The 110,766-nt window shown below is 29.6% G+C and overlaps 1 protein-coding gene across 2 annotated transcripts; it reads left to right on the top strand.

Annotated features, from left to right (window-relative positions):
* Positions 1-20,874: 20,874 nt before the first annotated feature.
* On the top strand, positions 20,875-80,882 carry LOC132732411 (muscarinic acetylcholine receptor M1-like). Of its 2 annotated transcripts, none has more exons than XM_060718828.1 (4): positions 20,875-21,049; positions 74,942-74,993; positions 77,208-79,201; positions 80,437-80,882. In XM_060718828.1, the coding sequence occupies exons 3-4, from the start codon at positions 77,449-77,451 to the stop codon at positions 80,583-80,585; spliced, it is 1,902 nt and encodes a 633-aa protein (XP_060574811.1). In that variant the 5' UTR covers positions 20,875-21,049; positions 74,942-74,993; positions 77,208-77,448; the 3' UTR covers positions 80,586-80,882. The 2 variants fall into 2 exon arrangements, with proteins under 2 accessions (XP_060574811.1, XP_060574810.1); XM_060718827.1 differs by lacking the exon at positions 20,875-21,049 and adding an exon at positions 52,665-52,889.
* Positions 80,883-110,766: the final 29,884 nt, after the last annotated feature.

Here is a 110,766-nt window from a genome sequence, read left to right as displayed (position 1 = left end):
TAGTTTAATATTATCTACAATCTATGTTTTCTTTACTGAGGATAATATTTTAGACAATCTACGTTATCAATATGAACCCTTTCTAAACGACACGATGGGTTCTTTTCCATTAGTTGCCCTTTTGGGTGGATATTAAATGGGTTGAGGGGCTTCTGTGTCCCGTGACTGTCACCCTCTAATGTATTTCTTTAATATTTTATATCAACATAAAGTGCTTTGCAAAATATAGCAAGGCATTTATAACCATGGTAACACAGAATTTATCTTTTTGCTTATATCTTAGCAAGATATTTTTATATCGCAGTGGTTAATGTTTGTAATTTTAATTGTATTCATTGGACTACGCAGAGATGTATTGAGAAGAATGGATTGAAAATTTGTTTTTCGATAATTATAAAGAATAAACGTAGATTTCAAACTTTTTAGAATGATGATTTATAGTGCAAAAAGGCCAGAAGAATTGAAAATGAAAACTCTGAACAATTGGGCTAAGAATTGCACGAAAATCGATTTTGATCTAACTAAGGGTATTTTTCTTTTACATATTTTGCAATTATTCCAGTTTTTCCCCCAGTTGATTTATATAACAATTTCAAATATTTATTTTTCTTTAGGTTTTTAAACCCCAGGGGAGCTCCTTTTAGACATGTTCTCTATTGGTTTCAAGAGATCCATAGACGCGAACATAGTTCATGATATTTCCAGTAAGATATATTTAACTATTTTCTATAGATGAAGACTTATACTCATCTATATTTCCTCCCAAAATGACAACAGAATAATATTTGTCTTTGAACAATATTTAGCGACTCAGTGGCATAGAGAAATTGAGAGTATTTTACCAACTTACATAACTCTGGGAGCAGACTTAGAAACATGCCAATTATTTATTTTTTCGTTATTTCTTTCACGGGGAGGAATCACGCCGTTCGTTACCCAAACAAACAAGATGGCGGATGCAGCCAAAAAGTAGGTTTTTCCCTTTTTTCTCTGAAATTCATGATGTTCTTGTGTAAAGGTACATATAACAACCTTCTACACAATTTTCCTGGCACACAGAAATTTATTTCATGGTGTTTCGTCCCGTACTTCTTCTGAAATGCGCGTCACCAGATTCGAAGCGAGAGAATTTTCCACCGGTTTGATCGTGGTAACGTACGGCTTCTTCACTCAAATTCGCTGTTTCTTTACATATATGTATATTAACTGAAACCACTGACTTTAAAATTTGTAATATGTTGTCAAGTAATCATTCATGCCCATTTGGCTAGATTTACTGGTGTAAATATTAATATCGGGGCATTTTCCGGAAATGATAACGTATGGCGTATAAAATATCAATGATAACTTACGGGCGCATTTTTCTACTTGGTGGATTTTTATTTGTCCAGTCAGCTGATAATAAATTATTTGTGTGTAGGAAATGATAGATATTTGAAACAAAAAGTTTGTCATTTCAGAAATAAATTTATTGAACAATGCTGCACCATCGGTATCAATATCTTTCTAGCTGGTGGGATAATAGATATTCGTTGTAAATATACCAAGTAAAACACACATTTATAGTTTGAGAATATTTTTGTATAAAATGCAAAATGGAAAGAAAAGCCTCCACTTTTAGGAAACATTTGTGTATTGTTGTCTTCACATTAAATTTCGCCAGTGTTGTGCGATAATTATGGTCTTATCCCTTATCAGAAAGAAGAAATGCATTCACCAGAGCAAAAGTGATTAAATGGTACGGAAGACTTGATATATTTTCTTTCCCAAAATTACTTTAACAAATTACTGATAAGAAAATCTTAATATTTGAACCACGTCAAACATAAACAAAACGAAAAGTGATTTCGACTAGCTTACACCCAGAGGAGATGAGCCTGTGTTTATACAATCTGGTCGCTCATTAAAAGAAAATTCATAAAAGAGAATAATAAATGAGTATAGGTTCTATATTGAATTTATTGAAATAGTTAGAAAAATAATGTTTTGCGAAAAAGTTCAAATTTAAATAAGAAATTTCCAGTTTATTTGACGAAACGTTTTCTATTTAGTGTGACGTTGTGCCACTATGACGTCAGATATATTTGCACGACATATCCGTACAGTTTTTTATTATAAATGATTTGATCAAAACAATTTCATCCAATTCATAAATTTGCCTATCATATTTTGGCTTTTTTTCTCGCAAACGCCCAACAAAAACAATCAATCTCTTACAAAATAGTATTGCAGGTATCAGCAATAAAAGAGTGTCAATGAAACATTTTACCGACCATGATAAAGTTTCAAATCGTATTTGGATTTCGATGTTTTATCCATGTCCGAGAACCCGTCTGAAATCATTAAAGCTAGACCGCTCATGAATGCGCTCAGATGACGTCATTATCTTTATGAAAGAACAGCTGTAAAAATTACTACGCTACATTACTACGCTACTATGATAATAGTGTTTACGAAGTATATGTTAGTAACATATACTTCGTAAACAATATCATCACAGTAGCGTAGTAATCAGTTAGTGTTCATCTGTGTTGTTCTACAGAATTTATTTGGCTTCATTAATATTTACTTTCTTTTGTCACTATACTTGTCTATTTTACGAACACATTTCTATGAAGCACTATAAAAAATAGAAGTTTATGTAGTGTCCAAATTTATTTCTCACTCAATGAAAGCGCTGTATTTCTAAAAGAAAATCTGTGCATTAATTTTCATTGAAGAAGAAAAGACGATACTTTATCGAATTCCGTTCATAGTCGATTTCTCATTTTCATAATAATTCATAGAACAGCATAGTGACGTAATAAAGTGCCAAAAAAGCTTGACGCTTAGTATGTTAGTATTCATCCGTAGCTGTTCTACAGAAATTAAAACATCCTTTTGTCGCTATCGCTCCCGTCAAAATCTATAATTTCTATAGAACAGTACGGATGAGCACTAACATATACATAGATATTTGAAATTTGGGATCAAGTTTCACTTTTGACGAAACTTTAAGATCACCAAAGGTGGAAAAGTTGCTCTATATTCGAGTATGATATGCAAGAAAACATATCACTCGTGATTACCTATCGGAATTTAATATCCATCCCACTGGCACCTGCACAAGGGCTTAACTTAGCAAGACTCGTTACAGCCCAATGCAAAAGAGCCCTTGGATCGGATATTTCTATCCGATACAAAAACACATGACAGTTATTATGCAAACACTAAATAATATTCAGTTTCTTTATTTGGTTCTACACATCCTCTTATGTCTGGTAACTGGTAACATAACTTTTCTCTTATATAGAAAATCAATTAAGCAGACAAAAATTCGCCGTACGTTATCATTGATATTTTGTGCGCCATACGTTATCATTTCCGGAAAATGCCCCGATTTTAATAATTTCAGCGGTTATTCTAGCCAGAATGGGCATGAATACTTAGATGCCGGCATATTACAACTTTTTAATGTCAGTGATTTCAGTTAATATACATATATGTAAACAAAACAGTGAATTTTAGAGAAGAAGCCGTACGTTACCAAGATCAAACCGGTGGAAAATTCTCTCGCTTCGAATCTAGTGACGCGCATTTCAGAAGAAGTACGGGACGAAACTTCATGAAATGAATTTCTGTGTGCCAGGAAAATTGTGGAGAAGGTTGTTATATGTACCTTTACAAAAGAACATCACGAATTTCAGAGAAAAAATTGAAAAACCTACTTTTTGGCTGCATCCGCCATCTTGTTTGTTTGGGTAACGAACGGCGTGATTCCTCCCCTTGTCTTTAGTACTGCTAATGAGTAAGATCATTACTTTTAATTATATTACAGGATCCACATTTTCACTGTTAACAGTAAAACAATACTTTTTATAACTAATTTGCTAACTTATGTTTGTAACATTTATTGAAACTACATTGATAACTTAAAAAAATCACAATCAGAGAAATTGACTTGAGGAGAGTTCATTTGTTCTGACCATAGAATGCTTCTCTAATTAAAACCGTTTATTGTCATTTTATTTGTTGATATTGTCAGATATATGGGACTGTGAAATCACAATTAAATCAGTTTATTTACAGAATATCTTTGAATTAGATATCCATAAAAACATAAATCGCAATGGCTAAAATCTAAACTTTTCATACCACGCTCAAATGCGTCGTCTATTTTAAAAGTAATTTATTTCAAAGAACACCCGCTTTTGCAGTACGGAATTATTGTGATAACTTGAAACTATAGTCAGTTTTGCTAGCAACAGTACATTAGCAATGTCTTTATTCAATTAATGTAAAATAACTTGATCTGACGAATATACATATATACGTATATATTATTCAAATCAAAACAAGATTAAAATACTTACACAATTCATTCACAAATACGCTCAGAATACAATGTAATTATCTATACATATTAAGCCGCCGGTTAGTTCTGGACATGGCAATATCTAAAAAAGAGAAAAAAATAATAGAATTCCACCTACATGTCTAAAACATTAAATGCAGATGATATTGAGGTGTGCGATACTCATAATAATGCATCAATGTCTCACTTTAATATGCCATTCTTCAGGAAATTCTTCATTGACCTGGAACTTGATCATTGTAATATTTTTCTTGAAAATCAAGTATTATTTTTTTAGATTACTTTTGTAAAACCTTATTTGAATCAGTTAATACTTAACGCAAAATTTCATAAACGTACTCTTTTTAAACTCATAAATGTGTTATGTACTTATTATCGTGGGGACAAATCATACATTTGGACTTATAAGAATTTATTCATTCGACCCTGTCGTTCTTGCTGTTAGATTGTTGATAATGCATCAAAGTAAGTTTTGTTGATATGAAAAATGTCATGTAAACAGGTTTTGCTAAATACGTTATATCTATTGTGAAACGGTTTTTACGATCTCAAGTACTCTTAAAATTTTGTCTACATGTTACAGAATTATATTTAATGCAATTAATGAGTACCAGTACTGTCTCACAAACAGATTTTCTTACATTATAAAATGTGATTTTTCCGGTGTCTGATACAAATACGTAATTGAAATAAAAATAATTCATAGCATGATTTTTAGTTTTCTTTATTTGCAGCAGACGACACCAAACAAATATATATTACCTTTATTTTCAAATGAGATGATTGTACTAAATAGAAATTGAGTTTACTTGTAAGAAACATTCATTACCTTACTAAAAGACTTAACTCAAGTCTCATAGGAAGTTAAAAGGATATTCTACTGGTTCTGGTAGGTTATTGTAGGGGTTCAAGTTATAAGCGACGAATCTATGGTAGAATTAAAGATAGTCAGAAATATGTTCAAGTACAGATTTTTAATACAATCATGGATGATATTAATCAAGTGTTTCGAAACCTTAAAGTTTCTATGATAAGGTATTGCAGTTTACTTGAATCGGTGTTGAACCGGCACGGTAGGTTTAAATAAATCACTGAGGGTCTCATGGTAATGGTGTATTCATGTATTCGAGGGAAATTTTCAAACTTTGATGGCAACAAAAAATGTTTTTTTCAGTGACTGTATACAATTGATTTATCCCGCATATAACTGAGAGCTGTGCTTCCGTATTCTTGAATTTAAATTTCTGCTTCATGTTTACAAAACTAAATGTACCACGAAACAAGAAATACACTATGCTTCCAATATAACTAGATAAATTGAAAATATCTTGCTAAGAGAATTATTTGAGCGGTACTTGCGTTTGTTGTTATCACATTCCCTATCACAATATTGGTACTTGTTATAAAATAGTTCCTTTTTGATGTTTCAATTAGAGACATAGATCTACATCTCTGTTTCAATACAATGTGGTCCTTAGGTATCATATCATTAAAAATACATTCTTGTACAAATGAGCTAGTAATCAACTTTAACACCGCTACTTTAACTGCAAATTGAATACAATTCAAGTAAATTTCTTTTTAATTACAGCTTCTTTTTAATGCATATTCTTTGTATATTATGTGCATTTTATACGTGTAAAAAGACACTTGTTACATATGGTTGATTGATTTTTTACATTTTACTGATGCTTGATAAAATCTTATTTAAATTTACAATATTTGACCTTTTGCACTTCAATCAAACTTGATAACTGTTTTGCTACTTGGCACTAAAGATCTTACTTCTTTCTCATGAGTGTTCGCATTGCTTATCCCTTTAATGATCACTCTTTGAGTAAATATAGATGTTCTAACTTTGGGTTTTCGCGAATTTTTTTAATTATATATCGAGACATCCTTCCGACCTACTTCTAAGCGGTTTAGTTTAGAGAGAGTGCTTTTATTCAATTAGTTATAAGAAAAATGACAATTTTACATAAATTATTTGCTCGTTTCCAATGAGTAACAATAAGACATATATGCGTAGGTAGAAAAAGTTTTCCATTTGCATGTAGAAATACATGAATTGTTTAATTCGTTAAAGTTTATTTTTTGTTGTTCTTTTCGCTGTTCTATTAAAACGAAACAATAGTATTTACATATCTTTCGAACATTTTCATTGACCATTAACCTATATTTTGTACATTAACGCACCGCACATATCAGTTCTAGACACATTTGCGTGAATTTCTTGAACAAAAACAGTTTTAAATATTTTATTACTAGTGAAACCTTGCCACGTAGGTGTGCTGTGAGTCATTATAATTAACACTAAAAGAAGACGTTTTCTACAAAGGAAGGGCTAACCCATCAATAATACAAAAGAATGCGTTTTACTTTGTGTAGAGAGTAACAAAATGCTTCATTTAAAAGATAATTGAACCAGAAATATACAACAAACAGTTCTTTTGCAATACATTAGAACCTAATATTCTATGATAGATAAAACTGCCTTCTAAAAGTGCTTGACTTGTTCTCTTAATAGAATTTAATTATTTGAAGACGGTCTATGTAAATGAATTGATATTAAAGTGGCTCAAGGTAAAAGAAAACGGCAACAAGTTTACGGCAGAAAAACCCATTGTATAAAACGGATTTGTACTGTAATATGAACAAAGTATAGTATATATGCAAAACCAAACAAAATAGTATTGTTACTGTCATAATGTTAACATACCAGATATGTTTTATTTCATTTTATATTAGAATACTATATGTCCATGTCCAGGAATATGACGAAAGGATATTCTATGTCATATGTAAATGGAAATAGTGTATTCTGTCAATATTTAAGTTGTTTCTCGCTTTTCTTATACCTATACTTAAAAACAATACGAACTGCCTTGTTCAGTCATAAAGATTTTCTAAATTGTATTTATATAGCAATATTTTTGAATGGCTATTATTGACATGAATAGTATGTTTCGTGATATAAGTAATATACTATAATACCTAAATTGAAGGAGAACAGTAACTTTTATAAATTTTGGCGAAAGCAAATTGGTGAATTTCTGAAAATAGCTGGTGAATATGTATTTTCAGATAGTAAATACTACTGGTCGGGGACCATCAACCGGACACTTTTTGAACTTTTGTCCTTAATGTTTTCATAATTTTATATCTAGAGATCTGAAAATTTGACACAGTACAACTTGGTTCTTCTCCTAACTAGCGAACTATTTGTATTATTTCTGATTATGTTGACACTTACATCTGAGGCCAGGAATGTAGGTATGAAAATTGTCCACACTGCAGTACCATGTGTCCGGACAGATATATACATGAAGTTGATATAATCCAGATAAAAGCTTGGGTGTATTATTTTATTATTTTATTTAAAATTATATACAATTTTTCGATAGCAAATGCTGAAGTTTTGGATTGTCAATTTAAATGTCTCCAAATGATCATAGCTAGTATAGAGGTCAGGTAATGTACTCTTGACGTCTAAATATTTGATTAATTATTTGACTTTATTATAGAAGAATATGCAAAAATGCCACTGATAGATTGACAACCATTGAAAAAAGAAAAAAAAACTGAATCAAACATTTTTGAAGCCGTCCGAGTTTGGTGTTTGTTCGGTTTTGGTCGTCTCCAACCAGATATAATAATAAACGACGATACTGTAATAAAAACAATGAATGCGATTCTGCAGTTCTTGATATTGATATAACATCATTCGCCAGACTTTGTATAATATCCACTCTTAAAAATATTCATGCTAAGTATAAACCAAAAAAATAAATTATTCTTATTGAATATTACAATTCATTTTTTATTTATCACTGTAATGTTGTCATTTCCAACTGGATTCGTATTTCTCTGATGCATTTATTGACTTTTCGTCAAAGAATTCATTGAAAAGTAAAGTATATCATTGTATGCGCCTAGTCAAAACAATGTTTATACTACTGTTTAGCCAAAGCTTGTATGAGCCTTTTTTATTTATAAAATCTTACATTATAACCTTATAGGCACTTTGCTCAGACACATTTTTAAACTTTGACTAGACAAGTCTTTTGAAAAACTTAAGTCTGTTCAATGACTAAATCGTATTTATATCCTATTATGATATCTATATCAACTTTTGTCATGTAATTAACTCTATTTAGTCATGACTTTTCGGGAAAATATGATTTGCTTACATCTTCGTGTCTTTTTCTGTGGCTTTGAAATTTGCAACATTAGCGGGGAAAAAATCCAGATTCATGACTGTCTGCAATAGGTGTAATCAATCTTTTATTTGATGCATTAGGAACGTATAGAAGATTGATTGCTTTCGCAAAGAAAAAGCTTACTCTTGATCTGCAAGAGCCAAACGTGATTAGCCTTTGTCACCAGTATAAAGCCAAATGAGTGTGTACATCCGTGCAGACCTCCCAGCATTCATGAGACTTATTTACCTCAAATTTTCATCATGTAAATTGATAATGAATCGTACACAACTCTAGGCTGGACGAGTCCATTTTAAGAAGTTCAGAATATTGAGATTCTAAGCAATCCATGGAATTATTATACTTTACGCTTTCTTGGCGGGTGGTCTGTTTGGAAAAAGTATATACCGAAATTTTTAACCAAAATGAAATTAAAGCTATTATTTTCTACTGATGGCGCAGTAAATACGTCTTTATGTTATCCTTAACTTTGATTTATATATAGTACCGTAACTCAACTTAGTGTTTGAATTTACATTTTTATCAAACGAAATCGCAACAAGAATTAATATTTTGTCAAAATTGCACAATACTTAGTCAAATACAAAAACAAATCTACATTAACCGTTAGAATATCAGAATTTATGCTCACTAACTGGAGATAATCTTAGTTCAGGGGTTCTCTATAGCACATGCATGGCTGTTAAATCATTACATTTTATAGTTGTAATTTTTAATAAAGAGCGTAAATGCACGTGGCTTACTTGCAATATCTTCTCATTTTGTGTAAATCAATATCCGTTTGTGTATTATAATCAAACTGCTATAAGTAAAATGCTCTTTCATTTTGTAAATATCCGGCATTAATTTTGTGATTTTGTGCATGTTATCTAATGCCATATTAAGATGTTTTGTCTCGATTTTGATCGAATCAATAAAACCACTTGTCACTTTATTAAAGTAGTAAACCCTGTCTTGATAAGGAAAAAATTATATAGGAGTTTAAGAAATGGTTTATATATTCACAATACATGAGAATATTTTAACGCTTTATGCAAGTTTGTGTGTTACCTTATTTACAAGTCTAGCTGTTACTAATGGAGTGTTTCACGTTCATTTTAAGTAAGGTATTACATGTAAGAAGCCCGTCAGAAGTCACTTTTTATGATATTAAAAGACGTTTTAGTATTTAAACAAGTTTTAAATATTCATAAAAACGACTACAATCTTTTCTCTCATTTGATGACAAGCTACAATGGCTAATATGTTGTGCAAACTTTCGAGAGGATCACTTTTGATGTAAATCTACAAAGGTTAAAATAGACTAAAACTATAAACTATAACGTATAGAAATAATTTTTTTTCGAGAGAATCACTGTTGTGTAGACTGCACAACGATTTGGTAATGGTTAGGTAATGTCAAATTAATCATGACAACTATTAGTATCCATTTGCTTCCTTTTTCAATGTCATGACCTTTATGGCGTCAAATGGTTCTCCACACACACTTATATACTTAAAAGTCTCAGATGTTTAATCAGGAAGGTATTATCATATAAAATCTTATTTTTACAAATGTGGGCAGCTAGTTAATTGCTTTCCATTAGCGGATTCTAAATGCCATCAGTTAGTTGCTTCATATCTTTAAATTGAATCAGGTTTTTTGTTATGTTTAAAATGTTACAACCAGCTTAATTTGTAACTGAACTATACTTCATTACTAAGAGGTTTATAAATAAGTATAATATGTCTTTCCTATGGTAGTTTTGATTTTTGGAATTAATTATCACTTAAGTCGCACAAAATAAAACATTTACGGCAGAAAAAAACATTGTATAAAACGGTTTTGTACTGTTCTATGTACAAAGTACTAGTATTCCACATATGCAAAACCAAACAAAATAGTATTGTTACTATCATCAATCTAAACATTCAAAATATGTTTTTTTACACTAGAAAACTATATAGCCAAGAATATGACGGAACGATTTTCTATAGCATATTTAAATGAAGATAGTGCAATCTGTAAATATTTAAGTGGTTTTTTGATTGCTTGTACCTATACTTGACATGTATGATCATAAAAAAATTTTGAAGTGTATATACATGTAGCTTTATGCACATGTCTATTATTAACATGAATAATGTGTTCCATTATGTAAGTATTATACTATAATAAAGAAGGGGAAATAAATAATAAATAGATAATAATAATAAATGCAGGGGAAAAGTAACATTTGCAAATTTAGTGAGAGCTTTTATCTTAATTTCTGAAAGTAGTATTGAAAGTACTACACGCTCTGGGATACAACCTTACAAATCTTTTAATAAACGACGATAATATTATGTAAACAATGCGATAGTTAATTATTTGATATGCATAATGCATCATTCGCCAGTTATACCTTTATACTCTTCAATTAAAAATAATCATGCCAAGTTTAAACAAACAAAAATGAAATAAGATAAAATAAAAAAAAATGCATATGATAATCAACAAATAGACATAAATAGACATTGTAATGTTGACATTTAAAACTGCATTCATATTTCTATGTTACAGTAAGTGAGGATTCGTCGATGAATCGCTTTTTACACGACTAGTCAAAACAAATAATGTTGATACTGCTGTTAAGCCAAAGATTCTATGAGCCTTTTCTCTCTTTATACGTATAGACAAACCATTTGAAATAAGGAGTGTCTGTACAATAACTAAATTGTATAAAGACCATATTATGATGTATATATCAAGTTCTGTCATGAAATTAACTCTATAAAGTCATTACTTCTCGGTAAAATAAAAGTTGCTGAAAATATCTTAACATCTCCGTGTCTATTTCTGTGCCTTCAAATTAGAGGAAAAAATCCAGATTCACGTCTGCAATAAGTGTCATCAATCTTTTAGTTGATGCATTAGGAACGTATGAAACAGTGAATGCTTCATTTAAAAGTGTTTACTAAAATGAGTATTGCGTTTCCTTTTCTAAAGGAACGGCTAACCCTTAATCTGGTAGAGCTTTAAGTATAGTAAAGCCAAGTTAGTGTTATAGCGTTGACTTATTTACCTCCAATTTCCTTCTTTACGTCATGTAAATTGATCAATGATCGAACACAACTGTAGGCTGGACGAGTCAATTTAAGAAGTTCAGAATAATAAGTGTCAAAGCAGTCCACAACGATTAGTCTTTCTAAGAGGGTGGAATTTTGGAAAAAGTATATACTGAAATTGACCAAAATGAAACTAAAACTACAAGACTTTATTGTACGCAAAATAACGTAGATCCATTGTGTAATCCTAAACGTTGATTTATATAGACAGTACAGTAACACGACTAAGTGTTTGAATTACTGTCTTGTTATTAAATGCGCAACAAGAAGTAATTCATCAAAAGTGTACAATTTTAAACATAATACAAAAACAAATCTTCAGTAGCCATGCGGATGTGTATCAATATTTATGCTCACCATCCGTTGTAAATATTAATTCATTGTTTGTCAATAGTACAAGTTTGACAGTAAAAACATATTATTCAATATCTCATTGAAAGAGCGTAAATACAAGTCGTTTACTTGCAATATCTTAATATTTTTGCGAATCAATAACTTTGTATGTATCATAATCAAACTGCTATAAGTAAAACGCTCTTTCATTATGTTAATATCCGGCATTTTTTTGTACATGTTATCTGATGCCATATTTAAATGTTTTGTCTCAATTTGATTGAATCAATAAAACCACTTGTCAGTATTTTATAGAGCTACTCGTATGTTGTATAAACCTATCATGAAAATTCAGTCTTAATAAGAATTAAATTATATAATAGTTTAAGAAATGGTTGATATATTCACAAAACAAGATAACAAGTTTAAATGCTTTATGCAAATTTGTGAGTTTATTTACAATATATGCTGTTACTAATAGGGTAAGGGCTTCATATGAACATTTTGATTCATCTTAAGATATAACATGCAGTAAGTTCGTCAGAAGTCACTTTTTATGATATTAAAAGACGTTTCCTATATTTAAACAAGTTTTAGATATTCATAAAAACGACTACAATCTTTTCTATCATTTGATGACAAGCTACAATGCTAAATATGTTGTACGTACTTTCGAGAGGATCGCTATTGATGTAAATCTACAAAGGTAAAAATAGGTAAACATAAACTATAACGAAATGGTATAGAAACTTCTTCTTTCCGGGAGAATTACTATTGTGTAGACTGTACAACGACTCGGTTAGGATATGTCAAAATTAATCATGACAACTATTAGTAACCATTTGCTTCTTATTTGCAATGTCATGACCATTTTGTCGTCAAATGGTTCGCCACACATACTTATATACTTAAAAGTATCTGATGTTTAATCAGGAAGGTATTATCATATAAAATCTTATTTTTACAAATGCGGGCAGCTAGTTAATTGCTTTCCATTGGTGGGTTCTAAATGCCACCAGTTAGTTGCTTCATGATTTATCATTGTATCTTTAAGTTGAGCCAGCTTTTTTGTTATGTTTAAAGTGTTACAAACAACTTAATTTGTAGCACAACTATGCAAACATATACTTCCATGCAAGGAGTTTAACATATGTGTTTACTATGTCTTTGAAAAAGGTGTTTCGAGTGTTTAAGGAGTAATTATTGAATAGCTGCTCTCCAACCTTGAGATTTTACAAGCTTGTTATTCATAAAGCAAATTTTGGAAGATTTCGACGATAATTAAACTCATATAATAAAATATAATCATAAAACTTATTTTTAATTAATCCTTGCATGTTTTTAACGAACAATGGCTTTAAGTACAGAAGAAAGGTACTTATATCTGCATACTAGTAATACAATATTTTTATGGATTGTCATGTAGTTTAGTATTTAACATTAGCATTCCTACCATATTATGACTGTATTTGCTTATGCTTACCTTACTGGTTATTTAGTTCAATCAGAATGAAAAACTTTTCACTCAGTCAGTTGAAATAATACATTTTACTTTTGTTTTAGATTTAGATTTAATATTTACACATACTATTTGTAATGAGTGTTTATTTATGTATATTTATTTTCTTTCAGTTATATGGTTATTTTCTTACAAAAGTACTTCAGTGCCTTGCATAAATAGAGAAATAGAAATAAGATTTCGCCTTTTGTCAGTAAAACAATACAAAACAGCCAGCAAGAAAGCAAAGGAGTTTTTTTGTCTTCACTTCGTACACTGCTAATGAATTTCGTCATTATCTCTTTAATTATATTACTGGATTTCATTAGTTCTATGAAGCTGTGTGGGTTAACAATGTTTACAATAATTAGTTACATAAAGTATGAAAGCACATTGTAATCTCCTTTCGGTGCAAAATATTCAAAATGTGATACTTTATAGTGGTCATATTCGTCAGTTTTTTCTGTAATGACTGTAAAGCACATTATGTGAACATCAATAAGATATTTCATCCTAACCCGATTGTGAAATTGTATAAATATTGCATAAAATACAAATATGAAGCAAAATGAATGAAAACGCTTAGATTTAGATACTGGATTTCAAAAGATTATGTGAATGTTGACCTTTTAGTGAGTGTTTGTTTTCTTGCCAAATATGAACAGTTACCGAATGACCATTGAATGAATTGAATGTACATGTATATACGCACTTGATATAGAAGGAGAACATTTTTCATTTTGATTTAGAAATTATTCAATAATCTAAATATGGTTTGTACAATCTATTGACAAACTACTATTAATACTAAATTCATTAGGGGAATAGGGGAATACTATGGTTCCTGATTTGTCTCATGTCGTATTTTCTCCCTACAGGATGCCAGATGAAAACAACGAAAATACCACAGAGTAACCACAGAGCGCGAGCTTTTTTGTGTTAACGTCTGGCGCCCCACGAAACGCAAGACGAAAACATAAAAATACGACAAAATGATTACTTTGTTGTATTTTTTTCTGCCGCCCCGCGCAGCGTAAGACGAAAGCACGAAATTACGACAAAGTGATCACTTTGTCGGATTTCGTGTTTTTCTCCCGCGCCCTGCGGAGCGAAAATACGACATGACACAAATCAGTCATCATAGTATGCTAAGACTTAGCAGGTAGTTATCAGAAGGCTTTATGCATTATGGCAAAAAAGAACTAACACATGAGAACGGTCCTTTGTGAATAATCGCAAGGTGCAGGATTAAACAATGAAGAGCTACAAAATCACAAAGCACCGACTATACCCTCTTCTTTGTGGATAATAATAAGCTTCATTAAATTTTGCTCTACTTTGTTCCAACAAACAATTCGATGAAATGCGGTTGGCCAAGTTTACAATATACAATTTCATGCGTTTATTGTTGTTTTGTTTTGCTTTTTAAATCAGCGTTTGTTGTTATCACATTCCTTATCACAATATTGGTACTTGTTATAAAATAGTTCCTTTTTGATGTTTCAATCAAAAACATAGATCTTCATCTTTGTTTCAATACAATTTGGTCCTTAGGTATTAAAACATTAAAAAAATACATTCTTGTACAAATGAGCTAGTAATCGACTTCAACGCCGCTGCTTTAACAGCACAATTGAATATACACCAAATTAATTTCTAAACGTATATTTATTCTTTGTTTATTTGTGCATTTCATACATGTAAAAAGACTTCTGTTACATATTGTTGATCCATTATTTACATTTTACTGATACTTGATAAAATCGTATTTAAATTCAGAATATATGAACTTTTGCACTTCAGTCGAACTTGGTAACTGTTTCTTGGCATTAAAGATGTATTTTTCTCACTAGTGTTCGCCTTGCTTATCCCTTTAATGATCACTCTCTGAGTAGGTATATACTTTCGGACTTTGAGTGCTACGGAATGATATTTTATAATTATATATCGAGATGTCCTTCCGACCTACTTCTAAGCGGTAACATAAATTATTTGCTCGTTTCCAATGATTAACAAAAAGAAATATATGCGTAGATAGAAAAATGTTTTCCATTTGTAAGTAGTAATACAAGAATTGTTAAATTCGTAACAGTTTAATTTTTGTTGTTCTTTTCGCTGTTCTCTTTAAACGAAATAATATTCTTTACATATCTTCAAAACACACCTTTCGAACATTTTCGTTGATCATTAACCTATATTTTATACATTAGTGTACCGCATTCATCAATTCTAGATGCATTTGCAAGCGTGAATATCTTGAACAAAAACAGTTAAAAAATTTGATTTCTAGTGAAGCAGTGCCACGTAGGTGTGCTGTGAGTCATTAAAATAACAGTAAAAGAAGACGTTTTCTACAAAGGAAGGGCTAACATATCAATAATACAAAAGAATGCGTTTTACTTTGTGTATAGAGAAACAAAATGCTTCATTAAATAAAGAATTAATCCAGAAATATATAACAAACAGTTCTTTTGCAATACATGAGAATTTTAGTTCCTATGATAAATAAAGACATTGGCTTATTTACCTCCAATTTTCATCTTTGCAGCATGTAAATTGATAATGAATCTTACACAACTTGAGGCTGGACGACTCCATTTAAGAAGTTCAGAATAATAAGGGTCAAGTATATGGAATTATTAAACTTAATTCTTTCTTGGCGGGTGGTATGTTTGAAAAAAGTATATACCGAAATTTTTTATCTAAATGAAATTAAAGCTACTATTTTCTATTGATGGCGAAGTAAATACGTCTTTATGTTATCCTTAACTTTGATTTATATACAGTACCGTAACTCAACTTAGTGTTTGAATTTATTTTTTTATCAAATGAAATCGAAACAAGAATTAAATACCTCGTCAAAAGTTTACAATTAATTATACTTAGTCAAATACAAAAAGAAATCTACAGTAACCGTTAGAATATCAGAAATTGTGCTCACTATCTGGATATAATCTTAGTTCAGGGGTTATCTATAGCACATGCATGACTGTTAAATCATTACATTTTATAGTTGTAATATTTAATAAAGAGCGTAAATGCTCGTGCAATATCTTATCATTTTGTGTGAAGCAATATTCTTTTTTTGTATTCTAATAAAACTGCTATAAGTAAAACGCTCTTACATTATGTTTATATCCGGCATTTATTTTGTGATTGTGTGCATGCTATCTAATGCCATAATAAGATGTTTTGTTTCGATTTTGATCGAATCAATAAAACCACTTGTCATTATTTTATAGCAGTAAACCCTGTCATGAAAATTCATTCTTTATAAGGATAAAATTATATAGGAGTTTAAGAAATGGTTAATATATTCACAATACATGAGAACATTTTAATGCTTTATGCAAGTAAGTGTGTGACCTTATTTACAAGTCTAGCTGTTACTAATGGAGTAAGTGTTTCACATTTATCGTAAGAAGTCCGTCAGAAGTCACTTTTTATGATATTAAAAGACGTTTCCTATATTTAAACAAGTTTTAGATATTCATAAAAACGACTACAATCTTTTCTCTCATTTGATGACAAGCTACAATGCTAAATATGTTGTATATACTTTCGAGAGGATCACTATTGATGTAAATCTACAGCGGTAAAAATAGGTAAACAAAGGTATAGAAACATTTTTATGAGTGAATCACTATTATGTAGACTGTACAACGAATTGGTAATAGTTAGGGTATGTCAAAATTAATCATGACAACTATTTGTAACCATTTGCTTCTTTTTTCAATGTCATGCCTTTTGTCGTCAAATGGTTCTCCACACACACACACACTTATATACTTAAAAGTCTCTGATGTTTAATCAGGAAGGTATTATCATATACAATATTATTTTTACAAATGTGGGCAGCTAGTTAATTGGTTTCCATTAGCGGGTTTTAAATGCCATCAGTTAGTTGCTTCATGATTAATCATTGTATCTTTAAGTTGAGCCAGCATTTTTGTTTTGTTTAAAGTTTTATAAACAGCTTAATTTGTAGCTCAACTATGTAAACATGTACTTCCTTACTAAGAGTTTAACATATGTGTTTACTATGTCTTTTAAAAAGATGTTTCGTTTTTTATAGAAAAAGGTTTTTGATTAGCTGCTCATCAACCTTTGGATTTTACAAGTTTTGCACACAGATTTCGACAATAGTTAAACTCATGAAAATGATTAAATAAAGTCTTCAAATTTATTTTCAATTAATTCTTGTATTTTTTAACTTTGAGTACAGAAGAACGGTACTTTTATCTGCATTGTATCATAGTTTGGGGACATTTCTGTTGAAAATGTGTCAGAGTTATATCGTATACATATACAACTGGAGTGCATGTATTAGTTAACCGCACTCCAGAGCATGCCCATTGATTGGCTCATTTTTGCTGGGGTTTACTTATTGTGACGGCAGAGAAAGGTAAAGCGACAAAAATATCATATTCCGATGCTCTTTCATTGGTTCCTTTTTATCCGCGGTTTCATATTGTGACAACAGGGAACGTGTTTTTATGTTTACGATGCTCTTTCTATTACTTATACAATATTTCTAGAGATTATCATGTTGCGGTGACTGGTGACTGCATTTGCTCTAGCTTGTACTACTGGTTATGTAGTTCAATCAGAATACATAGTTCTTCACTGATGAAACAAGTTTTACTTTTTTCAAACATAACCGGATCAAAAACAAACAATACAGAATACGAGTATATTAGGTTTAATATTAACACATAATATTTGAATGTATATTAACGAATTATTTAACACAAAGACATGATCAAATCAATTCTCTTTCCGTTCTATGGCTTTTGTCTTACAAAATTCATCAGCCTCTGGTATAAATAGATAAATAGAAATAAGATTTCGCTTTTTTTCTCAGTAATACAATACAAAACAAAAAAGCCAGCGGTTTGTTTTCTCTTCACTTCGTACACTGCCAATGCATTTCGTCATTTTCTCCTTAAATATTTTATACGATTTCATTCTTTCTATGAAGTTGTGTGGGTTAACGATGTTAACAATAATTAGTTAGATAATTTTAAAAGCAGTTATTAATCATCACCTGCTAATAACACAAAACATAAACGATATAAGCACATTGTCATCTCTTTTTAGTGCAAACTATTCAATATGTAATACTTTATCATGGTCATATTCGCCAGCTTTTTCTATAAAGACGGCATAATCTCCCCACTATGTGATTATAGTTTTATAAACATCAATAAGTAAATTGTAAAACTGTATAAATATTGCAATAAATACAAATGTGAGGCAAATGTGAGGCAAAATGAATGAAAACACTTGGATTTAGATACTGTATTTTTTTTAATTTCCTATGAATGTTGACCTTTTAATGAGTGTTTGTTTCCTTGCCAAATGTGAACCATTTACTGAATAACCATTGAATGAATATATATGTACATGTTTAAACGAACTCAAGATAGATGCAGAACATTTTTCATTCTGATTTAGAAATATATCAATAATCTAAAGATGGGGGTGTGTACATTTGTCATTCTGATTTAGAAATTTATCAATAATCTAAAGATGTGGGTATGTACAATTGAGCTTGACAAACTATTATTTATACTACCAGTTATTCTTTAGTAATAGGGGGGCATTCTATGGTTCCTGATTTGTCTCATGTCGTTTTTTCTCCCTGCAAGGCACCAGACAAAAATAGACAATCGGACATAGTAACCACAGAACGAATGTTTATGTTTATGTTTATGTCTGACGCCCCGTGGAGAAAAAGGCAAAAACACGAAAATACAACAAAATGATTACTTTTTTGAATTTTCGCGTTTTTCTCCGGCGCCCTGCGACATGACTTAAATCAGTCACCATAATAATTAAACTCAGATTAAACAGGTAGATATCAGAAGGCTTTATCACCATGGCAAAAAAAATCTTTTTTGTGAATAATCGCAAAACAATTCTTAAAATTTTATCGGTGCCTGGTTAAACAATGAAAAAACTACAAAGACAAAAAGATCGACTATATTCTCTTCTTTGCGGATAACAATACGCTTAATTTAATTTTCTTTTACTTTGTTCCAACAAAAAATTCAATGAAATGCGGTTGGCCAAGTTTACAAAACATGATTTCATAAGTTTTTTTTTTCTTTTTAAATCTGGCACTTTTCGAAAAGTCCATTTTAACATACAGTATAGCTTTTGAATCTGTGTCATTATAGGTCTCAAGAGAGCTCTGATTGATTGGTTGATTGATTTATTCATTGATTAATTAATCATATAATATATCAGATATGTAAAAAATCTTCAATACAATGAAACTTTTAACAGTCCAATTATTTAAAATTGGAATAAAACCTTACAATACTGAATAAATGAAATTTATGAGAATTGGTATGCAGACAGATTTTTATTGCATTATGTCGTCTGCTGTAAATTTCAACGACATTTATATGATGTCTGATTCACAAATAAAATTAAAAAAATTTATCCAAAAAAATTCAAGTCTATACCATGATGTTTACGTATTTTCTTTGCAGACGACAAAAAACAAAATGTCAAATCGTAGTCATTTACTTCCTGGTAGGAATTTGTTCAACACTACCTACTTTTTATAACATATTAAAGGGACATCACTGTGATATTTGACGTAAAGGGACTGGAAATTTCTTTTCGAGATAAAAGTTCCATTTGATGTACGTAAAGGCTAATAATTTGTGTGCAAAATTACAGATCATCCTCTAATTCCGTTTTTCCAAAATAATTATTATAATTGTGAAAAATGTCCTTAAATCTATTAACTAAAATCGGGTCAAGAATAACACAAAAATACAATTTACAACTTATTTCTGAGTAAATTTTTAAATATCTTGTACATATATCTCTTTATATATTCTATATGGTCTTTGTAAGACATTCAAATATTATGGTTTAAGACTGTCGGACCTCAGTGGAGTTCCTTTAAGACATTGACAGAATATTATGATAAGTATATTTTCTAAGCCGCCTTATCAAGATGACACTTATTTTATTAGAATAGTCGCAATGTTATTTTAATCGTTGGTTTTGTCCAGGGATTATTTTGAATTTCGTTGTGCAAACTTGATGCTACTACGTACACGTACACCTTGTTTTTAATTCAATTACAACTCGTGCTGTATTCTATGTAGTTCAATAACAATTGCACTCCAGACATCGTTCGCTTTTTTCAAAGTCAATCGAGCCACTGACAGGTTTTTTTTTATCAAATTACGGTATCCGATAAAGTGTTTATTCAATTTGCTTGAAAGTCTGCGATATAAGTTAATTACAACTCCAGACTTGTTTCAAAACGCGGAAAAAGTAAGGATCAATTTTTTGTTTCTTTCATAATAATACAAATGCGTATCCTGCTTGATACTATTTTTTTATTTTCCAGGATGGTGTAGGCTGATTTTATTAAGCCGGTAATTACGGTTGTCATGAAACACTGATTTAGTTCAAGAACTTTTGAAATTCTGTCTTATCGACTATCAATATAACGTTGAATAAGTCTCGTGGCAATGGAAGATATTACGTCAAGATATTTCTTCAAGATAATTAAAGTATAAACAAGAAGTAAGTGTATAAGTTTAACTTTCTTTGCGTGAAAACGTCATATTAAACTCATCTTGAATAAACAATATTATTTTTTGCATATGTAATATTGTAAGAATGTTTGAAATTACACATTCATCAATTAGATACCGTGATTATTATTCCTCTAAATACAGCAATAACCCTTGTGCATGTATTGAAACGAGCAATGACCTTTGTATCCATGTATTCATCAAATTTAGGAACGTTTGCATTACTTTCGATTGTATACAGAACATTTCAAGATTTTTTTCTATTGTAACGATCCTACGAAGCATTTCTCAAATCTAGACAATAACACGAATAAAACAATATTGTATGAATGTTTGGGAATACTCATCGATTATAAAACATTTTACTTTTAACAAACTACAAAACATAAACCTTAACTTGTAAAAGATGGAAGTTCACCCGGCAGTAATAATACAAGATTCTTGTTACTTGCAAAAAGTTTGAATTATATTGTGTCTATATATGGATGTAATTAAACTTACGCCCTACGATAAGAAACATGTGTTTTTCACAGTTCCTAACTGTTTAACCTTGAGGAATTCATCATTTCTAAGATTTCACAAAAGAATAGACTGGTTTAGATAATACAGCTGAGACTGATACTGCTACAAATAAGTACCGAGTTTTCATCACACTCGAGCTAAAATGTTAAAATAAATATTGTTAAAACTTACTCAAATAAGACTTAAAAGTTAATGTTAGTTTAGATAGTTTTGTGAAGAGCATTACTGTGTCTTATCTATATGCAATATCCTTTGTAGATGTTTATCACATTTGTGTAAATCGATATCTTTTTATAAAAGGTAATTTAAAATACAATGAAAGGAGTTGTATTTTTTAATACATTATCTTTCTTCTACAGGTATCTATACACTGAATGTTATCTTGCGCCTTTAACGAGTAAATAGGTTTTGGGTAATCTTTTGACATGTGCACCTTACATCAGAATAAAGATGAGTAAAATATGTTATGCTTATATGTTTTGTAGGAATAGTAAAGTAAATTCAATATTACCAAAGGACTGTATTTATTTAATAGGAGGAAAGATGTATCTTAGTTTGTAGTGATAATGCGTTTATTTGGTTATCGTGTCTACTTCTCACAAGAGATCAGGACCATTTTTACTCAAATGACACAAGTACTGATTCGTTCCTGGAAACAGACTCCAGAATTGTTCCAATAAACATTAAGCTCTCATCTTAATCAAACATAAACAGGTTTATTAAAACTGAACCATACTGTATCTTCATTAATATATACTTATATCTGGAATACTTAAACATTAAAGAACCTGATCATAAGGTAAGACATATATTTATATCAACATTCGCGCTTTTGTTGAACCTCTTTGAACCTTGGAAAATTTAGCAAAAATTAATTTAATGAAGTCAAATGAGATCACTGTCTAAGCGACTTGATTACACACGGGAATTAAAATGAAATTACTGCCAAGTCAAAAAAAGAAGAACTTAATCAGTGAATAGCTTTAACGAAAGTCGTTACGTTAAATCATGAACAGCTAAATTGAGATACTATTGTTTTAAAGGTACTAAGTTACAGTCTTATTTGAAATCTATAATTTACAAAAGTAAGCAATCGGGTAATTGGTTTTGAAAGAAAAAAAGTTTATATCAGAATGGTAAATCATAAGAAAATTGAAACATACAAGTCTATCCTGTTGATGCAGAGAAAATATTAATCGAATATCTGTCAAATGTGATAACAAATCGAATGCATATAGATCACTTAATACTGATTATTCAAATAGAACTTTTATTAATTTACCAAAGACCTTTATAACTATATTATTCACACAATAAGTGTCATAAAAGAAATAAAAATTTGAAAAAGAAATTGTTTGAAATGTCAGTAAGTAATCACTTACTCTGCATTCAGAGCGAATGGAAAACAACTTTATATCGTTTAACGCTACATGCCTACTTGAAAGTAGATTGAATCGCCTGTCCAAGCGATGTCAATAATTGCCTCCAATGAGCAAACCTTTTCAAACAACATTTGTGTTCATATACGCATTATGAGACAATTGCTATAATTTTTTTATAGGACGCAACAGAGTGGTCAATGAATTACAAATGTGTTGCCAAACTGCACGAACATTGCACGTTAATAGCTAAGAAGAAATTTAGTTTTTTAATAGTTTATTGCATATATAGATATACATCAATTTATTAACATCAACAAAATAACACAATATACAAAAGGATTAGACCAAAAGTGGTTACAACATTATCGTGGGTCCTAAGAAGAAATATGGATTATCACTTATATGAGGCTTACTTAATATACTCTTTAAAGTTCGTCACACGTTATAATATCAAAGACTGAAGAAGGATGATCCCTTTGGAGCATATTGACTTTCATTTAAAAAATCGGGTTGTTCTTCAATAATCTAATTTATCTTTGAAACAATACAAATCTTTTCTTATTACATGTATTATTACATGTATTTGTTTGATCCCTAAAAAATTCACAGGTTTATTTGGCTGGAAAAGAAACTTTAAATATACGACGAATGTTAAAAATATTACTAAAATCTGGAAGAAGGATGATCCCTTGGTACCACATTAACTGTCATTTAAAGGAACAGGTTGTTCTTTAATAATCTAATATTTGAAAGTTTTTCTTATTATTTGTTTGATCCCAGAGAAATTATGCAGCTTTTGTTGGCTGGGAAAGAAACTTTTTTAGTATACAACGGATGTTAAAAATATTAGTTTAATATAAACACATGTTATGCTAAATAATGTTTCAAAATTTTATACAATAAGAAAATGATGATGTAACCGACAGCAATTTGAAATTTTCATTAAATCAAAAAATCACAGACGGGCTAATAAATAATTCAAAGACTGGAAAATTACAGATATGCAATGAAATAAAGCAGTGGGTCTTATTGATTGACAATTAAAGACTGATTTAATACATTTATTATGCACAGACAATTAGGTTAAGGTTTAGCGATCACATGGGTAAAAATCATATAAGATTTTCTTTCATCTTTCATTTTGCTTTTAAAAGATACTTTCCATCATTTTCAGGGTGTCTCATGAATCTTAAGTTAACCACAAATAAATGTGATTATGATATATAATGATTCAGTTCAATTTTCAGTATTTTTTTAGAAAATCGAATTTAAATTTGATTTAATTTAGACACACTGTATGAAAATCCGTAAAAATGTTCATTGCATTGTTTTTAAACAATCAATTGAGACTTGTTAAAAAAACAATATAGATTCTGAAAACTTAAAAAGTTTTACAAGTCAGTGATACGTTTATTGATTTCATTAAAAAAACAAAAGAAAATCCACCTCTTAATATTTCTAAAATGTATGTATAATATAAACCTATTGATAAAATCAATGACATACTTGTTCCAATAAATTCTAAATTCATTTGCATAAGCTCTTTGATCAGAAACATTTTAATCTTTTTTAATATTGAGCCAATATCTTTAAGTGTTCAAAAATGAAAGAAAAGTATACTCATAGGAAGGGGAAATTTATCAATTATATAAAAGTTATGTCTTTTTTTGTTTAACGAGTCAAAACATGCGCTCATTTAGAACAAAGGCGAATCACTTGGATAAAAAATCACAAGATCACAAGAAACCATTAAAATAGCTTGACAGTTTCCCATTGACATCTTCTGTATAAAGTCTTGTGCGATTAATGTTTCTAGAATTAATACCGTATGTAACCAGGTTCAGTCATATACTGACCCTAAAGGAATTTGAACTTTTGCAATGCCGGACAATAAACGCTATGTTAAAGACCTTTTGTATGTCATTAGTTTTGGTACACATTTATATTTGTTGTGCATATATACTTTTATTTACATTAAATTCAAGGTTTAGTTTATACATTAATTATTGCCAATTTTCCCTGACTTATTCCTGATGATTGTGACCACAGTATAGCGTTAATGCACATCTAAAGTTGATTCTGAAACTACACCAATAAAAGAATTGTGGTTAGCAGAGGCAATATATATGATTAATGAAGTGAAATAAGATAACATTGATGAAATATTCGTGTTTGTAGATCTATAGATTTTTATGTTGATATTTAGCTATTAGGATTTCTATACCCGCTTATGTAATGATGAACATTTCCAGTTAAGATCCTCCAGTCAAAAAGGGAAGGGAAACTGTGTATGAGACTGACATCCGTCGAACGCATGTTATTTTATTTTTTATTTACTTTTGTGTTTTCATATTTTGAAATCTAAACATGGACAAACCGTTTTCAACAAAATGTTGTTGATTCACCGTTTTACATGAAACATGCACATGACATCAGAATGGGGACATTTTCCATATATTGTAACAGAACCAAAATTATTTTGGCTCGACAATTATTTTTGGCCAATACGTACATTCGTCGTTACAAAACCCAGACTCTTTGCAATGATAATATCTCTGGAAGAAAACGTTTAGTCAAATTGTGTGTGTATATTATTACATTTGAATGAAAGTTTGAAATGTTTAGAAAGAAAAACGGTGTTAAAATGTCTGTTAAAGACATACTTTTATAGTTTTTATAAATTTTTATTTTTTATTTTTATCATTCTTTCTTGAATGTCTGACTTTATCGATATTAACAATGCTTTAGTTACAATTAATCGCACTTAAACCGGGGAGCTATACATGTATGTAAGAAGTTTTCCCGTATCAAGTTTTCCCGTATCAAATTTTGTTCAATAATGTTATGTTTTACATACGTTAAACTCCAACGAAAGGTATGATTTAAATATTATATCTCTGTCATAACAGACTGCTGATGGTAAATAATTATGTGGTTTTCTCTTAAACTGTCGAGTCGATAATAAAGTATTATCGCAAGATGTAAAATATAAGTGATATCAAATCATTTACAATTGCACTATAAGACCCTGTAATTTCTATGTTCTCAAAGACATGAAATCGTTTATGTGCTGGAAATAGATCATTGTTACAGCTATGAGGAATAGGGTAATGGAATGCCATCTATGTCTCCCTCAAAGATATCAATTTGTTGGAGAACTAACGCTTAGTATTTTTACATTTGTATCAACAAGATCCTTGATTTTGATTTTTAAAGGCTAATTGAAAGAATGAAAAGAAAAATTTTACATTTGTTAATCTTTGATTACAAATTTTGCTTCGAATATGATTAATATATTTATCTTGCTAGGTGTTATCATTGGTGTTACATATGCACTAGCTTTATACATATGATATGCGTTTCATGACAAGTCCTCAGTGTATCCAAAGTCCTAAGACTTATGACCAACTATAGGACTAACTTAAGACCGTTTTGATAAATATTTTTATCTTAAGTCAAAGACTTATACTTTGTTAACAATCATTCTCCCGAGAAAAGTTAAAAAAAACTACAAAGTCATATGCTTTAATCAGTAATGTGTTAATGTTCACCTGCATTGCTTTCCAGAAATTAAAGAAGTCTTAACATAGGAATTGTAAGTTTCAACGTTTTCTTGTCTCAATTTTGATCTTCATACTGATTTTAAGCCAAAAGAATTTCTATGATACGAAATCATGGTATCAATTTTTTTCAACGGTTTTGTCGTACATAAATGTCCGTATCTGATAGTTCAGTTATATATTGTATACGTCAAATTTGTCCTTATATTGTATAACGTTTTAACATTCATATTTTATGACTGGATTGTTTAAATTATTTCTAACCACATTAGTTAATAATTTGCAAAATTGTATCACTTCTCTTTAAACAGTCTCTGTTCAACATTTGGTCATAAATAGACCTCAAAATACTCTACCTTATTAAATACTAAATACTTATATTACTAGATATTTGTGCTAAGATGTTTCAGATAAGTGTAATTGGAAGCCACGAAATGTTTGACGACATAATTAAAATGTGCGTTAAATATCCAGACTATTGAATACAGAAACAGAAGATATAGAAATTATCAAAAATACATCTGAATATATTATTGATTATTCTATGCACGTACACGGAGTCATACCATATTATCATTGAAACATGCTTAAACTTGATTACAGGAAAACCTACAATCAAATGTGAGATATTTACTGCTCTATAGTATTATAAATCTAGATTCTTTAGAAAAATTATGATCATGTGCCTTACCTTAGGGAAATCAAAGCTTTGATAACGAACAAAAATGAACAATATCAACAGAATAAAATTAAAATAATATTTAATTATGATCTAAAAATTCACGCTCTAGAATTTGTTAAACAGATCGACAACAGAGTTCTAAATACGTTATCAACAGAAAATATTGTGAGATTGGAATAAAAAAAGAAATTCCTGTTAAAAATTTTGAACAAAATTTAAACTTACGGGGGTTTATTAAGGGAAAAATTTCCCAAAACAAATTCAATTTAATTTGGTTATCAAAAAAAAAGAATTATCTTTTCAACCTAAATTTTTTTCCCTGGGAAAATAATTTTTCCCAATACTTTTAAAAAATCCTTAAAAGCCCTGTTTATGTTACCATTTTTGCCCTCTTAAAAGGGGCGGTAGCGAATGTTTTTCCTTCCAACAACGTATGATTTTGCCCAAAAAAGAATAAGACAAAGGTTCTTAAAAATTTTTTCCTTTCCCCCTTAAACCCAAATTTTGTTTAAAAAATTTTAAACTTTCCCTTTGTTCTTGTTTTCCCTTAAAACCATTTTTATCCCTTTTAAATTTTAATAAAACAAAATTTTAATTTTTTTGTGCAAAATCTTTTTTTAAAAAACTTTTCTACCCAAGAAACCCTTAAAAACAAAAAATCCCAAAAAAATAAAAAATTTACGTTTTTTTAATTAAAATTTCCCTTGGGAATTTTTAATTTTTTAAAAAAAATTTAAAAAATTTTTAAATTTAGGGAAAAAAAACCTTTTTAAACTAAATATTTTTTGCCGGGGGGGTTCACATAAAAAAAAATTTGGTATTAACCATTGGGAAAAATAATGTTTTGTCTTTTGAAATTTAAATTTTTTTCTTCTTTTTTTCAAAAACCTTAACGTTTTTCCAATTAAAAATTAATATTTAAACATAAAAAAAAGGGTTTTTAAAAAAAAGGGGAAAACATTTTCAAAAAATTATTTTTAAACAATTGAAAAAATAAAAAAAAGTGAAACCAGAAGAAATAAAAAACAAAAAAAAACCCAAAAAAAAATATAAAAACCCCTTTTTTTAAAATTTTATTTGGGGGGTTTTTGGTAAAAAAACCCAATTTTGCTTTTTGTCTTTGGAAATTTAATTTTTAATCCTTTTTTGGAAATTTAAATTTTTTCAAAGGGGTAAAATTTTAAAATTTTGGGTGGAAATTAAATTTAATTTTATATTAAAAATTGCCCAAAAAAACCGCAATTTTGTTTTAAAATTATTTTGTTGCTTTTGTTTTTGGGAAGGCCCCCCCCTTGTTTAAAGGCAAAAAAAAGTTTTTTAAAGGCCAAAAGAAATTTTAGGTTAGGGGTAAGTTTTAAAAAATTGATTTTAAGGGAAAATTTGAATAAAGGGTTTAAATTGCCCCTTTGAATTATCATATTTTGGATAAATAAAAAGGTAAAAAAAAAAAATTTAATAAATTTCCTTTGGGGGACCCCTAGGAACTTTTTAAAAATAACTTTTTTAAAAAATTAATTGTTTTTTAAAAATTTAAAAAAATTTCCCCTTTCAAGTTAAAAAATGGAACATGTTTTTTTTTTAAAAAAAATTTTTAAAACTTTGCCAATTGCAAAAAAACAAAACTAAGAAAATAATTAAGGGGGAAATTTGGTTTTAAATTTGGGGAATTCCTTCAAGATTTTTCAAACGAATTTTTTAAAAGAATTTAAAAATTTGGGGTGGGTTTACAAAATTAAAGTGGCAAAAAATGGGTTTTTTTTGTTAAAAAAAAACTTTTTTTATGATTTAAGTTGGTTTTTTTTGGGTTTAAAAATTTTTTGGGTTTTTGTTTTTTTTTTTAAATTTGTTTATTTTAAGGAAAAGGGAAAACCTTAAAAAAACTATTTTTTGGCCCAATAATATTCCCGTACCGAATATTAAATTTTTTTGTTCCCCAAATTTTAAAATGGAAAAAACCTGAAAGGAAAGCGGCCATTTTAAAAAGGGTTTTTAAAAGGCTGTCGGGTTGCTTTTCCCAAACCCTTTGTTGGTTTTGTCTGAAAGGTAAAAAAAAAATCATTAAACTGTTTAGTGATTTAAAAAAACAATTTTGTTTTTTGGCCCAAAAATTTTTGTTTTTGAACTGTTTTAAAAAAATAATTTTAAAAATTTTAAAGTTTTTTAAATTTACAAAAAAATTTAAAAAATAGCCCAAGTAAATTCTTTAACCCAAACCCCCAATAAAAGCTTTTCAAATAATTTTTTCCCGAAAATTTTAAAATTAGGGACAATATCAAAAAATTTTTTAAAAACTAATCTTTTTTCAGGGGGAACCTTTGTTTGTTTTGGAAGTTTTTAAACTATGAAATATGTTTTTTTTCAAATGAAAATCTTAAAACGGATATTTAAAATTTTATCCCATTAAAAGAGTTTTAATTATAAAATTGGGCAAAAGGGGCCTCAAAATAAATTTTTTAAAAATTTTGGGGTAAAAAAGGAAAATTTAACCAAATTTTTTAAAAATTGAAATTTTTAAAAGGGGGTTTTTTCCCTTTTTTTCGGGTCAAACCCTTTTATTTTGGTTTTTCTGAACGGGTCTAAAATTTTTAAACCCTGAATTTTAAAATAGGTGGCGTAGAATTTTTAATAAACAATTTCCTGTTTTGGTTTTCTCTTTTGTTTTCGTCTGAAGCTTTTAGAAACGTATATTTTTTTTACCTTTTTTATAATAACAAAAAATCCAAAAATTTAATTTTCTTGTTTACTATGCCAAAAGGAAATGATTTGTCGTTTTTTGCCGGCCCCTTTTGGGGGTCGCCTTTGGTGTGCCCGAAAATTTTTGCTTTTTCCCCCCAAAAATAATTTTAAATTTGGAAGCTTTTTCCCCTTTTTAAAAATTTTCAAAAATTTTTTTCCCAGAGAACTTTTTTTGGGGCCCAAAGAAAATTAAAATTTTCAAAACATATAAGACGGGTTTTAGTTTCTAAAACACCTAAATTCTAAATTTTTAAATTTCCCGGGGGAAAAATTTAAAGGGGTATTTTTCCCCTTTCCAATTTTAAAAAACAAAAAATTTTTTTAAAAAGAATTTGAACAAAATTTTGGAAATCCAAATTTTATTGAAATTTTTTTTAAAAAAGGGGGAAAATTGGCCCCCCCCGGGGCCGGTTTTCCCAATAAAGGAAAATAAAAATTTTTTTAAAGAAAAAGGTTTTTAAATATTTTAAAAAGAAGGGTTTTTTTGTAGCAAAAAAAAGTTTTTCCTGTCCCCCCCAAACATTTTTGTATATTTTGAAAAAAAAATTTTTTTCCCCAAAAAAATTTTAACAAAGGTTTTTTTTTTAAAAAACAAAATCAAAGGTTCAAAATTTTTTCAAAAAAAGGGGGGGGGGAAAGGTCCGGGGGGAAATTTTTTACCAATTTTTGAAAAAATTAAAAATTTTTTTAAAAAAGGGGGCTGTCACTTGGTGGTAGCCCCCAAAACGTTATATTTGGGTTTTTATTCAATCTTCTTTTTATGAATGAACTTTAAAAAATAACAAAATGGGGTTATTAATGGGGCTCCCCCTCTTTTTAAATAATTATAAATTTAATTAGTTTTATTGAAGCCGCAAACAGTTTAATGACATTATAATGTGGCCATAAAATAGCAGGACAAATTGAACATAAAACGAGGCAGATATAGAATCATTAATAATAATTATCGTTCATACACAATATATTTTATTCTTTCTTCCCTAGGCACGTACAACACTTGGTTATAATACTGCTACCCGACACGTTTTACATTCCCTATTTCTCCAATTAGGTTTCAAGTACTGACCAAAAATTAACAGATTACTAGTTAATGTTTTAGCGCATTTGGGGTTAAAGGTGGCTGACAAATTTCCAGTGCACATGTAAGGGCTAATATTCAATTTTTCTGTTTTTTTTTGTTAATTTTTGAATTTTATTAAATATATGTTATTCTTTTTTTTAAAGATGAAATTTAATTGGGAATCGTTTTGTTTTGATAAAATTGTACCATAAGTTATGTATATATATTAAAACTGAACGCTATTGAAATGTTAACAAAAATTAGGTCCGACAATATCCAAAGATATAAAGAGTTATAAAAAGTGTCGGGTAAGCAAGTGAATTTATAACCATATTCACATTGTCTTTTAAATAGGGAAACAATTTACCTTGTCTTTATTAATGGGTAACATATTTATATTGTCTTTATAAAATGGGTAACCCTTATTTACATTATCTGTATAAATGGGGAAACATATTTACATTATCTGTATAAATGGGTAAATCTTTAACATTATTATTTTAAATGGGTAACATAATTAAGACATTATCTGTATAAATGGGTAACAATTTACTTTATCTGTATATATTTGGTAACATATTTACATTGTCTTTATAAATGGGTAAATATTAACGATTTATCGATAAATGAATTTGAACATATTTACATACCTGTATAAATGGGGTAACCCACATTTACATTATCTGTATAAAATGGGAACATATTTACATTGGGTCGTTATGAATCCGTTCATATTCACATTAAATTTTAAAATGGGTAACAATTTACATTATCTGTAAATGGGTGTAACATATTTTACGTTATCTGATAAATGGGTAACATATTTTACAATTTGCCTTTAAATAAATTTCGGGGTCACACATTATTTCATTGTTTTTTTAAAAATTGGATAACACTTAATTTTGAAAAAACCAAAATATTTTAAAACTACTTTTATTACGATGATATCATGTTCATTTACCATTCTGAAATCAAAGTGCTTTGAAAATAAAACAAGGCCCTGATACTACCATTAAAAATTGAAATCAAAAACCATTTATATTATGACCCAAAAACGTAGCTAAAAGCAATTCCCCATAAAAATGTTAAATCTGCAAACGTTTTCCAGAAGAAAATTTTGTTATAGGGTAAGGAAAATAAGAGTTATAAATTTATTTATTTGGCCATTTTTAACGAATTTTCAGGAATAATTATACAATTTTTTTGGCAAAAAGCAAAAATGTACGAAATATTATAAAGATCAGAATTTAAGAATTTCATAAAATGTGGGAAAAAGGAATAAAAAAGATCCTTGAACAAAAGGTTTTAATTTTTTTAAAAAAAACAGCTTCACACATTATTAGTATTATAAACATGCTAAAACATATATAAATTTGAAATAAAAAGTATAAAATAAAAATATGGCAAGAAGATTCGTCCGGTACAAATTTCAACCTAACGGATTTTAAGCAGCCGATTTTATATGTAATATCAATATTTGAAGTCAACTTGAGAAGTGATAATGCCATTTAAAGTATTTAAAACCGTAAATCTAATAATTGGTACTAAAAAAAGTACCAGGAAAGATACCCAATTACGACCCGCAAGAAAAGAAATAGAATTGACTTGAACTTTTTGAACCCTTCATTGATTCATTTGAAAATACTTTTTTGTAACAAAGACGTCTGTTATTGTAAAAAGTCCAATTCAATACCAGTCTTGCAATTAATACGCGTCTCAAAGTCCATTGAAAATTGACCTTCGTCTTTTTCTTTTTGCATTATCATTTACAAAGTAAAATGTAAGCTGTTATTGTCTCTTATTGGCGTTTACATTATATGAATATGAGTTAAGTTTCCAAAATGTTATTGGAAATTAAACTTCTTTTTTTCCACCATAAGATTTTACATCTGAGAAAATGATTAATTTTAAAAAAGATAAACCATCCAAAAGTAATTTTCAATTTAATAATTAAAAGACCACCCATTTGTGATTTTCGACAAATTTTTAAAACACTTGTCATAAAAGAATTGTGTAGATTTTCTTTTAAACTTCACCCAGTTTTTTTTTTGGGGGGGGGTTTTTTTTTTTCCCCCTAAAAAAATTTTTTTTTTTAAACATAGGAAAATATATGTTTAGGCAAAAGGCCAAAATCTGAGTTTCTGTTCCGCATAATTAAACTCAAAAAAAAATAAGTAAGATTTACAACATTTCAACATATTAATTAAAACGGAATAAATACGAAATTATGCTAAACGTTTAAAAAAAGACACAAAGAAAACAACAACTTAACATGTGAAATATGACATGTATAGTATAATAAACCAACATATAAAAATAAATGATGTGACCGTGAATATTGCAAACCCTGTTTTATACCCATCAAGGTTTAACTAGTAAAATTTCATTTGATACAAATCATTTGCTGGTGGGGTTAACATTTTAATCCTGTTCTATGTCGCTGGAATCTTATCCTTTAAAAAAAAAACCATGCTGTAAATTATTTTTATGGATAGATCTTTATTTATATAACTTTAAGAATGCTTGCGTAGTTAAGGCGTTACTTAGATTGGGTGAAAAAAAGGTAAAAATGTAAATTTATCAAACACATTTTTTTTCACACATAGAATGTCAGTAATGATTTTACAAAGTATGGCCTTAGGCTTAGTCATGAGGGACCCAGGATATTACCTAAACTCTAGGCATTTGTACAATGTAAATATATCTTGGAAACATCACATTCTTTCATTTTATCGACAGGGCTTTATATATATTACTTCACAGCATGTTTGCATGTCAGTTTTCTCTCTCATTTATCTTTCATCTACATTTTGTGTTATTTATGAGTATAGCATATAACAATGCATAAGGATTTACATGACGAAAGGTAATTTAAACCTATAATTTTCTTGGGCTTATCTTTTGTGTACGATATTATCTAGAACTAAGTAGCAAATGATTACTATTTACCCTCACTTTTTGTAATGTTAATTTCCCCATCGGCCAAATGGGAAATATACTCTATGTTGATGAAAATATACGAAGTAAAATCCTCACCGCTGTGGGTTTTCGAATCCCGACAGGGACTTTGGATTCTTTCATGTGAGGAAAGCTATACAGCTAGCTTACGAAACGTCGGTGGTTCTACTCAGGTGCCAGTTCGTGCTGAAATAACTGCACGAAAGGGCACCTGAGGTCTTCCTGCACCAGTAAAGCTGGAACGTCGCGATATGAAACCTATTACTGGGTGGTCGATGTGACGTAAAACCCAAAACAAACAAACGAAGTAAAAATACCAAGTTACTAAAAAATTCTGTACTGATGCAAAGATAACAATAATATGTAGCAGTAAAATTCTGGTCACATGGTCTATTTTCTGAAAGAAACAATGGCCGTCATTTTTTTTTAAATCATCCTCTATTTTTTTTCGGGGTCCACTACAAACCGTTATGACCAGAGTGACTATGAAATCCAAAGAATTCAATTCTTTGTAACCATGTAACCAATAGTGCTTTTTTCGCGTCTTATATAACTTTTGGTTGAAACATCCGTTTTCATCGGAAGTTATTGCATGTGAATATATGTCAAAATTAAGCGAGAAGACGATTTGATGCAACAAAGTATTATTTAATGAATTTTAACAGTAAAAAACATGAAACTTGTGGTTGACAGATCTTTAGCAATAGAATGCTGTAGGATATTGTAATTCCACATTGTCAAAAATCATTTTTCCGGTGATGGATAGAATATAAAAAAGATGGTGAAGACTTTTCTGGATAGAATAAGATTTTGCAGATCATAACAGAAAAGATAGGTTTCTGTTTTGATTTCTAAATGAAACACAGCTTATTCTATGTTTTTCATGACTGGTAGATATCATCATTATTTTTCTAAAAGAATAAATAATATATAATTATACGTATCTTCTACGAAAAAGTCTTTATGAGGGATATTATTTACTGTTACTCACAAAACCTATGTGTTATATATTTTATTATCCCGAATATATACTGCGATGATCTGAAAATTTCAACTCAATCTAATTGTAACAAAATTGAACTAACAATCATAACAACAACCCAACTTTCCTTACTTTGCACGTTGTAAGTGTACTTAAGAAGTTAGTTTCCCTTTTATTTTTAAGCAAATGGTGAAATATACCAGTCATAAAATACAATAAGCTGTGTTACATTTAGAAAAAAACACAAACCCATTTATATACGGTTTTTGATATGTGAAATATGATTGTAACTGTATCCAGAATATTCTTCACATTTTCACGTTGTTTTTTTTTACTGTACATTTACATCTGTCCACCAAACCTATCGTGTTTTACTGATTAAATTCTTTGTTGCATGCTTTAAATCGTCTGTTTGTTCCATTTTAACACATAATTAATCCCATGCAAATAAATTCAAATAACTTCCGAAGAAAAAACGGATGTTTACTTTTTTACTATTCAACCAAAAGATAAGACGTGAAAAGCACTCTAGTTGGCAAAGAACTAAGTTTTTCGGGTTTTCATAGTCACTCTGGTGATTTCCTCTTTGTAGTAAACATTGGAAAATGAGAGGCAGAATTGAGCAAAAAAAATGGAGGCTATTTCATTCCTTTTTTTATAAAATAAACCTCGTGATCAGATTTTATGCTGTTCAAAAATTATTGTTACCCTATGTTATAGTACAAATTCCTTAGTCACGAAATATGCCTAATTTTTCACAAATGTTTAAGTAAAAATGTAATTCAAAGAATTTTTTTTTCAAAATTTTAGGTTTTTTAAAATTTTTCCCGGGTTTTTTAAACATTTTTGAAATTCCCCAAGGAAAATTTTGGAAAAAAACCAATTGTTAAAAAAAATTGAAAATTTTATTTAAAAAAAAATTCTTTTTTGGGTTATTTTTTGGTATCCTCCAAAAATTTCTTTAAAAACCAAAAAAAAAAAAAACAAACCAATTTACTAATTAAAATTTTTTTAAATTTTTATGGGTGTTTAATGTTTTTTCTTTTAGGGATTTCCTTTTTTTATTCCCCAAATTTTTCATTTTTAGTTTCCCTATAAAATTTTATGTTTATAAAAATCCAAATAAAAATTTTTTTTTAAATTTCCCCCCTTAAATTTAAAAAGGCAAAATTTTTTTTAAAAGTGTCTTCTTTGTTTTTTTATTCTTTTTTGGGTAAAAGTTTTTGCTGGTTTTTAATTAATTTTAAAAACCTTTAAAAGGGGGTTTTAAATTAAAAACCCTTTGGGAAAAAATTTTGGGTTTTTTTTGTTATTTTCCTGAAAAAAAAAGGGGTTTTTTTGAAATTTAAAAATTTTAAAAAAAACAAACCTTCAATGAAAAACTAGAAATAAAACTAAAAACTTGTTTTTTGGGGTTGGGAAAGAAGGGGGAAAGGTGAAAATTTTTCTTTTAATGCCGTTTTTACATTTTTTTTTCCTCACTCATTTTGTTTAAATTATTGAAAAAAGCTTTTTTGTAAAAATTGAAAGACCTTGAAAAAGCCAAAAAAATTTATCCCCAAATTTTTTATTTTAAGGACAGAAAAGGGTTTTTAAATAATTTAAAAAAAGCCTGCAAAAAAATAATAAAAACGTTTTCCCCCAAAATTTCCCCATTTAATTTAAACATTTTTTAAAAAACCAAAAAATTTTTTAAGTGTTAAAAAATTTTTAATTTTCAAAATTCTTTTTCTTTTTTTTCAAAGTTTTTGGGCCGTTTTTTAAAGGCCCGGAAGAAAAATTTAAAAACCAATTAAAAGGCGGGAAAAAAATTTAAAAAAACGGGCCAATTTTTAAAAATTTACCTTTTTCGGTTTATGGAAAAAGAATTAAACTTTGCCAATTTTAAAAAGCAAAAATTTTTTTAAAAGCTTGAAAATTTAACAAAGATTTGTAAATTAAAAACCAAAAGGGTTTTTTCAAAATGCCAAATAGAAATAAAAAATAAAACCATCAGTAAAACCAATCAAAAAAAACAGAAATAAGAAATTTTAAATAATATACTTTTCCTGTTTCCTTTGAAGCTTTTTTAGAACCTAGATCTTTAACATTAAAAAACTGGGAAATTTTATTTAAGGAAATTTAAAATTTAAATTTTTAAAAGCAATTTCCCCCTTTGGGGTTTTTCCCTCAAAAAGAATTTTTTAAAACAATTAAGCAATCGTCTAATCTTTCGCTCATTTTGTTTCCTAGGGGGAAATATCGCAGCTTTGATTATCAACAATTTAAAAAATGAAGCGTTGTTTCTATTTTTAACCAATAACATTGGCGATGTAACCAACAGCAATGTTATGTTAGTTTGCAAATTAAAGATTCACTAATAAAACATTTGACAATTTGTCTAATTGATTGGAAATGAACACATTTGTTATGCAAAAACGATAATATTTATGTTGAATGATCACAAAATCTAGAATTAAATTTAAACAATTGTTTTGCCCTTTCCCGAAAGTATGGGGTTCCCCCTTTTAGATTGTATAAAAAGTAAAAAAGTTCTGTAATATTTACACTAGTGAAAATGCATGGAATTAATGTTTTTCTTTTGGGAAATGTTTCTAAAGGGGAGGGCAAAAATGCCATTAATACGTGCGAGCTTTGGTTTCTTAAAATTATTAATAATGTAATGGTATATTGAGTTTAAGTTGTGTTATAATATTAAAAATCAATAAAAAAACTTATTGTTTCGATTTTACATATATTTTCCTTTGTTTGAGAAGAAAATCGAAATTGGTAAGCATTCCTCCCTATATCATGCACTCTGCAAACTTATATATAATTACATACGTCTTAAAATTCGCGACATAGTATACATATTTTTTGCAGTTCTACCAAAACATTTACGCTGAAATTTGAACTCCTTTTAATATTGTGAATAAAAAGATGATGTGTTCAGATCTATAACAATTACAAACAACAAAAAAAATAGCCAACGGAAAAGAAAAAATCAGCAATATTTCTTTTTGAAAAAGTTTCATATAGTAATAAATTACTTAAATTAATGTTTACTAATTAAATTACTGAAATTAATGTTTACTTAATATATACGATTGTAGATAGTTTAACCAAACTTCAAGGGCTGGGCAATTTCGAGTTTTTTTTAATTTACTTGGCAAGAAAGTGGTAATCATATTGTAACAAAACAAACAAATCAACTTAAAATAACTCTAGTTCGTGCACGGGTAAAATGAATGATAAATTTTGTCTCATTGTACCCATAAATTCTTGATTCATTTGCATGTCTTCTCTTTACGGGGAAATTTTTTTCAAAACGTTTTCTATTCCCAAAGAAAAGTATTAAAATGTTCCACACTAAAGGAAAGCGTGTTTGAAAAAAAAGGGGAAAAAAATTTTCCCCTTTTTGCAAAAATTAAAAGTCTTCTTTCCTTATTTAACAAGTTGCAACTAGCTTCATTTAAAACAGTAGCGAACCAGAAAGAAAACAAAAATAAAAAACATACAAGAAAAGGTTTAAAATATATATCCTTGGAAAGCAAATTTTACCAAGTTCATCCGTTTAATTCGTATCTTGGAAATTACCGTAATAACTTTACCTGATGTATGACATTGAACTTGAATATTTCTTAATTATGATGGTCAATTTTTAAACATCTGAAACGACAATGTCCGAGGTTCCAACATCATCATTGGACAGGTCGGTAAACTGTATAAAATATATTATAAAATATACATAAATCGGCTACAATCATTACCAGCAAACGACGTTTTTAATAGCTATGCATTAAATAGTTAACCTCTGCCTGCTTTCCTAAATTTTCTGGTATTTGGGTTCGTCCATTGTTTAAGGCAACAGTTTTTCATAAAATGGTTCCAAATTGACATTGTCTTGGTATGTGGTAATGACCTTGTGAATTGAGACTCTGACAGGACAATCGCCATCTGTAACAAGGTTATTATCAAACTGACCCTGTTGCATTTTCATTCTTGTATGAGATCATTAAGTCAAGAAAGTAAAGTAAATTAAACAAAAACAAAAAACAAACTATACGACTGATAGTGATTAAGTGCAAGTTGTTGTGTGAGTCTAAAAATGGACTGACTATTTTAAACAGTAACCGTTTTCATGTAAGCTGTATGTATTTTCATCAAAGTACGGAAAATAGTCCAAATAATCGTAACAGATGTACTCGGCAGGACAATAGTTATTTTGATTCCAAAACTAACTTTAAACTAATAGTATGAGGAAAATACATAATTTGTATCAAAACTTAAGTACATGCAATGAAAACAGCTCAGTCGTTCGAACTGTGTGAACGTTTTAGTGTACATATGATATAAGATTTAAATTGGAAGTTAAATCTGTAAAAGATATAATTCATTAAATACGTGAAAGAAATCAATACACATATTGGCAAAGATGAAGCTCTAAAAAATTTATATTTTGTCTATTTCATGATTTTTATAGTTTGTGTCTACCTTTTTTGAAGTCAATAAAATTTACTCTAAATATTGGTTATATGCACCGATTTAATAAATATTGTTGTAAATGTTTCTTTATTTAGAGTATATTGATATTAAGGATACTTAGAATCATTAAGGTAGTGGATGGCTAGATTTTAGGATTAACACTTTCCTGTTTATCCGTTTCAAATTTTGTTTACGTCTGTAGCTATCTACGTGAACAGTAGTATTCTGTTACAATGTTTTATATTACAAATTAAACTCTAACTTTGATATTCGTTAATTTAGTTTAGCCAAGGCATTAAGTCGTTAATGCCCAGGAAATCCTATTGATACAGCAGTGGTGTCTCGAATAAATGCTTTTCCCGAGGATATCAATTAGTTATTTTAAAAGCATGAGTGTTATTTTTAAAGCATGAGTGTAAGTGTACTTAAGTGACATATATGGCATCTAATAGCTATGGCTGTTTTAAATGAATTTATCTTTCAATAACAGGAAGTTAGAATGTAGAATTAACACAAATTTGTCCTCAAATCATTATTTCAAATGTTTTTAAATGTATGACATGGCCGGATACAATAAAAGAAACTATGAAACTATTTAATGTAAATGTTTTTTACAATATTTGAAAGAGAGTTTCTTTGTACAATATGATGCTTTTCTGTCAGCTTTGATATACTTGAAATAATTACCTATTATGTACAAGGTTCATGCAATTAAGGTTCAAACAATCATAATAATATGTAGGTCGTAGCAATATTTATACACGAATTCTGTTAAAATTAAGCATTTTCTTTAGTTTTCGTCTGTCACTGTGGTATCAACGTATAATTTTTTTATTCCTTCTTTTTATGAATGGACTTTCAAAATACACAAAATGCCTCTGTTTTTATGTTATAAATAATTAGTTTTATTGGAAGCCACAAAAAGTTTAATGACATATAATGTGCTATAAAATAGCAGGACAATTGAACATAAACAGTATGGAAGATATAGAATCATTAATACATCATTATCATTCATACATGTTGAATACATCTGAATGTTTTTTATTCTTTCTTCTACGCACGTATACACTTGGTTCTACTGCTAGACCGACACGTTTTACATTCATATTTCTCAACTATGGTTCAATGCAATGACTCAAAATAACAGATAACTAGTATAATGTTTAGCCATTTGTTCAAGGATGACACATTGTACAGATGGAAGGCCAATCATTTTCTGTTTACTTCGCCGAACACTTAGTTAAGTTAATTTTAATACATATATTATATCTTATATATCTATTACTCTTGTTTTAAATATTAAATTGAATTGAATCGTTCTGTTGACAAAATTGTGAATAAGTTATGATTCGCTATGCAAGTGCCAACAAAAAATATCTCAGAAATGTCGAAAATAAGTGTCTGGTAAGCAGTGGAAACATATAAATAGAACCATATTTACATTTCCTTTATAAAAATGTAATATATTTATATTGGTTTTATAAAGAGGTAACATATTTACATTGTCTTTATAAATGGGTAACAAATTTACATTTTCATTATAAATGTGTCCGAATCTATATTGTTTTTATAAATGGATAACATTTCATTTAGAGAAAACCAAGACATTGTAAATTACTTTATTGGGATTATATTAAATTCTATATGTCATTTAAAATTCTCTTATGATAGACAATACTATTTGTTAATCAAAGTGTCTTTTTTTTCAATAAACAAAGCTGAACTAAATTAAAACGTTATTTTATTATGACGCAAACACATCCGCTATAGCAATTCCATAAAAAACTATTAAATATATCAAGTGTTTTTCAGACGTCATTAGAAAATGTTATAGGACAGGGGTAATAACAGTTATAAAATATTTATTTTAGCATAGTAATGAATTATTCAATGATAAGTATACACAATAAGTGATACAGCATAAAATGTACGAATGTTGTGAATAAGAATTAAAATATGTCATAAGACATGAAAAAGAAATGAAAAGAAAGATCTGTTGGTCTCAATTAAATAAAACATTAAAAAACAAAGACTCCGAACAATTACCAGTATTACAAAAATGCTAAACATATATAATCAAAAATTCTTATATAGAAATATGTCAGGAATGTTTAAAAAATGTAGAAATTTTATGAATAAAAATTAAGATATTTTAGAAATGTAAAAGAAAAGGAAAAGAAAGAGCAATTAACCTCAGTTAAAACAAACCCCGCTCCATTACTAAAATGCTTAACATACGAGATATTAATTGAAACTTTAAATATAGACATATTACAAGAATGTTTCTGTCCGATACAAATGTCACTAACGGTTTTATTTGTGACATACCCTATTTGAAGTCACATTTGTAGCAGAGATAATGCCATTCAAGCTTTTATCCGAAATTCAATATAATTGGTATCTAAATGTACCAGAATTACCGACCGCAAAGTATCCTTTTAGAGAGAAATAGAATTGACTTGAACTTTCGAACTCAGTGATTCATTTGAAATTACTTTTTTGTAACAAAGACGTCTGTTATTGTAAAAGTTAATTCATATCAATATCTGTCTAATACGTCTCAAAGTCCATTGAAATTGACATTCGTCTTTTTCGTTTTTGTAAGTATCATTTACAAAGTATGATGTTATTGTCTCTTATCGGCGTTTACATTATTTGAATGAGTAAGTTCTCAAATCGTCATTGTTTTGTGTTACTTGTAACCTAAACCTTTCCTTTTTCCACTATAGATTTAACATTGAGAAATTATGATTGTTTTAAAATAAACCATCGAGAAGTCATTTTCAATACAACCAATTTGTGATTTTGACAATTGTAATATTTGACATACATGTGCATTAAAGAATTAATTAATATGTAGATGGTTGTTTTTATAAATTCACCAGTATCTATAAAATTAAACATAGAAAATACATGTTTAGCATTAAGCCATTGATGAGTTTAAATGATAGTTTCCCGTATTATTAAACTGTTACTTTAATGTAGAAATAAATAAGTGAGATTTACAACATATCAACATAAATTAAAACGGAATAAATACGAAATTATGCGATGCATTTTCAAAAGAATAACAACTTTATATGTGAAATATGTCATGTATAGTATAAAAAACATAAATATAAAGATAAAATGATGTGACCGTGAATATTGCCTTTGTTTTATACCCATCTAAGTTGCTAGTATTTCATTTGCTGATGTTTATATTTAACTTGTTCAATGTCGTCTTGAATCTTATTAAATTTAAGATATGTTTTTATAAATAGATCTTATTTATATAACTTGTTATATAATAGCTCTTCAGTGCTTAACGTGTAACTTAGAATTGGGTAGAAAAGTAAAATGTTAATTTATCAAAAATCTAATATTTATCAAAGAATGTCAATATATTTGTTTTACAAAGTATAACCTTTGGCTTAATTACGAGGAAGTAAGGATATTACTTAAACTCAGGCATGTGTACAATGTAAAAAATATCTTGGGAACATTACATTGTTTCATTTTATCGACAGGTCTGTATATACTCCACAGTGTAATTGCATATCAGTTTCCCCTCATCCTTAGTGTATCATTTATGTTTCATCTTTGTGTTATCTATAAGTATAGCATATAATAATGCCTAAGGATTTACATGACGAAGGTTATTTAAACCTATAATTTTCTGGGCTTATCTTTTGTTTACGATGTGTACCCTCACTTTTTGAAATGTTAATTTCCCATAGGCCGATGGGAAATATTCTTACCAAGTGACTAAAAAATGAAAAAAGAAATATCGAATCTTCCTCTTTTTTGCGATGTCCGCTACAAACAGTAAATGGCCAGATACATCCAGATAATTCAGTTATTGCATGTGAATATGTGTCAAAATTGATCAAGAAGACGATCTAACAAATAATTATTTAATGAATTTTAACAGTAAAACATGAAACTTGTGGTTGACAGATCTTTAGCAATAGAATGCTGTAGGATATTGTAATGGATAGTATAAAAGGTGATGAAGTATATTCAAGATAGAATCAGATTTCACATATCATAAACGTATAATATGTTTATGTTTTGATTTCTAAATAAAAAAATAACTAATTATATTTTTATGACTGGTAGATACATCATTGTTTTGCTAAAAGAATAAATAATATATAACCATATCTTATATGAAAATGTCTTAATGAGGGATGATATTTACTGTTACCAACGAACCAAGTTATATATTATATTACCCCGAATATATACTGCGATGACCCGAAAATTTCAACTTAATCTAACTGTAACTGAATTGAACTAACAATAATAATAAACCAACTGTCCTTACTTTGCAAGTTGTAAGCGTACTTGAGAAGTTATTTTCCCTTTATTTTTAAGCAAATGGTGAAATATACCAGTCATAAACATACAATAAGCTGTGTTTCATTTAGAAATCAAAACACGAACCCATTTATATATGGTTTGATCTGTGAAATATGATTCTCTGTACCTAGAATATTCTTCACATTTTCTTGTTTTTGACTGTGCATTTACGATGATATCCTACATCTGTCTACCAAACCTATCATGTTTCACTGATTAAATTCTTTGTTGCATGCTTTAATCGTCTGCTTGTTTCATTTTAACACTTTATTAATCCCATGCAATACCTTCAAATAACTTCCGAAGAACACGGATGTTAACTTTTTTACTATTCAACCAAAAGATATTTAAGACGCGAAAAGCACTTTAGGTGCAAAGAATTTTCAGAGTCACTCTGGTGATGTCCCTGCGTGGTACACATTGACAAATAATTTATTATAATATCATTTTTTTTAGAAAATAAACCTGGTGATCAGATGTAAAACTGTTCCACCTATGTTACAATACAAATTTCTTAGTCACGAAATATGACTAATTTTCACAACTATTTACGTAAAAATGCAATACAGTAGAAATATTTAAGTGTTAGGTCGCAGTATTTACCCGGACTAGAACAGGAAGAAATAACATAGAAAAAAATATCAAAAGTGAATGCATTGATTTAATCAAATCAATTACGTTTTTCCTACGTACTCCTCAATATTTCTGTTGATAACGTATGTAGAACAGGTTCGATTTATCTAATTATTTTCAAATTGATGTATTGAAGCCTTCGCCTTGAGATCATAATTAAATAACATTTTAATTTAAAATCTTTTATATGGTTTACCTATGTTACTTATAAAATCGATAAAACACAAAATAAGGCTTTTTTAAAAAGATATTTATAATCTTTTACACAGATATACATACATTTATTAATCTCCATGTCTATTACAAAACAAAGTAGTTTATCTCTTATACCTGATATAGTTTTATGGAGAATGTACTTTGGGTAAAAGCCTAGCAGAAAGCATTGTTCTGATATATCACTATTAAAAAGAGGTAAATGAATGAAAGTAATAATTAGAAATAAACTTGTAAAATGATCACATTCTGAAAAATACACGATCATATTTGTTACAGGAAATACATCATGTAATGATGTTATTCTAAAAAACTTTATTAGTATTTTATGTATTTAAAATTTAGTTCCATATAAAATGTTTACTGTAAATGATCTACTATATTTTGATTTTAAATCAAAATGATTTTCAGGCAGGTATTTTTCTAAATGTATGTCATGTCTCTCGTGAATATTTTTATTCAATTTGATAATGTTGTCTGGATGTTCATCTAAAAACACCTAAGATACATTTTTTTTTCAAAAACATTGAAAAATTACTTTTGATTATCCATGATAAAACACACTTTTCTTTATAGAAAGAACAAACAAACAATTTACTTGTTAGCTGGCTGTAAAGCTAAAAGTGTGCTTTATGTGTAAATTTGAATTGTGAAAGATGAAAAGTTATTCTTTTTATGCAGTTACAAATATTTTTACTCACTCAATATCCTTATATTGACACAATATGTTGTCTGATGACCATTGATAAATCACAAATTAGACCGTTAGATATCAAAGGACTAAAATAACCTGTTAAAATAGGTTATAGAAACAGCCGTATACACCCCTTCACCCGACTGAGTTGTTACTTATTTAACAACATGTTTACAATATTGCCCAGTTTGTAGAGGATTTTTCAGCATATATAGACTATGGAATTATAAAGTGATACCGGTAATTGCAAATGCGAGCATTAGCTTACAACAAACCGCAAAAGTAACCCTACCCTTTTGGAAACATCTGTTTTTCAAAAAGTAGTATAAACTATTCCTTTTAATAACTTTATGTCATTTTATTGATTCCTGGTCTACATTATGTGCAAATTCGATTAAGATATATCAACGAATTATCAAGATTTTGTTATTTCAAAGTTCAATACACACAAGTTCTGTCTTTACACATTTTGAAGATTTTATGTACTCATCGATTTATAATCAATGAACATGTTTAACTGCCATCTTTGAAAAAGCTAGATTTCTATGAACTCTTTCCCATTATAATGCTTTCATTGCACTTGTTATCTTAAAACCAACGATGCACGTTTTCTTGTTATCTCTTCAATTTAAACAAGCACATTTACTTCAATGATAAATCACGACATGATGAAATGGTATTTACACAAAATTAGTATGAATATATTTACATTCATCTTCATTCATTTCTATTTTAGATATAAAGAATTGTTTTAAATATAGTTTTGTAATGAAAAACAAAGCACTGCACATGTCTAAACAAAGTCAAGCATTACTGTAGTGAACGTTGAGCTGTCAACATATAAGTAATGTGCGTTGTTTGCACCAGTATATTTGACTATCATACATACATACGTTTCGGTTTATTTTGCATAAAAAATCGTGCATGTATAGTGTGAATATATTTATTAAACGTTTGTAACTGAAATTGTATAAAATTGTTTTCAAAAATAATTTATATCCACAAATAAGTTATATCCATATTGATGAAATTAACATTTTAGTTTCTATTTAAAGAGACAATTTTGCATGGGAATACAAATCTTGAAAGTTCAGTTATATTAGTAAGTCATTGGCTTACAATGTGACCATTACAATACAGTTCACTATAATTAAACTAGTGATGAGCTTGCCATAATAATTTAATGCTTAAGGAATATATGTCAGAATCATTTAAGCCCATTTTGTATTTTGTTACATGTCGCAAAATTATGCCCTTAAATGTGTTGTTTCAATGTTTTTCTTGTTCAGTTTCTCTATAACATAAATGACCCCCTTAAGTTTGTCGTGTTAATCTTTCAAAATAGAATAGAATAAAATAGAATAAAATAAAATGAAATAGAAAAGAATTGAATAAAATAGAAAAGAACAGAATAGAATATAATAGAAGTACAATAGAATAGAATAGAATACAGAATACAATACAATAGAGTAGAATACAATAAAATAAAATAAAGTTTATATACAAATAATGGGTCATGTCACATGACATAGAATATAAAAACAAACCAAGGACAATTCTTAACATGTCAATAATTACGTATTTCATAGACGTTATAATGATTAGGCCGATTATGTCACTAATCGATATCGATTTTGCTGACTTTGATTAAGGAAAAGTTTTCCTACATAGTACTTTCCTGTTGGTATTTATCTTATTGAGTTTTGCTTTATGAACAGATGTCATTGACCTTATGTCATTAAACATTATCGAGCTGGAGTGAACATGAGTTTATGAAATTGTTAGATTGTCTCATTTAGCTCATAAACTCAATTCTTTATTAACAACTGCATTAAAAGGGCAGCTGATGACTGAAGAGAATATGTTTATAAAATAACTCATGTCTATGAAATACTTATAAAACTTGGTTCATATATTTGATGAAATGTAATGATTAATATGCAATTGTTCAATTAATTAAAAAGTAGCGCACATTTTATTGATCAAAGAAATATACCCATTTATTGCTTTCAAAGCATTATAGCTTATGAATGAACATATGTGAAGTTTCAGATATCATGATAAAAAATTTATGATGAAATATATGTTTATTTCTGGATCCCTTTATTTAAACAAAACTTGTTTGAAGGCCCTTTAAGTATCCTCTCCAGAAAAGCTTAAGTTTTCATTTTATAATTTCTGAATAAAACCTCATTGGCTATATAGCTTTCTATCGTTAGCTTCATTTTGCTTTTTTATTGTAATAAGTCAGTTATAGTGATTTCGTATTTTGCATGAAGTCAAATTTACCATTTTGTTTATGTTTTGCTACATTAACGACACATAATTTCCCATTAAGCAATTTTTACCACCAATTATCGATAAGCTTATATATTTAAATCCATTTTTAAATAGCATTTAATACAATCATGATTGGCCCTTCTAAAGAAATAAAAGTATTCTTTTCTAAGACATGATGCGTCTTTAAAACAGTTACATATTGATAACATATATGGTCAATTCTTTTTCTTTTAAATATGTTTGTGGTATTCTTGTTGATGAATGTGATATACATTATTCAATTTGTAAGCCTAATTAATTGTCAAGTCAAATATTTACGATAGATAATGTACATTTATGTACGTAAATTAAACAATTATCATAACATTAAAAGTATTATTTTCGACATTTTTGCTGTATCTTCTGCAAGCATCAAGCGCAAGAAAGACGATCCGTATTACATATGATTCAAGATTCAAGATTTTATTAAGGCACAAACATAATGTCTATTGCCATAAACAATAATGGCGTGTATACATACATATAAACATATTAACATATTAACAAATGCATAAAAGATCTAAATACGAGAAAAGTAATATTACATATATAATATCACAGTCATGAAATAAATATTAAGACTATTATAATTAATGTTTGAAATTAGTTGGAATTAGCTACCAGTTGTTTCTCTAGCTAAAGTTGCATAGTAAATAAATTGAGATAATTTCTTTATAACATTCTGTTGTGAGTTATTCATTAACATTTTAAATTTGTGTACATTTGACCAAGAGCAGTAGTATTTAGGTAAATATTCTCTTCGTAGATCAATGTAATACGGACAAGCAAGTAAAAAGAGTGTATTACTCTGTGGCTTTGATGACGTCATGTCGTGTAATGCCGCATAGTAAAATCAACTCAGAAACAAGATTCAGAACATCTAATTAATAGCGTTATAATACAGTTGAATTAATATAAATCTTTTGTAGGAAATACATTTTTGTTTCATCAAAATATGAATGTGAAAGACGAATTTGTTTAAACGAGGGGATATATAGATACTAATCAACAATTTAGCACGGAATACTTTCGTTCCAAGATATCAAGCCATCAATTTATAGAAAAAATCGTATTTGTATCATAGTTTGGAGACCTTTCTGTTGAAAATGTGTCAGGGTTAAATCGTATACATATACATGCACAGTGCGTTAACTGGAGTGCGGGTATTAGTTACCCGCACTCCAGAGTATGCCCATTGATTGGCTCATTTTTGCTGGGGTTTACATATTGTGACGGCAGAGAAAGAGAAAGCGACAGAAATGTCATATTCAGATGTTCGTTCATTGGTTCATTTTTGCCGGGGTTTCATATTGTGACAACAGGGAACGTGCTTTTATGTTTGACTATGATACAAAAGAGAAAGAACACCAAAACACTCGGCAATCTGATTAATACTCGGGGGCTACGCCCCCTCGTACAAATCAGATAGCCTCGTGTTTCGGTGCTCTTTCTATTACTTATACAACAGCGAATAGTACGTTAATTGATTTCCTTCAGTGCGTCCCTTGAGGATATCAATTAGTCGGTTCCCTATCTTGCATTATTTCTTTTCGTTAAATCAGAGACATTTCGAATGATATTTATAGGAATTTCCGTGGGTCACGCGGGGTTATTGATTACTTTTGTATTGTAACATAAAAAATTATAAACAAGAATGGCAAAATGTAAAAATATTTTGACTATTACCATTACCCTCACCGTTTGCACTTGGATTGACATGATGTCACTTTAAGACATATATGTTTAACTAAACTGGTCATCCATGACATATCTAGTATATGTTTTATTTAATTTTATGTATTTTCAATTATTTTATATTTCTACAATATAAAGCAGAGAAAAACGATAAAACCCAACATACCTATATGTCAAAATATATCATATAATTTTATATATACACATTCACTGGGAATGAATGTGAATATACATTATTCAATTTGAACGCCAGTGTATTGTTCACATTGTAAATTTTAGTTGGCAATTATAATATATAGCAACTGTTTTAAAACTTTCTCCATGCATTTTTAATGTTTTGTCTTATTATTATTTTACACTTTTCTTCATTATTTTTACTTATTTATATCATTTTTTTCATAAAATATTTCATTATTGTATGCAAATTGTTTATTCTTGTACTTTTTGCTGTTTTTATTACCTCCCTTTATTTTTGAAAAAATAATTTTCCCCCTTCTATTTTATGATTTTATTTTACAAATTAGTTTTACAAATTCACTTATTCATTTATTCTTTTTATTTATTATTATTATTATTATTATTATTATTATTGGTGTTGTTGTTATTATTATTATTATTTGTGTTGGTGGTAATGATGATGATTATATGTAATGGATAATGTTGTTGTTATTATTATATTATTATTATTATCTTTTTTTATTATTCTAGATAACTTGCTGGCTAATTAAAGTAATGCTTTCTCGCTAATTCCCAGTGAATGTATATATAAAATTATATGATATATTTTGACATATAGGTATGTTGGGTTTTATCGTTTTTCTCTGCTTTATATTGTAGAAATATAGTTCTATTATTAATACCCGCTGTATCTTTTTGATCCATATCTATTTGTTTATAACTTTACATTCACGTTTTTTGTGCAAATTTGTCACGTTTACGTTGGCGTCCTAACGGACGTGACGTCAAATACTTTGTACGTTATTCTGATGAAGACAACAGTCGAAACTAGTAGAGATTTTTAAAAAAAAGGAAGACAACAGTCGAAACTAGTAAAGATTTTAAAAAAAAAAAAAAAAAAAAAATGTGTTGTTTTGGTGTTTTTTAACCAATTATTTCATAGAAATTTGTGAATGAAATACCATATATCATGTTTAACTGTAAAGAGCCAAGTAAATATTACCGCCAAAATCGTGCTTTTTATATGCCAATTCGTTCATAAATTCTCCAGCTCGCAGCATTAATTTGAATTATATTTTTACTGAACAAATTTATTTGATTTTTCATATGATCAAGTGCTGAAGTCATTAAGTCGAAATAGGTAATCAATGTAACCTTACATCTTTCCTTAAATCAATAAACATGGAATTAATAGACAAATATATATATATAATTTCTTCAACTAGAAATTTAGTGTAACGAACTAATTCATGAAACTTATTAGAGACCGTTATAAAAAAAAAACAATTAGTTAGTTAAAAGGACAAATTTGCAGAATTATCATCACAAAAAAAATCTCATATGAGTTCATTTATTATGTTTTATTTAGTACCGGTTTATACAAAATACAGGCAAGGTTTATTCCATATTTTGTTAAATTTGTAAATTACATTGTCATTGTGGCTTCCATACCTCTGTTGTAGCGGTTTTACAATTAGTTTAACAGGGAGTCACATGACATTCAAGGCTCAAAGGTAGGTAGGACAGCAAGAGTATCATACATAAACAACAATAGAAAGTATCTACTACATTCATTTTAATTTTTAAGTAACTTTTGCTATTTCAGGCACTTCACTTTCCGCCTTTCCCAGAACCATACAAAATGTATTTATTACTTGATTAAACTTCATTTCAATTAAAGAACATAAATGCGAATTCCCACATCGTAGTATTACGCCAACATACTGTTCCAAAAATGAAGTTTTTCCCCTTAATCAACTGCTTGACTGTAGGGAAATTTATCAGCATTGTTAATTAGTAAAGTGTTGAATCGTTATCAAACAAATTTTAATGAAAATATAATTTAATTATGAACAAATGACGCACGTTTGATCGATTAGATTCAAAATTAGATATATAAATCAACAGTGTTTCTGCAAATTGTATCAGAAATGCTGAATAGTCAGCAAGAATGGATATATATACTTCATAGATTGATGAATAAAAGTGTGATTAAATGCATGAAATATGCATTTGTAATTTAATGAGATCAACCCAATAGATACCGCACCTCTGTATTAATTTGGAAATTGATTTACCTCGGTCAATGGTGCAACAAAAAATGAACACTGCACGGTAAGTATTTTCTCTGACGTCAATGTCTTTAAAAATTAAACCCTCTTATAAATCATTATAGAACACATTTTTTGAAGCAATTGTTCCATCGAAATGTTGTAAAATGCAGTCAATCATTGCATATTTTTACATGTATTCAAAAAAGAAATATTTCAATGATGAAAATGTGACGCAAATACATTTGCATAAAATAAAATAGAATCATTATTGTTTAAAGGCTAATTATGTCCCACATATGCCTTTATTTTTATTTCTCAAAAGCTTGCTTTTATTTGGTAATATGATATAGTTTTCAAAAAGTAAACCACTACCAAATTACCTGAACCATTTTTTGCTTCTCTTGTTTTCTGACAATTAGTTTAATTACATAAATTTAGCATTTCGTATGGAAGGCAAAATACTACATTGTTTAAATTTTGCAATTTCTATGACAAAAATGTCACATTAAGTGTTACTTTCTTCAGGTAGTAAACACCTTACATGCTCTAAAACCCTTATTTAAACGTTATAAAACTCATGATATCCAGTCTAAAGAAGAAAAAGGAAGAAAAAAAGTTTTTCTGAGATATAATGTGCGTTTATATAATAACCATCGTACAAGTATCATTAATGATTGCATTACATTTACAGTATGGTCGTAATTTATTCGAACTTCCAAACTTTGATATCTTTTATTATTTTTCCTTTTATCATTTTTATATGTTTCACAAAATCCAATATTTTATACATGGTATCAGTCCATGACTACAGTTGAAAAAACTGCATTGCCACCTTTTGTCAATATTTTATATCGTAACCATGCATCTATCAGGTATATAGCTTTTTCACTTTTTTAATAATCGAAATGAAATAAAATGCTACCCGGTTTTTGGTTTCTTCTAAAATGATAAAATCCTATAAATGTTTTTCATGTGGCGTTTACTTTTATTTGATTTTCTCAGTTTAACGAACATTATGGTATCGGAATTGTTTTGTGTAGACTTTACATAACTTACATATTGATACATGCTATCGTTTGATGAAAGTAGCTCGTACAGTAACAAGTATTGGCTGCCTCGTAGATATAACTGCTTACGGCATTCTCGTAGTTTCTACTGATTGGACAATAAGTGCTGGACACTGATTGATATGCTCTCTGGAATGACATGGTTGAACGTTACAATCATGACTAGCTAGAGTAGGGCCAAATTTAATTGAGTATTCGCAAGAGTGATAGATAATTTGATGGGAGAGAATTACTTTACGGATTAACGTTTTTCTTTCTGTTACAAGTGGGAATATTAATTAAAGGTAGGGATGTTCCGGTGTTTATTTTATGAAACGAAGCAAATCATTTTATTTCTGAAACGATTTGATCTTATTTTAGAGATAAATTTATTGAACAGAATATGAAAGATGATAATCGTATGAATTAAATGGAAGCAATAAGCGGTATTTTACCCTATTTTTCTTCAGAATTATGAATTTGGTATAAGTTAAGACAACCAGTGGCTGTTTATTATTTTTCTTGTGCATTAAGCAGAAACAGGGAAAAATAAACCAGAGAGAAAATCAACTAATTTTTGTGTAATTTACGAACAATAGATGGAAAAGATAATTTACGTAATCATAACTATTTCTAACCATTAGCTAACAATACAGGTATATATCATTTCCATATCAATATAGTTGGACCATTGTTTTAGGTTAAACAGAATAAGATTCTTATGTTTATATAAAATCTTAATTAAACAATGGGAAAACATGCTGTCAATTAGTTTAAACATATCTATATTAACTGTTGCGTAACTGGTCTGCCTAGTTGATTTGTTTTTGTAAGTACTAAGAGTTAAGAACAAGGTCTACCTTCTAAAGTCAAATAAATAATCATATTAAAAAGATACTGCAAAAAAAATAATAAAAAATGGCAATGTTTGAATTATTTGCACTTTTTCCTAAGCCAATGATGACGAAAAACATATTTATCTTGGTTTTTTGTAATTTTACTAAACTCGTATGTTCGACTTTTTCAAACTTCGATTTAATAGCTAATTTAAAGGAAACATTAGTTTAAAATAATCATAAATGAGAAATATTATTAGAAGAATTTGGGACACTTACTATCTTAATATTTCATTGCGTCACTTTTCAAAGTTATACATTTCGGAAATATTATAATTCTCTAATTTCATTATCAAACATTTTTGAAACTCATCTGACAACTTTTTTTAAATCTGGTAAATTATTAAGATTGATTTTATTTGTTTATTCTTTTCCTAGAGACTTATAATAACGAAACAACCCAAAGAAATAGCATCTATAAAACCAGAACGGCACGCAATCGTTTAAATGATTAAATTTAGTACAATATGTAATGAACACCTTGGAATTAACTATGAAATGAACAACTTCTAGAAATATTTTTTGCCGAAGTTTAGTCAGTTATAGCACGAAACGATTATTATTTTTTTAGTTTTTTTTACGCAAAAAGGTTATTTATATTAGTTATTTAAGATTTACAAAAAGATAGATACAATTTAATATACTATTTCACGATCCTTCACATATAAACTATACTGTCATTCTCTCTGGCAAATTTGATTGATTTCTCAATGATCACAGTAAACAGCCGTCAACAAACTCAACAACATTTGATTAATAATATTCAAATGTCAATTACAAATGACAAGTCTGACTGTTTGAGCAAGACAACTAAATATTTATCTCAGTTATAGCAGTTCTAGTGTAAAATGACTACCAACTATAGGATAATGCAAGAAGGCTTCCGTTGCATGCTTTGCCTTGACATGCCCTCATCATATCGTAACTAACAAATTAAAACGCGAACTGTTTTAACTCCCTATCGTAACAAAGTACATTTTGTATTTTATTGAAATCGAGACGTTTTTATATTCTGTCATACAAGAACAAATATCGTTTGATCATATTTCCTATTGATCATAAAAAAAGAATAATTGCACATAAAGCGTTCTCTACTTCTGTATAAAATTTATAGATCATTTGCCTTACTTTTAGAAAGCAGAGGCATGGAATAAAACATTTTTTAATCATTTCCCTCTTGATTTGAATATCAGAATAAACAAATTAACTTGATAAATGACGTATTGTTATTGATTCTTGAATAGATGCTTCATATTGTCGGATCTGCAATCACTCTTGCTAGAAGTATGCATTCATCTCTTTTCAACTCGAATTTTGTGTCTACAAAAGCGTGACTTTAATCGAAGAATGTGTTTGAAAAGTTATTATATAAAGATGATATTTTTTACAAAGATGTAAAATTATTCAATGATTTGTAGATTTTGTATGATATTTTACAGCTTGGTAATGTTAAATCGATTCTTAATATTTAACTTTCGTCATTATAATTACTTTTATAATTGGCATGGTTCTGTTCTGGACATCCCATTTTTTCCTATCATTTAATTATTCTAGAATCGAGCAAACACTTCGAGCAAATTAATACAAACGTAGTTAAACTGAGTTAGCTTATGAAAAGTTTTGCTTATAAATTTTTTTAAGGTTTCCTTCTCTTTTTCTTTTTGTTCCCACTCTTATTGTGATTTACAAGTTGTTTTTAAATAGTGATAATATTTCTATTTTGTGGATTTTCGTCAATTTTCACACACATTTATTGTATATCCTTAGTAAAAACAATTTTTAACTCAGAACTTATTATTAAGTATGCAATATACACATACAATTACTTATTCACTTTATTTAACAATTAAAACTTATTGATACAAGAATTGTTTGATGAGATACATGTATGAAAGTCTCGTTTTACAACAAGTAAATATACTTTAATCTTAAAAATGAAAATGTCTTGCAATATATTTCTTGCACTTTACGCGCATGTTTTTTTTTATGTTTGTAGCCGGCTTTATCAATTTTTCGTTATGATTAAATATCGACTTTTCTACGAGTCAGATTCTTGTGATTTTGTAAATCAGTAACTTTGTTTCATTCAAAGAATCAGCACTCAATAGACATGACTTATCTATTGATAGAATGTCTTATTCATTGATAGAATGTCTTATTCATGTCACATTACATCAATCGGGAGATGGGTTTCAGACGTAGATTCATTTGAAAGGTCACTACGAGGAAACATGCTTAACATATAAATAATAAATATTATTTCGTAGCGAGACCATCAAAATTATAAAGTCATCTAAAAATAAAATGAGCTTCGTTTCCTCTCGCAAAATATTCAAGTGGCATTGTACGTATTTTTTCATTGTTACGTACTGCTGAATTGACCCATTTTTCAAAAGATTGACTGTTAAAATTGTGATTGATAGAACATTTATTTTGGAAAATGTTAAGGATAAAAAAATGAATATGTCTAAAATATAAAAAAGACAACCCCACACTTTTTTTTAATTCAACGTTACTGCTAAATTCCGATGGATACATACAGAAATTTCCTACATTTGGCCACGTGAGTATTAATCATTTATGCGAAGTATATTATATAATTGATAGAATGTTGTCAAATCCTTTTTAACTTTCACCTATTTACTCACTATAAAACCTTGGATGGGCATAATGTCACTTTTATCCATACTTTCTTTATTAACATATTGCATCTTCCCTAAAATAAACAATGCGTTTATGATGAACTTTTCTATCAAAAGGAATAAACTGAACTAATGAGAAATTATAGAAGCAAACATGGAATAAGATTCTGACCTGGCTTTTATGAATGGGCAGAATATGGGAAGAAAATACTTGACATACGTTCATCATTTCTTAACTGTTTGAAGTTATTGACTGAAAAGAATATGCATATTGACTTGGAAGAGAATAATACATTCTGATTCACATAAGATATTAATTGATTATGCACAATATACAGATATGATTCATCTATGAATGACAAGAAACACATACCTTCATTCATAAGATTTCAGATCAACATGGTTGTTTTATCAATTAACAACACAAGTCATTAAGAAAACTTTTGTTTATGTAGTCATTTTATCTATCATTGCTAATTATAACTCTTGCTATATGTTATAAGCGCACTTATCTTCATCTATGATCAAGATAAAATAACTATTATTGTTAATTAGTACGTACAAATGTCCTGATAGCGATCTGCCTCTGACCAATCAAGGCTCGTCTGATATAATTCCTTCAATATTGTAGAGTTTCTTTATGAATTAATCAGTTTTGATAGCATTCAAAACATAAAATGTTAACGAAAGTTTGTTTCATTTGTATATTTATTATATTTATTCATTCATTCACTAATTCCTTCAATATTGTAGAGTTTCTTCATTAATTAATCAGTTTTGATAGCATTCAAAACATAAAATGTTAACGAAAGTTTGTTTCATTTGTATATTTATTATATTTATTCATTCATTCACTAATTCCTTCAATATTGTAGAGTTTCTTCATTAATTAATCAGTTTTGATAGCATTCAAAACATAAAATGTTAACGAAAGTTTGTTTCATTTGTATATTTATTATATTTATTCATTCATTCACTAATTCCTTCAATATTGTAGATTTCTTCATTAATTAATCAGTTTTGATAGCATTCAAAACATAAAATGTTAACGAAAGTTTGTTTCATTTGTATATTTATTATATTTATTCATTCATTCACTAATTCCTTCAATATTGTAGAGTTTCTTCATTAATTAATCAGTTTTGATAGCATTCAAAACATAAAATGTTAACGAAAGTTTGTTTCATTTGTATATTTATTATATTTATTCATTCATTCACTAATTCCTTCAATATTGTAGAGTTTCTTCATTAATTAATCAGTTTTGATAGCATTCAAAACATAAAATGTTAACGAAAGTTTGTTTCATTTGTATATTTATTATATTTATTCATTCATTCCCTCATTATTTATTCATTATTATTATTATATTCATTTATTATATACCTCATATGACTTTGCCAGTGTAAAATGCACCATTCTTCAATCTATAACATTTCCACCTGAGAATGAATGCCTTTCATACTAGCATAAATAGAGAATACATGGTTGATGTCGGGATGGAGATGGTTTATCCGGTGAGCTAGAAATTGTATCTTGGCGAGCTTTATCCTGCTTTTAATCATGTTTTTAAAATCATTAAATGGTTTCATTCTTCTTTTTCCGCAATAAAAAACATCTATATGCAGTTTTGTTTTGCTGCTAAACTTGTGACGTCATCATGTGACGTAATGACTGGAGATAGATAAGTTTATCCGGCGAGGCTTTATCCAGCTGATGATATAGACAGTAGCAGGGTAAATATCGTTAATCTAGAAATAAACGGGGTTTTATTAATACTATATTTATTGAAATAAAATTAAATACAATAATTATCAACTCTACGAACAGTACTTAACGTCTTCCTACGCGTCGATGTAATGTACATTATTTGGGTGAATATTATGGTCTACCTCCCTCAGAGGGATATGATATTTCTAAATTGTTATTGAACTCTTCATTTGATTGTTTGCAGACAATAAAAGTATAAATGTCGTACTGTCAGCGAAATCAGTTAAATAGTAACTATACGAAACAGATATTTAATGTGTTACTACTGTAAATTAAAGGTTTTATATTTGACTTTAAATGTTATATATTAATCATGTTTTATTAGAAAAATCTCTTTCTTAATTGTGTTTTTGGTGTGCCTCAGTAATGTGTAGTTGTATATTTGATAGAAATATTTAATTTAATTTAGAAAAATTCTGTTAGTAATACATGTACTCAAAATCTTTAAAGAGCACCACTGAAAGCCTGAAAGCACAAAACTTGAAACCCTTACATAGACCAACTTAAATACACTTAGTGGAGTCCCTTTACTTGAGAATTATATCCCTGGATATATGTATAGAATATATATAGCACCTGATATGAATATATATAAATAGGGAATATTTTTTATCTTCGAAATCTATTAAGGCCAATTATCAAATTTAGTTAGATGTCTGTCGAAAAAAACAAACAATATATATGGGTTGTTAACTTTAAACCATTCCATGCCCCTCCTATATTTTCCAAAATGATAAAACATTCTCCTAATACATTAAGTAACATAAAAATGAGCACATCCATTTTCCTAGAAAATACCAACTCTCGTGGCATACGTTTGCCGCCAATTAAGATGTTTCCAAAATATGCCTTCCCGCTTGTTTTTGTTAACATACGCCAAAACTAATGTATCATGATGGTCATGTCTCCAGTTGAGCTCTTGACTGAACCATTAATTATCCTATTTGAACTAATTACAAACTACCAAAGTACTTACTATCATCAGAAATCAGCCTTGATGTGCTCTTTATCTATCCAGGTCAATAATGTAGGTCTTCATCGATTCATCGATTTATGTGATTACGCTCACCGGCAATAAACATTAATGTTTTATGTATATCAAGTATTTCTTGCTAGGCCAGTCAGTAGTGAAAGAAGTAAAGCACACAACTGACATGTTTATTTCTTATATTGCCTTCCTTTTAAAAAGTAAGGTAGTTTCTAGATATTAAAGTTAATGGTTTCAGTAGATAACACATTGCATATAATTATTTAACCTTTTTTTTACCAAGTTTCTAACAATTTCAGGATGTTATTTATTAATGTGATTTCTTGCATGCAATGTCATATATAATATTTAATACGAATAAATTAAGGTTGTCTTTCCATATATATAAACAATATATTAAATGAAAGTCTTTGCAGGTTCGGAAAATGTGTTAAATTACAAGTTAAGATATAATGATTTACTTATCATGTATATCAACAAAACGTTCTTTTCAAAATCATTACGTATTAACTCATAAAGCCGAGTTCGATACAAAGATTTTCTGTTCTGAAAAACACAAATTGTATTTACTATAGTGTGTAAACATACTTTTATTCAAATATCGGTATATGTTAATAATATGACACACTTTTTGTATGAAACACCATTTGTTTGAAAATAGTTTGAAAAAGTTTGTTAATATTAATAACATTAGCTGATTGTTTTTTTGTTTTTTTTGTTTTTTTGTTTTGTTTTTTTTTAATCTAAGAGCGGGATACAAAAATGTAAAATGTACTCTTCAGCATAGAATGAAGTAGAGTACGTTAAACTTGGTTCAATTAGGTTTATTTATGTTAGACAATGAATTATATAACACCTCTCAATGAAAGAGCAGTTTTTTAACAGAACTATTAATATTTGAACAAACTAAAAACCATTCAATATTTTATTGAAGTCGCTATCATCGTTTTATGTAAATGAACTCTGAAATATAAATATTCATCAAATTTACTGTTATACTGATATATTAATCATTTAAATATTTGGAAATTATTCAGAATACTTTGATCAATGCTTATAACGATTGTAATATTTCAGCAGAATTAAAAATCAACAAATTTCTGAAAATGATGAATCAACAAGTGCATAGCACCAATTTAAAACCTGAAATATGACCCAACAATGCAAATAAAAAAAAAATAAAAAAAAGAACAATACTGCGAATCGCTCTCTCGCTTTTTTGTTATAAGAGGAAAGCTGTCGGTGATTCCGTAATTATTACCATTCCCTGGGTGAAAAACAAACCCCATCATTTTCATTCTCAAAATCATTTTCACTTAATTTCATAACATTTAATTTACAAGAATAACGTTTTATCGGTGAGAAACATAATGCTACCTCTACAAAAGTCGCATTCGTCAAACATTGAAAACAAAAAATGGTGCCACTCAAAAAAGGAAAGCAATGTGCAAAAATTCTATTATAAAACTTCCTACAGGTGTCAGCAAAGATAACACGTATCAGGTTTCTGGCAGGAGATGATACATTCTGTCTGGAATACTTTCTAAAAACAATTGACAAGTCTTTTAGAGTGTCCAGCATTTTGATAGAATACAGAATGACTTATTCGAAATGTTGTTTGTATTATTATACAACAGAGGATAACGACTTTGTTTGTTACATAAAAATTTGATCTTTTTATATACGTAAAGAGGTGTGAGCATATCATTTTATGTCATTTTTTTGTACGAAGGCTTAATACTGAAAATCTGGAAAAAAAAACTGTTCCCTCGCAAGCAATAAAAACTACAAAGTAACATGTAAAATTGGAGACTCGGTTTGATTGAGTCTGTACATGAGGGATAATGAACATGTAGAATATCCACCACGCACCTTAGCACCGGATTGAGCGTAATTTTCAAAACTTATTGATCCCGAAAGACCAGACAAATATAACAACACTGAAGAAAGGTACGGGGCAACTTTTTATAGCTGACAGCATGGCACTTAACACCTGTGAAGTATAAAAATCTTTGTGTATAAATTTAGATTGAATATGTGCTCCTTTACTAACAATTAATGACGTCATATGACGAAAACGTATGTGTTGAGTTGTCATACCTACGATATCTGCATTCATTAAAAACTTGCCCCTTCTTTAAGTCAATGTTCAAAATAAAATATTTTTTTAGTATCTATTTAATAAACTCCATATTCGGTGATGTTATTGTGTTCTTTTTAATTAGTTCAGAATAAATTTTTATTGTTTCAGCCACCATAAAGTAGCCACAATTCAGTGTTACTTTAATTGAAATGGCCGTAATCGAAGCTAATAATAACCGACTATCAAAGTTCATCTGTTCGATACAAAAGTAATTTCGATTACAAGAATACAAGAATTTGTCAAAATATTATCTTAGCGGCCTTAACTACAAAAAGATTTCATGACATAATGATTCCTAAACTGTCTCATAACGTCATGCAGAACACAAAACCATGCCGAATATATCTTTGCAACAATTCAGGTCTGTGATAAAAGCAATTAAATAGCAATGTACTTACAAATCATGGTGAAAACACCTTCTAAAATAGTATCAACTTGTTTACGTAAAAGATAATATAAATGTTCTTCCTTGATAAAGTAAAGTATTATACAAAACCAATAGGTTTGAACTGGTAAGATGTAGACACTGCAGGTAAAATATTAACCTTAAATGCCTGAGATTGTCAGTTTTGTTATTTGTAACTATTGGCGACCACCTAGTAGCCAAAACATAACCTTTTGGTAACGGCGTTAGAAAATTGAAATAAAAACATGAATGTTGCAATGAGTAATCAGCAAGTTTTTTACGGTAGTCAATTCAAAATGATTCAGTTTTAGTTTGATTGTTTTTTTGTTGTTGTTGTTTTTTTTTGGTTTTTTTGTTGTTGTTTTTTTGTTGTTGTTTTTTTTTTTTTTTTTTTTGGGGGGGGGGGTGACGAGAATCAAATGGGGAGTTTCGTGTATAATCATCACACTGAGGTTTGACATAACACAACCGGAAATATTTTTTGAGATTTTATCATTTTAAGTGCTTTACTAAATCTATTTAAGAATTCAATTGTAATGGTTTTAGGCTTTTTGACCTCAGTGAAGGTCCTTTTAGATAAAAATTGTTTCTTAAGAATTTAGGTAACAATAATTTATTTTGGAATATATCTAACTATGGAATCACAACTGAACAAAGAAATAAATGTTTTACTAATTTTCTCCATATATCCGGGTAGAGCATTTAAATTTGATAAGATATATATGTAATAATAGACAGACATTTTCATCCATTCACACAATGTGAACTTTCATTGTTGCTGTTAACAGTCACTTTAACCTTTAATTGCTTTATAAAGTAATTAAAAGTATGATTGATCACATTATAAGCGTCGTTTTTAACTGTGTAATTATAAAAAAAAACACGACACCTATTACCTAGATATAAAACAAGAAGTGTCTTTTAAAATACACTTGGACGAGGTTAAACTACATAAACTTGCACGATGTCTTTCGGTATGCACATGCTTTTCCGGGATCGTTGACATTATTGGTCGTCTCGTCATTTTAAAATGTTGTGTTGAATAAGATCTTCGCTAGAGAATAAATGAAACATTTCAGAAAGATCCTTTAGATTATCATACTAAATTTAGAATGGCCAATGAAATTTCCGGATTTCAGTTTTATAATGACCCATGAAAATCCTTCTAAAATTCAGTTCTTCCCTGTAAATTTTACAGGAAGTCTAATCGATCTCAAAACGATTTCGTCTGAAAAAGAAAAACTTATAAAATTCCTAACATGAATATAGTTTTTTTCATGAAACGTCGTTTCAAATAATTGTGGCTACTTCCTATTTGTGAAATTGTTAACATCGCCTCTTAGTTCATTCTATGGAGACAAATTGGTTCTCAAGACATTAATATAACTCCGTATCCTCTTGATTTCCGACTTATTGCATCTGCTTATTGTAATCATCAAGTGATACTCGCTATAATAAACATTTAACTGATCAGTTTTTGTTGGTGCCTAACACTTGATATTTGATTATTTACAAAAATATTGCTGCAGAATGATTTGAATTCTTTAATAATATCTGTTAAGAAGTATTCAGTCAGTCTTTGGTTTTAATGCTAGAAACACTTCATTTATAATTAGAGCATATGTCATGCCATACAGTCTTGTAACTTTTGTTCTTAATAACACATACGGATTTCATAAGGGAGTATTTAACATGCTTTTATTAAATATCAAATTGGTGTACTTTTAAGTTTTATGGCTTTTTACATCATCTTTCATGAACAGATTCAGTCACACCAAGTGCATTTTTTATGAACTTTTGTTGTTTACAAGATTTTATATGCATAACCTATCAATTTCTACCATTAAATCATAATAATCCGTTTAAATTAATATTTTATTGCTATAATTTTCGCCAAGATTATTTATTATATGCATATTAGTTACTGCATCATGACAATGATAGCAAGATGTTTTAAGCATGTTAGATTTATTTACTTCATCATTCGGACATAACAGACAATTCCAAAAGGGACTGAAGGTTTTGCTCTACAATTAATGCCATATATGTCCTAAAATCAAGCAAACAAAAACAAAAAATTCGAAAGATAAATAACCAACGTTATAAGGTTTCCAAAAACAAGTACCTTTATATTAAGAGCGTAAAGATTATCATATTGTTATCAGTAAAATGTGAACGTTTTTGATCAGTATGTGTAAAATGGATCGACGAGATGTCATTGAATTGCTATTTACAAGCAAGTTATCTGATATTCATTTTGCAATATATTCCATGTTGTTCTCTTTAATCATCACTTTAATTTGTTTACGTGTATGCATAATGGACAGAAAGAGAACAACATTTATAAAGGATAACTGTTCTGAAAGACCCCGGAAAAACGATTATCAGATAGTGAAACTAGATCAGTGGAGGACGTCCAATATAAAAACAAATAAAAACTACAGGTTCAATTTGTTTTGTTTTCATTGGGTAATGGCCGGTAGTGTAACAATGCATTCTTTGGTCTAAACATGCAGATTCCAATTTAAGCAGAATCCAGAATTTGAATATAGTTAAACCAGTATAATGCAATGCAACGTAATTTGATAAACGTGGTGAAACAAAAATATATACAATAAATTGTGTTTTTATACCTATGTGTATGGTATATAAAGTTTTGCAGGTGTTGTAAGTAGGAGAAAATAAACAGATCAATATAATACCATCACATGTCCTTTATTTGCTTATTGTTTTTTATATTGTTCTCGTTTTTATATGTTTTTCCCGAAAGTTTCACATTAAAAAAACTTTCTAGCCGGCTCTTAATATCAAGAATGAAGGCATTATTCATACGCAGACAACTTGTCTATAAATGTCGATGCAAGTATGAAGTGCTCAATAAACACGCACATCAAATATTCGTTTAACTATTATTGCCGTTTGAGTGGTAAAAATGGTGAGGAAACACAGCGGAGAGAGTAAAAGTCGGATTTGATGAGAAGATGTAAACAAATACTAGAAAAAATAGAATAAGATAAAACTTGGTCCTTCCATGGAAGAAATACGGAATTAATTTCTTGCATATCAGACTGGCGTTTCCGTGAGTTTTACCCATGCCGGATGAGTCGCGTGCTGCACGCTCAGAATGGCGTCATTTTACCGTTATGAATAAAGTTGTAATTCATACGCTGTTGTAAGAAAGTAGTTACAGTTGTAATTATATAAATTTCCATTGAAATTAAAGATAAAGAATTGAAAATATAATGGAATATGGTAGAATATACAAGAAAAAATATCTGACATATGTTTGCGGTTCGGAATTCGGCAAGCCTCGTTACCGCCCAATGGGCGGGTCACCTCGGGACGGATATTCCGATCCGAACCGCAAAATATGACAGATATTATTAGTATCATATGTGTCAAATATGTAAAAAATTATTACAACAAAAACAAAGTTTATATCATCATTTCCGAATTGCAATTCTGTTAGCTCATAAATATTTGAACATTTGAGCCGTGCCATGACAATACCAACATAATGGGTTTGCGACCAGCATGGATCCAGACCAGCCTGCGCATCCGTGCAGACTGATCAGGATCCATGCTGTTCGCTATCAGTTTCTCTACTTGTTATGAACAGCGTGGATCCAGATCAGACTGCACGGATGCGCAGGCTGGTCTGGATCCATGCTGGTCGCAAACCCATTATGTTAGTTTTGTCATGACGTGGCTCATTTATTATCTGTAACAAGAATGTTCTGAACTGAAATGTCAATAAATAAAAGAACATATACAAATTCAACAAAATATTAAATTTGGCGAAATACAAATTGTGTTGTATTATATGTCACAAAAAGAAGCATTAAAAAAAGCTTGTCAAATAAAGTCAATAAGAACACAAGAATATGTTTCTCAAAACACGACTTTTTATATTTAGAATTTGTGTTTTAAGCAGGCATTAGAACGAAATAATAAGAATGTTATTTCTTTATTTTCCCATCGATCGATTATTATTGCTATACATTTGAGGATGTATGGCTCAAAGCACCATGAACTTTACTACAAGCACTTATTACCCCTTCAATCTTAAGCCGACCCTGAAACATGATACATAGTGTTTGGTTGTCTTACCATATTTGTAGATTAGCTTTTGTAAGGAATAATCCTACCAGAATGCTAAGATAATTATAAGATAAATATTCCTCAGGTGTTTCCTTTCCTAAAATTCAATTATTTAAAATTTATGTGAATGTCTTTGAAGGCTTTGTTTAATTTCATCTCCAGAAAATTAAGTTTGAAGCTACTGCAAGATTTATGTAGGATGCAAAAATATGCGTTCGCATGCAAAATATGAGTTCGCATGTACATATATTCATGTACATTTATCAATGCAAATTTTCAAAAGTACTTTGTACATATAGAAAATTGTAATTGATTTATTTCAATGACTTCACATATGAAACACATATGTACTTTAAAACAAAGTCTCTTTTATAAAGATTAAATCTTTTTATTTCAGAAATATAAATCATGCAATTTGATAATGTGTGAACTGCTTTAGGACGTTTCTCTTAACGGCAGAATAATATGGTGCTCGTACTTCTAAATGTTAAGAAATATGTGAATATATATCAATATATGTGAATTGGTTATAAAATCTTTTTTTATCATTGAAACATTATCAAAACAATGCAGACTTGTTTAATAAAAATACTAGAAAATTCATGTAAATACAAGAAATATTTTCGTAAGTATATAACTAAGTATACGATATGTTGTTGATAAACTATTTTCTATTAATGACGGAGGCATGATGCTTGTTTCTTCATAATTGATCGGTAAGAAAGTATATTCATATGTGGCTGATTTCTTTTTCCGATTGTATTAATTATAAACACAGAGTCTTACCAACTTTATCTACCATTGGTACACGTATTTTTTATTCTGATTTTAGCGGAGCAATCGAAAGTAGCTTAAATTGTATGTAAACTTTTTATTTCTACAGTCTTTTTCCATTAATTTCTTGAGCATTAAAGACAGGTCAATACCTAAATTTGGAAATTATATCCTTTTTGCTTTAAATTTGCATGTAAATGCGAAATTCCTTCGTTCACTTGTTCTGTTAAATTTGTTAAAGTTGGTATTGGCAAGGTTGAACAAAGTGTGGAATATTATCATGTATTCATCTACATCCCCTCATTATGATTTCAATCAAGATACGCTATATGACCCTGTCTGTCGCCGATCCAAAGTAGCAGAAAACATTTGTTTATTCCTGAGTCTCTTTTGTTTGTTGTGTGTGGTTTGTTTTTTAATTCTTAATAGTTATTTGATTCTCTCTCAAAATAATGTATCACTATAATTGTACTTTCGTTTTATTCGGTTTTCATCTGTATAAAGTGTCATAAAATGGTATTGGTCAATGTTTTGTCAACCTAACCAAGTGACTATGACCTGAGCATATTCACTACTTGGTCAGACGTTATTATCAAGATGTTATCATTTTTATAGTTCATGACGAGTATTTATGAATGTGTAGAAACTTTTATTCTTTTATACACATTTTATATACATTTATTTGATTCAAAATATTTCGCAGTGTGTTAATTCGTCTAGTGACAGATACCATGCATATTCTGAAAAGGGTAATTCCTGCAAAGGCGACCAAAATGAAGAAATATAAATAATTCATGCTTAAGATTTTGTTTGATACTCAGTCCATACTCGAATATTACTTGTTCATATATCCATTAATAAAGGAATAATGTGTTTTAGATGCATTTGATTTTGCTCATGGGGGTTTTAAAATTTTGGATTAAAACTTAAACTTTAGACACTAATTGGTTGAATTCTTATCTACATCTGATAATGCATCAGCTGAAACTTTAAAATTAAAGGGAAACAAATGTTTCTTCCAGTACAGCATTAAGAGACATACTCGATTTAAACATTCCACGATTTTATCTTAACCCTTTGGTAAAATTTTGACATGTGTACGCGATGAATAATTTATTGTTTTCAACAATAAACAAATCCTGTATCAGATAAAATTCATTTGAAACATCAAACGCAGTATAAAATAATACTTTGGGAATTTACCGTAGACATATTTTGTTAGATATTTATTTGACAATAATAAATTTACAACCGGTGGTCTCAATCCAGTTTACGATTAAGAGATTAACTAGCTTTTTCGTCACCGTACATTAATTTAATTCAATTGTAGATTATAATGAACTATTTCGCTTGAAAACAATAGATGTAAAAGTTTGGTAGTTTTCAAAATGTCGCCTTGTTCTTCTACGACATGAGCAGGGTCCTTGTACAATACATAGTATATTTCATCTGTTTCGGCTTTGCAAAGGTACTCTAAAAGCAATTACTTTCCATTTTATAGTTCTTAGTATATACTTGATATTTTCCTTTTATTTGAAAGTAGAAAAATAACCAAACCATGCCTGATTTATGACAGTTTCATAGGATTATGATACGTTCATGTGAATGTTATGCAGTTAATATAAGGTTTTTTTTAGATATAAGTGATTCCATGACGCTTATCAGCTCTGCATGTCATATAAATGAATACAAAATACTGACAGAATTTGCATTTGAAATGTCTGTCATTGAGAAAGCATTTAATAGTAAAGACATTGAATGAAATATGTTAGCAAAATTTAACTGTTTATAAAGAGGGTAAAAACAACAACACTTTTACAAGAATAACGGGTTTTGCAATATAGGAAGTGCAAAATATTTTCTTCACTGATGTAAAATGGATATTTTGGGAAGAAGAATACGCGATGCCTGTATTAAATGTTTTTTTATAATAGTCAGGATTTGATTATCATTTGAGCATCATTACAAAGTCTACAATAAAAAGGGATATTTCTGTTTTTGATTTGTTTGCACACCAACACAATTTAGGTAATACGCCTCCGAAACAGGAAAAATGATTTTGGCTAACCTCGGGTATTACAAACTTAATGAAATACATTCTGGAATGCACCTTAATATCAGTCATGATATATCAGTCATGATGAATAATTGCTCTTTTATTACGTATAATTTTGAATAAGGAAGGAAGCTTTTTCAAAGAATATTGGTAGCTTTCTTGCAATGAGTCAATTTGAAATACCCACCGTAATAATTTTCTGTATGCTGGTCCGCACACCGTTAATATATCGTTGTGATTCAAAATCGTTCTCAGAATTATTTTCCAACAGGGAAATGTTCATGCAATTGCACAAAAAAACCTGAACCACTCGTGTCGTGATAACAAGAGTCTTCACTCTTATCGACATAGCGACGTCAGCCATGCTCATGTCACTGCAAATAAAAACGGAATGACAGGTCATCACTTCACACAGTTGATATCGAAAATAAAGCCACAAAAATAAAACAATCGTGATAAATAAATGCCAAAGCAAGAATGGAGTGCTCGGTAAACACGAGATATCTGACATTGTTTGATCATTGTCCGGAATGTGATGCAGTAAGATTAAAGACAAGAAAATGGCGACGAAAATGAAATGAAATCAATCAGTTTGAAAACGACACAGTCTTACATTACCAGATGCCATTACTGATCAGTATTTTATATCTTCGTAATAAAACTGAATTTGAATAAATAAAAAATTAAAAAAGTTTTATTATTTGGACTATATGTTAGTTTCTATTATTATATAACTATGATTTAATGGAAATATTGAAATTATTATTGAATCAAACAAATTTCATTCAAAGTTATCTATTAAACTCTTACTGTTTCATAATGAAAACAAAAACAGACTGTTTCAAAGCTTCTAGCAAAGAAAATTAATTAAAAAATACACGCAAAAATGTAGCAGGTACTTTAAGCACCACGGCTGACAATAATGTTTTAATGTTGTGTGACGTTGATGGATTTGCATAGTATTGTACAAACATTAGACGATTGTAGCAGTAACGTATAAAGCTTATCATTTCAAAATATCTTAGGGCAACAAATTGTTGATATTTACAACTAATTACGGGAGCTTTAAACTTAAATATATATTTTGAGATAAAGAGCTTATTGGTTAGTCAGTTTAGTGTTATGCGTTTTAAACAATAGTTTAAATCGGTCAGCTTTCAATTAGAAATACACTGTGAACGTTATACTTTGTCACTCTTGCAGTATAATGGGTTATTTTCAGTGCAAAACCTTCGTATTTTATATATTTACATGTATTAATAAACAAGTACAGGTTACCATCGCCATGGTATGTTAGAAGTTTTAAATTGTAAAGACTACCTCTATAAAATGCATTGTTACAATAATGTACTGCAAAATGTGATTTCAAGTGGTTTTTAGATATGTTTAAACACAGGCGAGATATGAATAATTCATTTCGAACTATGGTATGATTTATTTATCAATGAAGAAAACAAAATGTCGTATGATTTTCAGTCAATTTGTGTGCTTATTGATTGAACCTCAATAATAGCTTTTGCAACTGCACTTTTTAGAAATAAATGTATTTATCTTTATTCAATCATATATGTTCATCTTTGGATAAATCATCTCAATAATTTGGATGTTTGTGAGAACTGATTTCAGAAAATGAGTGATCACTTGCAATGAGGTTTGTGCGTAATTCCATCTCTCGTTCGCCTTGAATGGCTTCAACAGCACTAATTATCTATAGCAACAAACGTTGAAGTAGGTGACCCCCTGGAGGCTCGGAATACGTCTGAACATTTGCTTCTGGATTTACAAAAATATAATAAGAAATTGCACACGTTGCAAAATAGCAATGCATTAACTTTCAGAAAGTTTCATTTTCATCATACTTCATTTTACAACATCATATCATCTTATTTTTCTTCCTTTTCCCCCCGCAACAATCTATTATTATACGATACAAAAAATATACTGATAACTTTTTATTCATTTTATTGCTCAAATTAATTTTCATTTAAATGTTACACATAAGTATATAGACAGTTCCTTCATATATGTATTTTTGAGGATTCACCAAAGAGTTATCAGATAATTTTTTTAAACACTTTCTTTATCAATATATTACGCTAAAAAATCAATTCCCATGTTCCTTTGATCGCCAGTAACGAGAAAATTATTTTAAAAAATACTGTTTATACAAAGTGAGTGCAAAAAATCAATATTTTACTTGGTTTCTTCTTCATGCTTACTACTAGGGGAGCATAAGATGTCTACCAAAAATAGTAAAAAAGAATAAAGGATCGGCTCTATACGGTTCTTTATGTATGAACCGCATTTAGGCAATAAAGTTCTACCAACCCCATCAGCCTAATGAGAAGAACATATTTTAAAATTGTTGAAATAAAATAAACAGATTAGGCTAATCTGCATAAGGAGCGTTAAAAGCGAAACATTTCCATATATGCCGTGGTTTAATTAATGTTCCCAATTTTAAATATCTGATAAAAAGACTATTGAGATATCTCCTGTATTTTTCTTTTAAAATGTTGTTGATATATATTACGTTTTCAGATTTTTCTGTTTCTTTATGATATTTTCTTATCCCTGATATAAAAAAAACTCTTAAAATGAATGGACAGTTGCTGTCGTTTTTCTTGCAAAATTTTAATGTATCGAACAATATATAGGCAACATTTTGAGAAGTACGAAACTTTCTATCTTGCAAACATCATCTCTGTCAAACAAAATGACATTAGTTGATGACAAAATGCTCTTATTATTATATCAAACGATAAAAGTTCCTCTCACATTCTAGCAAATCATCTGCCACATTACCGTCAGATAAAACACCTATTTTGATGTTAAATTATGGTATCAGATTATTTACAAGACTTGTAAAGGTTATATGAACGCGATAATGCCTTTTTTACACGTAACATCATATGCGCTTACATTTCTTGGTGAATTTATTTAAAAGTAATAATAATATTTTGGAACATTTGCGTCATATACAAACAGCTCACTCTTGTTACATTCACCAAGATCATGACAAATCTTAAATTCTTGTGATAACAATCAATCTTTCTATATAATATGCTTAATAGAAAAAGGTAAGAATATTTTACAATTATTGACATTAAATATGATGTGATATTCATCGGCAGATGACATAGTTACCGAGGCGATAAATATGAATAGGCTAAGATTCAAAAAAATCACAAGAAGTACAGCCTTCTGTTTCAATGAAACGCGGAAAAAAGACGCACTTACAAGATAACGGCAGGCGGTCAACGACTGCGCGGACTCTGCGAAAACAAAAGTAATTGAAATTAATACTTACCATAGCGATGTAACTTTTAACTATTATAGTAAAGTGCTAACATTTTAATCGAGAAATATGCCATAAAAACAAAATGCAACAATCACTTCTTTTTATGCGCACAATCTACGATGTATGATCATTAAATGAGTATCAGTCTATATTTAGATTGGGAAAATCTAATTCAGCCAGGAATATGATATTACACCCAGTGATTATGATTTTATAAATTATTTAATTGACTTCTTTTTGACCAATGAGATTGCAGCTATATAAAGTTCATATAATAAAGCATTTAATTAAATAAGTTTCAGCACAGAAAGCAATAACTTTTTGTCATGATAGAAATGTTATTTCCAAATAAAATGAAAATATATTACAAACTTAAGATTAACATCATAATGTTCTAACAAGCGAATGTCTAATTTCATGAATATTTTTTTCATGAAAGCGAACTGTTCTCTTGAACTATATTTATAAAGAAATTAATATCGAATCGTAAAGGAATATATTTGGACACATGATTGCTTCAATATTTTTTTTATATCAGTTTTATCTTAACATAAAATTGGAAGCCTCACATGTAATATCATATTACAGCTATTTTTCTAAGAAATTTCATTTGATTTCATTTGATGTCGTTATGTTATCCATAATGATGTTACAATTTCTTTGATCTACATGTAAATATGTTTTTGTACGTTCCATGTATTTAATTTTGTTCTTTAATGCATATCATTCTATATTGTATCCATATAATTATGGCATTTGTAAATAGTTAATCAATTTATCGATTTATTAATGGATGATTTCTAATCTAGAGTTGTATTTCCTGTCAAACTAATGTCCTCAAGCTTGGGTGTCAAAAATAGTGCAGCTTCAATGATTGGGCTATTTACACTCAAGAACACCCAAACCTACAAAGTATTCAAGTGCGTAGTTATACAACATGTATATGTACAGGGCAACATACTTCTTTCATAATTATTACAAATGCCATTTTATATAGATTCCAGACTGAAAGTATGTCTAATCATGCCTTTGATATAGGAACAGATTTAAGTAAAACATATCTGGAAAGGGGAATGATCTCAAGCTAGAAGAACCTTTATGATTGATAATATATAAACATTGCAAAACTGACATGCTTCGTTTTTTATTGGGAGCTCTGCCCCTTTTACTAAATAAAAATATGGAGAAAAGTGCCACTGGCTTAAATTGGATTCCAAAAATTCCCCTTTAAGGGGCAACGGTACATGCCAAGAAATTATTGAAAGCGAAAGAAACTGGGGAAACTAGTAACCAACACTGAAACATTACTCAATCGAGGCAACATTTTAAACACTGCGACATAACGTCCGTTGCGTAAAGCTATAGGTTCATGTGTACAGGCTGGCCACATTCATAAAGCAATAGTTTAAGATCTTTTTTTGAATTTAATAAATAGCTACTCAGGTGGTTGGCATTCGAAGACAGAAATTCACTGCTATTTTAACATGCACACAGGGCTCAACACTAATTCAATTAAGAGATATTCTGAATAATATTTACACGTAGTTATAACCTATTTATATAGATATACATGAAGTTATATTATTTTTCAACATAAAGCATATGAAATCACTGCCGTAAAAAACTAAGAATCTATTTACGTCAGACCAAATATCAATTCTTGGAAAGTACTAATGAATCAACTTTATTTTCCTATTTTTGACTTTTGTGTTGGGCATTCTAATTTTGAAAATGTTTTGAAATGCATATTTGGCTTAGCGCTGCTTTTTTATACATTTGTATATTGATAATTGTATGTTATGAACTGCATCAATGAAGTTTTTTCTTTTTAGGTTCCATTAAAGTCTCTATAATTGTTTTATACTGAATCTGTTTATAAACATGTTTTGGACCAGTTTTGTAAAATCGGACACTGTTGAAACAGTTACAAGTATTATATATCTATATTTTAGTTTGAAAAACAAAATCGATTGTAGTAATGGAAATGTAGCACAATTTCTGCCATGCAACGTTCTTCATTTGATAGTTGTATCAATAATAAATAACTCACCGCTGTAATGTTATAAAATGATGCTTTTGACAAAACGACATCTGAGAAATAACGTAACGGATTTTAGTAGTTTGTAGTATCGGCTTACTTGAAAATCACAGATATCATCATATGCAATTCATATAATAATTGTAAAATTTATAAGATTTTATTTTAGAATCATATTTCAATAGAAAATCTATTATATCTCATCATGAGTACGAACATTTGAAGTATATGATATCCATTGTAATGTAATAGGTAATGTTTCCCCTCTGAGACTAAGGGGTTGCCTTAAAGGGTTGAGGTGTCAGAATTGCAGCCACTGTTTATCCCTGCGTAATCGTAAGAGGCGAATGAAGGGGTTCGAATAACTGGAGTCTAGCAGGTGAGGTAGTTTTGACACCTGGTGTTGCTTGAAGTTTGTTACACACAAGGTTAGTCAAAGTCATCTTTCCTGTATCGGCGCCATTTGACCTAAATTGTGTTGGTGCGCCGTAAACAAAACAAAAAACACCAAACAAACAAAACAAAGAAAATGCATTGCTCTTAACGCCATATTGCGTTTAAACGAAGTCTGTTTGAAATAAGATCGAATTTTTAGACAATGTAATTAATTATTTCAGCAATGACAAACAATAGGAACATATAGGTTTTCACTACGCGGGGTTTCATCTGTTGTAATTGAGTCAAACATATCGATGGTTTATAAGCGTCTTAAGTCATTCAGTTATTAGATTCAGGTCATACTCGGTCACAATCTGTCCAATATCTAGACAGGAACCAATCTGATAAATGTGAAGATTCGGCTTACGATAAGGGCTTTATAAACATATTTTATCTTATTGAGACGTCAATTTGTATTGATTCTTCATTCTGTTTTACCATGATCTGTTATACTAATTAAAGGTCTAAATTTATGATTTTAACAATATGTTGAAGAATAGTTTTTATAACGCTTTTCTTGTATGTATTTTCCTGTATGTATGTAATGGATTTACTGCCTTGAATTCCGTGCAGTTCATGAGAAATTTTAGACTTTGATATCAAAATTAAAAAACGGTAAAGAGGCTGGGAAGAATGCACCATCGACAAAAGTAGATACCATGATTTTGCTATGAAAAGCACTTTACAGATTACAATTGAATAAATGTCGAAATAAAAGCTTGCACAAACAAGTAACTCCTTAACAATATTTTGCATACAAACTTCTTTTGTTTTAATTAAATTTTGTTATTGCTATATTTTCAGACTAAAGATGATACAAAGTTTCAAAAACATTCCATCAAGATTAAAACTACACGTAAGTCAAAATTTCATACTTTTAAGCCACATTAAATGTGGATTTAAAGTTAAATTGTTGACATTCTTTGTGCATCCAACGGCTTTCCCCGTTTCTGGTCAGTGCTTTACTATGCACTTTCCCGATTGTCAATGTTCAATGTTTTTCGGCTGCGCTTTGTTGACGTTTTGGACAACGGCAGCAAAACGCTTGGTGTTTGAATTGCGCCAGTGAAATACAGCTTGTTTACAGATTTCAGAAACAAGGTTATAGCTCTTTCTTAAAATTGCAAGAAAATAAATGTTAGTCTTTCTGCCAACGAAATTCAATTTCAAAGTCGTCATTCATCTATGCGACTCGTTACCTTAACAAAATGACATTTAATCATTTATATATTTAAAACACATTGCGTTTTAAATTTGATAATGAACATACATAGTTTTTACTATTGTCTGAATGGTTTTATATTTTTACATGTTGGAATAATTACTGCTAAGATTAATCTTCAACATGCTTAATACAAATGTACTTGTTTGCTTTTAGTTTGAAAATTTCTATTATTAATTTACGGGATAATAATATTAACAAGGTCTTTTTTAACTAAACAGCTACCAAATTCAATTAGCTTGAAACTTGTTAAAATTGATCTTATTTGCGAGCAAAGGACTAAAATTCACTTTCTTCATATTTGTAACGTATTTTCTTTACTGTTCTAATTTAATGGAGTAATCCGTTATAAACAAAAATCGAATATATCAATTATAGCAAATCGGGCGAAAGAGGATAGAAATTGATATCATTGTAACCTTAATGGAAGTTTTTCTTGATACATTACATATTTTTTTAGTTAATGGAACATAATCGATGCCACAGCAGGAATTTAATCAACGTCAAAGCTTATTGCCACTTAATAGTTTAAAAGAGAGTTGAACTTTTCGAAAGTTCATGCATGATTAACTTAAAATCTGAGTCTTCTTTGTTGTGGTCATCTGTTTTATCATTTTAATTTATATCTTTGTGGAAGCTGTAATAATGCTCATTTCAGTATTGTTATTTTTCCGAATCAATCTTCTGATTCTTCTTGATCATTGGTATTCCAATACGGAAAGTATTGAACCATCAATACTAACCTTACCACTTTCATTACATTTCATAAACAGATCCAAACCAAGTTTGCGATTTCCACTGATTCAATTTTGGTTTTTATTGATTTTATTGGTCTCCACGGACTAATTTCTTATGTTGTATCATACGCCTAAAATCAGAAAGAAATTAATTTTTATACTTTCGATGAGCAGACGATCATTCTGATTAAATATCTATAACAGTTACGTCCCAAAGAGCAAGGCTATACGATATCACTATTATATTGAAGATCAAAAATGATGAAAGAAACTATTACAATGCTGTTGATTAGTCTATTATGACCAAATATTTACACAATGAATAAAAATAAATGATTCCGCAACATCTGTATAAACATGAAACGGATATCGAATCAATTCAAATCATACAGCTAGTAAAATAGCAAAAACGTTGAAATAAACATCATAAAGAACATGAATAGATACGATACGAATATAATAAAGCTTTTATAAACTAATAATCAGTTTAACGTAAAGCAATTTGTACAGGTACATCAAAACAATTGGAATATGGCTTTGTTTTATGGTACAGCAGTTTCAGTTTTTTCAAAAACTTTTCTAGGGGTTGATTTTTTCTTGACAAAAATAACCATTGCCGTCGTCTGAAAATATGTTGGCTTTAAATTACTAAGTCGCAAAAGCTTAAAAGGGAATATTTCATTATTTATTTACTTAAAAGTTCTAATTTAGAAAGTACATAGTCTGCAAACTTTGAAAATCAATATTCAAGGTGTCAAACTGTCTTATCTTATTTGAACTGTACTGTATTTTATGTGGTAGGCTGATTTTCAGGTGTAGGGCACATCTTGTTTTGGTACAAATAATGTGTCTTAAGAAATCGAGTTGTTTAAATGTTAACACAAAATGTTCTATTTTTGTCCTGACTTTGCAGATCACACTCGAAAAATTTACTAATATTTCTTTATAGATAAAAGAACTTGGGCTTAAAGCACCAAAAACATTTTTACGAAACATTCGTGTACATATCTTAAGAAAAAAAGATATATGATTTTCAATATTTTACTTCCATAGCATTAACATCTTTGTTGTCTTTTTCATCTTCAATGCACTGATTTTATTAATTTTACAGATGTGACGAATATCAAACTAGTATGGTGCTGACGGAAAAGGAAGCTGTTTGAAATCATCATCTTGTCGACGGATATACTAAATACTGTGGATTTATTGAAATTTGATCAAACAATACAGCATGATAAATAAATGTTAAATGTTAATATATAAATGATAGTAACCATCATTTAAAAAAAAATGGTTATTTTAATTATGATATCGTTTGGATATATCAGATATGAAAGTTAAGAGGAACAGCTATGTCAGTGACTAATACCACCGTTGACACAACAACCTTAAACGTGTTTGAAACTACACAGAATGTTCCTGAAAATATCACGTTACCGGGCGAGCCAAATGTATACGAAATGGTTGCAATTTCTGTTGTTGTAGGATTTCTTGCAATTTTCACAATGGCAGGAAATTTACTAGTTATTATAGCTTTTAAAATAGACAAACAACTTCAGACAATTAGTAACTGCTTTTTGCTCAGTCTAGCGGTAGCCGATTTTACAATAGGTTTAGTGTCAATGCCCCTATATACATTATATCTTTTAATGGGTTACTGGCCTCTTGGTACATTAATGTGTGATTTGTGGTTATCTCTTGATTACACGATGAGTAATGCGTCAGTGGCTAACTTGCTTATCATTTGTTTTGACAGATATTTATCTGTAACAAGACCACTTACATATAGAGCAAATAGAACGCCAAGAAAAGTTGGTATAATGATAGGTTGTGCATGGCTAGTTTCTGTTCTTCTTTGGACACCGTGGATATTCGCTTGGCCTCATATCGAAGGTGAAAGAACTGTTCCTGATACAGAATGCTACATACAGTTTCTAACAACAAATGCTGTTATTACTATATTAACAGCATTAATGGCATTTTACATTCCTGTTACAATAATGACAGCTTTGTACTTTAAAATATATCGTGAAACAGAGAAAAGACAAAAAAGAATGCCAATGCTTCAAGCCTCCTCAAAATTTGTCTCAAAGAGAAAAGCGCGTATACCTAGTAATAACTCTGGAGATCTTCGAAGTTCAACGTATCGTAGTAATGATACTATGTCTCCCTATCTCGATGACGAGATCGAAGAATCTGACCAACGTCCCGGTGATCACAGCTCTGTCTTTCATCGTTGTTGTTGCTGTTGTAGAATGATAGATAGAGATTATGAACAGACGGAAGAATCAAGCACAAGTGACTCTCCCACATCTCCAAATTCTACACCATCAAATTTGCATAATTTTGTATCACAACGTGTGACAAATAAATATCGTGCAATGTCAAATCGTAAAACACAAAGCAATGGAATGGCCAGTAGTGTTTCAGTGTCTTTTCCACTTCAATCAACTAGTTCTGAAAATAAGAAAAAAGATGACGAAGGCAGAGGTTTTCACGAGAGTGCCTCAGAATCTCGTTTGCAAGAACCTTTATTGCACGATGACTACACTTATACCATTCTCATTGACTTTCATAAAAGAGATATAAGTAACAATCAGTTAAAACCTTCTGTAACAATGTATACAGACTTAGTCGCGTCAGACGACAATCATTCCGAACTTCGTAACGATATCATTTCAGACACAATAAGTTCTAGCAGCAAAAGAATAAAACATCAAAACAAGACGATGTCTATATATTCTTCTTGTGATAGTGAAACTGAAGATGAACCAAAACCAAGTTATAAAAATCAAAAATCTTCCCGAGCTATAAGTGACAATTCGGTTCCGTTACGTGTAGGTACGCCTGCACTTGGTAGACGAGCTAAATCTCTGGACGCTGCAAAAACTGCGTCCGAGGCTCATTTAGCATATAAAGTTGTAAACAAAATTGAAAGTCAACGTGTTAAGAGGAAACGCCAAGAGAGACGTCAGGAGAGGAAAGCAGCGAAAACTCTTAGCGCGATACTCCTTGCCTTCATTATAACATGGACACCTTATAACATATTTGCTGTAGTATCCACATTTTGTTTGACGTGTATTCATCCAACACTATATGCGTTTGGTAAGTATATATTGATTATTTGCTTTTATATAGTTGTCCATTTTATTACCTTGTTCAGAACTTCAGAATTAAACGAAATGTAACTTACTTAGAAAATAGAAAAACTTAATTCCTAGAATTTACAAAAAAATATTGAACAATTAGTCAAACTAAGAGTTTTTCTTCGTAAATTTATGCTTAAAATCTGTCATTGAATTATTTCACATTTAAATATTTGCACAAAATATATTACCATACGTTAAATAATTATATAATTGAGTCATACAAGATCGTTACCAAGCCACAGCTTGCAAAAGAGTAAATAAATAAATAAATAAGTGATATAGGTACCGTAATTCACGCTATACGATTTACTAAAGTATGCTATTACTAACCTCTCGCTATTTATTTGCTATATAACAAATCGTTAACCTTCACATAAAATATTTACTTGTATTGATCGCGTGTGTTCTGATGCTCATTTGATAGGCAATGGTTTCGATTTTGCTAATGAACACGTAATCTAAGATGGTTTTGTTCGTGACGTGAAATACAAACGGACAAATCCTTCAGGCGGAATAATCAGTGCAAATTTAGATGCATTGTATCCTTACAAAACTTAATGATGAAATGTCTGATATCATCCATCAGAAGTATTTTTATATATAAGCAAATGCCTAGGAAATGTTTCACATACGTTCTGCTTTTGATGTGTACTTTTCGTTTCTTCATTGAAACACAATACGAACAGAATTAAATTATATTTAAATGGTTTACATTCGTTTTTGTAACAGATCAGCTTTAAAAGGTAATTTCATAGATAACCGTGACATACATGTATATACTATATATATATAATATATATATATAATAACAAGGCTACTGTAAATTTATGTTCCAAATGAAGAAATGGAGATGTAATATAAATTCGTTTTTAATACTTTACCTGGTTATTTGTCTGTGCATACATGATTGTTTGACATATACGCATGCTAATACTTATAATGTAAGGAAAAGTGAGGAACACTCTATGGGAATCATAGCCCTTGTCCGTTTGGAAAGATTGGATGTATTAGTATCTGATTATTTTGGGTTATACCTGGTGAAATTTCTGGCATGGGTAAAATTAACGGAAACACAGGTCTGATATGCAACAATAATACTATCTGTCATATGTTGTCATATATATGCAAGCATTTGCAATCACACCCTTTTTGTCTAAACTTATATCTTAGAAACATTTCATTTAATTTCAGGTTACTGGTTGTGCTATATCAACTCTACAGTAAATCCACTGTGTTATGCGTTGTGTAATGCAAACTTCCGAAAAACATTCTGGAAAATTCTAAGATGCAGATGTCAGAAAGTCAAATATGGGATGGCGTTGCGGAAAAATACTAGATAACGGCACTGACATTTTTGAAGTAATTTTAATAAGACTATGTTAAATTTGGATTGACCTCTTACACACAAAGAAAAAATTAAAATAAGAATAATTTTTTTTTATTAAAACAATATTGGTGCTTAAACTAAAATGCTGGATTTTGATCTACTCGAAGAAGACTTAACAAGTTCTATAAATATTTATCCGATGTTTGACTCTGATGAAAAAGAAACTTAAAAAAAACTTCTTCACATATTTATCTCCTAGAGAGATTTATAAAACATGTTATTTATCTATTGTTTTGGTATGGAAAAGTAAAACGTCTTTCATAAGCTCTAGTCTTATTGTATATTATATTTTACCACGTAACTTTTTGTACAAATAAAATAGAGAAAACAGAATCCCTGAAGAAAGGGCAACATTTAAAATGTTGCAGGCTCAGTTTGATTGAGCCTGTTCATGGACGGTAGTGTTAATTGCAACCTACCGTCCACACCCCCAGCACCGGCTTAAGCAAAAGTTAACATGTACTGGTAAAATTTAGGTTTTTGAAAGATCTGCGGGATTGTTCATATGGTGGTTGTCATGGAACCTTCAATAATACGATGATATAAGTTTTGACAAATGAAAACGTAGCAAATTATATCAATAACCTCACCATTATAACCCCACTTCTCAATTAAACGAATATATCCTACATACAATTTAGCATTTTATTTATTCTAATTTTAAGACATTGAATATTGATGGGTATGGGCTTTGAAGTTTAGATTGCAATGTCACTTTTAATAAATTAAAAAAGGTAATGGCTTGGACAATTGATCCATTACAGTTGGTAGTAAACATGTCATAACTTAACAAATGATAAAAATAAGGATATTTGTTGTTTTTTTTCTCTGTTTTTAACGCATTTATTGGTCATTCATCGGCAGCCGATCGAACTAGCCGGCTTACCTGGATAACTAACCAGTAATGACCAATTTCTACTAACCGACTTCTTATCGCACATGGTTTCTAAATCAATGTTCAAGATTAAATGATTCAAGAGAAAGTTCGCATGTCCTGAGGATCGATCCAATGACCCACAATGCTCTCCCTATTGAGCTAAACCGACGGATAGAATAACGATAACGATAAAAAAAATGTAGGTTGCTGAATCATATCCAATGAAAGCTTTTGTCAAACAAATCTGTGAATGTCATATTGCTTGCAAAGCTGTATTACAAAATGTAGATAGCTATAAAAGAAAGAAAATATGATTGATTCTCTTATTATTTTTATAAAAATCTGATTTTTTGAAAATGTTCGCACCAACTCCTATCAAATGTTCACACAACAATTGTCAAAATGGGAACCTTATAGAATGCCTAAGACTGCAAAATTTGAAGGTTTGGACAGAAGTGGTAAAAGCTTTCTACCATCTACGTCAAAATGACGAAAATTTGATCTTTGTTAACTAATGCAACTTTAAAAAAAATCCGCATCAATCTTAAGAGGTGAAATCCTAGAAAATAACAATAATGGCGTGAAATAACACAATTATATAAATAGTTTATCTTGTATATATACCCTACATAATCCAAACCTAGAATGATTCATCTGGATAATACAATGATTATCAAATAATGAATAATTGTTGCTAATCATATGTCAAAAATTATCATAAACAGAAAAAAACACTTAGAATCAAAAACAGAAAATTTATAAAATTCGACGAGAATCGATAGTCGGATACATTTGTCTAATCATAAATGATTGTTGTCGTAAAAGTATTTGTTTTCACAAAAACTGAAACTAAATTATAATATAAAGTTATAGACAAAGACAAGTAATCTTTTATAAAACTAAATTTGTAATAACGGTATGATCTTAAATTAGTATTTGCATGCAAGTTGTACACGCTCAAAATCCAAGTTTTCTGAACCACTGTCACTTCCTGGTATTTACAAAAAGTGATCTCAGACAAGGGAGCACCAATCCTTTGATGTGGAGGCAGATATTTAAAAAAAAACCACCACATTCGCTGCACTTGTATAAGTACACATGGGTGATAAATAATGCCAAATTAAGTCAAATACTGTGATTTAGACCCCAAGCGTCACGTGTCTTGGTTTTCGTTTTCATTTTACCATATGCAGATGCACACATAGTCATGAAGTATGTGCAGAAATTAAGGTTCATGTGCTTATGTGTTTTAATATTGATTTATCAAATCTTTAAAAAGACAATGTAGTGCTTCTTATTTTAGACTTTGATCTTTAATTATATGTTTTCTGAACAATTTGTTTTGACATTATGCATAAGTCAATGGTATTAGATGAATTTATAGTTCGTACAGTTGATAAAATATATCTTTTCCTTACATCATGCTTTTCATATAAATCCGTTTCGCAAGAACATTCATAAAGGTCTTCATGTTATCTTTTGCATCCAATTTTACAACTGATTTATCAATGAATACTTTGCTTTTTAACAGAAAATGCGGTCACTGAATCTAACGAAATCTTACTTTTAGTTCAATATTTTTTAGCTAAATGTGTCCGTGGGTCACGCAAAACTACCAGGAAGCGTACAGCAATCTAATGATTTATTGGCATGCTGTCGAAAGAAATTCTTTAGATTATCAACTGACCGGAAAGGCACATCAATGTTTTCATCTATTGCCTAATACAATTTATAAATATGTTCCAAGAATATGAACTTACTTACAATGTAGTATTTACTTAACATAACGTGAGTTTATACGTACGTCATCAATCAGCTATTTCCTGTACCATATGCTGCTATATTTTAGGCGGCTTGTAAAATGATAGCGGAGCTTGAAGCACTATTATATACAGGAGGAGGAATTTGTTTTATGATTATGTTAAAACATTTGAAATAATTATGAATTTTGTTATTGAATTATTATTGACTTTTAATGTCTAATATTGGTAAAATGTCTGTTTATAACTCTGGTTCATACAACTTGTTATTGTCTCTTATTTCCATATTGTAATAAATTATTTCAATTAGAATTAAAATTAAAAAAGTAATGCTAAAACAAAAGAGTAATGACCTAATCGTCATCAAGCTTTGATAATGGCAATATGACTTATCAAAAGGTGTCCTTTTTAATGATACCACATGTATATTAAGGGTTTGGCAACAAATAAAATCTTACGAAGGGAAAGTTGTATACAAAAAGTTGGAGGGATGAAAGGGATGTGTGCTTTAAAAGAAGTGGTTTGCTGTAAAGAAAAAAAAATATGGAAATATGGGGGTATGGTATAAAAATTACTTAACAACTACAACGATAAATGTATTTAGTATCTAAAAAATTTACCGATGTCTATTGGCATAGGTTTTGCTTAAGCTAACAATTTATCATCTATGATATAAATGAAAAAAAGTAAAACTAAAAACAATCGTCTTTCGGAGTTCATTTGACCGACGTTTGAATCCAATTAAAAAATTTCCAATTGCTTGTCTGTGCGCATGTCTTTGTGCCAATATTGAATTTGTCATTGCTTCATGTTTTAATAAGTAAACGACCTGACCGGCATTGACACTGTTAATGTAAATGTTACTGGCATGTACGTCGTATATGTGATAATTGTATTTATTTTGTTTTTTGTAGAGCAACAAAACAATTTATCATGCACGTGCTTCTAGATAATAATGAGAAAATGATGTGAATACTGTGATAATTGCAAAACAATAAAGGATAATAATTTTTTACGTACTTATCGCCACGTGAGTGAATGCACACGTATTGTCATTGCTTATTGTCAATGACTGTTACAATTTAAGATCACTATATGAGTGCATTGAAATACGAGTGTATGTGAAAAACCATGATCTTAAAAGCGGTTGATCTGAACTGACAATAAAATTCATTAAAACTTGTAAATGTCATAATTTAAATAAATCGTACACACTACTATTTAAATGGATAATTTTGTCTTTCAAATATATGTTTGCAATGATATGTTTACTGACATCTGAAAGCCATGAAAAATATATGCCCCGCATCTGAATTTTGTTTGTTTTGTTTGGTTGCACTTACACAATTTGGGTCATATGGCGCCGGAACAGGAAAGATGAGTTTGGCAAGCCTTGGTTGTTATATACTTTAAGCAACACCAGGGATTAAATCCACCTCACCTGCCGAATCTTAGATATGGATTGACTCCAGTAATTCGAACCAATTTAGTCGCATCTTTCGACCACCCAGTGTTAAACGATGGCTGCCTCAGGCACAATATTTAACTTTCAATCCAAAGGTACCCTGTTGTTGGTCTGACTTTCAAGACAAACCAAATGAGTAATACATTTTATTCTGTCCAGTCAACTTTTTTATCTTAACAAATGGAACATTTTTAAAAGAATTAGTTTTGTTTATTATAATTATCAAAAATACTGTATAATTGCAAGCAGGAAGAACTGGAACGCGAATTCAGGAAAACTGAATATTGAAAAAAAAAGTTCGGGACACAAATTTGTTTTCATTGATTTTTTTTCCAAAATAAAGGAGATGCATTGAGGGAAATAAAGGGGAATTATATTATTTTGAAAAAGAGTAAACTTCAAAAAATGTTATTTGTATGTTATATATATCAGGAAAAAACCAGAAACATTGCATTTATTAATTATATGGAATGTATCAATTTCTAAAAATAAAATAATGGCTAAAATGATAAAAAATAACTTTATTTTTCGTGATCTTGTTTTTAAAAACAAACATTAATTCACAGGAGCGGAGTTCTCATGAGAACCAAAGGAATACACCAATACATAAGGCAAAGCTTGGACTTAAATTATGTTTTGAATTTCATTTTCCCTCGTGTACATACTCAATCAAACCGAGTCATCAATATCCATGTAATTTTGTTGTAAATAACGCAGGAGTTGTACAAGGAATGCATAATTATGCAATTAATTGGCCGAAACGAGCACCGCGGTAATTAAATTATAGTTAATCAAATTGAGAGAAATGATAAAGCTTAGACGGTTGTTGACATGTTACATTTTAAACATGATTGACAATATTTCCAGGATAGTGTTTTTATTTTAAGATCATTCGTGAGAGTGACGACCTTGCTAGCGTTTTAAAGGCGATTTTTGAGCTTTTTCTACAATAACGCATTTATTTACTATTGTTTTTTATATTCGGTATACATACTTGAGACATATGTCAAACTACTTGTGCCATTTTACACTAAAATTCGCAGATAGAATGTGACCGAGACCGAGACCTAGGCAACGCCGATTTCGTAAATGATGCACCGCAACAAAGCTTGTTACCTCATAAAAAGTACATCATGAATAGTATTTTATGCGCTTCTTATTACTACTTTATCTTTTTATGATTCATTATTTAAACGTCTGTAGTTTTTTTTGCAAAAATCTAGAGAATACCAAAACAATGAAAGTTTTAAATATGTTTTGTACTTATTTATTTATGCTGACGAAACACAGAAGTCGCTTTCAAAACGGTAGTCAGTGTATTGAACTGCTTTACGCAGATTCTGTGTATGTTGCTTTTGCACGATTCATGCGTTATTCACAGCCTTGCGTTCATGTGTATACACGGTGACATAAGGCTAATGTTTTACAATCGACAAACAGTTTAGTTTATTTATATCTGAGTGTAACCTTTTACATAGCTAAGTTCATAAATATACGAGTCTGAAATTGTTTGTTATGTATAAACAGAAGGATAAACTAAATGCAAATATGGTATTGTCCATTGCGAGCCGAGAAATGTTCAATTGTTCTGAAAAATGCAAATAGAGGAAGAGCTATTGCCCGAGAGGTAATTTGTCTGGACATCGGCAACTTATGATTACAGAAAATTGTTCGTACGAGTTTTTGTTATTGGAAAATATTTGCCACACACGTATGTCTATAATTATCGCATGGCAATGTTGGCAAATAGATCATTATCACAAATACGGTGCAATTACATTGAATACTAATCACCAACTGTGGACCGGTCGTGTGCGGTGTTACAAATTGAAAGCAAATGCTTGGGTGTCATTTAAGTTATTGGTTAGTACTAAACATCTCCGGTTAAGAAAAGAAAAACATGGTGATACAATCATAATACACATGTTGAACGTGATCAATGATTCATTTGGCCAATACGTATATGCCATTTGAAAGCCTAGAATCATTAAATTTGCACATATAATAAGATCTTTACTGTTTAGAGCATAAACTTAACTTTCAAAACGTAAAATAAACTACAATAAAACTATTGGAATGCATTTGAAATTCTGTTTAATTGAAAGAATGCTTTTTACATTCCCTTTAGTAAAAATATTTCCAGACATTGATTAACGTAAACCATGTCTGTCTGTCTGTCTCTAGGTTAATCGATCATATCAATAGCACGTACTCGTTTTTAATCATACTTGATGAAATAATATTCGTTTTATCTATAAAAAAAGAAGAAATTCCTAATTTTACATAATTCACCAAAAAGTTCTTTTCAGTCATGTGTATGTGGTCCCATATACTTCTTTTCATTTCAGTTATTACATGACCCTCCCTTCCTTTCTCGACGTTTGTGTCCTCTTTCGATTTTGGTTAGGTGGCTTCTGAGTGCCCTGCTGTTGTGACTGGATTATGTCGGGGGGGGGGGGGCTGTGTTCTGTAAACGTTGTCTTTGCCTTGTTGATTTCTGTTCTCATTTTTTGTATGTAAAATGTAAAATGTAAAAAAAAATGATTTAAATACATCTTAATTGCTGTGCTGCCATAGTTAAGTTCGATATAATAGACTTTTTACCTATTTTGTCAGATACATATTTGTTTGAATTAACTTCGTATGTGGAGTCAAACCTCGACGGTGGATCCCCACCAACATTTGGTGTGTAGATTTTCATCTCAAAGGTGGTGGTTCACAAAGTCGTGTATGTGATTTTAACCTTAAAGGTTATAAACAAACAATATGTGAATTCTAACCACAAAGTTGATTCCCAACCAACTTTTAGTCTGTGGATTCTAACCCCAAAGGTAATTTGCAAGAATCTCCTGAAATGTGAAGTCTAACCACAATGGTGGTTCCCCATTAACGTCTGTTATGTAGATTCTTACTTCAAAGATGGTTCCTCACGAACTTCTGGTGTATATATTTTATCCTCAAAGGTGGTTGCCCATTTAATTCTTGTATGTGGATTCTGACCTTAATTAAACGTAGTTTCCCCATCAATTTCTGGTTTGTGTATTCTAATTATCTATAATCTGGTATAGCGGCATTGTAACAAAAACATATTCATAGAGTAAATATAGTGATTTTCATAAGGGGAAAGATTTCACAAAATGAACGTGCATGTTAATGTTTACATAGCATGTCTTATTTGTTAATATCATGCCAAAGTATGATGATGTGTTTATATAAATGATGTAACATTTTAAGTATAACATTATTTGTTGCATATAAAAGAACATTCTGCAATGATGCACTATGCAAGAATTTCGGATTTTTGATGTGGCGCCTAATAAAAGCAGATAATACAAAACAATTCTGACTTATATAAAAGTATATTTGATTTTATATCTTAATGTCTACAGCTTGTAAGCATGGAATAGTTGATTACCTTTTGCAATATTACATCGGTTAGTGTTTTCATCTTGCAATTAAACCCTGAATGTGTTAGATCAATTCACAAAGGAGGCTTAATGTTGGCAAACATGCGTGCCATAATTTAAAATCGTTTTTCGCAACTTATGCTTAGCCCGCAGGAACTTGAAATTCTATCAATATTAACGATAATATCCAAAATATACCCCCTATATAGTATAAAAAACTACTATATAGGGATATTTTAGGATATTATCATAAATATTGGTTATTTGATAGAATTTCAAGTTCATATGCTAAGTCTTGCCTGGTTCTTTTTAAACTGAATTTATTTACTTCAGTTTATTTGTGAGAAAAGCTTGAAGCTAAATTAGGCCAATGTTGAGTCCGTTTCCTTGAACTAACCAGCACTAGTGCCATATAAGGGAACAAATCCGTGACCAAGAACGGGTCAATTAAATGCTCTCTTCGCTTACAGACGACATCTTTAACAGTAGGCTATATCTCACTCTATAAATTCCTTTTGGAACATATCAGGTGGAAAACAATGGGTATTGCAGCATGATATAATCATAAACACGATTTTGAATAAAACAGAGTTTTATTAGCTGGTCTTACTCCACCAAATCATATTTGGGCCAACATTCCAATTTCATAACGTATTATATATTATGTCCTTCATGGACAAAACATTCAATAGTACGTTTTTATTTTATCTGCTCTGTCAATAACTTTACAACTAAACAAAACACAATCATGCGTCTCCATTATACAGTTGTGTTTGTATCTGGCTAGACAATAATGGACAACAATAAGCATTGACAGAACTATGTCACCAATACAAAAACAGACTAGCTACCATAACCCTTCAAACTGATCTCAGGACCCCCTTCCCCTACAAATCCTTTAATTAAATTTCCCATTTTAGTTAATGATTGGCCCCTACTGCTCTCTTTTGTATTTCCTTGAAGTAGTTTGTAGGGTAATTGTTAACCATGGCATCGTGCTTATTCTTATTTTTATTTCCTGATAATTAAATACCGAATAATTGGCACTCTGGATGCATTTGCTAAACTTACCATAGACATACCTCGCAGCAAAACATATTATTACAGCTAACTCCAGTTAATAAGATCGAAAGGAAACTCTGACATTTTGTACATAAATTTTCTTCCGGATATGGGTCAAGAACGTTCTTTAATTGAAGTAGTCTTTAAGTTGATTTAAAAGCAAACAATATACAAAAATGCCATAGAGAAATTTATTTAATGTATTTACTGATAAAAAATAAAATATTTGGCAAAACCGTACTGATGACATCGTGCTCATTTTCATTTTGTGGTATCAGTGAAAGGTATTTAGACTGTCAACCTTTGGAAAGAATTTATGTGTACTTAATAAATTTTGTAACTTTTACATTCTATTTGTTGTATCTTTCACTATATGTATTATATCTTAGCAATTATGTTAAGATTTCATTACATAAAGTTAATTAAACTCGATTGAAATGAATCTGGAATGTGGTTCTGATCAATTTTGACCATCTGTGCACTTGTATGCGCGCTGAAACACAGTTGATACATCTGGATCTCTGTCCTCTTTTTCAAGACGTTGCTCTTCCCAGTTGAAACTATCAGCAAACGTATATAACAACATAATAATTTTGCCGCTTATAAAAGAATGATTAGATACTTGTTTTCGAAAGTATATAAACGAAGGACAATATAATTTGTCAAGTTTTTCTTTCAAATTGTCAAAACTATTACTTTTTGTAACTATGTCCCATAACCGGCATTGTCCTAGACAAATAGATCATTGTTTTCCGTGAACATGTGTTGCCATTATTGAATGGTTCTGCTATATATATATTATTGAAAATTTGAATTACAGTGCCAAGAATGTCAGGATACCAGGCTATTACTAATAAGCAATTTTACGCAAACTTCAGGTCGTCAATTTTATAAAGGTTATACAATTTTGAATGCCATGTGCGAATCTCAGTCAAGAAACTTATTGTGCTCTTAAATTTATCAAACAGCATGATAATGATAATAATAATTTCATGTAATTAGCTAAATCAATAATTGATTAGTTATATTATTCAATAATGAATATAAAAATAAAATATCTTGAATTGATGATTTGAATTTAAGTGATTTTAGAATATTTTGCTCGATTTCGTGTAAATAAATTCTGGACCTATGCTTCTTAATTTCGGTACACCATTTTTTTCTCTCTTTTTTCACATTTTAACTCATTTACGGTATCTGTACTTATCAGTCTATGTTCCCATATAGTGCGGACCGTTACGACGAGTCAATCAAAAACAGTTGTAATTTATGATCGTAGATATTTGTGTGCACACAATGATAGTGAAGTTATTCCTCATCCTCAGATGTTGTGCAAGCTGTTCTGTTAAATAATTTTTTCTATTGTATTTTAACATTATGTTGATTGATTAATTAGTTAGTTATGGATCTAAATCGAGCTTTTAATGTGCAAAATGCATGTCTAGTGTTCATTTTATGTATGGTTATGTTTTTGTAATTGGATGTTTGCCTAAGTTGTTGCAAAAGCACGAAAGTTGTTCAAGGGATATACATTATTCACAACCTTATAAATTCAAATCGTCTGGACCTGATATTTGTAATATTGTTGGTAGCAAAACAAAACGTTTCATTGAAATTGTTACGTGCCTTTAAGTTTATTTTAACTTATTTTGCTAAAACAGGCATATCGGATTAGGTCTGAAACGATCCGAATATACCATGTGTAATAGAAGATGTTGGGTGATAAATTTAATTAAATCAGCAATGGGACACACCATACTGATTGATTGTCTTTGTAACTTAACAAAATTTGCCGCTGATAGAACTACCTAATGAAATATGTAAAAGAAAAAAAGCGTCTTCCCTTAATTAGGCTAATGAAAGCTACAGCAATCAGTCTCAATTCACTTTGTAAAGCAAAGGAATGACGTCAAATGTACACTAAGTTTTTTGAAACGTTATAACTGTGAATATTTAAGGTTTGAAACTTAATTTTATATACTCTATACCTTTAACAGCGTTTTGTGAGTGAACAATATCACGATGTACATTGGAAACACATCTGTTATAATACATATATTTAGTTTAATACGATATTTTTGATACTTATTACATGTGGAAAAAAGAGCGAAAATTTACGAACTGAAAGACTTGTAAAGTAATCTAATTACATAGTGATACAAACGTTATTTTCAGTCAGAAAGAGTCAGTAAGTGTAATTAACGGATCGTTGCCTTTTTCAAAACAAAATATCGCATAGCCATGATACTACTTGTAAGAAGCTGTTGTGAAAATGAGTTGAAATGACATCAGCCGATATAAATGTTTAACTCGAAAGGGCTCTTTATCTTTAAATTAGTAATTTTTGGAAAGATCCGCGTTGCTATTTTGTATCTTTTGACTGCTGTCAATTGATGTAAAGACATTTATCACAAGAAACTTTCTAAATGTCATTTGAACAAGATTCCATTTAAAATCATTGATACGTAATTTGACCTTTTAATCTTATCTTTAACAACGTTATATTTCATTTGTGTTTTTTTAGATACCAAATATGTGTACCAGCTTATTTATTATAATGTATGTTTGTGTGTTTGGTTTGATTGGATTAACGGCAATTCTTATTCTTAGAATAACATATATAGAAAGAAAGATAGAAACACAAAATATGTGTACCAGCTTATTTATTATTAAGTATATTTGTTTTGTTTGATTTTACGGCGCAACAACACAGTTTAGGTCATATAGTGCCGAAACAGGAAAGATGACTTTGGCTCACCTCGGGTGTTACAAACTTATGTATATGGATCAACACAGATTGTCTTATTGATTGTGAAATAAATTATTAAACTTTCTTATCTATTCGCAATTAGGTTATATAGAAAGCGGTGATACACTGTATAAATATTATTGTTAGTAAATCATTTAGATGACGTCATTAAAAATAAGTGACCGGATGAGGAGCATCTTCTGAAAATTCTATATTTTGTATGTTTTTCTTTTCTTTATGATTGTCCAGTAAAACATATGAGCCTTTATGTTCTTGTGATATATTTGGTTTAAACATATTTATTTAAGCTCGATTGCGAAGCAAGTTCTTGCAACTTATATTAATCACTTTCGAGTCCGCTTCCTGGAACCAACCAGTGCTGGTGTCATATGAAGAAGCATGGTCGTGACCCGAGTAGGGCTCAAACCCATGATCTCTGGGTTGAGAGGAAGACACCTTAACCACTAGGCCACCACTCCCCTTGTGATATATTTCTTGAACATAAAGCATTTAATTATGTAACATAACCATTTAATTCAGTCAATTTTCAATGACGAAACATTATGATTTATTTGTCTGAAAAGAATTCCGCAAAGGGAAATAATTTTGTATAGAATTTTTACACACTTTACGATTAAAGGAAAAAGCTTACTAATGGAAAATCTAGATATATAAAATAAAGGAGTCTATTTTATATACCTTAACTTATTTTGTGTGTGTGAATATATATATGAACTTATAAATGACCTTGCGTGTAAGAAGCGTAACTATACCGGAAGTTAGAGCAGACACTATCGACTAACGGCTGGAAAATATAAATGGAAGTAATTATCGTTCCGAAGCGATGCTCTCTTTTTTACTGACTGCTGTATAAGATGAGATTCAGTTTGCTATTAAATCTTGTAAAGCACATGTACTTATTTATCTTCGGAAGACCTCCTTCCTGTTATATGCCCTACAGAAACGGATGTGTCTAAAAATGTTAGAGATTCATTATAATTAAATGAACCAAAGTCATAATAAATTACTCGTTTTGCTGCAAGATAAATAAAGCTATGGTTAGGTTATCAATAATTATCAAAAAGCCGCAGGTTTTAGTAATAAACAGAATATTAATCGGAAAGAAATGTCTAAAAAGTAACAAAATGAAAATAACGCTGTTAAAATTGTGTTAATGGCATATATAAGGAAATAATTTTTTAATGAAAGAAATTTCAGTATTAACATATTTTAAATTTTATCACATTCAACGGGATAATCTGTCCACATTGCAAGTATTGTCAACGTCTTGATTCTATAGTAGTGAACTAGATAAGCTGTCATTGCTGTCAACGATCAAGTGTTGAAAAACGACTATTATTTACATTGCAATCTAATGATTCTAATAATAAATACATCTTATGTACGTTAATATTCTGTCTACGATTTGTTTTAAAAAGGTTTATACCAACATCATTATAGCATTTGTATACATTTGATTTATTGATTTCTTATTTTAAAGTCTTTTTAGTGGCGGAGCGTGTCTGTGTGTGTGTGGGGGGGGGGGGTTGGGGGGGTTGTAAATGATATCATTGAAATGTGCAAAATATTGAAAAGAAGTCAAGTTGCGCCTTATAGTGACCCCATGTCATTTTTCAATACACATAATGTATATAATTTTCTAAATATCATGTACTGATTCTTGTGAAAAAAATGACCCCACCTACCTATTTTATCAGAAACTTTAAAGATATTATCATTTGGTCATTCATTGGTATAAAAGACTCATTTTCAGTACTTAACTGACTCGAATTAAAAAACAAGGGCCTTCAAACATCTATGACATCATTCGATAGAAAGATTTTTTCTATAGAAAATTGACTTGAATTAGAAAATATTAAATTCCCCCACCATTAATAATTCATCTAACATATAATTGATATATTGACTTTAATTTTTTTTTCCTTTTGTTTTACAAACGTATTCATCACGTTTTGTTTCTAAGAATTCCATGCACAAATATGCACGCAAAAATGTATAAAAAACGTTTGCAAAGTCTGATATTATTTCACATAAATTAATAAAGACTCAAAAATCTCTTAAAAGCTTTTACAAAACAAACAAAACAAATAAACAACAACCAAACAAAACCATGAAATCTCGGAGACAGGATCTATTTTCCAAACATAAAATGTATTCTTGTAAGTGATTTGGCGATTTCAGACCCCACATGTATACTTATATTAACAAGGGTTGAATTGAAAATATAACAAGTTGTTTTTATCCGTGCTATATATATTTCTACTTTACTTTAAGGAGATAAATAAATGGAGGCCAGACCAAACAAAGTTCAGATTCAGTTCATTTGCTCAAAGCATTTATCATTTATAACTGGTAATGATTTCATGAATAAAATACATGTTCATTCATAAATCACACTGTTGCAAATTAGACACTTTAATGTTAAAACTAGTAACTTTATACTAACACGAACTTACAATAAAACTATATCTTCCTTCTTTTTAGATAGCTTGAGAAGTATTTGGGTGAGATATTGACATGTTCTGAATAACAAATAGGGCTCTGAGCGAATAAACGCTGAAAAATAAACATTATAGTATGTATCAGAGTTGATTAATCAATTCATGCAATCTATTACAATACAGGCAAATGCCTGCTCCTATGATGGGTGATCAATAAGAAGAGAAACTTTAAACCCCTAGCCTATTTACAATATGCCACATGGTAATGAATTTGTAAATAAAACTGCAAAGAAATAATATTTTTGAAACGGTTTTAATCTCACGAAATGTTACAGAGTGCAGTGAATGTAACAAAGTTTTTCTATCGAAAACAAATGTAAATGCATTGATTCTTAGGTCTTATTAGTAGATTATTATAACAAGTTCATTTATCAGTACATCCAAGTTTAAATCTGTCAGGGCCTTTAGATCCTTTTGTTTGAAGAATCTTAACAGCTACTTTACTTCATTGCTCTGCTCACAAACGTTTGGTTGATATATTTTTTCATCGACTTAAATGTAAACTGAGCTGGAAGACAAATTTATTTTTTAAATTGTTTAATGGTTTTTACGGGTTACTTTGTGTTAATAATATATGAAGGTTTAACGTTTCATTAACTCTGGCAAAAACCTATGTATAACTATTACGTTTGGTGTTTTTCACTGGCCAATCACTTATATTTGGTGACTTGCATTCAAACAAAAAAAATGACACACGAAACGTTTTCCTTTTTTCCAGATCTTTTGCTTGAATTCTACTTGTATGTGTCACTTGAACGTTTGTTTATTTAGTTTTGTATTCCATGTGCTAATATCTATTTTAATCGTAGACATATTGCCAATTCTTCAATATAAGTAAGCTGAAAGTATAATTTTAAATCAGTCCCATAAAGTTTCTTTATATAGCTACGTTGTTCGGAGATATATATTCAATCCGTTCTCTGGTAATCTTCTCTCTGATATCTGATGATTAATTAATGCAATAATTAGTGGTTAATGACAGACTTAAAGTTTTTTTTTATCAAACACATGGCTCTTATAAATCATTCATCCAACAAGCACAATTCTTACAGAATTATTGAAACGTTGTTTTACAAGACAACCATCGCCGTCAAAGTTGTATCTTCTGTATTACCTATTTATACCGGTCTATACCTCTTGTTATAGTGCGACCTTAAAAGGCTATATAAATCAATAAAGCATGTGTTTCTAATTATTTCGTGATTGTTATGCGTCGGATATGTCAACCGAACATAACAGCTGATAAAGAATGCATGTGCTGTTGTTAATGTCAACAGTTGCATCTCACTCATCAAACTATCACTTTAGAAAAAAAAGCAAAGTTTCCAATATGTTAAAGTTCATTAAGAACTGATAATAATGTTCAATATAGATTTAAACTGCAATTAATAATCACGTATATTTTTTCTTTGAAGGTTATCTATATTTATACACCATTGTCACGTTCTGGGAAGATTTTATAACAACAAAAATATACATTGAATGGGACAGTTTTCTTAATAAGTTAATTCACAAAAATTGTGTTACAATTTGATTGTTCGCTGTATGTTAATTTGTCGAAATCAAATTAACTATTGATTTATAGAAGTCCATAGACATCCGTCAGATATACGTAATGGTATACTTTGCTTGCAGATTTTGCAATGTTAAGGATGAAGGCATACATACTCACAATTCTGTATTGTAATAATTTGAATAGTGTCTAACTTGGATGCAAGAAAACATACACATTATCTTGTAATGAACTAAGCAGTGTCCATCTGTCACTTTTAATAATTACTTATTCGCTTAGTTTTATTGAACACTCTTTATTACCTGTTGTGGATAATTATGTAATTAACGTTTCGAGTAGCATTATCGTCAACTTCTTTTCAATAACATTGATGATATATTTGGTTTTAGATTTGATGCGTCAAAATATTAAATAAATCGCATCAATCTTTATGTCTAAATTGTTGTAGAACATGCAATTTTGACAAAACTTTCACGGAACATTTACAAAGGAATTGGTAGCAGTTATTCATTAAATGACCTGCAAAAGATACTTTACTAATATACAATTTATTAAATATGACCTTACAGGTATGATACATTTGATAGGTAATAAGTGTAGCAGTCGTAATGGTTGCTGGTCATTTCGTAACTAGTAAGCTAGTTTAGTTTAGCAAAATAGTTCTGGCAAGTTGTTTGCTCATCGCCAAAAAAACCAAAAACCAAAAAAAAAACCCTGATTTTCTTATTACATAAATAAGCTGTACAGTTATTATAATAATCTTAATATTCGTCAATAATTATATCAATACGAGTAAATCCAAACTTAGTTGTGAACCTCACAACAATATGTTCAACACATTTGCATAATTCTCAAGATTTTATGAATGACAATTTTTATCTCTTTTATACACAATATAAAGCATACACGTTACTTAAAATCATCTTTTTTATACTGTTCATCCTTAAGGTAATGATTAAGCTATAATTTCTCAATCTATATTCAGCAAACGTACTTAAGAAAACCTGAACATTACTGACACGTTTTCTAGAAATAGCTCTTAGATCGTACTCATAATTATTGTACAAGAAAAATTGATCAAATATACTAATGAACTTCTATATAGATCCATAATCATGACGAATTATTGTCGTCAGCTCTCAGAGTCTTTATTCATAACGGTCTACTGCATACTGATCAAATCTAATAAGTTTTGTGTGCAATCTTGTTCAAGCATTATAAAATATAATCAATATTTTTGTATGATAATAATAAAAATACTCGTTCATTTATTTTTCACAAATGGACATTGGAAGATCGGTAGTTCTACACAGATCCCCGCAAGTGCTTTATATGAAGTATCGAGAGGCACCTGAGGTCAGCCTTCAGCACTTAAGCTGTAAAATCGCCATAGAAACCTTAAAGCATCTGTATGACTGTAAACCCAACACAACCAACTGATATTGAGCTAAATAAAACTGAATTTGTGAATCTACTGAACATTTGAGAAAATCATACTTAGCTGCTGAAAGATTTTTTTTATCTGACAATTAGGTGAATTTTAAAATGAAATACAAATTGACTAATAAATGACATAACCTTTACATTATCAGTTCATTGTATATTTTATACCCATTGAAAAGAAAAGTAAGCTTTTCTAATATATACCAAATCGTTTTGTCTGTTATCTATTCCAACCTATTAATTAATCAGTCAGTACATATTTTTAAATTTTCCGTATAATAAAAATTGTTGTTGACAAGATTGAAATAAAAGATTCTTGAAGAATAACGAATAAAGAATAATAGTGAAAAATATTCAGCAATTAGTGAACTTAAGAACTAATTTGGATGTTTGTGTAACGCATCGTTGTTCAACTCATTGATAATACTATAAATAATCTCTAAGCTACTTTAAAAAAATTCGGCTGAATGCTCTATGAGTGCAAGTTCCTCTATAATTGATCAAAGATTTTTTTCACATCGCGAACATTTCACAAGCCTGAACTTTGTTGTCTTTGTGTGTCATTTGTACTTTTATGAGAGTTTTTATCATGCAATATTAAATTGATATAAATATAGTTCAGTAAGACTGTACCTATTGCTCAGATTTATTTTGGTTATTTTTGATAATACCAACAATTTGACCTGTTTGTATGCTGTTGCATTTTGTTTAAATACTTGTATTGTTTATATATGCGAATGAATTATAAAATGAAATCAGAGGAAGTTTGTTTTGTTTACTTATAAAAGTATTTAACTAGAATGTAAAGGGAACTAAATCAGACCCAATACAAGATAGTAATTATGTATAAAAAATATATATGTTGTACATAATGGTGACTACTTATATCTTAAAAGTATAAAAAGTTTGGTTATTACGTAATTTATCATTCAAGCAAATGGTAAAATATTCTTTTAAATAATTTTTATTGTTCTTGATATGTAATCTTGTTCTGTTACGACAGACGTTCAAGAAAATGAATAATATATAGCTATTTTTGCTTTCACAAGGAAATAGAAAAACGATTCGTGTTTAACTGTTTGACAGAACATCTCTTTTCTGAAATATTCAAAAGCTACTGAGAGAAGATTGCTTAAATATCAGGTTTCAAATCATATGATCCTCATTTCTGCTGGTTCAACTTTTAATTTATTAACAGAAAGTAATCCTGCGAGCAATCATAAAGAAATGAAAATAAAATCAAGATAATCTGATCCCGATTAAGATTGTTTTCTAAGTGAGCACGGAGCCTGATATAACTAATGGATACCTATATAAATGATTTATCAAATCAATTAATGACTGAAAGAAAGTTGACACTAATAATGATGAACTTTCTTTCAATATTTACAATGTCCAAATAGAATAAAATGAGTCAAATGTACAATTCTACTAACTTATTTTGAATATATTTTTCTTAATTTTAATCGTACCATATTCCAATTTTAATTTGGATCAAAATGCATATCTGACATTGGTAATTCAAAGGACATTTTCTAACATAGTACTAATTGAAAGGTTATACAATAATTTGGTTCAAATAATTTGGTTCAAATAAAATGAATACACTTTTTTAAGACAACATCTGTGTTACAATTATAAGAACAATTCTTGATTATTAAGTGCAATTGAATCATTATCTGTTCTTAAAGTACTTTGACATATTGAAAACTGCTTTTTTCTAAAGCCATCTCAATAATCTGATAACTTGATGAGTGAAATGCAACAGTTGACAATTAAAGCATGCTGTAATGTTCCGATGACATATTTCCGACGCACAACAAACCATAACTGATTTGAAACATGCGCTTTATTGGCTGTATTATCTTTTGACCATGCATCATAATAAGACAAAGAGATCTTAAAACCTTGTGGCGACCCCTGTGAGCTAAAGCAGCCTATAAATCATTCCGAGCAAATATTTTTCAAATTGTCAAGTAAATAATTTAACAGTTCGACATTTGTGATAAGAGTAAAGCGTTCATGTTCCCTTCAGCTAGAAATACTGATTCTACCAGTCATCAATACAAAAGGAAAAAGGTTAACAAGGAAGAGAAACGTTGAATTTGCCAAAACCCCACAAAATCAAAGAGTAAACATCTTTGCATTGCCATCTATGAAGATCACGTATCGAATATGCAAATCAAAATACTTTTTGTCATTGTTTCTCTGAAATGTTTTATAAGTTATGAAAATTTAAAGAAAGTTTCATGCTGAATTGATCTCAAAAAGATAAAACTAAAAACAACAAAACATAGTTCTTTATTTAAAACATCATTAAAGCTCAACAAGGTTTAACATGAATAAACTTATTTTTGTGTCCCCTCCCGCGACCTATACAAATTTCGGTAGGAAAGGGAGGTACAATAAAAGTATTTTTTCCAAAATATTTTTGAACTGAACATGTTTATTATTATTAACTGAATAACATGGATTTAAGAAAAATACTTAGCAACTGTTTAAAATAGAGATCTTAAGTTTAAAAATTTATTCAAAATATATCCCAATTTGCATATTCACAATGCCGAACAAACGCGTGCGGCAGCTATAAAATTGTGATTCCATATAGCAGTTAAAACTTCCATGTTTTGCAAAAATATATTTGGCCATAATTTTTTTCTTTTGCGAGAAATTTTGTGGGTAGGTAGTTTGAAGAGAAAAAAACAATATTTTATTCTATGCCTTATTTTCTAGCTGACGTGTGATATGGTTAATCATTACAAAAGTTTTTTCAAGTATATTACATAGATTTTAATGAGTAATGCTAGTGATCTGAATATAATGTATAATATTTATGAACGATATACTAATAACATTTTACAGCTATTTGGATTAAATTCAAGGTCAAAATATTTCTGATCATATCATACCATTAATCATTTTACATTAACTACTAGACAACTTAATGTTCCACTAGACGTTACACTTCTTCTTGTTGACATTTATTAGTTCATTAATATATAAATAATAAACTTCATATTTTTATATTTCAGAGTAATTCGTGATATTTACGCATAGCACACACCCTGATATATCATCACATATTAATTAATGAAAAGCAGAGAAAGATCATTTTATTATATGAACATAAATTCGACATATCGTTGATGATGACGATGATGATGATGATGATGATGATGATGATGATGGTAATCATGATGTGCCTAATATGTTATTGGCACTATTTGCACCAGACTTATACGGTATTAATGTTATCTTTTATTGATTTTTTCCTTCATTATACCATGCAAGTGTTTCAATATACAGTCAGCTCAAACGTCTACATATTTAAATCATTGCATCAGGACAGTATTTCTTTTAAATATTTTATCTATCTGCAAATTGTGTTCATGAATAGTGAATGAAGAAAACACCTAGAAGTAAAAGTAATCTGGCAGAAACAAGTAAAACTCTTGGGTTTTCATAATCAGTGTTGCATTCCACTTAGAAATGAGTGATGCTCAATTTGCATAGTACTTTTAATAAAACATTCAGCAATGAATACAAAGGAAATATTGTCAATTTTGAATACAAAGGAAATATTGTCAATTTTTGTTTGGTGTTAAATCTTTCATGTAAAATGCTCAGAGCCAATGAAAATCTTTTAGTTGTGTATTGTTTTATATTGAATATTCTTATGATACATTATGATAAATAATGTGTGCCACACTCAATTGCTAAAAATCGTACGACAAACCCATAACTTATTTAAAACATTTTAAAGCTAAACACATTTTGTAAATTTTTTCGACCACTGGCTTTGTAGTAAAATACCTCATTTCTTCATTTGAGGATTTGAGGCTGCCAGTCTGGGCTCAGGAAGTTTACACTTTATCCACTGGGACACCCTTTTCGTACATTACGAGCCAAAAATGTGATTTCTATACTTTCTATACTACATTTAACAATTTTACACTTGGTGGGTTATCAACATTTTGACGTGATGTATTTATTGTTTGCAAAGATTTAGAAGCATCAATACGATGGATTTTAACCACAATGACTTGTTCCATAATAAACAATGTATCGTTTATCGTAAAATAGAAATTTCATACAAAGATTTGTTATAATTAACGATTTTCCCTATTGCCGTTCTTTTCTGTTCTGAGACAATTTATGGAATGATTTGTTACATGCCGAGTGATCCAATTTCAACGCAGCAGTTCATTCATCGATCTTTATTATATCGCAACCTGGCTGTTGATTTAGGTTTTTTTTACAAATATTGTTACGAAAGGGAAATGATGACCAAATTGCTCGAATATCAAAATATTTCATTGAATTAATGTCCATGAGGTAAACAAATACCGGATGCATACGAGCGCACTGTTTTTGTTCTCCCAATTATTATTTAATTACTCTATAAAATATGTTTATTTCCATTATTTCAAAGTCGCTGAACAAAAGTTAATTTACTATTATATATTATATACATGAGTAGTAAAACCTTTCTCAATATATAAAAAGGAAATATTTAAACTATATGGTAGTAAATATTGCAGTCATATTAGTGGACATCGCCATGACTCAAATCGAACTCGGACCCATTATTTTGTGTTAACCACTAAGATAAACATTCACTTTCATTATCACTTTCTTGAAAAGTCGTTTGGAAACACAATATAACCTCTGCAGACCGGCCCTTTTAAGAGCAATTTCCTCTTTGCAACAACAGAAACTAAACTCACGATAGATATAACTATCTGTTGGACGGACACTGTAGGGCAACAAAAATCTTTATTTCTTATACGATTTGTTGGTCTGTCGAGGTTATACTGTACTTCTTTCCAAAGTATATAATATTTATTTCTTACTATTACATTTTGAACACTGTTTATAAAGTCATAAAGATGTAATCACTGGAAAAAGATACGACAATCAGTTTACTCTTTTTATATGCTTCTATTTAGACAATTGCAGAGATAAACAATATTGTACATGACATGATTCTATGGGATGAGTAGTGTGTGCAACCAATTATACGATACTGAATATTTTGCTATGATTCCGTATATAAGGTTCGCTGCTGTATTTTAACATGCCACAAGGCAGACAACCTATAATACACTAATGAAGGCTCTCGCGTTATACACGCACTAACAACTTGTTTATAATTAGATATTTTGTATATTATTGTATATAATTCACAAATGATTTAGGATACAAAATTATAGTATGTCTATTTAAAGTCATTTGTCAAGTCATATGAAACATATAACTTCTAATACAGCTTTAAAGTTTTCTGTGTCCATATTGAACTATATTCTAAAATACTTTTAGCCAAAACAATTATATATTGTTTTATTCTTGGCATTTGGTATAGAACCATATAAAGAATGATGTGTTGAAATTAGGTTTTATGATCTTCATAATCATGTCGTGTATGCGTTGTTGTAGTGAAGTATAGGATCAAATCAAAAGGTGAAATCGGATACAAAAGTTGTTTTTTGTTTTTTTTTTGTCTTATAACGAATTGGTTACATATAATGTATGTTATATTGTTCACATTGTGATGTTGCTTCAAAAATAGAATTGACTTGGTACTTACAAATGATTGTTATATAACTGGAAAAGACGTTAAACCTAGTAAACAAACAAACAAATAAAAGACAGTTAAAGCATCTTACAGTATTTTGCTCTCTTTTCGGAGATTTGAGTATAAAAAAATCAAATAATTTGTAAAGAATCTAAATCTTAGCCTATCAAATGAATGTTAATGCTACGAGTTCTTTTATTTGCAATGATCCGCTCAACTGCATTATAAAACAGTTTTCTTTAAGTTATGAAGTTAGTAGATACAATTTCGTCCAACGGTCTTCGTGGTCAATTCTTACGCATCAAAACTCCAAACTGGTGTTAAATATCAATCTGAAAGCGAGATTATTTTTAAGCAAGTATGCCATTAGCGTGAAATGTTCTTTTAAATATTAATGATAAGCGTTCTTATCTATTTAAGAAACAGTATCGTTATACTGCTAACGTATTAACTAACGTATCTATCCTTAATCCCGTCAAAAATACTGTTTGGCTAAAATATCTTCATAACAACTGTATTTCATTGATCAAACAAATGGCAGAATGAAATAAAAAACAGAATAACGTTACAGTTTTTTTGGTCTCCCACACGAAATCTTGTTTCAACATATGAAGAGTCATATATAAAATAAAAAGTTGCAATTTATGTGTAAAATATAACATTCTTTATTAAAGCTATTAGATCAAGCTAAGATGGTGGATTAAGAAGACAAAACTGTGGTTAACCAGTGCATTTGAATCTATCTTTAAAGTATGACAATTTCTTAATGAACTTCGGCATATTGAAAACATGCATTATTTTTGCCATCTCAATTATCTGATAACTTGATGAGTGAAATGCAACTGTTGGCAATTACAGCACCGCATGCATTTTTATCAGCTATAATGTTCAATTGACATATCCAAAACATAGCAATCAAGAAATGATTAGACACACGCTTTACTGATTATATACATTTAAGACTGCACCATAACAAGACTTTTAGACCGATAAAACCTTGTGGCGACTGTTGCATACTAAAGTAGAGTATAAATCATTCTGTAAGAATTTGTTTGACGAGTAAATGATTTAACAGTGCTATATTTGAGATAAGGTAACTTATCTGTTAGTAATTATGGTATATATAAATCATGAAATATGAAAGAATAAGTTAAGAAGTAAGAGCAACGTTCAAATTGAGTGTCAAGGCATAAAAAGCTAGACACTGCCTGTATTGAACGTTATTAGAGTACAATGATATACATCTGAAGCTTGGCCGAATGAAATGTTAAATAATAATGATTAATTGTATTAATTTATAAGATAACTTTTAAAGGAGCATGGTGATAACATGATACAATACTTTTAAAATAGTTTTGTTCTTGTCCGTCATGTCTTGCATAATACAGAAGATGGAAAAAATCAATGAAAACGCTTTGCTTATTTTGATCTGAACGAAATGAAACTAAAGTAAACAGTCAAACTTTAAAAGAAAGAATGAAGTAAATTGTTTTCCAGCTAATGGTGTGTGTTCAATCATAACTTCGACGGCAGCATGTAGGTGATCTGAATATGCTGTATAATTTTGTTCTATCTTTGAGAACGAACGTTCTACCTGTTATATTTCTTTTAAGACAAATACATGTATATCTGATTATATCACAAAATAGCAAAATTAATCATATTACATAACATAACTTGAACAATTCATTGATTTTCTAAATGTTTCACTTGATCCTGTCGGCATTTATTAGTTCATTAATACCCATTAATTCTCGTGTAAATAGCACCGATATTATTTAAGGTACACTGTCCTCGACATCTCCATGAGTTAGTATACTTTCCCTACAGTTATCAAAGTGGTACTTGAATTCCAGCCATAAATCAATCTCAATATGCGTTGACATATCGGTATGAGTGCTGCGATAGAACTTGATTGAAGCATCCAGACATGTAAAAGACAGAGTTAATAATTTATATACAGTTGTTAAACTTACTTATTAGTCCTGATTACGTACGAAAGGGTGTAATATATCAAGGTCGAGGGTACCGCTGAATGTGAAAATTTATTGCAGCAAGATAATCTTTTGCATGCTAATATTTTATCAATCATAAATAACTAATGGGGAAAACACATTGGGGCAAAGAAACAAGTTTTACTCTCAGGGTTTTATTGACATAGAACTGAGTGATGTTTAATTGACCTTGTACCAATCAACAATAGTGCGGAAAATGCACTGTGGAGGGCATTTTGGATATTTTGTTCAGGCACTGGAATAATGGGATTTTTTCAAAACCAAGCCGAATAATCTTAAAACACAGGAGTGTCTTATTTTCAAACTTTGCTAATTAGGCGAAATTGTTCTTTTCGTTGATCAAATTAGATTTGTCACAAGACTTATTGCAAATGTTCCGTCTTTTATTCTGGTCTCTGTTCCTTTAATCTAATAGAATATAAGTGTGTATATAGAAGAGATGTAACGTTGATTATTTGTTTTCACATAGTTACATACAATAAAGCAAGATAGTCCAGGTACATACATAGTCATAACGTATAGGTCACTATTTCAAAAACATTACAACACCATGATGAAATTGAATTCGGTTATACATTAAGATTATATCTTGATAAATGAGGGGGTAAATTTTACATTGAACTTTTATTTAATTGATTTGAATAGGATATGAAAAAAATCTTGGCCATGCTGTTAAACGCTTTAAATTAAGATTTAAATTGCCGATATGTAAATTATAATAAGTTCGACGTAGCATAAATGTACTTATATGCTACATTTTACACATAATTATACATTCTACATTTCTACATTCAATTGGTATTTAACATATTTTCGGCAACGAATATATTATATTTATATAGGTGGAGCATAATTGTCCAAAAGAAGAACTATTTCTTTCCTTTTAACTTATGCATTTTGCGTGTTGCTAACTCACTTAATCATATTATTAAATTTGTTAAAATGCCACTCATTTAAATTGAATTTCGTTTCAAATGCATATATCATTCGGATGAGCAAGTATTCTTAATTCTCAACAAATTTTAGAAAAAGCTAACAACAGAAAATTTAAACACAGCTGATCCTATTACTTACACATTTGAATAGCAGACTTTTTTAAGATTTAATACAAAAGCTGAAATAAATACATCTTTAAATATTTGTAGCAATTTTGAGTTGTGTTTATTTATTTGTTCATTTATTTATTTGTTCCTTTCTTCCTTCCGTATTCAATGAAGTCTATGCCCGGTCAAAACACACTGATCTTTTTGTCTATTATAAGGAAGCGTATTTGTAAAATCTTGAGATATTCCTCTTTACCAGCATATATCAACTTGCAGAACCAATTATAAACATAATAATACGTATTTGCACAAAGAAGCAATTGAATACTCTAAATTCACTCTAAATACACTGAAATCCTTTGCATTGAACTGTATTGATCATAAAAGAAATCACCACAATGAATACCTTTAACAAGTAAGGAACGCCACGAATGCCCATGCATGCAGCCAAAATTTCAATTTTAGTTCCAAATTTGTTAGTACAAACCAATTTTTATTCTAAGTTCAAGTACTTTAAACTATTCAATGTTAACACAAATCATTTTTATACAAAGTTCAAGGCCCAGAAACTACTCAGTGTTGACATTTTGCAAATTGCATATTGCATATTTATAGCCGAAATGATGATAAGAAATTGTGAATTTTTACAACTTTTCCAACTTCAAGGGGGATAACTGTAAAACAGCATCTGACCATGGCCAAATTAGAACTTGACTTTCTGGTAAAATACCAACACATGCAATGTTAACCTCGAACATACATTCCTACAAAAGTAGGAGCAGAAACTGAACATTTCTTCTTTTTTTTCGAAGTTCAAGAAGAATAACTCTGTCAAAAATAATTGATTCATTAAACTGCAAAAAAAACATCTGTCACGTTCAGATAATCCACTTTTCTCAAAAACTATTTTATATTACTGACAAACGTTCGGTTGTTGTATATTTTCATCGACCTAAATGTAAAACTGAGCTGGAAGACAAATGAGATCCTCAATTATTTTTAAAATGTTTAATGGTTTTTACTGGTTACTTTATGTTAATAATAAATGAAGGTTAAACGTTTCATTAACTCTGGCGAAAACCTATATATAACTATTACGTTTGGTGTTTTCACAGGCTAATCACATACATTTGGTAACTTTCCCTCCAACCCAAATGACAGACGAAACCTTTTCGCTTTTTTCTGTTCTTTTGCTTAAATTCTACTTGTATGTGTCACTTAAATGTTTCGTAATAGAAAGAGCACCGAAACACGAGGCTATCTGATTTGTACGAGGGGGCGTAGCCCCCGAGTATTAATCAGATTGCCGATTGTTTTGGTGTTCTTTCTCTTTTGTATCATAGTCAAACATAAAAGCACGTTCCCTGTTGTCACAATATGAAACCCCGGCAAAAATGAACCAATGAACGAACATCTGAATATAACATTTCTGTCGCTTTCCCTTTCTCTGCTGTATACGATTTAACCCTGACACATTTTCAACAGAAAGGTCTCCAAACTATGATACAATATATATATATATAGTATAGTTTTGTATTCCATGTGCTTATAATAATTTCCATCGTAGACATATTGCCAATTCCCCAATAAAAAGTATATAATAAAGGTGTTCCATATATTCAAGGATATATATTCAATCCGATCTTTGTTAATCTTCTCTTTCTCATTGATATTTGATGATTACTTTATGTAAGAATAAGTGGTTAATGACAGACTTAAAGTGTTTATTTTCAAAAATATAGCTCTTATAAATCATTCACCCATCAAACAAAATTCTTACAGAAGTATTGAAACGTTGTTATACAAGACATCCATCGCCGCCAAAGTTGTATCTTCTGTATTATCTACCTATAATGGTCTTTACGTCTTGTTATTATCCGACCTTAAAAGGCTATATAAATCAATAAAGCATGTGTTTCTAATTATTTCTTGATTGTTATGCGTCGGATATGTCAACCGAACATAACAGCTTATAAAGAATGCATGTGCTGTTGTTAATGTCAACAGTTGCATCTCACTCATCAAATTATCAGATGATAGAGATAGCTTTAGAAAAAGAAGCCAAAGTTCCAATATGTCAAAGTTCATTAAGAACTGATAATAATGTTCAATATAGATTTAAAGTGCACTAAATAATCACGTGTATTTTGTCCTTAAAGGTTAGTTATATTGGGAAGATTTTATAACAACAAAAAATACACATTAGTGGGACATTTTTCTAAATAAGTTAATTCACAAAAAACTGTTAAACAATTTGATTTTTCGCTGTATGTTTATTTGTTGAAATCAAATTAATTGAATAATGACCTTTTGTTTTTGTAAAAAAAAGAGAAAAAGACACTTTTGTTCTTTACTCTAACTACATTCCAACTGCTATTTTGACTAAACTTTCATGGAACATTAACAAAGGAATTGGTAATAGTTATCCATTTAATGACCTGCAAATGATACTTTACTAATTTGCAATTTATTATATGTGACATATGTGATTTTCTTAAATAATAAACAAGCCATAAACTCAGCATTATAATAATTTTAATATACGTCAATAATTATATAAAGAATTACAAACTAAACAGTATCTCACAACAATATTTTCAACACATTTGCATAATTCTCAAGATTTTATGAATAACAATTATTGTCTCTTTTATACACTCTGTAAACCATACACGCTCCTTAAAAACATCAACTTTTTATTCTGTTCCAAATTACGAACATCCTTAAGGTAATGATTAAGCTATAATTTCTCTATCTATATTCAGCAAATGTACTTGAGAAAACCTGAACAATACTGGCATATTTTCTAGAAATAGCTCTTAGACCGTACTCATAATTATTGTACAAGAAAAATTGATCATATATACTAATGACCTTTCATAGATCCATAATCATGACGAATTATTGTCGTCGGCTCTCAGAGTCTTCATTCATAACGGTCTACTGCATACTGATCAAATCTAATAAGTTTTGTGTGCAATCTTGTTCAAACATTATAAAATATCATCAATATCACGGGGGAGGAAGTGTTACACGAAAGATGGAGTTCTTATGATAACTTGTTTGGAGTTCTTATGATAACTGTCACGGAGTTCCTGGAAAACGTTACGGATTTCTGTGGAAAACTTTTCTATATACTTGGAGAACTCGCGTAAAAAATGGTTATTTTTAACTTTAAATGGGGAGTTTGAGGTGCTAAATTTAACTTTGATAATTAAGCTTGCCCTACATATTGTATTTTGTTTCAGAAAAAATCTTTTAGTCCATATTTTGTCGCCTTTTTAAAAAAAATCTGGTAGTTTTGAGAAAAATTACCAAATTACTTGCTAATTCGTACATATTGACCTTTTCATTTGTGATCTTCTTCGTTGCTATACTTAATTACCTAATTATTATGGAGAGTTGCAAACATAAAGCCCGGGCTAATAAATTTATACCCGATTTTTCAAATGTTACGGAGTTCTTGCGATAACTCAAAATATGTCCTGGAGTTCTTATGATAACTTTTGTTACTGCCAGTGTGTTTTTGTGCTTAATCACGGCACGTTTGAGCGTATTTTATTAGTCAATAAGTGTGTAAATCATTATGAAGCATAGTACGCTTATCATTAGCACAAAAATTTGGTTACGTTGGTTTTGATCGTGTTTTAGTTCCTAATTAAATTTGTGCGAAATCATATTGACACTATAAAACCCAACGAATGCACTAAATGTTTCTGTGTATACTGTCCGTCAACAAAAGTTTTATGTCATAAGTTTCCTCAAATGCAACATTGAGGCCATGTGGCAAAATTAAAACACGATCATTCAATATATCTGGAGAAGACATGAAACTGCTTTGGTTTACAGTCTACATAGGATAAACAGGTGCTAAGCTATCTTCAGGAACGACCGCCTCCGTGGTCGAGGGGTTTGAGTCGATGACTTCTAATCCAGTTACCTATCTCGCGTGGGTTCGATCCCCGGGAGATGCTTTGGTAGTTTATTACGGAGGAAGGTAACTATTACTGGTGTAACTTTCCAGGAACGATGGTTAGGAAACTACCCGCCCATATGACTGAAAAACTGTTGGGAAAAGGCGTAAAATGAAACAAACAAACAAACAAAAATCTTCAGGAAATCCTGAATCAGCGGTCACCTGTATTCAGCAGTAACATGGCTTAAACCGCCAAGGAAAAATTGTTTAAAACTTACACTTTTTTCTCAGTTACATGTTTTAAGCAACCGCCTTTCTAAAGCAGACAATAAGTAGTTGGGCTTCCCTCAAGAAGCGGCTAAGTAAATTGTACCATTATATACCATGTATCGTATATAACCGGGATACCCTTCACACCCATGCACCCGAAATGTGTGATATTTTTATGCATAAAAAATCAACCGATTACTACCGATCTCTTACTTTCTATCGTCATATCATTGTCATAGAACTTTATACGTTTCTATGACAAAAACTGATACCTTTTAGAAATTGAAATACCCGTTGAATACATAAAGACGACACCCACCTCATTAAATTTAGATAAAGGTAGTGCATACTACCTCCTATTTTGCTGAAAACCATTTACATGCATACCGATAGCATAGTTACTTAATGTTCTCTAAAACTGCCAGGAATAATGTATACAGTCGAGACTGTCATATGTGACTTTCCAAGGGATCTTCAGAATAAGGTCACATATGACAGGGAGTCTCTTAATACAGTC

The sequence above is a fragment of the Ruditapes philippinarum genome, unplaced genomic scaffold (assembly GCF_026571515.1).
Source record: "Ruditapes philippinarum isolate M1 unplaced genomic scaffold, ASM2657151v2 ctg1544_1_1_1_1, whole genome shotgun sequence".
Lineage (NCBI taxonomy): Eukaryota > Metazoa > Mollusca > Bivalvia > Venerida > Veneridae > Ruditapes > Ruditapes philippinarum.
This window is presented reverse-complemented; position numbering and strand designations above follow the sequence as displayed.

Coding starts and splice junctions, on each gene's coding strand:
- LOC132732411 (XM_060718828.1), top strand. CDS start 77,449: ATGTCAGTGACTAATACCACCGTTGACACAACAACCTTAAACGTGTTT. Junction 79,202..80,436: donor TCCAACACTATATGCGTTTG/GTAAGTATATAT, acceptor ATTTAATTTCAG/GTTACTGGTTGTGCTATATC.